This window comes from Balaenoptera ricei, chromosome 20 (assembly GCF_028023285.1).
Source record: "Balaenoptera ricei isolate mBalRic1 chromosome 20, mBalRic1.hap2, whole genome shotgun sequence".
In the NCBI taxonomy this organism is placed as follows: domain Eukaryota; kingdom Metazoa; phylum Chordata; class Mammalia; order Artiodactyla; family Balaenopteridae; genus Balaenoptera; species Balaenoptera ricei.
Window position 1 is genome coordinate 51,393,393 of NC_082658.1, and position 143,689 is coordinate 51,537,081.

Here is a 143,689-nt window from a genome sequence, read left to right on the forward strand (position 1 = left end):
ATTGCTACAGAAAATCAATGAAGAAATACTATACTCTGTCATGATAAAAACTCACAAAAATAGAAATAGAGGAGAACTTCTTCAACCTGAAAAAGTATCTGTGAAAACTCTACAGCTAACATTGAAAGTCTAAATGGGGAATTGCCTGGCGGTCCATGGTTAGGATACAGTGCTTTCACTGCCAGGTCCCAGGTTCAATCTCTGGTCAGGGAACTAAGATCCTGCAAGCCACATGGTGCAGCCAAGACAGACAGAAAGCAAGCAAGCAAGCAAGCAAGCAAGTCTGAATGCTTTCCTCCAAATACTGGGAACAAATTAAGAATGTCTGCTCTTATCACTCTTATTCAACATAGGGTTGGAAGGGCAACAGGCAAGAAAAAGAAATAAAAGGCACATAGATTGTAAATGAAGAAATAAAAATGTCCTGATTTCAGATGACATGATTGCACAGAAAATACCAAGGATTCTCTAAAGAAAACCTCCTGGAACTGATCAGTGACTTTAGCAAAATTTCAGGATAAATGATAAACATACAAAAATCAATTCTATTTCCATATACTAACAATGAACATGTGGTAACCAAAATAAAAAGTACAGTGCATGTATAATCACTCAAAAAACATGAAATACTTAGATGTAAATCTAACAAAATGTGTACAGAACTTATGTACTGAAAACTACAAACTGTTGATGGAAGAAAGACCTAAAGAGGAGAGACATATGGTATTCATTATTTGGAAGATTCAATGTAGTAAAGATGTCTGTTCTCTTCAACTGATATACAGGCTTGATGCAACTATTGATACTATTAAATTCCATCAAGTTTTTGTGTAGGTATAAACAAGATTTTTCCACAAGTTATATGGAAAGGCAGAGGAACTAGAAGAGCTAAAACAATCTTGAAAAAGTAGAATCAAGTAGGAGGAATAACTCTTCTCAATGCTATGTTTTATCATATAACTGCAGTAATCAAGACTGTATACTGTTGGTGGATTGGTGAAGAGATAGACACATAGGTCAGTGGGATAGAATAAAGAACCCAGAAAGAGACTCACACAAATATGCCCAACTGGTTACTGAGAAAGGTGTGAAAAACAATTCAGTGGAGGAAAGATAGCCTTTTCAATAAATGGTACTGGAGAAATTGGACATCCATAGTCAAAAAAAAAAAAAAAGATTCTCAACCTAAGTCTCACACAAAAATTAACTTGAAATGGATCGCAGATTTAAATGTAAAACTAGTAATTTCAGAAAAGAAAAAACCATGGGAAAATCTTTGAGATCTAGGGGTAAGCAGAGGTCTTGGATTTGACACCAAATGCTCAGTTTATAAAAGGGAACATTGATAAATTGAACTTCATCAGAATTAAAAACTTTTTTTTCTGTGAAAGATCCTGTTAAGAGCATGAAAATATAAGCTATGGACTGTGAGAAAATATTTGCAAACCACATGTCCAACAAAGGACTAGTATCTAGAATATAGGAAGAAATCTTAACACTCAACAATAAAAAACAAACAAACCAATTAGAAAGTAGGCAAAAGACACAAAGAACCATTTTACTAAAAAGGATATACAGATGGCAAATAAGCACATGAAAAGATGTTCAACATCATTACCCATTAGGTAATTGCAAATTATAACCACAATGAGATATCACAAAAACTTATAAAAATGGCTAAAATAAAAACTAGTGACAACACCAAATGCTGGCAAGGATTTGGAAAAATGGATCGCTCATACATTGCTAGTAGGAATATAAAATAGTAGAGCCACTCTGGAAAACAGTCTGGCATTTTTTTATGAAACTAAACATGCAACTACCATGTGATACAGCAATTGCACTCCTGGGCAATTATCCCAGCAAAATGAAAACAATGAAAATTAAGAGAAATGAAAACATGTTCACAGGAATACATCGACACAAATGTTCATAGCAGCTTAATTAGTAATCACACCAAACTGGAAACAACCAGATGCCCTTTAACAGGTGAATAGTTCAACTATGTTACCTCCATACCATGGAGTAGTACTCAGAAATAAAAAGGAATGAATTATTGAATACATACAACAATTTAGATCAATCTCCAGAGAATTATTCTAAGTGAGAAAAAACCCCAATCGCTAAAGGATTGGATTATATACTACTTGATTCCATTTATATAACACTCTTAAATTGACAGTTAAGGGAAGTAGCTGTGGCTAAAAAAGAGCAACGTGGAGGATCCTCCCATTGATGGAAATGTATCAATGTCAATATCCTAGCTGTGATATTGTACTATAGTTTTGCAAGATGTTACCACTGGGGTAGGGGGTAATGGTGTAATGGATCTCTCTATTATTTCTTACAACTATATGTCAATCTACAGTTATCTCAAGATAAAAAGTTTAATAAAAATTTTAAAAAAAAGGATTGTTCCATCCAAAATGCCGAGTGTGGCCTTGGGAGAAACACTAAAACAATAGGCTATTTAGCAACCATTAAAAATTGTGTTTCTGAAGACTACTTAATGACATGGGAAATTGTTGATTTTTAACCTTCAACTAAAAACTATTAAGATTCAAAACTTCACTTAAACTAAGATCCTGATTTTGTGAAAAATATTGACTTAATATCTGCAAAAAAAATGAAAGGTACATGTGATTTTTTTCACTGTGGTTATATCTGAATTATGGGATTACTTGAGACTTTTCATTTTCTTTTCATGGTTTCTGAATTTTCCAAAATTTTTGCTATGGCATGAGTCATAAATAAATGAAATAAGGAAATAAACATATATCTAGTGAGACGGAAAAGGTATTCTCTAAAATAAGCAGGTGGTAGTTTGTGGGCCAAACGGGCCTTCTGTCCTATATTAATTTCCTATCTCACCTGTCAGAGTGCTCCCACTAAACTGTTTGCAGTCCTAGAAGATGCATAAGTGTTTAAAACGAACCCCAATTTTATAAGGAAGAAGTTTGGAACAAAATTTTACATACTTTTATATATACATGTATCAAAAGTGATTGTAGGGAAAAGAATATAATTTTGTTTATCTAAGTACTGTGCACTGTAGTCCAGGAAGAAATAGAAAATTTTAGATATGCAGCCATAATCTATTCACCTTTAAGGAAGAAAAGAGTTAGTGTACTAAATTTTTTTAAAATGAAGAAATGAATCTGTTGTGAGTTCTGAATGCTGTCAAAGATGCACAGTGAGATGCTGGTATAGTATGGCAGAGGGGGTGTCAGTTTGTGCCCCAAAACTCCTATTTCAAACTGGGAAGTTCTGTGTTTGTTTGTTTATATGCATATGGGCATTCTGTACAGTATATTGTCTAAAAAAAAAAGGCTTTGGAAAAAAAGAAAGTACAAAAGCCATGATTTAGGTTATGTCTTGATGTAACCTAGCATTAGTGGTTTTTTCTGGACCATCATTTGGGGACCTGGAATTCAGTCCTTCCTTTCTCTGAACAGTCAATAGGGGAAGAAGGGACAGTAGAAACAGCAACTGGGAGGGGGAAAGAGGACACTATTGAAGAGAGTCAGAAAAGTTCTCTTTGGAAGATGAAGGTTACTGGTGTATGGTCTTGCACAAAGACAAATATAAGCAACCCTTTAGCAAACAGGACTGACTAGTGATCAAGATACTCAAAACCTTCCAGTCCAGATTATCTTTCCAGTCTTAGACCCCATACATTTCTCCCTTCTTCCCTCTCCAACCCTTCACTCTCCCCACATCCCTCTCTCACATACATATACACTCCTTTTCATCTACCCTGGAATCACTTCTTGTTTCCAGAACTTGCCTTCCACACTTACAATGTTATGCCTTTGCTTAAACCACTCTTTCCACTTGGATCACCTTTCTTCCAGACCTGTACTGACCAGTTGGATAGCCACTAGCCACATGGGCTACTAGAAATAAGGTTAGTGTGGATTGAGATACGCTGTAAGTGTAAAATACACACTGGATTTCAAAGAGTACAAAGAAAAGATAGAAATTAATTTCATCTTTTTTAACTTTTTAAAATGTGGCCACCACAAAATTTAAAAATATATATATATTGATATATGTATAAGGATGTTACCTCAGCATTTGTGAATCCTAGTGTTTTAATCATAATTATACCAACTTCAGTGAATTTTTAGAGCAAATGTGTTTATTAGAACAGACTCTAGTCAAATTATTTGATCAATTCTCTATTTTGCAGAGTAAAACCACTTCCAATTTTTCTATTTTCATTTGTATTTTAATGAAATCATTTTCACTGGGGAAACGTTCTTTCCTCTAATAATTTTACAAAGGAAGTTTGATTTACTTATCAGGGTTTTTCTTTCAGTCTCTCTTTTATTTGTTCTATTGCTGTGAGAACCCTTTCATGGCCATGATTTTCACCACATGCAATTTTCCTCTGTCAAATTTCACTGTGTGCAGTTTTAGCCATTGTTGCTTATATGCTATGCAAATCATTTCTACCAGTAGTGTTCATTTTAATTGGATAAAAAACCAATTGTTTATATTAATTTTTAAACTTATTCATGAGAAAATGGTGGGGAGATCTCAAATAACCCAGGATAGTTCTATTGTCCAAGATTGCTTAACTGCATTGCTTATCCAATTTCTCCAGAACTTCTGATCACTCCATGTCTTTGGTGAGGCAAAAATCAAAGGGCAGGGTCAAAATATCCTAAGGAATTATTGTTATTCTTTTAGGTGTAGTAATGGTATTGTGATTATGTTTTTTAGAAAAGGCTTTTTTTTTCTTTTAGAGATACATACTAAACTGTAAATGAATGAAATAGTGTGATATTTAGAACGTGCTTCAAAATACGAAGGGGGAAATGAGTGAGAATATAAACGAAACAAGATTAGCCATAAGTTTATAATTGTCAAACCTGGTGATGGGCATATAAGCGTTCATTATATCACTCTGTCTTTTACATATTTGAAATTTTACACATTAAAAAGGTAAGATAATAGCATAATTATCTGTTTAAAGTCCTTAAGATCAAAAGACATAGTCAAAATGTGCTCTTTTTTTGGTCCTTACCTTTATCCACAGCTACTAAAATGAAATCCAAACTCCCTACTATGGTCTCAAGGTCCTGTACTATCTGATTCCTACCTGTCTCTCTGATCTTCTCGCCTGCTTTCTTCTCTGGGCTATTCAGGGAATAAAATGTGAAGGGCGTCCCCTGGACCAGTGCAGTCAAGAGGCCTCCTTCCTCACCATCATTTCATTACACCTGCCTGGACTTTCTTTAATTTCCTGGGACACAGCAATCATTTTCCTGCCTCAGGGTCTTTGCACTTGTTCCTTAATCTAGAATCTCTTGGCTACTCAAGTCTCAGCTTAAATGTCACTCATTCCTCAGAAATGTCTTCTCTTACCGCACTCACTCATGTGGTCCTTCCTATTTTTCTCCATCTCAAAACCGTTTATTGCCTTCATAGCTTTGTCACCTTTTTTCTGTCTTTCACCAGAACATAAACTCTATGAGCTCAGGGATTCTGTTTGTTTTATTCATTGTGTATACTGAGCAATCAGCACAGGGTCTGGTACATAGAAGATACTCAATTAAAATATTTGTTGAATGAATGAAAACTAGCCATTTTTAAAAGTCTGCTTTAAATCACCTCCTTCATAAAGCTTTGAGTCCTCTAGGTGAGAATTAATCTTTTACTTTACTGGGCGTACAAACAGGCATAAAGGGGAAGAAAGCTTGTTTTACCCTTTGCCTGGTCTACTGTGGTGACATCTAGAATGAATCTGATACATCCTTTTGTATTGTTTCTTTATGTTAGCACTTTAAAAATTATTTTCTATGTGTGTGTGTGTGTGTATATATATATATATATATATATGTATTTTTTTTAAAGGTTTCAGATTACAAGGTGCTGCTTCTAAATATTTCTTCTATGTCCAGGCTGTGAGTTTCACCTCCTTTAATAGTCTGTAATTTGTTTCTATGGCCTCACAATGTTCATGACACATGAGGGTGTCATGATGCTGAGATGAAGAATGACTGGTTTAGTTGGACTTGCCCTCACTGACATGTCCATGCTTTGGGGAAATGCAGGTACACAAATTATTTAGCCAAAATCTCCTAGAGTGAGTCTTGCCAGTCGGTTCATGGTTTTCTTTCAAATGGGACATCGATACACATAACTTGTATGCCTGAAAGCTACCTTCTCACCATTTGCTAATTGCTTTCTATCAGGTACACACATACAAAGATGTATGTTTAAACAGAGGACAGTTTCATTCTCAAAATAATGTGTTAACATTTTTGCTCATTGTTAACAGATTTTTGCTCTGGAGCTACTTTTAGAAGATATTTTGTCCTCTCCCCAGTAGCAATATTTTTAGAGTGTTTCTTCCAGTCAGCTGATTTGCAGAATTGTTTAAACTAACACTAATTTTACTGCAGCAACTGAAACAAATGTTTCCATTTTGAAAATGTCTGCTGGAAAAATAAAGATTTGCAAGTCAATTGAATGGGGAGATTGTTAGATTGTGTTAAGTAAAATCGATGTTTATACTTACTTTTTTTCAAGAAACATCACCCAAAATATTCATTATTAAATGTTTCCTGGATGGATATAGTAGGTTCTGTATAAGTCCTTATGAATTATGATTAATAGCATAGATGTCCTAATTCTCCATTCTCAATAGACTAAAAAGTGTTTATTAAGATGGATCTATCATTTTAGCAATTGAAAAGAAAGTGCACAGAACCAGAACACATCGCGCCATATCAAGTTAAGCACACAACACAGTTTTATTTCTTTTCAGAAAAATTATAATCCAGGGAGAAAGCTTTTATGCATTCCTCCCAAGGGAGTCTGTTGTTTTTTGAAGGATTGCTATAGAAATAAAACCTGATCTCAGTTTAATTCATAATTACCTAATACATATTTTAAAGTATTCTGAATACCTGAGTCTATGAGCTCAAGGTTTAGGGGGGTTAGTGCTGTTTGTATTAAATCAGTGTTTATCAATGTGATTCTGATTTCTGGGCAATTTTGTTGGCTTTTAGAACATTGATTTAAGAAATAAGAACTGATATACTCAGCTGATTAAATCTTAATAGTGTGATGTCAGGCAATAATAAATATTTTAAAAGGTAAAAAGGAACCAACTCTTAGAACAGGGGATGTTAATTTATTTCATGTTTATTGACTGTTATGGACGTGGCACAGACCAAACTTCTGTGCCTCTCTTGCTGTCCTTACCCAGCTAGAGAATCCCAGAACTGTAAACCTGGAAAAAACATTCCAGAGACCTTCTGATTTCCTTCCCTGCCTTCATAAAGGAGAGAACCCAAACCCTCCAGACAATTCACTCATATTCTTCTTGAACACCTGCAGGGTTAGAGACTTAACAATCTTTCTTGATAAAAGGAAACTTGTTTTTGTATCAAGTAACAGTAATTGCTACATGAGTTACCAGTATATGGTAACCATGAATTACCATATACTGTACACATGCAGCATCTCCTAATTCTCACAAAAGCCTTACAAGTTAGTTACTAATTAGGGCTATTTTATAGAGAAACCGGGGCCAGAGAGAGTAATTTACTCAAGGTCACACTTATACATACCCAAGTTCTCTCATTAACACAGCTGCTTCTCAAAGGCAGTGTATTTGCCTACATAAAGGAAAGCAATAAAATCAATAAACACAAGCCTAAACCTATGTTTTAGGAAAAGAGTTTCCTTGGACAATACAAATTAGTGATGAGATAATCATACTAAACAACTCTTACTAAAAGGATATTCCACATTGGATAATTCAGAACCTCAAATCTGGCCGCTTTTAAATCAAATGTCTGTGTGCAAAACATTGACTACAAATCCCCAAGACCTGTCCTCAGTATTTCAACCCATAAATTAGCAAACACACACACACGCGCGCGCGCGTTCAAGCCTTGTACGGATAAAGTTCCAGGTCTTTCTTTGGGCATCAGTTTCGAGACTTCCATAGTCGCAGATGTGTGTGTGCGTGCGTGTGTGTGACTAAGGAAAAGAATAGCTGAATCACATCTAAAAGCGAATCCTCCCAATTAGAAATCTATAATAAAAATGAAGATAATTAGGCATTCCATCAGCCTTTCAACCTCAACAGCTCTTCTCCCCAAGCCAACCCAACCTACTCCCCTCTCCTCCCCCCCGCCCCCGGCCCCTGGGAAATAAACCCAAAGGCCGGAGGTAGAAGGGGCGACATCCTGGCCCGGGCTCCGCTTTCTGAAGCCTATCGGGGCACGGAATCCACCGGGGCCAGCTGGTCTCTTCTGTTGGCCGGGGGAAGAGGGGAGAGCGCCGTTCGTGGCCAAGAGCAGGGCGGGGACGTGAAGAGAGCCGGAGTTCGTGAGGGGCCGCAGCAGTCAGACGAGGGTCTAGGAAAAGGGAGCCGAGAGCCTTTTTCCAGGTTACAGAGGCGTGCGGAGGGCGAGAAGAAGCGCCTCGCGCGCAAACTCGTCCGCCTATCCCTCGGTACCGCCCAGCCGCACCAGCAACCCGCCGCCTAAGCGGAAGGCAGCGCGGCTCAGGGCCCGGCCCAGGCCGGCGCATGCGCCGCAGCCCCTCCTCCGCTCCGGGCCCCCTCCCCTCCCCTCCCCTCCCCTCCCTCTTCCCCGCGGGTGTGGGGCGGCGGCGGCGGCGGCGCGGTGACGTCAGGGCGTTGGGGCAGCTCCTGTGACAGACGGAGCTGGAGCGGCGGGGCGGCGGCGGAGTCCGGCGGCCGAGATAGCGAGTGAGCGAGCGAACAAGCAGCGACTCCGGGGTCCAGGGAGCGAGAAGGAGAAGGAGGGGAACGCTCGGGCGCGAGCGAGAGAAACCGCGAGCGCCCCGCTTGGGCTCGAGCCCCGGAACGGCTGAGGAGCCCGCCCGCTCCCCTCCCCTCCCCCTCCCCGGGACAGGGCCCAGCGCGCCATCCTCCCCCTCCCTCCTTCCCTCCCTCCTTCCTTCCTCCCTTCCCTCTCCCTCTCCCCCTCCCCCGCCAGTGGATGGGAGTGAAGGACGGAAGAGGCCCTGCGGAGGCGGCGGTGCAGCGCTCCGGTAAGGCGGCAAGGGTCTGCGCCCTCCCCTCTGTCTTCTCCACCGCGCTCCGGCGGCTGCGGGCCGGGCCCGGCGGCCTGACGATGTGGCTGCGCCGGTCCCCTCCCTCCCATACTCCCCTCCCCCTGCCGCCGCCTCCTCCTTCTTCTTCTCTTCTCGCTCTCAAAATGGCGGCCGCGACGGCCGTTGAGTGAGAGACACGGGAGGAGGGGGGACAGGCCGGGGAGGGCGCTGCCCTCGCTACCCTCCTCCCTGGCTCGGGTTCGGGGGGTGCCAGGGCCGCCGCGGCTCCACCCGCGGCCCTCCCCGGGAAGGGATCGCCCTCCTCCCTTGGTGACTTAGCAAGAAAAGTATTCTTGGGTAGGAAGGGCGTGGAGAGCAGGTCTCTCTCTGATCTTGGGGAAGGGGTTCGGCCCTCCTCTCCCCCGCCGCGGAAGGCGAGCTCCGCAGTCCCCACCCCACCCGCGGCTGGCGCTCAGGGACCGGGCTCAGCCCCAAGCCGCCTCGGCACCCACAGGCCTTCAGGCGTTCCTTCCCCCACCTGTCCTTAGGATGGGGTTGACCTGAGAACGATGGTCCAGCCCTTCCCTGGTCCCCCTGTGCAGTGGTCCAGCCTCTGCACCCACTGAGGAGGAGCGGCCCGACCCACCGAACCATCCGCAGCACCCACCCACCAAATCAGGCAGGATTTTCTTTTCTGCCACCGGCTCCTTCAACGGGAGTTGCCTTTTGACGTTACAGCACTGAGCTTCGAGGCCCTCAGCCATTCTCCTTCTAATCTAATCTCCCCACTCATTTAGGAAACGCAGTGCCTTCCGTAGCCTCCCAGGTGAGAAAATGCCTTTGAGGTGGTGGGCAAATTTTAACTCTACCTCTCTAGACAGAAGAGTGGAGAGGAGGAGGAGGTTTTCAATATCTGAGATAAGACAGAAAGGTGCCTTGGCTTTATTTGTGATTCTGCTTTTCTTCGGTGACTTAGCAAGAAACTCCTTGGGAGCAGGGCAGGAGATTTTCTTTTGGGGCTGGGGTTTGGGTCCAATTTATATCAATCCTTTGGTTAAGAAATTGTGCTTTGGAAGCGAAGAACCAGATTTGTGGTTTCGTTCTCAATGGGCGATGTCATGCCAAGGTCCCCCCCCCCCCTTTTACTTAAGAGGCAGTCGGGAGAGAATAAAGATATTACTGATATTCCGACCTTTACTTTAACACACAATCCTTGAGATTGATAACGTTTTAAAGGCTAAACAAAAAATGTGTGCCATTTTTGGTAATTCTGTTTTTGTTGCGAGGTGGGATCGTTTTGTGTGAATTTCATTTTGAGGCTAGGGTGGAGGAGACAGTGCTTGGGCCTTTCATACCAGTAATGTCATCCCTGCCCTTTTGCTACAGTAGTATTTGCTTGAAAAAAATTTTTTTTTCGTTTTTGCTGCAGCAGAGCTTGATTGCTGCAGGGTCCAGTCTTTTAATAGGGAAGATTTCCCGGTTGGGTATGTCGGTAGTGATATAGTGTTGAATATATTAAAAGCTGTTACTTAAAAAATTATGATTTGGGTCTAAGGCATTAGCTAGCTTTTAATCTCTCATGGGTATCTTTCAGGATACAGTTTTGCAAAATAATTGGCAGTTGCAAATTGCAGTTTTTATTAAAGCAGAAGAGTAATCTGTGTTTAGGGTGATTTATTCTTTCATGTTCTATTATAAATGATCATTGTTTGGATTGTTCACAAGGGGAGGGTCTCCTAAATGAAACAAAGCTGTTATTTTTATAAACCAGAATGGAACTTAATTTTTCACAAAATATTTCTGTATATCTTGATTTTGATGGAGTTAGCCCAATTCCGGTGCCTCTCCCACACCTTTTTTAAAAATGGGCTAATATTTGTGGTTGCTGTGAACAGCCATTGAGCCGAGGAGACTGGGTGGAGTAAGAGAGCAGAAGCTGTGAAATGCTAGATTGCCCTTTCATAGCATTTTTCTCTTGCTTATGTTTTGTAAGGTTATTTGATGCTAATTGGTACTACAACAAAGGCGTTTCTCTGTAGTAAATCTTAAAATCTCGTGTTTTTAGTTTCCACCTTTTTTGCAAGGTGAGTATTGAATGATTGGGGTAAAAAGCAATGTCCCTGCTCGAAAGCGAATACTTATTGTCTCTATGTATCTGTACATATACATACACACACACATATATATACACACTTCTTAATGTTTTTTATTGTTTTAGTTAAGTAAGTGTAGATTAACGAATGCCAGAAATATTTGGCAAAAAATAGTAGTAGGAATATTGCAAAAATCTAATGAGAACATTGCAGATGTTTTCTTTAACTTTAGTTTGCATTAAAACAGTAAATCTGTGATTTTTAAATAATGAACATCAAAGTGAGTAAGAAAGGATAAGATAATTTGTGTTAAATGCTCTTTATATGACCCTTTCTCTTGTGTTGTCCTTTGGAAGAGACCTTTCAGTAAGGTACTACTGTAAGAGAGGGTAAGTCATTTTAATGTCTTGTATCAAGCATTCATGTGAATAGATGTTCTCAGAAGAATGTCAAATTCATGTTGTAAATGTGATTTTGATGGGCCTTATGACTTTGTCAGTGTATGATATATTTTTACATTTTTGTTATTTTTAATGTGATTAGAAAGTAGAAGGGTTCATGTGGTGAGGAATGAGGTTATTATGATAATTCACTGTGTTATGTGTCTAACATATCCCCACCCCTAGTATTTGTAGCTATAAAAGCATACTAAGAGCTGAGATTTTTCAGTAGATTATTAGTTGATTAGGAGTTTAAAATAATTTGACTTAAGAGAGCTTTTACTTCTAAATGTGTATCTATGTGTGTTTCTGGTACATGTGGCAGAATCTTTTGCTTAATTTGGAGAGCAGTTTTTAAAATTCTTCATAATTCTATACCTATAAAACTTCTAATGAGATTGGGATGGATTAATTTTTTAGTAGACTTACTTGGTATCTTTTTTTCCAGATACAATTACTCTGGTATATAAAAGATTTAGAGATGTTTCTGGAAGGGAAAAATCAGTATCTGATAATTTTTGGTTTTCCAGCTAGAATATCCGTGTTTCATTGTCTATATTTTTTCAGTGTAAATGTTGCTCCCTCTTATGCAATAAATAATACTGTATATATGACTTTACCTTATGCCTCATATTTTCAGTGTCCAAGAAAAAATAGTACCTTACTTTTTGTTTACCTGTGGTTCATATTATTCAGAATTTGTCATCTTAATCTCAATAGGTAAGCCATAGAAACTGTGGCAGTTGTCAGCATTAGGATGGAGATATCTTAAAAAACAAATCCAAAGCAAAATCTTCCGGCATTCAGAGTGAATTTTCCAATTCTTCCCATTGAGTTCTAAAGCAGTGAGTCATGCACTCTTTTGCCAAAGGGACTTGAGGCTCAGTTGGTTTTAAACCACGCCTGTCATGTCCGCTGTGGTCCTAAAAGAGATTTTTTTACTTGGTTGTAAGTTTCTGTTGTGAAAATATTTCATTATGATGGGTAATCTGTTTTTATGCACTTTAGAGAGAGAGAAATAGTTAAAGTGGGAATTCTTTGCCACTTTTACTATACAACTTTTTTTTACTTTAAAAGTTGCTCTATTTAAAATAAAACTAAACAAAAACAAACAAAAAAACTGCTGATATAGGGACTTCTGAAAAGAAAAAGCAAACCTATTCTCCTGAAGATGCTTAGCTGTAGAGTGAATCTTAGTTGCTGAAGGCCACATGTTTTGAGAAATCTGTATTTCATGAAGATGCCATATTACATAAGCCTAACAGGTAACTGCAGTGAAGGCTTTTTGACTTGTTTTAGCTTTGTTGCTGGTTGATATGGCATGTTGGCTGGTCATTTAAGTGGAACCTTAGTTTAACTTCTGCTGTGTGTATAATTTTTAACCTTGCCACGGCAGTTACGAATTTTAATTGATATTGGTGAAATGCTTTATAGTCATTGGATGCAGGTATCATAAGGGCTTATTATTTTGATTTATTGTTTTCTCTTTAAAAGTTGGTGGCTTTTAGTTGAAACTTACCTAGTTAGGATTGATTTGTGGATTTGTCAAGGATACTTCTGGAAAAGTATCCTCTAAAGTTATTGTCATCTAACATTGTTGTAAACATTTTCCTAGAACTTTGTAAATATATTGAACATGGCATTTCATTTGTTCTGTCAGCTACTTTTTGAGATAGAATAGTATTTTTTATGGATGAGAGAACTAAAATTCAGAGAATTTCTTTTCCCAAGGTCACATGTTGGGTTAGTAGCTAGAATGAGGTAAATATTGTAGTCAGTGAATCACTTGGGTATTGCCTTGCATGATCAAACAAACATTCCTTTTTCTTTTGACAAAATGGACTCTTTTCATAACTATTTTTATGTTAATTTCTTTTCTAAAATGGTGAAAACTGGTGGCATTTATTGCCTGCATCATTTAAATTGGTATTTATTAACATGGTCTTGTATTGTAACTATTTTGCTTGCATAAGGCATTTGAATAGGGACTCCCAGAAAATGCCTAATACTGCTTTATAGTAATATTAATAAGTAAATAAATACTTGCTGCATACATACAAGTAGTAGTAATAATATCAGTAAATCAATATTAAATCTTTTAAATACATACAAGTGGTATTAATAAGTAAATAAATACTTTTTGCATTTGATTGAATATGGGGTTATGTGAAAGGAAATGAGATATCCTATAGTTCTTTATAGTGGCTAACTTCCAGTGATCTCTCTGGAATTAAGGTGAAGGAGGGAAAAGTGTTCATACTTCCTTTACAGAGATTTTATGTTGTCCCAGGAACAGGGTCATACTTACGACATAGTTGTTTCAGGGCCACAAAACTCTCACCTATAAGAAATGAATTAACCCAACTGGATAAATTTCATTTGCATTTCTATTCTTTGCATTTTGATTAGCTGGTCCTTGAGCGCTTATGTGCTGACAAGAATTACTGACAGTTAACTGAGGCTGTTAAGAAATTTTCTGAGAGACTGTCTTTTGATAACAGTGAAATTAAGAATCTGGGAAATTTTTAAGGAATTTAATTGAAAGCTTATGTTATTAAGGATTTGCATGTTGTGGATTAATTCACTTTTAATCTGCGGCAAGATAAAAGGATATGTGTTATGATTTTAGTATTTTGTATGCATAAGGCATATATTTTATATTTTCATCTTCCCTTCCATAGTTGTTTTTATTTTATCAAAAATATGCTGACTGCAGAAGAAGGGAAAGTGAAGATAAAAGAGTCAATTGTATTGGGAATTCCTTGGCGGTCCAGTGGTTAGGACTCTGCGCTTTCACTACCGAGGACCTGGGTTCGATCCCTGGTCGTGGAACTAAGACCCAACAAGCCACGTGATGTGGCCTAAAAAAAAAAAAAAAAGAGTCAATTGTATTGATTATTATTATAATTTTTTTTTTTTTGGTTAACTTATTTTTTAAGGGTGGGAAAAAGCTATACATTTAGCATTATCAGAGAAAATTAAATAAAGCTGTTGACTAAAACCAAAAATGAATATTTTAGATTCTAATCCTAACTCCACAATTTATCAACTATGAGCCTTGAGCAATAAGCCTCAGTTTCCTAATCTATATATGGATAACGTTGACAGTATGTAACTCATAGGGCGGTTGCTATTATTGGATAAAAGGCCTGTAAACCCTTCAGTAGATATTTTTTTATTGTTAGAGACTTTTTTTAAGGAAGAGAACATACAATTTAATCATAAATAAGCAGTTATTAATACATTAATATAGCTCTTATAGTTTTAAATGTATTTCTTAAGAATTAGTATTAGGGATTCTTTCCCCTTTATCCATTATGTGTATCTGAAACCAGAGATGGCTTCAGAGTTTCTTAGTAGGCAAGAAGTGCTATGTAAATCAATGCCAAATGGACTAATTCCTTTTTTTTAATATAAAATTATATTGCTCATAAGCATGTTATTTAAACTGCAAAGTACATTTATATCTTTATTTTAACAAAACTTTGTACTTTTAAATATTAATTTAAATAATCCCACGTTTTTCCTGTTTTTCTTTCTAAAAAAACCTTTTTATTTTGGAAAAATTTTAGATTTGTAGTCAAGTTGTAAAGATAGTGCAGAGAGTTCTTGTGTATACCCTGCACCCAATTTCCTCCATTGTTAACATCTTACGTTTCTGTGCTACGTTTGTGAATCTTGGTATTTACTATTAGCTAAACTCCAGACTTTATTTGGATTTCACTGTTTTTCCATTAATGGCCTCTTTCTGTTCAGATTTAATCCAGGGTACCACGTAACATTTGGTTGTCTTTTACCTCACTCTCCTCCGGTCTGTGATAGTTTCTCAGTCTTTCCTTGTTTTTCATGACTTTTACAGTCTTGAGGAGTCCTGGTCAGGTATTCTGTAAAATGTCCTCCACACTGGGTTTGTCTGGTGTTTTTTCATGATTAGATGGGTTATGGGTTTTTGGAAAAAATACCACAGAGGTGAAGTGCACTTCTCATCACATCATGTCAGAGGCTACATGATATTTCATCACTTGGTTAACGTAGTGTTTGCCAGTTTTCTCATAAAGTTATTATTTTTCCATTCTCTTACTTTATCCTTTGGAAGTGACTCCAGTTCCATGTCGGCGGTGGGGGTGTGTGTGGGGGAGTGTCTGTTTACATATGTTATTTGGAATTCTTCTGTAAGGTGGATTCACCTCTTCTTCCCTATTTATTAAAACAATTTACATCTTTATTTTAACTATCAGGAAAATTTTGTTTAGAATTTTAAATATTATTAATTTAAATAACCCCCAATTTTTTCTAGCTTTTTAAAAAAATAAAATATTTTAACAGTGGTTTGGAGAATAAAGATCCGAGAAAGCCTTTGAAGGAGCTATGTTTAAGTGAATTATATATCCGTCTAGAAATTACTCTGAGAGTAAAGTTCAGTGTTGGGATTTTAGAGAAGAGCTCCACATTTGGGGGCTTGTTTGGAGGGAGACTGCTGTAATCTGAGAAGCAAAGCAAATAGGGTATCTTATTCATTGGTGCTGTGCTAGTATTTGAATCCTCCTTGTTCTTCCCTTTCCCTCAAAAAGCTTGTAAATACTGCAGCAGAAAAGAAAGTATTTTTGACCGATTGGACTCTTATTTTAAAAACAGAACTGGTAGATCTGTGTCCTGAAAGATATTTATTTTACACTAAGGAGAATTTATAACTTGAGTGCAAGGTTATTCTTGAGAATTGCAGTTATTACAGTTCTTTCAGTTGTTTTTATATCTTGCCCTTACATTGTATCACTTGTACAGAAAATATCATTGGGCTTCTACTTTTAAAAAAACTTATTCAGTACCATTACATATTTTTGTTTCTCTTTTAAATTTTCATCAATTTTTCTGTCCAGCAAACATTTATTTAGATATATTATATTCTAAGCACTGGGGATACAAACGTGATTGTCAGCCCTTGACCTCAAAGATCTTAAAATTTATGAACATGCAAAGGTAGCATAATAGTGCTATAATCAAAATATGTACTTGGTGAGATGAGGGCCCAAAGTTTTCTCTTTTTTTAAAATATTTATTTACTTATTTTGGTTGCACCAGGTCTCAGTTGCAGCACGCAGGATCTTTAATTGCGTTGTGCGGACTTCTTAGTTGCGGCATGCGTGCGAGATCTAGTTCCCCAACCAGGGATCGAGCCCCGGCCCTCTGCATTGGGAGTGAGGAGTCTTACCCATTGGACCACCAGGGAAGTCCTGAGGGCCCAAAGTTTTCAAGGAGGTCTTCACAAAGATGTTGGTTAAACATTTTTGAAGAAATCTCGTCATGTTGTTTGGGGAGTAATTTGTACCTAGTCTCATAAGTACACCTTGGTTAGTGAGGGAAGTTACATGTAGCTGTAGTTCAGTATGGCTGGAGTGATTGGTGAGTACAGAGGAGTGAGAACATTACCCTGATCTGGCCTGTAAAGTGGGTTGGCACATGGACCATCTTCGTTTGCAGACTCCATCTTAGACTCATGCAATAAAAAGCAATAAAAATTCCATGGTGGGGGGCACCAGGGATATCTGTATTGTCAGTAAGCTTCCTAGTTGAGAAGCTTACTGAAACCAGTTTTTACCCTTGAGGTGCCAGAGGATGATTTTAAGTTATGATAAGTAACATCATTAGATTTCCTTTTTAAAAAGGCAACTGTCAGCATTGTGGAAGATGCAGCTGTGGAGTGGATGGAGGTAGATAGACCTGTGGAGACTATTTAAGAGGCAGTGCAGGTTGAATGGATTCGAAAGGGATTGAGTATGTATAAATTAATAACCAGTTTGATATGGGAAGTAAGAGAAACAAGGAATGAGGAAGGTGAAGAATTGAGGTGTTTTTTGTTTTGGGCTGTTGAGCAGATATGGGTGTTCGGAAGGAGCAAGAAAGAGTTGAGGAGAACCAAGGTTGGGGGAAGTTTTTTTGGTTGTTGTTTGTGTGTGTTTTAACAGGATAACCGTTAGGTGTATTGGAGACTTGAGTTCTAAGATATTTGGTGTTTTCATGTTTTATATGTCTACCAGTGTAATTAATAGTAGAACATTTTTGTTTATTATTTCTTATGACGCATTAAAAATTCATTCTTTCATCAGAGTGTGTTCAGTGCATTCTGTTATAAGAACTGTGCTGAGGTGCTAGAAAGTACTCCAGACCGGGGACAGCAGTAGTAAAATCATAAAGATCACAAAATGAGGAGAGGGAAGGCATGCATTACAAGGTGCTCAGTGTTAACTGGAGTTTGAGCAAAGTGGGGCTTGGTTAGAAATAAGATTTGAAATGTGGGAAGGGACCAGATCCTAATCAAAGACCTTATAAACTGTGTTAAAGCATGTGGACTTCAGGAAATAGGGAGGCAGCATAGTGCAGTGAATAAGGGCCCCAATTGTGGAGCCCAGATGCCTGTGTTCAACTCTGTTGCTTACATAGCTGTGTTACATTACACGCACACACACACACAATATAAAAGCTCGTTATTTAAATTCTCATAGGTAGTTGTGAGGAGTAAATGAACACTTCTAAAACATTTAAAGCAGTGACTAGCATATAGTAAGTGCTATTTAAATATTTGTTAAATAAAAAATAGGGAGCCAATGAAGGGTTGTTTTTAAATAAGGAAGAGATATGGTCGGATTGTATTTTAAATAGATAATTCTGGGGCTGAGTAGAAGATAGATGTTAATAGGCCAAGACTAGGTTTAAGAAGACCTGTTGAAATTGGTCCAGTCCAGGTGAGAGACGATGGTGTGAACTGTGGTAGTACTGTTAAGGGTATACAGAGAATAATTCAACAAATATTGAGGCAGTAAACTTGGCAGATCCAGGTAATTGATTGAATATAGAAGAAGAAAGAAAAGAGTCAAGGTTGATTCCAACATAAGATATTATTTCTGAAATTTTTAAAGCAGTATTCATTTAAAGTACTTTGGATCTTAGATGTCCTCTATGCTAGTTATATGTGAGGCTTTGGTGTATATTATGTTGCTTCCATAAAAATGAGAACTAATGGCCTGAGATAGTTTTTAATTTCTCTAAATGTATAGGCCTTTGCTGTTTTTCTCAGTAGGTGGAGAGAAATTTCTCTTTAAAGATCCACTGTTAACGTGGAAAACTCTCATTTAGCCCACGTCCAAAGAGCTAGAAAGCTTAAATATTGATTTTTTATGTTGTTTTTATATTATAACTTCATATTAAGATTTGTGATTATAAAAGTATAGCACCATAGTAATGCTGTAAAAATTTGAAGTGACTGCTGAATCATTAAAGAGGTTAAAATTTGTTAATTCTCTTATATCTAATTTTTTCATTGTTTATTCATAGATGATAAATAACTTTGATAGGCAGAATATTCATCACCTGTTCATTCCTTTGATAAATCTTAACTCCCCAAATCTAGATTTGTCAAATTTTAAGAATATTTTTTCTTGCCATTCAGTTTTATAAAAAGGGGAAAACTTGGTTGAAATTAGAACTTTCTTGAATTTGAGTTTTCTCTAGATTCTTAATGAAATAATTAAATGGATAGGAAATTCAGTGTCCTTATATAGTATTTTAAATCTGAGTACTGGGTTGTAGTGGTGTACATAGTGTATGATATCTGTCAATTACGCTATTGCAGGGCTCATCAAATCTCCCCACTGAAGACAGTTGAGCGGGATGATATTTAAACTGAATCTTGAATGAATAATTGGAGTGGACATGGGAGAAGGTCGTTTGAGGTAGAGGGAAGAGCAACATATACAGATACAAAAGCATGAAAAACTATTATGTGTATGCTGGACAGTAGTTTGCAGAGGGCATTGTAGGGTACATGTGAATATGAGGCTGGAAAGGTACACATGAGCCAGATTGATAGAATTTACAAATTCTGTGTGGTTTATAGGCAATTTGGAAGACACAATTTTAAGCAAAGGTGAGCATTATGATCAGATGTGTATTTAGGTAGTTTATGTAGGTGGCAGTGAGGAATACAGATTGGAGTTTGAAGGTCACTTAGGAGGCTTTTTCAGGAAAGAATGATAAGTGCTTGAAATAAGACAGTGACAATGAAGGTTGTTGATTGGAGAAAGGTTTAGGAGGTAGAATTGTGAATGAGTAGTGTGTGATGAGGAGAGGGAAGTATTAGAAGACATCTCAGATTTGTGGCTTGGGTGTCTGGGTGGAATTGAGAAACTGGGTGTCATTAGCCATCCATAGTAGAGAATAAGAGGAGGAATTATGTGGGATATTATGTAAAGTGCCAGATTAATTTTCCTGAACCATGGTTCTCAAGTCACTTTCTTGCCAAAAACCCATTGCCAGGTTTTTACTATATTTAGTCAGCTTTGTATATGAATAAATGCAAAGGGTAGGGCTTCCCTGGTGGCGCAGTGGTTGAGAATCTGCCTGCTAATGCAGGGGACACGGGTTCGAGCCCTGGTCTGGGAAGATCCCACATGCCGCGGAGCAGCTGGGCCCGTGAGCCACAACTACTGAGCCTGCGCATCTGGAGCCTGTGCCCCGCAACGGGAGGGGCCGCGATAGTGAAAGGCCCGCGCACCGCGATGAAGAGCGGTCCCCGCACCGCGATGAAGAGTGGCCCCCACTTGCCGCAACTAGAGAAAGCCCTCGCACGAACCGAAGACCCAGCACAGCCAAAAATAAATAAATAAATAAATAAATAAATAAATAAATAAATAAATAAATAAAAAAATGCAAAGGGTACCTTACTAGAAACATGGTATTTAATAGATGTTTGTTTAATCCTAAATGGACACTCAAGGTCTTTTCTTTGGTGTCCTAGCTCACTTGCTTATTCTTTATCTTCTTGCCTGCCATGTATCCGGTGATTCAACCTTATGAAGATACTTTCTGTTCCTTGTGGCATTTTCACTCTTTACCACTCCCTCCCATCTCTTTTTCTCTGTGTATCTTCTGACCTATATATCCTTCAAATCTGCATACCAGGTTCTCCTTTTCCAGGCAGCCTTCCCTAATTTTTTTTTTCTAACTGAAAGAAATTTTCTTTGAATTCATAATCTTAAGGTATCTACTATTTTTGTCTCTTGTTATAGCTTATATAAAACTTTATCTGATATGTCAAGTGAGTTAATGTATTTAAAGAGCCTAGAACAGTACCTTGCACATAGTACTCAGTAAATGGTGGTTGTTATTATGGTGATGTTAAGATGATTAAAACAAATTGATGTAATAGTAATAGGGCAGTCTGCCTTTACCTTCTGCCTTCTTGTGATGGCAAAACTGATTTGTTCTCTGTCCTTGGACACTAGGAAAGCAGTGTCTCTTTTTTTAATTTATTTATTTATTTATTTATTTTTGGCTGTGTTGGGTCTTCGTTTCTGTGCGAGGGCTTTCTCTAGTTGCGGCAAGCAGGGGCCACTCTTCATCGCGGTGCGCGGGCCTCTCACTATCGCGGCCTCTCCCGTTGCGGAGCACAGGCTCCAGACGCGCAGGCTCAGTAGTTGTGGCTCACGGGCCCAGTTGCTCCGCGGCATGTGGGATCTTCCCAGACCAGGGCTCGAACCCGTTTACCCCTGCATTGGCAGGCAGATTCGCAACCACTGCGCCACCAGGGAAGCCCCCAGCAGTGTCTCTTTTACATTCATAATGTATGTAGAAGTGCAAAAGGTACTGTGCCGTATCATCTTCAAAGTGAAGTTATTCTCTTTGTACATCTTCACTATTCTAGAACTCTATTGAGGGAAGTAAAATGGTAGACAAGCCCTTAACACTGATTATCTAAGCTTCACCACAGTTGTTTGAGTAGGTGGTGATGTTAGCTCCAGTTATATGTGGGCAAACAGGCTTAGGAAATTTGAAGATTTGCCCAAGGTCAGTTTGTAGGTGGCCAAGTTGATATTTGAACTTCCACTATTTGACTCCAAAATTCTACACAGTAGGACCTCAAAAGTGTAGGATTTATTACTTCATTGCTTTCATATCATTTACATATTCAGCTTGTTTTAAGAGGGCCTATCATGGGACCTATACATAGGAAAGTACTTTTTGTTTTTTCTTCTAAATTTTATTTTACATATTTATAGTTTGTTTATTTTTGTTATGGAACATGTCAACCATGCAGGAGAAGTACCTGCAGTAATATAACAAAATATCCACATAACTACTACCTGAATTAACAGATGTTAACATTTTATCATATTTGCTTTAGAGTTTTTGTGGGGTTTTTGTTTGTTTGTTTTTTAAAGAAATATGGCATTACAGTTAGAGTTGATATCCTCTTTCTAATCCTACTCCCCTCCCTCCCTGTTCCCAGTGGTAAAGTTCTCCTAAAGTTTGTATATATTCTTTTGTTCTGTTTTTATACTTTTACTATACATATATGTATCCATAAACAATGTACAATAATGCTTAGAGTTTACATGAATGTTATACTGTATACTATTCTACAACTTGTTTTTTTCACCTAAAAAATGTTTTCTAGATGTATTGGTATATGTAGATCTAGTTTATTATGTTAAAGAATTTCTTATATATGATCATACTATAGTTTCTTTATACCTACAGTACAGAAATAGGCCTTTAGATTGTTTTCAGATTTTCACTATTACAGACAGTGCTGCAGTGAACATGGGAAAGGTATCTGCAGATAAGATGATAAAATTTGTTTTTTCATTGCAGAGTTTATCTTAAGATTAATTAAATATTTGTTCTTTAGTAATTTTTATGCTTTGAATTGAATAAATAGAATGAATAATATTGTTGACATTGATTTTAGACCATAAATTCCTAAATTTTGTTCCACTTTCCTCAGTCTGTTCAACTGTTCAAAAACCTGTGTTCAATTCAGTATTGAGCCAGGAGTTGCACACTGGCGGCCTGTAGGACAAACTAAGTGTAAATGCTTGGCCTTGTATCGTTAAAATTTTTTTGAGTCAATATTTTAGAGTTAGGTATTTTGTGTAAAGTCTCTATTTTTGGATTATCCTGAAAAATTAGAAGCTTTGGCAACAGTGGGGCCCACATTTTCCCATGGCAACAGTTGGCCTAAGCTGAGTCACAGCTGCCCTCCTTGATTTTTTTAATTTATTTAAAAAAAATTATTTATTTATTTATTTGGTTGTGCTGGGTCTTAGTTGCAGCAGGAGGGCTCCTTAGTTGTGGCATGTGAACACTCAGTTGCGGCATGCATGTGGCATCTAGTTCCCTGACCAGGGATCGAACCTGGGCCACACCTGCATTGGGAGTGTGGAGTCTTAACTACGGCTCCACCAGGGAAGTCCCACAGCTGCCCTCCTTTAGATGGGCATAAGCTCTCCAGGAAAACAAGTTCCTACCACTTCCTGTTACTGTTTATTATTGCCCTTGCACTGTTGTTTATAGTGAAGAAATACTTTTCTATTGATGTTTTTATAAAAAATGGGGGGAAAGTGTAGCTAGACAACTGCAATATTCAAGAAAAGTAGAACAGCATATTTCTCTGGAAGTGAAGAATATTGTAATATGATTAATATGCAAACAAAATGAGTCTTGTATGGAAAGATCACAGCCTTGCCTGCTTCACTGGTTTATATTACCTGCATTGTTTTGAGTTTGTGATCTCTGCATTTTGTGCACATAGCTGTGAGGGCTGCCACATAGTGAAGTTGAAAATCAAAAGGATATGAAGATGGTTTGTAAATCGTGAAGTTTTGTGTGAATGCAAGATATTTACCTGTTCTTTTAGCTGTTATATACACCCTTGTTCCAGAAAGATTTTAAGCAGAGGGGTTGAAACTGGTTTAATCTTCTCAACCATCCTACCTTTCAGCACTGTATTTATTAAGTACCTTATTCAGAGGCTACAAATGGACGGTCGAAGATTTGGATCAAAAATGTGTTTTGTCTGCTCAGTGTTTTTGTTTTTAATTCGACTTACTTTAAAAACCCAGTTCTACCACTGTTGCCTTATTTCTAGCTGATTCACACTTTTACCTGCCTAGTCTCTCTAAGTATTTGATTTGTAACCTATTTAAGGCAATTTATAAAGATGTATGAACTAGAAAATACCACAAATTAAAAACAAAAAGAAAGAAGAAATGAAAACAAAGGGTAAGGATAAAATGGAATGAGAATCTAGGCCAAAAAGGTCTATCACAATGGTCTTGTTGCAGGCAGAGAGCACAAATTTGACTCTGAGCTTTTCTATGAGGTGGCATTTTTCATAAAGTCCTTAAGATAAAAATAAACAGTTCAGAAAGGTAACTAACTTGATACTATCAGACTATAATTTCTCATAGGGGTCCTCATAAAGAGGATTATGTAATTATCATTTCCCTCATCAACATCTCTAAGGTAGATGGATGTCTAGTACTTAACAGCACTCAATATGGGAAGACCAACCACATCACATGAGAGTCAGTCTGAATGAGTGGGTAGATTGTCCTTTGGTGTCTGACCAATGGATATAGTTTCCCTCAATCCAGTTGTTGATATTTATTAAGAATAAGCTCCTTGACAAGTACCTAAAGTGCAGGTGTTCCATATATCAAACACAGACCATTCATACGTAGGATTTAAATATTTTTGTGAAAACTTAGTTTTACCCAAATAAAACTTGTGGGAGTGCTTGTAGGTTAAGATTCTTCTTAGAATCTGCTACATTCCTGTCTTGTTTGAAGGTGGACAAAGTAGTATTCTTCCAGAGTATACAAAACTGGTAAAGTCATTAAGAAATAGATTTAAAGAAAAAGGGGGTCAGTACACAACTCTGTTTTATGCTGCTGGCAATTAATTGCTTCAGCAGACCATTCCTGTGAAAATGGACTCCTGGTGGTTTTCAGCATAGATTAAATGTAAGGAGGTATTGTTTTTATTTATGTTTATAACAGATATGGTCTCTTCCCTCAAGAAACATATTAATATGTGGCTCGGCCCCTTCTCTCTTTACATGTGCTCGATTCCCCAAGTAAGATTTTTTTGTTCAACCCTACTGGAACTCAGTTTTTTATGTTGTTACCTTCACTACTGAATCTCTTGAATTCAGTGTTTAAACCACTCTGTTTTCTTACTGATGACTGCCCTTTGTATTTCTCAGTTTGCCATATGTAGCCTCAACTTTTTAGCAATACTGTATTTTTCAGCTGCTTAAAATAATTTTGCATTTGGTTATTTTGTATTCATGTTATAGTCAACATATTATTTTCCCTTTCTCTAAAACCTGCCTCAAAAAACTGCCAGTCATTTCCATCTTTAGCCTTTCAGTTTATAAAGCTGACTCAGTCAGTCCTGGGCTCATGTTATATACTTTATCACCTCCTTTCCTTTCTCCACTCTCCCATTTTACTCTAACTAGATTGTACATTCTCTTAGGGGGGTGGATTGCATTTTATTCACCTTTATTTATAGTAAAACCTCATATCACAGAGCCTAGCAGAATAGTCAATGAATGAATTAAAGGGTATGTATATATAGCTCAGCATCTTCAACTATATTGTAAGTTTCTTATGGACAGGGACTGTCTCTCAACAGTGCTTTTAAGTCACGTGTAGTTATCCATAGATGAGACACTTAAGTTACATGGGACACAGATATGTGTTGTTTGATTTGAATACTTGGCACTTGGTAGATCCTCAGTAAATAAATTGAATAACTGACACTGAGAATGTAGTTATTTCTCATTATTTGTTTCAGTGGAGGCAAGCATTGGTGTGGATAGTAGTAAACTAGGAATCAGTTCATTTGAGAGACAGTGGAAGTTTTCCAGTTGGATTGTCACAACACCTGGGCAGTGTCTTTGGTTGTAAACAGGGGATCCACCATTAGGACCAAGGTCATATCCTTGAGAACGCCATCTTTAAGACCAAGAGCAAGTAGTAGACCAGGTCAAAAAAAATTGCACTCTTGCATAATTGCCGTTTGACTCTAAAGCTCTTTTTTTCCCAAATCATTCTCACTGCTTCCATCCTAGTCCAGGCCTCTTTCATCTTCTAATTGTAGCCTTCCCTTGCTCTAATATCGCCTATACATCTCCAAAAAAATCACCACGAAACATCAATTTTAGAACATTGCTCCCTTGCTTAAGAATTGCAGTGATTTCTGCATTGTCATAATTCCTTTGGACTATCTGCATTAATATTCACCATAACTTGTACTTAAAAAAAAAAAAAGGTACACAGAACAGTATTTTTCTGTTATTGTTTGTATGCTTAGGAGTATTAGTAAGCTTTTTTCCTCTGATTTTTAAGGCAGTGGATTTGTGTGTGTGTGACTTAGTTTTGATTAAAAAAAAAAGATATACAGGCTGTAGCTATGTTTGTCTAATTGTCACTTGAAAATGTAGCCTTTGTAAGCAAAAACCAAAAGAGTAATATGCATGGTAGAAGGTTAAAAGGTCTTTAAGTTTTAAAGTTTTAGTATTAAGTTTGAGACAGTCAGTTGAGTTTTCTACAGGATTTTTAAAGTGGTATACTTTCTCTGACATACATTAATTAGTGTTAAATCTTTTAAAAGAAAAAAATTACATCGAAACCAGCTCCAAGCAGCTGGACTTTGAATGTATTTTATTGCCCATATTTCAGAATTTGATTTTTGGGAATTTTAAAAAAGAAAGCTGAGAATATCGTGCATCTTTAGTTCTGAGAACATAGTAAATCTTTATCTCAGTTTTACTGTGATTCCTGTAGCAGACATTTAGAAACACTACGTACCTACTGTGTGTTAATTACCATGGTATTTGGTAGAGATATAATGAGGAATATGTCAAGGTTGCAGCTTTGGAGTAGTATTGTTGAGGAGACATCAAGGAAGATAATTACTGTGTGCCCTGAGAAGTGTTAAATATATGTATGTACAAAGAACTATAAAATCACAGAGGAGCGAGTTACTCTGCTTAATTTTTTTGTCAAAACTATGTAAATAGGGCTTCCCTGGTGGCGCAGTGGTTGAGAATCTGCCTGCTAATGCAGGGGACACGGGTTCGAGCCCTGGTCTGGGAAGATCCCACATGCCGCGGAGCAACTAGGCCCGTGAGCCACAACTACTAAGCCTGCGCGTCTAGAGCCTGTGCTCCGCAACAAGAGAGGCCGTGACAGTGAGAGGCCCGCACACCACGATGAAGAGTGGCCCCCACTCGCCGCAGCTAGAGGAAGCCCTCGCACAGAAACGAAGACCCAGCACAGCCAAATAAATAAATAAATAATAATTAAAGGTGCTAATAAAAAAAAAACTATGTAAATAAATCCCTCAAGTTCTATTTTTGCTAGCTGCTGAGAGCTTGCTAATGGTGTTTAAACACCATTGATAAGCATTAGGTTGAACCTGTGTAATTGCCATTATTGGCAATTTTATATGGTTTAACCCTAATAGTATTTCAGTATGGCAGTTAAAACAAGAAAATGAAACATGCTTAATGTCTTTTGCCAATACTGTTTGACAGTTGTTAGATAATTGATATTTTATTAAAATAAAGCTTTGAATATTGAATAAATGTGCCGTTTTTGGAAAACATCTTTTAAAGCTCATTTGGTTTCTCTTTTTTAAAAGATAATATATGAAAGAATTTTAGTAACTATAAATTGCTGTGTAGTTATTTTATAATTGCTTGTAACCATGGAGATATAGTTACTTGATTTGGAAAGTTTTGCTTTCATAGCTTGACTCCATACAAACATCTGTTGGGTGCTAGATACTGTACCCGGCACTAGAGAGGCAAAGAAATTCAGTTCAGTGTTTGCCCCAAGGAGATCAGTCTGGTACTAGAGACAGCATGTATATAGTTACAAAGATTGTGGGAGGCAGCACAGGGTAGAATCAGTGATTTTTCAAATTTATTTTAACAGTGGAAACTTTTCCAAAGAGCTTTTATGCAGAAACCCAATATATAAACAGATAAAAAACAGAATCCTGCCTATTTGGCCTCCTCTCTGTCCTCATTCCTACTGTTTGAAACCATTGGTGTGGAAGTCAGAGACAAATCAGGTTTGCATCCTGACCCTGCCACTTGTTTAGCTGTTTGACCTTGAATACATGCTCTAACCTTAGTGAACTTGTTTCCTCAACTGTTAAGTAAGTATATTAGTTTTTTTGCTGGGTGTTGTAAGAATTAAACATTGCAGGAAAAGAGCCTAGCATATAAAGTCATTCAGTAAATGGTAGCTATTAGGATTATATGTACATGACACAGTGAGATTAAAGAAGAGTAGGGAGTAGGCTAGCCAAGGAGGGCTTCACAGAGGTGGTGATGCGCTGCCTTCAGGCTGAATCTTTTTTAAAGTATTTATTTATTTATTTTGGCTGCACCGGGCCTTAGTTGAGGCATGTGGATTTCTTAGTTGCGGTATGTGGGATCTAGTTCCCCTACCAGCGATTGAACCCGGGCCCCCTGCATTGGGAGCGTGGAGTCTCATGCACTGGACCACCAGGGAAGTCCCCTCCAGGCTGAATCTTGAAGGGAAATGGAAAATTGCAAAACATATGGGTGAGAGGCATGCACCCAAAATAAAATATTTCCATAATGAAGACTTGGGTATGTGGAATGCTGCCTCATTATCCCTTTCTGGAGATAAATGGCCTCACCTGAGTTCTACATAGCACATAGCTTTTCCTTACATTCTTTGACTCACACTTTAGTATTAGGCTGGGTTAAGCCAGGGTGAGAGTTGCTGACTTTCCTTGGTTAATTAAGTTGACTACTTAACTAAAGGAAAAAGTACTCTAAACCTGAATTTGTAAGCCGTGTCTTGGTTATAATGTAATGATGCATTTATAGACAAAGTCCTTCCTAACTGCAGTTGCGTTAGTGTACTGAAAATTAGGATCCCTGTGTCCTCCTTTGAGGTCTTAGTATAGATCTTTGTAAATGTTTACTTCAGTAGGTAGGTAAGGGTTTTTTTTTGCCTGAGATTCAGATACAGGAGACTACTGCTCTGGATAAATTGCAGGTGGATGCATTTACTTTGGATTTTTGAGAAAGAGAACTAGCAAATTAGTTTCTAGAAAAAGCTGATGAAACATCATTGGATGCGTTTTCTACCTCAACGATGATTTTTCTTTTTTAATTTTAAAATTTTATTATTTTAAAAAATGTTTATTTTATTTCTTTATTTTTTGGCTGCATATTTTTTGGTCTTAGTTGTGGCACACAGGATCTTCGTTGTGGCACGCAGGCTTCTGTCTAGTTGTGGTGCGCAGGCTCTCTAGTTGAGGCACATGGGCTCAGTAGTTGCGGCGCACGGGCTTAGTTGCCCCGTGGCACATGGGATCTTAGTTTCCTGACCAGGGATTGGTCCCCTTCATTGGAAGGTGGATTCTTAACCACTGGACCACCAGGGAAGTCCCCTGATTTTTCTTTTTTATAACAATCAGATTTTAGGCAAAACATTTCAGTGTGATAGGCTAACAAATGGAGGTATATTAAACAAAATAGAGAAGATATGGAAATATTTATCTTAGTGTCTTTCTGTATCTCCTTTGTGTGTATGTGGGTGTGTGTGTGTGTGTGTGTGTGTAAAATCATACAGCACTTACTGTGTACCAGGCACTGTTCTAAATGTATCAACTCATTTAATCTGCCTGACAACCCTATGAAAGAGATATTACTGTTATTAAAAAAAGCCTGTATCAGATCACTTCATTTGTCTAGATAAGGGGGCTTGCCGTACTATGGCTGGCAAGCCAAATCCTGCCTCCTACTTTTTTTTTTTAATGATGAGAGATTACATCTATTTATTTATTTATTTTTGGCTGCATTGGGTCTTCGTTTCTGCGCGTGGGCTTTCTCTAGTTGTGGCAAGCGGGAGCTACTCTTTGTTGCGGTGCGCGGGCTTCTCATTGCAGTGGCTTCTCTTGTTGCGGAGCATGGGCTCTAGGCACACGGGCTTCAGTAGTTGTGGCATGCGGCCTCAGTAGTAGCATGTGGGCTCTAGAGCACAGGCTCAGTAGTTGTGGCACACGGGCTTAGTTGCTCTGCGGCATGTGGGATCTTCCCGGACCAGGCAGGGCTTGAACCCGCGTCCCCTGCATTGGCAAGTGGATTCTTAACCACTGCGCCTTTGTGCTAAGAATGATTTTTACAGTTTTTAGTGGTTGGAAAGAAGCAAAATAATATTCTGTAAAAATTTTTATACAATTTATTTTCTAAAATAATTTCAAATTTTAATTTTATAAATCGATAATAATTTATTTAAAAGTTACATGAAATTGAAATTTCATTGTCCATGAAGTTTTATTGAAACAGAGACCCACATATTCCACATACATTATTTATTGTTGTTAATTTCTTGCTACAGAAACCATAAGGTCTGCAAAACTTAAAATATTTACTATCTGGCCCTTTATAGAAAGTTTGCTGACCCCTGGTCTAGATACAAAGGAAAGGAGATAGCATCCAGACAAAATATGACAAAATAATAGAGTTACAAAAGAATGTGTCTTTATTAGAACATACCAGGAATATGAGGACTACACAGAGTTGTATAATGAACAAGCCAGCAGTATTTTCTTGAAGAATTTAAAAAAAATCTTTAATAACAGCTTAACTATAATGAAAAATGCTTAGTTATTTCAAAGTGTTGTATTGACCTCTTTTTCCTGTTAATATAAAATTTCTCCTCCAGATATATCTGAAGGGCTTTGTAAATATTTCTTTGAATTTGGGTGACAGTTGTTGCAGTTACCATTGAAATCTGAGTACCTTGGCCTCCTGATTTGATTTTTGCCCTTGGAACACAGATGAGTTCTGACACTGATTTCTTGATTTCCCCTTCTTTATAATTTTGCTTTTGGCCCTTTAGGACTGGCTGTAGTCTGTAATGTTGAGTATATGGTTCTTTGCTGAGGATGTGCATCAAAATCATCTGGAGAAAATTTTAAAATTTAGATGGCTTCTCAGAATCTCTGAGGATAAGGTCTAGCCATGATTATTTTCAGGATGTTTCTCAGGGGGTTCTAACATACACTCCTGGTTAAAATCCATAGTTATTTCCTTCAACTATTTTAGTAAATCCTATTTGAAAAAAATACATATGTGGCATTTATTGTTTTGTATCCCAGAGGTGTTTTTCAACCTAAAGAATCATTGCCTAAATTTATGTATACTCACAGAGGTCATCAGCATCAGGTTGGTAAATTCATTTTCTCTTTTGATGTCACTCAGTAGAATAGTAGAATACAAGTTGGAATTCACATTAGAGAGCAAGTAGTATAATTTAGTATTCTTTATTTTTATGAGATATTTATTTGGCATCATAGAATCCCAGTGAATCTGGAAATAATGGATTTAATGAGGTAGAACACAATTTATATGAGACTCAGTATTTTGAGGAGGAATAGTTTACATTCCAGAATCATTTTGTTTTGTCAGTGGTTCTATCAGGCTATATGTCTGTAAAACAACTGTTTAAATAGTAGATCTTTTCCTCTTGTTTTCATTTAAGTGTATTTTGACACCAGAGTGAATTTAAAAGAAAAAAGTGACCTGCAACCTCTAAAAGCATACTAAAACAACAAATGTTTGTCTTTTTTCACATTCTGTTTCACTGTTTATAGGCATACACAGTTGCATCACACAGAAAACTGATTTGAGATAAAAAGCACTAGAAAGCGATATACAATAAAATCTAAGCAGGTCAGTCAGAATTCCATTTCTTAGGAACCATCAGGTGTTCCAAATGGCTTCATGCCTTAAGTCAAAGAAGAGAGGGATTTTAATCAACAGAGAAACGATCTTTGGGACTTCCCTGGTGGTGCAGTGGTTGAGAGTCCACTTGCCAGTGCAGAGGGACACGGGTTCGATCCCTGGTCCAGGTGGATCCCACATGCCATGGAGCAGCTGAGTCTGTGCGCCACAACTACTGAGCCTGTGCTCTAGAGCCCGCGAGCCACAACTACTGAAGCCTGTGTGCCTGGAGCCCGTGCTCCGCAACAGGAGAAGCCACCTCAATGAGAAGCCCACGCACCACAATGAAGAGTAGCCCCCGCTTGCCGCAACTAGAGAAAGCCCACATGCAGCAACGAAGACCCAATGCAGCCAAAAAATAAATAAGAAAAAAAAAAGCGATCTTTGAGCACCCATCAACAGGTGAACACTGCTGGAGTGAAGATTATATCTAGCATGAGTTTGACGGGTGTGCTGTGAGAATGAGGAGGCATCCTGATTAATGTCCATAAAGGGAAAGCCAAGAATGATGAGGTAGACCAGCCAAGAAAAAAGAAACAAGGAGAGGAAAGAGAAGAGCTGAAAGGTCAACAGTAATGAGATGGTGCTTGTAAGTTGCAATGGCAGTGAATATCAAAAACTTAGTGGAGGGCTTCCCTGGTGGCGCAGTGGTTGAGAATCTGCCTGCCAATGCGGGGGACACGGGTTCGAGCCCTGGTCTGGGAAGATCCCACATGCCGCGGAGCAACTGGGCCCGTGAGCCACAATTACTGAGCCTGCACGTCTGGAGCCTGTGCTCCGCAACGAGAGAGGCCGCGATAGTGAGAGGCCCGCGCATCGCGATGAAGAGTGGCCCCTGCTTGCCACAGCTGGAGAAAGCCCTGGCACAGAAACGAAGACCCAACACAGCCATAAATAAAAATAAATAAATAAAATTAAAAAAAAAAAAAAAAAAAACTTAGTGGAGAGAGTGATGAAGAAACAGAGGATGGGAGAGTTCTCAGTTATCTGTTTTGTACCTCAGTAGTAGCCCTTTGTTCGGGACATCTCTCTTGTCAGTTTTAAGTGGGACTCAGTATTTTACATTTGATAACCCTTGAAGGCATTGATTTACCTGGAGAGTATCCAGGGAGTAGGATTTAAGCAGTATGAGGGGTGAAGAGTATTCATTCCAATAGAGTTTAGTGATAGGCTAAGGCTATAATAAAGGCTGCTATATTATTATAACAGAACTGAGGGTTTGGAGGCGTATTATTAGGGTTCTCCAGCAAAACAGAACCAGTAGGATTTATGTATAAATTTAAAAGGAAAAAGTGACCACAGTCAATCGCAGGGAGAGGGAGAGAAAGGGGAGGGAGAGATTTTAAGAAATTGGCTCATGTGGTTGTGAAGGTTGGTAAGTCCAAAATTTGCAGGGTAGGCCGGCTGGCTGGTGAGCCAGGGAAGAGTTGATGTTGCAGCTCCACGTCCAAAGGCATCTCGGGGGATGTGTAAGTCTTTCTCTTAAGGCCTTCAACAGATTCGATGAGGCCCACCCACATTATGGAGGGTCATCTGCTTTACTCAGAGTCTACTGATGGAAATGTTAATCTCATCTTAAAAATACTTTATCTCCTTTCTTCAGATTTATAATCTAAAGCTGTAGAGCATCTATTTGCAACACTTGCCTTTAATATTAAGAGTTACTAGACTTGGGGGCTTCCCTGGTGGCGCAGTGGTTGAGAATCTGCCTGCCAATGCAGGGGACACGGGTTCGAGCCCTGGTCTGGGAAGATCCCACATGCCGCAGAGCAACTAGGCCCGTGAGCCACAACTACTGAGCCTGCGCGTCTGGAGCCTGTGCTCCGCAACGGGAGAGGCCGTGATAGTGAGAGGCCCGCGCACCGCGATGAAGAGTGGCCCCCGCTCGCCGCAACTGGAGAAAGCCCTCGCACAGAAACGAAGACCCAGCACAGCCAAAAATAAATAAATTAATTAATTAATTTAAAAAAAAAAGAGAGTTACTAGACTTGAGATTGGTAGGAGTAATTCTCAGTAGAAAAGGTGATATCTTAATCATTGGTCCAAGGCTAATTGAAAAATGCAAAGTATTTTGGATGAGTGACTTAAATCTTGGAAAATGAGATATGGTAGTCAGTTGTAACTAATAGGAAGGTGAGGAAATGGTGCAGCTGTTGGAAGAATTTTACTTTTTCAAAAAGTGAACTATGCCTGAGCTTAGTCTGTCCCTCAATTATGAACCAACCTGGTGTTTTTTTGCTTTAGTTTTTGTTACTGCCTGCCAATAGCAGGTCCTAGTGAATCATGGACCTCCAAGCTGAAGGAGAATAAGAACAAGTAGACATTAAAGCCTAGGTATTTGAGGGACTTCCCTGGTGGTCCAATGGTTAAGACTCCGTGCTCCCAGTGCAGGTGGCCTGGGTTCGATCCCTGGTCAGCAAACTAGATCCCGCATGCTGCAACTAAGACCCAGTGTGGCCAAATAAATAAATAAAAAACAAACAAAAAAAACCCCTAGGTATTTGATTAAAAACTTTCAGTGATCTAACATTTTCAAATTGTGAGGAGGGGGGAAATCTAACTTCTTCATATTAATTGTTCACACAGACCACAAGATACTGCAAGGACAATTAATGTTTTAGTTACTTTTGCCATCTTATTTTTTATTAGAAAACAATTTGAGAACTCTAGAAGCTTATCTCTGTAGGTGCGAGAGTGAGGAAATGACAAAAATTGATTTAAGGAAATGAAGTTACTCTCGGGGATACTTTGTTGTCTGATGTAATCTTACAGAATTAAACTGTAACTTTAAAAATTTAAATTTGGGGTATTTTTCAGAATATGCAATGCATTGATGTCATAGGTAAGTGTACCTTTTTTTTTTTTTTCATTATTTGAATGCATTGCAGTGTGGCACTAATGATGTACTTTTAAACATTGTTTTTACCTAGAGTAATAGTCAAAGTCAAATATTGAGAACTTAGAGAAACCTGTAACCTCATGTCTGATGCCATGATAAGGAGCATCATCTGATGAAGTGATGAAGAATTTGCTGGCACAGCCAAAATACCCACCACTATTTACATGGATGAGTCCATACAGTGAGGACTGTGCAAATCAAAACATGTATGTGTATGTTCTGTTGGGTTAGTTGTACGGAAATCAGAATGATTTGGATGGTGCAGACAATTTGGGGATGGTGAGAGGAAGAGAAGACAGCACAAGTGAAAAAACATTTCTCATCCAGGGGCCAGGACCGTGTTTGGGGAGATGACTGCTTCAGTTTTCATTTCTCATGAAGCGCACAGTTTATGAAGAAACAGGAGATTCTATTTAACTCTAGAAAACTAGTATGAAAAGGTACTCAATAATTCTCCTGCCTTGCCTCATTGCTGTATCTGGAATATATTATTTGGATTAGGGTTATGAGCTATAATATAATATGTGCTATTCAAGGAAGGTAGATAATTTGCTGACCCTCTTTATTTTATTTTTTAAAAAATATACCTCTTTCTCTCTTAGCTGTCATCATTCATTCATTCATTCATTCATTTATTTATTTACGGCTGCGTTGAATCTTCGTTGCTGCGCAAGGGCTTTCTCTAGTTGCAGCGAGCGGGGGCTGCTCTTGGTTGCGGTGCGCGGGCTTCTCATTGCGGTGGCTTTTCTTGTTGCAGAGCATGGGCTCTAGATGTGCGGGCTTCATTAGTGGCACATGGGCTTAGCTGCTCCACTGCATGTGAGATCTTTCTGGACCAGGGTTCGAACCTGTGTCCCCTGCATTGGCAGGCAGATTCTTAACCACTGCACCACAAGGGAAGCCATGCTGATCCTCTTTAAATAAGGCATTGTTGAGTGACAGTTTCATGAGAGCAGGAACCATTGGTAATCACTTAATGTACATCTAATAATAAGTAAATCTGACAGTTTCCATTTTTTATGTCAGTACACCTCTACCGTTACCATATAATTGGCTGTTTATGTTTTCCCTCAGACACATCCTTTATTTTCTGTATTGTTTTCCCCTATTTCATAAACTCCTGGTTAGCAAAGAACAGTGTAGATTATTAGTGAAATAATATTTTACAGTGTTGTGTGTCTGTGTGTGTGTGTGTTGAAATAGGATTTATTTAAAATAGTTCTTCGTTTGGACTTCCCTGGTGGTGCAATGGTTAAGAATCCGCCTGCCAATGCAGGGGACACAGGTTTGACCCCTGGTCCGGGAAGATCCCACATGCCGCGGAGCAACTAACCCCGCAAGCCACAACTGCTGAGCCCATATGCCACAACTGCTGAAGCCTGTGCGCCTAGAGCCTATGCTCCACAACAAGAGAAGCCACTGCAATGAGAAGCCCGCACACCACAACGAAGAGTAACCCCCGCTCGCCGCAAGTAAAGAAAGCCCTCGCGCAGCAACGAAGACCCAACAAAGCCAAAAAAAAAAAAAAGTTCTTTGTTTAAAAAGCCAAAAAATTTAAAAGTTTGGCTTTCAGCACATATCCAAGTCACTGTAATGGCCTTCAGAAATATTAAAATCATAAACATCAGTAAATACCCTAAGTCTTCCTTAAACATAATATGACAAGTTCCAGTCTAGTACTCTTTAAGGCAAAGTTGTGTCAGTCCTCATAATTTTGACATTTTGTAGTGTTTATAATTTGAGATCAATGTAACATTCCCCCAAAATGCTGCTGTGTAAGCATCATTACTTCAAAACTGTATGTAATACTGTGTACCAGGAAGAGAGAAAAGAATACAGAAGAATTCTGGAGAAGAATTCTGCATTGCATAGAAATAAAACTCTGCTAAAATAAAACTGTAAAAAACTCTACTAAAAGCCTTTCATAAAAAAATGTAACAACCTTCTGCTTTAGTTTCCTTGAAGCTGGAAACTGATCTCAAAATTTGAAGCCTTACATCACAATGCCTCAAATTCTAGGGTATTCTTTTGATTTACATCAATTTTACATGAGGCTGATTGTCCCATTTTAAGAATGGTCTAAGTATTGTGATTTTCTTTTTTTTTAATATTCAACTGGAAAATCCCTGGGTAAGACCTTACCAATCAATATTTTAATATTGAAGGCTTTAGCATTTAAAACAATGTTGTTTGAGCAGAAAATTCCCATTAGCCTTGAAGCTTTAAGTCCCAACTTTCGGACTAAAAGCTCTCATTGCAATGGGGTGAAATTGAGAGCTGTGTGGTGGACTTTATTTCCCACCTTGGTAAAACTAGACTTCTGCAGATCTTGTAGCTCTGTCCTGTCCATGTAGTCTCTTTCAGTGTGTTACCACTTTCTATTGTAGTTTTCCAGGTAATTTTTAATGTAACTAACTATTGATACACAGCCTAATACAAAAGAAGTTGGCAGGAGAAAAATTTCAAATCGTTTGCTCAGAGATTATAGGATGGTATTATTGTTGTTGAAATGTCTGTCTCAAGTGTGAATCCGTTAGCAGTGAGCCTTGGTGTCCTTGGGAAGTCCATGGGAGATAAAAGAACTTGCAAACTTGGCTAAGTGTGAAACCTTAGCCAGTGTTTTTAACATATTGAAACAAAATGAGAGGAACTTTAATAATTCACTCACCATCCTGATTTGTAAGATTATTTTTTAATATTCTCTTACTTCTCTTTTCTTTTTTACTTTTCTCCTTTCTCTTTCTGTGGTGAGGTACTTATCCAAGTCATAAACATTGTTGTCTAGGAGAGCTGCATTGGTGTAGCAGAAAAGTGGATATAGTATTAGAATACAGAATACTTAAGAATTCTGCATTCCAGAAAGCATACTGAAGAAGCCTCTGTTTCTAGTGCTCAGGCAACACAGATCTGATCTCTTAAGAACGTCTGGATATTGACATGCAAATGAACAAACCAAACTCTTCTTTGAAATATGTTTGTGATATATACAAGTAGCTTAGAGGGGATTATTGAAGTACTGCCAAAATACATTTCAAAAATGATAAGTCTTTTCATTCATTATGTTGACTTTGGAAGGATTTGTGAACCCCCTTAAAATGCATGTATGTAACATTTTGTTTATCTTCATATGTCCTTTTTTGAGGGAAGAGGTCTTGGCTTTCATCACATTCTCAAAGGAGTCCAGTGACCCCCAAAAAGATTTAGAACTCCTCCACTAGGTGGTATGAAAATACTGCCTGGTTTATTTGTGCTGTTGGTTATAAATATAGATTGTTCATTGCAAAGTACTCTAAACTCTGTCTTTTGCTCCATTGGAGAACCATTTATTTTTGTTGTTATGGGATATTTTGCAATTATATGTTAAAATATTAAGCTAAAAGGTAACTGGAAAGGTAAATCTGAGAAATACTGTACATTGTCTATATTAAATTCTTAAGTATGATACTTGGGCTTTCTGGTAACCAATGTGTATGTTAAATAAAGGCAAGAAAGTTTAAAGCTGGGAAATTAATAGAGGATAAAATAATCTGAGTTAAAAGGAACCTTAGATATTATCTTCTTTCCAGAAAAGTTAGATGAATTACTCAGATTTATAGAGTTGATGACTGGCTGGAACCCACGTCTTCTTTCTTAATCTGCGTTTAGGGCTCTTCATACCTATTGTCTCTCTCTACCATTTGTCATCAATACTTAGCTAGTTGTAATAAAAACATTATTAACCTATAGTAGTAAATAATAACATATTAATTATAATTAGCAAATTGAGACGTTTTAATCATCCCACTCTCTTACTACAACCTTTCAAGTGTTCTTCTCCCAGGAGATAGAGACCTCTGCTTTCTTAATCCCTCTACTCTTTATTTGCCTTTCCTGTTATCACTTTCTGCACAACATAGTTTAGGCTCTTTGATCCATTGTTTCAACTCCCTTCATTATGCATTCATCTCACATATCCTGTAAACCCTCAACCCAATCCTAGATCTCTAAATGTATGACTTTTCTGTTTCTGTAGCCAGACGACTGTACATACTTGCTACAGAAAAATCACATCTTTGTAGATTGGTACCAGCAAAAATTCATGGTCTCCGATCTTAAAAATGTCCTTCCTGTACTTCCTGTTGTGTTTCTTTGCCCTCATTCTTCATAGCAGCTATTTCAAGCCTCTTATTGCCTTCTTCCTTTCTCCCCCAGCCAGCAAATGACCTTACTTCCTGTTTTCCCGGAATATAAAAATTTTTGCATCTTTTTCTCCTTTCTAATACAGTAGAAGAGGTAAGCCATCTTTATATCTGGATCTCTCATTCCTTTTTCTTCCTCCTCCTTCCATTGAGTATTTCCCTATTCTGATTTTTAAAAAAGACTTTTTATTATGGAAAACATCAGACTCATAAACAAAAGTGGAGAATAATAACCATTCATGTACCCATTATCCATCTTCAACAGTTATCAACTCAAAGCTAATATTGTTTCAAATATGTCCCTCCATCCACACTTCCAAATTTTTTTGAAGCAAATCCCAGACATGTTATTCCACTGATAAAATTTTCATTGTATATTTCTAAACGACTTTAAAAAATAATCACAATACCATTATCCCTTGAAAAACTCAGTTATTCTTTAATATCATCAGACATCCAGTCAATGTTCACATTTCCCCAAATGTTTGTTAATTGGTTTGTTTTACAAAAATTATTTATTTTACACTTTCTAAAAATTCAGAGCTAAGTAAGGTCAGTGAAGTCCAATGGTTATATCACTTATCTCTTTTAATCTATAGGTTTCCCTTTCCAACTCTTTTTTTAATTTCCTTGGAATTTATTTGAAGAAACTGGGTCATTTATTTTATAGGGCTTTTCACAATCTGGATTTTGCTGGTTATATCCCCATGGTGTCTTTAACATATTCTTCTGCCCTCTGTACTTCTTGCAAATTGATAGTTGGAGCCAGAGACTTGAACAGATTCAGATTTGATTTTGTGGCGAGAATACTTTATAGGTGGCGTGTTGTTATTCTGTCAGGGGATACATCATGTCTGGTTGTTTCATTGTTTGCCTTTGGTTAATTAGGGGGTGAAAATGGTCATATTAAAATTATTCATTCCTTTATTTCTCTTGAGTCTTTTTTTCCTCCACCATTAGCATTTAAGCATCTCGCTTGGTTGAGAAAAACAACAACCCAGAAAAACTGCTTTTTAACATTTCCATCTGTTTCTAAGATTTTTTATTCATGGTACCATCTTTACTTCATCTTCTTGCACTCATCATCCCATTTGGATGTGGGGTTTGCGGTGTTGAACCATGCCCTTACCATTTTATTGAAACCATTCTCATCAAGGTTATCAGTGGGAGCTCTATACTGAATGGAACAGACCCATTTCAGACCTTATCTTACTTGACAGTTGGGTAACTTTGGATATTGTTGGTTGCCTCTCCTTGAAATACTTCCTTGACTTGTGACTTATTCTCTCTTCTTTTTACTGTTACCTCTTTAATTGCTTCCTCTCAGCCTCTGTTGTAGACTCTTAAGTGTTGGTGTTGCTCTGCCTGGCTCTAGCCTAGGGCTTCTGCTCATCGTACTCTACACATTCTCCATAGGTCATCTCATCCTTTGTCATGGCTTCAGTTATACCATCTCTTAGCTGGTAAGTACCAGACCTTTTTTTTTCCCCCCATAGGTTGTTTCTTTTCAGAACTGACTTGGTTGTACAGCTTCTGACTAGAAATCTCACAGGCACCTTGGATTCAGTGTATCTAAGGATGGAATGAGTCACACTTACTTCTTCATCCCCTCACACATAGTTCTACTTAGTTCAACTTATTTCTAATCTAGAAATCTAGAAGTTTTTTGAGTTGACTCCTTGACTGACCTTTTACTCTCACCTGTCTAGTTCTCTTTATTTACTGCTGCTATTCTAGTGTAGATCTCCATCATCTATCACCTTCATTACTGCAAACCTTCTATCTGGTTTCTTCCTTTCCCATCCTTATGGTCCATTCTTCAGTATAAAAATGAGAGTGATTTTTCTAAAAAACTTATCTAATGGTTTACCATTGTCCCTAGGATAAATTGTAAAGACCAGAGCTTGTTTTGTGACCTAGCCTGTGCTTACCTGTTCAGCTTTATCTTTTTAAAAATTTATTTATTCATTCATTCATTCATTCATTCATTTATTTAGTCTGTGTTGGGTCTTCGTTGCTGTGCGCAGGCTTTCTGTAGCTGCTGCGAGCGGGGGCTACTTTTCGTTGTGGTGCATGGGCTTCTCGTTGCGGTAGCTTCTCTTGTTGAGGAGCGCGGGCTCTAGGCGTGCGGGCTTCAATAGTTGTAGCACGCGGGCTCAGTAGCTGTGGCTCGCGGGCTCAGTAGCTGTGGCTCACGGGCTCTAGAGCGCAGGCTCAGTAGTTGTAGCGCACGGGCTTAGTTGCTCTGCGGCATGTGGGATCTTCCCGGGCCAGGGCTCGAACCTGTGTCCCCTGCATTGGCAGGCGGACCCTCAACCACTGTGCCACCAGGGAGGTCCCCTTCACCTTTATCTTGAATCATCACCCGCTATGTGGAAGTACTTGTCACACTTTTCGCGCAGTTTTAATTGCCTGTTTCTTGGCTGACTCTTCCAGTAGACTATAACTTCTTCAGTGTAAAGACCAATTCTTTTCTTTTCCCTCATTAAACCTGATGCCTGGCTCATAGTAACTGTTTTGTGTATGTTTGTTGAATGAATAAATTTGTGCAGTACACTATTATACATTCAGTGATTTATGCATGCCTTGGTTTTATCGTTATTAGATCATGCTAGTATTCCAGTACTATTGTAATTCTTGTACATTAATTTGCTTTTTTGTCTAGAGGCAGTCTCTCCATAATTAAATTGGACCCTGTAATGTACCTAATACAGTAGAATTTTTTCCTGATTAAAACAGGAATTTTTGCTATGTTTCTTTTTTACTCTGATTTATATGATTAATTCTCTGTCAGTGGATTACCATTGTCCCAGATAATGGAAATCTGTAGACAGTTCACATAGTTACCAACATCAGATAATCCTTACCCTACTGTAACCTTCGTTAGAGTGTATGAGTTCCAAGATAGTTTGGCTTGGCATGACTAGTGAGATTTAGAAAAGTGAGGCTTAAATAATTAAGAGAGGTTAAATACCAAAGATGGTTGGTTTTCTGAGTTGTCCATTGTGCTTGGTTCTCAATCCACTATTTATTACTGACATTAGTCATATTTCTCTGGATTTAGACATAGTGGTAGTGGTGGCTTTCAGCTATTATTTTGAGGTAACTGGGCTACAGGTCAGAAGAATCATTCAAGATTATAAAATAAATCCCTGATTATATTTACTAGTATTGCTCAGTGAAGAAGGATCTCCATTGAAATCAGCAGCTGCCATTGGGAACATATGAGTACTCACTTTTTGACTCAGGGCTCCTATTTAAAAGCAGGGTCTGCTCTCTCATTTTTCCTCCTTGACTGGCTTATTCACCACTCTCTATCCCCAGTGCCTGGAATAGTGCCTGGCATGGCATGAAAAGGGTACTCAAGAAATGGTAATGGTCTTTGACAGCGTAGTGGTTACCAGAGGGGAAGGGGTGGGTAAAGGGAATCAACTGTATGGTGACAGATGGAACCTAAACTTTTGGTGGTAAGCACGCTGTGGGGTACATAGAAGTAGAAATACAATGCTGTATACATGAAACTAAAATAATGTTATAAACCAGTGTTACCGCAATAAAAAATTAAAATTGAAAAAAAGGTACAAACTTGCAATGAGTAGTAAAGAAGTCCTAGAAATCTAAGGCACATTATAGTGAGTGTAGACAACAGTAATGTATTATAATCATCAAACTTGCTCAACAAAAGACTAGAACTTAATTATTCCAGCCACTTTTTAAAAAATTATGTGATATGATAGAGGTACTAATTAACACTACAAAGGCAATGATAATATATCATTATAATATATATATATAATAATAATATATATATATAAATGTATCAAATTAACATATACCTTAAATTTACACAATGTTATATGTCAAATGTATTTCAATTTTTAAAAAGATATCATATATTTATTTTTTTTAAAGGTTTTTTTTTTAAGTCTTTATTGAATTTGTTGTGATGGCTTCTGTTTTTTAAATTTTGGTTTTTTGGCTGCGAGGCAGGTGGAATCTTAGCTCCCTGACCAGGGATCGAACCCGCACCCCCTGCATTGGAAGGCAAAGTCTTAACCATGGGCTGACAGGGAAGTCCAAGATGTGATGTATTTAAAACAGAAAGAAATAGTCTTTGTTTCCTCTGTCCGTGATGTGTCTCTTAGTAGGTGGTTTTACATGCCCTTCATTAGACGTTAATTTCATTTGGAAGATGATTTCCTATTTCTTTGAAATGTCCCTTCCAATTGAATTTTGTAGGTACCAGTAGTCTGCATTTTAAGTAAGACTTACTCAGATATATAGTTTACCCTTGAACAGTGTGGGGCTAGGAGCGTCAAACCTCCTCCGCACAGTCAAAAATCTGCGTATAATTTTACAGTTGGATGACTCTTCATATCCACAGTTTCGGATTGTGTAGTCCCATAGTACATATTTATTGAAAAAAATCCACTTATAAGTGGACTCATGCAGTTCAAACCCGTGTTGTTCAAGGGTCAACTGTATTTCCTAATTACAGTGGACGTTCTATCTAGCTATTTTTATACAGTGTGATAAGACATACTAATATTAAACTTTTGTAAGTTTATACAGGAGATTTGAAGAATAATTTTTAAAAAAAAATATTTATTTGGCTGTGCTCGGTCTTAGTTGCGGCACGTGGGATCTTCGCTGCGGCATGTGGGATCTAGTTCCCCAACAAGGGATCGAACCCAGGCCCCCTGCATTGGGAGCTCGGAGTCTTAACCACTGGACCACCAGGGAAGTCCCTGAAGAATAATTCTTTAAGAAACAATTCTTGATTTTTCTTTTACCTACATTTACTCGCATTGAGCTGATCACAGTACTTTTTAGGTATTGTATAGAAATTGGCTTTATAGTGTTGCAAGTATAAAGAAAGGGCTCTGAAATATTAGGTAATGGGGTTACAGAATTGGATTACTGTGTGAGCACAAAGACGTATGTACTTCATTCAGTTTTTAATTTTTTTTAAAACACATACTTCTTAAGCACACAAAATAAATTGAAACAATGCTAAATTACCTCTTTTTTAAAAAAAATTTATTTTTGGCTGCGTCGGGTCTTCGTTGCTGCACGCGGGCTTTCTCTAATTGCAGCGAGCGGGGGCTACTCTTTGTTGCGGTGCGCAGGCTTCTCATTGCAGTGGCTTCTCGTTGTGGAGCATGGGCTCTGGGCACGCGGGCTCAGTAGTTGTGGCTCCCAGGCTCTAGAGCGCAGGCTCAGTAGTTGTGGCACACAGGCTTAGTTGCTCTGCGGCATGTGGGATCTTTCCAGACCAGGTCTCGAACCCATGTCCCCTGCATTGGCAGGCGGATTCTTAACCACTGTGCCGCTAGGGAAGTCCCTAAATTATTTCTTGATTAAATGCATTGGTTAAGAGGGCATGAGATTGCTAAACGGCTTGTTTACATTATAAGTAATATCAGCTATTCTAAGATCACTAGTAACTAATATTCAATCTTGAAGGTTACTTCAGTTATGGTTGGAACCTTTGGCTTGTGGACAGTTTCTGAAGTACTTATCTTTGTTACTTTTTTCAGGTAATGCTTCTTTTTGTAAATTAGAAAATTTGTTTTCTTATCATTAAGGGAAAATTATTGTCTTCTCTAGAAGTTGTATGTTAATATTCAAAATTTAATAAAATTGATATCAATATATCTAGCAGGTGACATGGTTGTGATTGGGTAAATTTTAAAATAGTGTTCTTTTGGCTCAGTAATCTATTAAAGATAATTTAAAATATGTAAAATGACTATTTTAGCATTGATTTTCACAGTAGGTTACAAAACATCATCTGATATTCATATTACTATCATAGTAAACCTCACCTTTGAAAGTGTATACTGCAAATAATAATTTAGAAATAATTTAAATTCTAAGTGAAAGAAATAATCTTTCTCTTTTTCTTCTTAGGTGGAATGAACCTTACTTGTTGACTATCTCCTGGTTACTCGTTGGATTCACTTGTGGAAGAATCATTTTCCCCTGCGTGGAAGCCACTTAGTGGCATATTTAATTATAAATCCAGGGATTGCAAAGTTTTTTGATTTCCCAAAGGAGGGACATACCACTATATCAAATAAGCTTGACATTACAGCCAAAATGGTGCTGTCCCAGAGACAACGAGATGAACTGTAAGTTTCTCTGTTTTGTGATTTTTAAAAAATCCTCTCATAAAGCACAAAGTAGTAAATTAAAATACAGCTTTGGGAGACATATGCTAAATTAAAACTATTGTTATGAGAGTTCAAATATTGGTTTGGGCTCTTGGGTCTGATTTTAAAACTGGATCTTATTTTGACATAGTATTATTTACCCGTTTGACATAAACGTGTGTATGTTTAAAGCAGAGCAAACAAGTAAGTTAGTTGGGATAAGTTCTATCCTAAGCTTGTCTTAACTCATGTTCAATAGGAAGGTAGGTGCTTCAAAGCTCTTCAAAATTTTTTTGTCTGGAATCCATGTATTAGAAAAGTGAAAGCTTTTTTGTTGTTTTTACTGCTAATGCCTTTCCTTTTTGTCTTACTGTGTGGTTTTTTTTTTTAATATAAATTTATTTATTTATTTTTAGCTGTGTTGGGTCTTCGTTTCTGTGCGAGGGCTTTCTCTAGTTGCGGTGAGCGGGGGCCACTCTTCATTGTGGTGCGCGGGCCTCTCACTGTCGTGGCCTCTCTTGTTGCGGACCACAGGCTCCAGATGCGCAGGCTCAGTAGTTGTGGCTCACGGGCCCAGTTGCTCCGCGGCATGTGGGATCTTCCCAGACCAGGGCTCGAACCCACGTCCCCTGCATTGGCAGGCAAATTCTCAACCATTGCGCCACCAGGGAAGCCCTGTCTTACTGTGTTTTTTATCTTTTATCATCCAATGGCTATTGTATTTGAACTTTATGAGGTGGCTAGTATAGTTAATGCAAGTGCATTAATGAAAGAAGCATGAAATGATTTGACTACTGCTATTTTACAGTATCTTATAGGATCCCATATTTTATAGCATTCTGTTTTTGTAGGTGAGGAATATAGGGGGAACATTTAACTTCATGTTCTAGGTATTTAAAAGATTTTTCTGTGGGTCTTAAAAAACTTCATTTGGAAATAATTTCAAATTTATAGAGAAGTTGTAAGATTAGTACAAAGAATACTCATACATTTTATCCAAATTCACCTATTGTTGTTTTTTACCATTTGCTCTATCATTTGCAGTCTAGCTGTGTGTGTACAGTATTTTTTTTTTAATTGGAGTATAATTGCTTTAAAATGTTGTGTTAGTTTCTGCTGTACAATGACGTGAATAAGCTATATGTATACCTATATCCCCTCCCTCTTGGACCTCCCTCCCACCCCCTGCCCATTCCACCCATCTAGGTCATCACAGAGCACCGAGCTGAGCTCCCTGTGCTATATACAGCAGGTTCCCGCTAGCTATCTATTTTATACATGGTAGTGTATATATGTCAATCCTAATCTCCCAGTTCGTCCCACCCTCCCCTTCCCCTCACCTGTGTCCACATGTCCGTTCTCTGCGTCTGCGTCTCTATTCCTTCCCTGGATATAAGTTCATCTGTACCATTTTTCTAGCTTCCACATATATGAGTTAATATACGATATTTGTTTTTCTCTTTCTGACTTACTTCACAGTATTTTTTTAAAACCATTTGAGAGTAAGTTGCATGCATGAACGACCTTTCCCCCAGATACTTCATTGTGCGGTTCCTAAGAATAACTATATTCTTTTATAAAACCACAGTACAGTTAGCAATTTCAGTAAAATTTTACATTGTCACAATACTTTTTATTTAATCTACATCAGTTTTGTTAATTGGGCCAATAATGTCCTTTATAGCATTTTTTTCCCCTCTCTGGTACACCATCCAGTCTAGGTTTAGGTATATTTAGTTGTCATGTCACTTTAGTCTCATTTAACCTGGAACATTTCCTCAACATTTCTTTGTCTTTTATGACATTAATTTTTTTTTTTTTTTTTTTTTTTAATATTTTGCTACAGCATCACAGGGGTCACTAACGTCCCAACTAACGATCTCTATTTCGTGACTGTTCAAATCCTGGCTTTCTCCACTAAGCCAATGCCGCTCTTGGATTTTAACTAATTAATTAATTTATTTATTTTTGGCTGTGTTGGGTCTTCGTTTCTGTGTGAGGGCTTTCTCTAGTTGCGGCAAGCGGGGGCCACTCTTCATCACAGTGCGCGGGCCTCTCACTATCGTGGCCTCTCTTGTTGCGGAGCACAGGCTCCAGATGCGCAGGCTCAGTAGTTGTGGCTCACGGGCCCAGTTGCTCTGCGGCATGTGGGATCTTCCCAGACCAGGGCTCGAACCCGTGTCCCCTGCATTAGCAGGCAGATTCTCAACCACTGTGCCACCAGGGAAGCCCGACATTAATATTTTTGAATCATCTTTAAAAAAATTTTTTTTATTGAATGAAAGATTCTTTAAATTCTGTAGTGCTTTACAATTTTCAGAAGCTTCACACATGATTTCATATAATCCCATAGTAACCCTTTTTTCCTCCCTACCCCTATGTTGCCCCTTCCCCACTTCCGTCACCCCACTGGTAACTAACCACTGGCAACTAACCACTGGCTTGTTCTCTGTATCTGTGAGTCTGCTTCTTTTTTGTTTTATCCACTAGTTTGTTGTATTTTTTTTAGATTCCACGTATCAGTGATATCATACAGTATTTGTCTTTCTCTATCTGACTTAGGTCACTTAGCATAATGTCCTCCAAGTCCATCCATGTTGCTGCAAATGGCAAGATTTTCTTTCTTTTTATTGGCTGAGTAGTATTCCATTGTATGTATGTCACATCTTCTTTACCCATTCATCTGTTGGCGGACACTTAGGTTGCTTCCATACTTTGGCAATTGTAAGTAACGCTGCTATGAACATTGGGGTGCATGTATCTTTTCAAATTAGTGTTTTTGTTTCTTTCGATATGTACACAGGAGTAGAATTGCTGGGTCATAAGGTAGCTCTATTTTTAGTTTTTTGAGAAACCTCCATACCTTTTTCCACAGTGGCTGTACCAATTTACATTCGCACCAACAGTGTATGAGGGTTCCCTTTTCTTGCCAGTGTTTGTTATTTGTGAGTCTTTTTTTTTTTTTTTAATAGAGTGTTTCTCATTTTATGTTTGTCTGTTTCCACATGACTAGATCCAGTTTATGCATTCTTGGACAGAATACTACATAAATAATTTTGTATTCTTTTCAGGATATCATATCTAGGGACACAATGTCCATTTGTCCCTCAATGATGATGTTAATTTTTTTTTTTTTTTTTTTTTTTTTTTTTTTTTTTTTTAATGTCTGAAACATTTATATTAACATATTTCCATACATATTTCCATACAAATACAAATATAAGATTTTTAGAAATTTCATGTAATGTCTGAAACATTTATATTAACATGTTTCCATACAAATAACCCAATGAAAGTTTAGTATTAGTTGTTTTGTTTGTTTTTTTATACTGCAGGTTCTTATTAGGCATCAGTTTTATACACATCAGTGTATACATGTCAATCCCAATCGCCCAATTCAGCACCCCACCATCCCCACCCCACCGCAGTTTTCCCCCCTTGGTGTCCATATGACCATTCTCTACATCTGTGTCTCAACTTCTGCCCTGCAAACTGGCTCAGATGATGTTAATTTTGATTGCTCAGTCTAAATGTCTGATGTCTCCACTATATAGTTTCTGTTATTTCCTTTTCAGCAGATAGGTGGGGAGATACTTTAAGATCATGCAAGCTTTTTTTTTCCTGTCAATAATTTCTCCCCTAGATTTAACATCCATTGATGATTTTTGCTTGAATGATTCTATACTACAGTGGTGGAAAAGTGATGATTTTCTAACCCCACTACTCATTTTGTATTTATTAGCACTCAGCTTTTTACTGTAATCAGTGGGCCTCCTTCTCCTTTTTATATACTTGTCTTTTCATTATTGGTATTAACTCATGGGTTCTTATATTTTCGGTTATCATTCATTACTATTGTACTGTTTTGGTGCTTGAATTGTCCCAGATTGTCCCATAGGAGCCTCTTCAGTTGACTCTTATCTATGCCCCTGTCATTTTTTGTGAGCACCTCCTTACTTTCTACGATAACAGGATATTCCAAGCTTATTGTTTACCTATCTTGCCTTAACCTTTGAGTCAGCCGTTGCTCTAGAAAGCCCTGGTTCCTCTTAGTGGGGAATGGTATTTGAGACCAAGATATGGGCACTAAGTGTACTCATTACTACTGGGATGTCTTTGCTTCTGGGCCCTTTAAGCAGACAGAACTAGGATATACATGTATGTATTAACACATATACAGACCCCCTAGCTCACATGTGTACTAAGGTTTCTCAGTCTTTGCACAGTTGACGTTTTGCGCCGAATAATTCTTTGCTGTGGGGGCTATCCTGTACACTCTTGGTTGTTTAGCAACATCCCTAGCTTCTACCCACTAGGTGCCACAACCAAAAATATCTCCAGATGTTGCCACTGTCCTCTAGGAGGGCTTTCATACTTCCAAAATAGTTTTAGAATTATTACGCTCATACCACTACAAAAAACAAATCTCCTGGAAAGGGTCCAGAGTTTGTATGCAGTTCTCCCCCCATCCATCCTGCCCAAGACTGAGAGTATATAATCAAATACTGTGTAAGTTATGTGGATTTGTTTTGTTCTGTTTTTTCTCTCACTCTTCATGTACTTATATCATTCATTTGAAATACAGATGGGTTCATGTGTTCTAGTGTTTCAGTTTCTGTGTTTTGCATCACATCCCCTTCCCATCTTCTCTAGTTGCGGCGAGCCGGGGCTACTCTTCGTTGCGGTACACGGACTTATTGCGATGGCCTCTCTTGTTGTAGAGCACGGGCTCTAGGTGCGCAGGCTTAGTAGTTGTGGCATGCGGGCTTTAGTAGTTGTGGCTCGCGGGCTCTAGAGCACAGGCTCAGTAGTTGTGGCGCACGGGCTTAGTTGCTCCGCAGCATGTGAGATCTTCCTAGACCAGGGCTTGGACCCGTGTCCCCTGCGTTGGCAGGCGGATTCTTAACCACTGCGCCACCAGGGAAGCCTGCAAATGTACTTTTATAAGCCTGCAAATGTACTTTTATATTATTGAAGGCATGTCTGGTTTTTAAATCATTCTTGTTTCTAAGTCACTTCAGATCCTTTTCTTCTAGATACCTTGTGTGAGCTGACTGCAAGTCATGCTTATTACCCTCATAATCAGGATGAATATTTAAACATTATGGCCAAGAATAGAGCTTTTATATATGTGTGTGTGTGTGTGTGTGTGTGTGTGTGTGTGTGTGTGTGTATATAAATTTGTTTATTTTTGGCTGTGTTGGGTCTTCGTTTCTGTATGCGGGCTTTCTCTAGTTGCCGTGAGCGGGGGCTACTCTTTGTTGCAGTGTGCGGGCTTCTCATTGTGGTGGCTTCTCTTGTTGTGGTAGGCACACGGGCTTCCGTAGTTGTGGCTCACAGGCTCTAGAGCGCAGGCTCAGTAGTTGTGGCGCATGGGCTTAGTTGCTCCGCGGCATGTGGGATCTTCCCGGACCAGGGCTCGAACCCATGTCCCCTGCATTGGCAGGTGAATTCTTAACCACTGAGCCACCAGGGAAGGCCCAAGAATAGAGCTTTTAATATGGCTAAAACTCAGTTGAGAAGGGGAGAACCTAATTTCAGGTGGCCAAGTTTTTATAGAATTTGAGATAAGAATTGACTTAAATGTGCTCATCAAGCAAAAAAAAATTGTCTTACAGATCTAAATGTAAATTTGGGAAGTAGATTTAGTGTCCTCCAATTTTTAGTAAGGAGATAAAATGAAGGGATTTGCTTTTTCTCCTGTTTTTGAAAATGATGTGAACATATATTTACTATGATAGCAAGAAACAAATGTTTATGTACCTCTTACAAGTAAGATATTTTTTGGCACCTCTGTTAGCCTTTGTAACATTTTAGCATTTCTGAAGGTTGGATAGCAGTTAGGCTATAAAATTCTTTGAGGTATTTTTGGAAAAGAAATGAAATTAATTTTAACAAACTTGAAACAGGTAATTTGTGATTCAGCTCAGCAAATGTGTATTGCCTGCCTTCTGTGTTCTTACTACTCTAGGGCATATAAACATGAATAATAACATGAAAACATTTTTGTGGATATGACAAACATCTTTATTTTATAGATAAATCGAGGATGGGAGAAATTAAAATTATCCAATTTTATGACACTAATAGAGGCAGTTTTCTGACTTTAAGTTCACTATTCATTAAACAAAATTCCATTACCAAAATTAATATATGTCAAAAGTAAACATAGCCCCCTAGTTTCTCAGTCCCACTTTCCAGAAGTGACCACCGTCACCTCTGTATATTATAATTTTTTCACATATTTTCATGTTTTTACAAAAATTACATGAACATCTTTTTTTCCTTAAGATTTATAAGATAGAATTATACTTTACAACCTGTTTTTAATATTTTTTGTCACCCTTTGAGTTTGGAAATGGTACTATCTGTTGTTAGTTCATCTAATAGCTACTTATAGCAAAATAAACTCATATCTCTATTTTTTTTTAATCAAATTTTACACATTGATTTCCCCCCATGAAAGATGAAGGAAGTCTGTTACTTTTATGTTGTCCTGGTTGATAATATTTGTACTGTTTGATTTGATGTTCACCCCTAGTTCCTTTGTGCCACAACTTTCCCATTCTTGTATTTTTTAACAGCTGTAATGAAGTATAGTTGATATACAAATAACTGTACATATTTAATGTGTACAATTTGATGAGTTTGGACCATTCTTGTATTCTTATTTTTCCCAATCAGAGTTATAAATATTAAGGGAAAAAATGGCCATGCATTAGACTGCAAAGAAAATCTCAAATTCCAAAAAAGCAGAAATCACGTAGGCCTCATTTGCTGACCATAATGCAATAAAAATACAAATTAATAGCAAAAGGAGAGAAAAGAGAAATCTATTCATGTGAACATTTAAAAATATACTTCTAAATAACTGTGGAATAAAGAGAGCAAAATAAAACTTAGGAAGTGAAGAAATCAGTAATAGTGAGGGTACTCACCTCTGGGATATAGCCCACATAGCATACAGAAAATTAGATGGTCTTTACTCTTTTAAGAAAAAAAAACAAAGATGAGGAATGAACATTCAATTCAAGAAAAAAGGAAAATAAGCTTAAAGGAAGCAGAGGGAAGGAATAATAAAACCAGATATTAATGAAATAGAAAATATAACTTGGTAACTTGATTGGTAAAATTAAAAACTAGCTTTAAAAATAGACAAAACTGGGGCTTCCCTGGTGGCACAGTGGTTAAGAATCCACCTGCCAGTGCAGGGGACACGGGTTCGAGCCGTGGTCTGGGAAGATCCCACATGCCGCAGAGCAACTAAGCCCGTGTGCCACAACTACTGAGCCTGCACTCTAGAGCCTGTGAGCCACAACTACTGAAGCCCACATGCCTAGAGCCCGTGCTCCGCAACAAGAGAAGCCACTGCAATGAGAAGCCCGCGCGCCGCAACGAAGAGTAGCCCCCACTCACCACAACTAAAGAATGCCTGTGCGCAGCAACAAAGACCCAACGCAGCCAAAAATTAATTAAATTAATTAATAAAAAAATAGATAGTAGGGGAAATTGCAGTGGGGCTGGGAGAATATGGGAATGCTGCACTACCTACTCAATTTGTTTCTGTAAATCTAAAACTGTTCTAAAAAATAAAGTCTAAAAAAAGGATGTTACAGAGTATGTAAATATGAAAAGATTTTTTTTAAAATAGACAAAACTGAAAAAAGACACAGATGAACAATATAGTAATGAAAAAGGCAGCATAAAATGAACTCAGGTGATTTTCAAAATTATGAGAATGTTCTATCCTATTAGATTTGAAAATCTAAATGACCCAAGTGATTTTCTAGGAAAATATATATGATAAAATCTGTTCAGGAAGAGGTAGAAAACTTGAATAGATAATTGACTGTAGAGGAAATGGTAAAAATAGTTACAGATTTCAAGTCCGGACGATTTTCAAGCCTAGACTTTCTGTCAAGTCTTTAAGGACCAGTAACTTCCCAGATTATGTTGTCTCTTCCAGAACATAGAAAAAGGTGGAAAACTTAGGAGCTCATTTTATAAGGGTAGAATAACCCTGATAGTGACACTAGGCAAAAGGAAAATAACAACAAATATTATACACTAATTTTTTACGTGAACTCAGATATAAAGATATTAAATAATATAACAACTGAATCCAGTAGCATATGAGAAAAGTTAGTCATGGCCAAGTATGATTTATCCCAGGAATGCAAAGGTTTTTCAATATTTAGAAACCTGTTAGTGTAATTACTATATTAATAAATAGGAGAGAAAAACGTGATCAATCCAGGAAATACAGAAATAGTGTTTTTTTTTTTTTTTAAAGTTATACAATTTTTATTTATTTATTTATTTATTTATGGCTGTGTTGGGTCTTCGTTTCTGTGCGAGGGCTTTCCCCAGTTGCGGCAAGTGGGGGCCACTCTTCATCGCGGTGCGCGGGCCTTTCTTTATTGCGGCCTCTCTTGTTGCGGAGCACAGGCTCCAGACGCGCAGGCTCAGTAATTGTGGCTCACAGGCCTAGTTGCTCCGCGGCATGTGGGATCTTCCCAGACCAGGGCTCGAACCCGTGTGCCCTGCATTGGCAGGCAGATTCTCAACCACTGCGCCACCAGGGAAGCCCCAGAAATAGTGTTTTTAATACTCAATCCTGATTGTTAGAAGTTCTGAGAAAATAAGGAATAGGATATTTTCTTAAGTTGATTAAGGCTCGTTGCCAGAAATTTACAGCAAACATTAGAAATATCAAGTGCATTTCCATTAAAGTCTAGAAGAAGTTCAGAATTCCTATGTTCCTGCTACCATTTAAACATATTTGAGATTCTAGCCAATGCAGTGAGACAACAAAAAGAATTAGATAAAACTGTAGGAAAGGAAGAGACCAAATATATTTGTAGGTGATAGCGTCTACGTAGGAAATCCAACAGAATCAACTATAGAGTGATTGGGTTTAGTATGGTGGCCATAAACAAGATGGCATTCAAAAATAAATTGTTTTTGTTATCAGGTAATATAGTAGAAAAGATTACTTTGCCTTGTTTCTAGTGAAAAATGTGAATAATGGGAAGGTGTCAGAACTTTCATATTATTAATAAAATTAAATAGAATCCCAATCAAAATCCAAACAGAAGTTTTCATGAATTTGACCAACTTGATTTGAAAAGTCATCTGGAAGAGAAAAATGGTTATGAAAAAATTATGAAGGATTAATGAGAAAGAACTAATTGTACCAGATATCCAAACATTACTACAAAGGTAGTAAGTAAAATATTTGTGGACTAGGCAAATAGGTTAAGGGTACAGATGAAGTTCAGAGACAGGCCCATTTATCCATAGAAATTCAGCGTATGGTAAAACTGGCTTTTCACATCAATAGAGAAAAGATGTACTGTTCAGCAAATAGTATTAGTACAGCACATTGTTAAGATAAACTTGAGTTCAGATGAAGTAAAAGCCCAAATTTGTTAAACACATAAAAATTACAGTGTAGAGGACTTGCCTGGTGGCACAGTGGTTGAGAATCCGCCTGCCAATACAGGGGACACGGGTTCAGACCCTGGTCTGGGAAGATCCCACGTGCCACGGAGCAACTATGGCCATGTGCCACAACTACTAAGCCTGCACTCTAGAGCCTGCGAGCCACAACTACTGAGCCTGCGTGCCACAACAACTGAAGCCCGCGCGCCTAGAGCCCGTGCTCCACAACAAGAGAAGCCACCGCAATGAGAAGTGCGTGCACCGCAACAAAGAGTAGTCCCAGCTTGCCCCAACTAGAGAAAGTCTGCGCGCAGCAATGAAGACCCAACGCAGCCATAAATAAATAAATAAATAATTATGGTATAGAAATGGTAGAAGAAAATACAGCCTTTTGGTAGGAAAAGACTTCCTAAAGATACCAAATGTGGAAAACAAAAGAAGTGGTAAATCTGACTATATCGAATTATAAAATTTTTGTAAGAAGAAAGACCTAAAACAAAATTAAAACACAAGCGACCTGCTGTGGAAAATATTTGCAACACATATAACAACGGAATGGCATCTAGAGTATATAAAGAAGTCCTAAAAATTGATAAAAAATTATCACAAACAACCAGTAGAAAAAAGAAAAAATATTACTAAGGCCATTCACAAACAAAACAAATTTTAAAATTGGCCAGTAAACATGTGACATAGTATTTAACATCCGTAAACAAAACAAGATACAGTTTGTTCTTTAAACAATTGTCCAAAATGAAAATGATGATAACCTTGGCTAGCAAGGGTGTAGGGAAATGGGTTCTCTCAGGTACCGGATGGATGTATACATTGTTATAATTTCTTTAAAGGTCAGTTTGACAGTATCTTTTAAAATATGTTCTTTGATCTAACAGTTTTCTTTATAAAGAGCTCTTTTTAGCACATATGCAAATATTTCTGTATGGATAGCTATGTAAAACTATGTATGTTTATTGCATTGTTTTCATTGGTAAGAAACTGGTAACAACCCAGAACGGTCTATCATTAGGGGTATGTTAAATATGGTACATCCATTCTATGGGATACTGTATATCAGCTTAAAAATGTGGTATATTTATGTGTATCTACACGTAAAGAGGTGTAAAATCTATTGTTCAGTCAAATAATCTGGTTGTCAAATAAGATGGTATGATACGTTTCTGTTAAACACCCACACACACAACTATGCATTTCTTTTGTGCCTATATCTGTGTAGATGCACAGATAAAGGCCTGAAAGGATATACACTAAATTGTTAACAGTGGTTACCTCTGAAGAGAAGAATGAAATTGGATAAAGGTAGAACGAAGATTTCTGATAGTATTGTTTCAGTATTTTAGAAGGCAAATATTTATTTTTTGTGTAAATAAAATAAAAATTTAATGGATTTTCTTTTAAACAAAGAAACTATAGATAATTAATATTCTCTGGCATTATAGGTTGCAATGGAGAAGCTTTAGGTCAGCCTGTTTCTCCTTGCTTTTCTGCCTAGGTATCCGTAGTATTTGTTTACTTATCTTCATGTTCACCCAAGGTAGGTTTTGGATATTCTTTAAGAACATTTGCTCTTATTATATCAGTATTTGGTTATATCGTATTATGTCTTTTTGGATTCCTTTTGTTTTGATTTATTTTTAGTTTTATGTTACCTTAGATTTTTTTTGAAGGTATAGAGTGTTCATCTATAATTTTCTCCTGCTTCCAGGGGTTATTCTTCCTCTAAAGCATGCTTTTCTCTCTCTTTTACTTGCTTTGCTACTTTTCCTCTTCTCCTCTTAAAAAAGTTTGCACGGGTCCTTTGTGGCATTTTTGAGGGCAGTTCTGTTCATGGGAAAAAGTGAGACAAAGCTGGCATAGCTTGAAATTGAGTGTGCTGTCTTAGTACACCTTTCTACCATGTTAGTACAGTCCTTTGCCCTTGGGGCATTTTACCTCAGCTTTCCACGTCCTTCCCAGGTGAGCTAATCTTCCTCAAGTGATCTCAAGGCTTTTTTGGATAATTTATTGTTTGTCTCTGTTAGCTAATTCTGGCTGGCTCACGTAAAGCTAATTCTCTTTACCCTTCTCTTAAATCCTGCGTTACCTGTAGACAGCTTCACTGCCCTAAAAATCCCCTGTGCTTGCCTATTTGTCCATCATCCCTCCTTCCTCTCTCCAAAACCCCTGGCAACCACTGATCTTTTTACTCTCTCTGTAGTTTTGCTAAGTTGAAATCATGCGGTATGAGGCTTTTCAGAATGACTTCTTTCACTTAGCAATGTGCATTTAAGGTTCCTTCATGTCTTTTTGTTACTATAATATATTTTTAAGCTGTGTTTTGCTTTAAAAAACTAACCTCTTCAATTAGTTGAGGTGTTCAAGTTTCTCTTCTGCATACATTTGAACATTGTATATATTTAGTATCTATTAAAGAGTGGTTCTGTCCTGGCCTTTAAAAAAAAGTAAAGATCTGTACTTCCCTATACACTTAAAATTGTACATGGGAGTACACTACTACCCCTGTGAATGAGAATCTTCTTAATACTGGGCAAGAAAAGTAAAATACATGAATTGGGTGCTGGGACTGAAATGAGACTGTAACTAATTCATATCCTCTCAGGTTCAAATTTTTATTTTAAAAAGCTATGTATTTTCTTTGACTATAAAAATAAGTATATCTTTAAACATAAGCTTCTTAATATATTGCTCTCATCTGGCTTATGTTTTGAGGTTTTGCTGCTTTTTAAACTTTAAAAGGTTGATAATAATGAAACCTGTAACCATATTTCCTTGGGGTGAAAGAGTATGAGGCCTTCTGAGTCTTCAAAGGAAGATTAAAGTATTCTCAGTTTGTGTTATATTTAATCTTTTTATTCTTTGAAAGTTTTTAATTGAAATATTTCATTCAGTAGAATGCATCATATTCTGATCATTCCAGATAACAAGTAATGACTTACTATAATGGAGTACTGGTATTTTCTCCTGTTGTTAATGTTAGACTTGTCAAAACAATAACCTAGTAAACAAAAACACATACTTCATTTGTGAAATTAAACCAAAATTATAAAATTGCTGAATGTTTCAAAAACTGTATTTAGACATTTGTAGAGAAGAGTGAAATGTAGGCATCTCTAAAGATAATAAAGATGTGGTCATCAATGTCAAAATTGTTGATTTTTCTGTAGAACTCATACAAAGCTTTTATTGTGTCATAAGACATTTCATTTCTCTGAAATTTTTTATTGTATTCTAGAGGATCGTATTAGAAGAGAAGTCATACCGTAAAAGAGAGGAAGGCAGTGCCACAAATACTATTAAGGAAGTTGAGAAAGTTATATGCTGAGTGGCTCCTATTGTCTATGTGAGGTTGAAAGTCAACTGAAAGGTGGGATGCAATTAGGTATTTGAGCGTGCGAAAAGGAGACCAGGGACAAGTGAATGATTCATCAGGCAGCACTGGAATGACAACCACTTGACCCATACCAGTTCTAAAAATATAAATCCATTATTAGCTGTATTGTAGATCATTGACTATCTTGCTCTTCAGTGCAGAATTAAAATTATGCTCCGTCAGCAAATGGAACTTGTATTTAGCCAGGTAATTCTGAGGATGCTTGTTTGTGACTATGACTTGATTTTAAGGGATCTTTACTTTTTACTTTTATGCTTTAGGGCTTGGCTTACTTATGATGCTCTTCCTTTATTTAGTTGGTATCCCATCTAATCTTCCTATATGCTTCTGATAAGTAAGTCTTAAAAATATCACTTAAGTTAAACTGCCTTTTCTTGCCTTGCATGTCCTTCATAATCTGTTTCTGTCCTGTCTTTCAGCCATTTCTCTCATATCTTAATCTCATTTCCAATATTTATATCTATTATTTAGATAGACCACTTTTGAGCAATTTTAAGTAAAAGTGATTATAGGCATTCTTTTCTTCTCAACTTTAATGCAAATATTTCTAGTGCTTTATCATTAACTATAACATTTGTTGGTTGAAGGTTTGAGGGGTTTCTTTTTAAAATATATTTTTTAAAATATTTATTTATTTGGCTGGGCCAGGTCTTTAGTTGAGGCATGTGGACTCTTAGTTGCGGCAGGCGAGCGGGATCTAGTTCCCTGACCAGGGATCAAACCCGGGCCCCCTGCATTGGGAGCGTGGAGTCTTAACTGCTTGACCACCAGGGAAATCCCTAAAATATTAATAAGAGATGTCTTTTTTTTTTTTTTTTTTTTTGAGTTTGAGCTTTTTTTTTTTTTTTTAACATCTTTATTGGAGTATAGTTGCTTCACAATGGTTTGTTAGTTTCTGCTTTATAACAAAGTGAATCAGCTATGCATATACATATATCCCCATAACTCCTCCCTCTTGCGTCTCCCTCCCTCCCACCCTCCCTATCCCACCCCTCTAGGTGGTCACAAAGCACCGAGCTGATCTCCCTGTGCTATGCAGCTACTTCCCAGTAGCTAGCTATTTTACATTTGGTAGTATATACAAGTCCATGCCACTCTCTCACTTCATCCCAGCTTACCCTTCCCCCTCCCTATGTCCTCAAGTCCATTCTCTACATCTGCGTCTTTATTCCTGTCCTGCCCCTAGGTTCTTCATAACCTTTTTTTTTTTTTAGATTCCATATATATGTGTTAGCATACGGTACTTGTTTTTCTCTTTCTGACTTACTTCACTCTGTATGACAAACTCTAGGTCCATCCACCTCACTACAAATAACTCAATTTTGTTTCTTTTTATGGCTGAGTAATATTCCATTGTATATATGTGCCACATCTTCTTTATCCATTCATCTGTCGATGGTTGCTTAGGTTGCTTCCATGTCCTGGCTATTGTAAATAGAGCTGCAGTGAACATTGTGGTACATGACTCTTTTTGAATTATGGTTTTCTCAGGGTATATGCCCAGTAGTGGGACTGCTGGGTCATATGGTACTTCTATTTTTAGTTTTTTAAGGAACCTCCATACTGTTCTCCATAGTGGCTGTATCAATTTACATTCCCACCAACAGTGCAAGAGGGTTCCCTTTTCTCCACACCCTCTCCAGCATTTATTGTTTGTAGATTTTTTCATGATGGCCATTCTGACTGGTGTGAGGTTTTTGTAGTTTTGATTTGCATTTCTCTAACGATTAGTGATGTTGAGCATTCTTTCATGTGTTTGTTGGCAGTCTGTATATCTTCTTTGGAGAAATGTCTATTTAGGTCTTCTGCCCATTTTTGGATTGGGTTGTTTGTTTTTTTTGATATGGAGCTGCATGAGCTGCTTGTAAATTTTGGAGATTAATTAATCCTTTGTCAGTTGCTTCATTTGCAAATATTTTCTCCCATTCTGAGCGTTGTCTTTTCATCTTGTTTATGGTTTCCTTTGCTGTGCAAAAGCTTTTAAGTTTCATTAGGTCCCATTTGTTTATTTTTATTTTTATTTCCATTTCTCTAAGAGGTGGGTCAAAAAGGATCTTGCTGTGATTTACGTCGTAGAGTGTTCTGCCTATGTTTTCCTCTAAGAGTTTTATAGTGTCTGGCCTTACGTTGAGGTCTTTAATCCATTTTTTTTTTAAACATCTTTATTGAAGTATAATTGCTTTACAATGGTGTGTTAGTTTCTGCTTTATAACAAAGTGAATCAGTTATACATATACATATGTTCCCATATCTCTTCCCTCTTGCGTCTCCCTCCCTCTCACCCTCCCCATCTCACCCCTCTAGGTGGTCACAAAGCACCGAGCTGATCTCCCTGTGCTATGCGGCTGCTTCCCACCAGCTATCTATTTTACATTTGGTAGTGTATATATGTCCATGACACTCTCTCACCCTGTCGTATCTCACCCCTCCCCCTCCCCATATCCTGAAGTCCATTCTCTAGTAGGTCTGTGTCTTTATTCCTGTCTTGCCACTAGGTTCTTCATGGCCTTTTTTTATTTTTCCTTAGATTCCATATATATGTGTTAGCATACTGTATTTGTTTTTCTCTTTCTGACTTACTTCACTCTGTATGACAGACTCTAACTCCATCCACCTCATTACAAATACCTCCATTTCATTTCTTTTTATGGCTGAGTAATATTCCATTGTATATATGTGCCACATCTTCTTTATCCATTCATCTGATGATGGACACTTAGGTTGCTTCCATGTCCTGGCTATTGTAAATAGAGCTGCAATGAACATTTTGGTACATGACTCTTTTTGAACTATGGTTTTCTCAGGGTATATGCCCAGTAGTGGGATTGCTGGGTTGTATGGTAGTTCTATTTGTAGTTTTTTAAGGAACCTCCATACTGTTCTCCATAGTGGCTGTATCAATTTACATTCCCACCAACAGTGCAAGAGGGTTCCCTTTCCTCCACACCCTCTCCAGCATTTACTGTTTCTAGATTTTTTGATGATGGCCATTCTGACCGGTGTGAGATGATATCTCATTGTAGTTTTGATTTGCATTTCTCTAATGATTAATGATGTTGAGCATTCTTTCATGTGTCTGTTGGCAATCTGTATATCTTCTTTGGAGAAATGTCTGTTTAGGTCTTCTGCCCATTTTTGGATTGGGTTGTTTGTTTTTTTGTTATTGAGCTGCATGAGCTGCTTGTAAATCTTGGAGATTAATCCTTTGTCAGTTGCTTCACTTGCAAATATTTTCTCCCATTCTGATGGTTGTCTTTTGGTCTTGTTTATGGTTTCCTTTGCTGTGCAAAAGCTTTTAAGTTTCATTAGGTCCCATTTGTTTATTTGTGTTCTTATTTCTGTTTCTCTAGGAGCTGGGTCAAAAAGAATCTTGCTGTGATTTAATCCATTTTGAGTTTATTTTTGTGTATGGTGTTAGGCAGTGTTCTAATTTCATTTTTTCACATGTAGCTGTCCAGTTTTCCCAGCACCATTTGTAGAAGAGGCTGTATTTTCTCCATTATATATTCTTGCTTCCTTTATCAAAGAAAAGGTGACCATATGTGCATGGGTTTATCTCTGGGCTTTCTATCCTGTTCCATTGATCTATATTTCCGTTTTTGTGCCAGTACCATACTGTTTTGATTACTGTAGCTTTGTAGTAGTGTCTGAAGTCCGGGAGCCTGATTCCTCCAGCTCCGTTTTTCTTTCTCAAGATTGCTTTGGCTATTCGGGGTCTTTTGTGTTTTCATACAAATTGTGAAATTTTTTGTTCTAGTTCTGTGAAAAATGCCATTGGTAGTTTGATAGGGATTGCATTGAATCTGTAGATTGCTTTGGGTAGTATAGTCACTTTTACAATGTTGATTCTTCCAATCTAAGAACATGGTATATCTCTCCATCTGTTTGTATCATCTTTAATTTGTTTCATCAGTGTCTTACAGTTTTCTGCATACAGGTCTTTTGTCTCCTTAGGTAGGTTTATTCCTAGGTATTTTATTCTTTTTGTTGCAGTGGTAAATGGGAGTGTTTCCTTAATTTCTCTTTCAGATTTTTCATCTTTAGTGTATAGGAATGCAAGAGATTTCAGTGCATTAATTTTGTATCCTGCTACTTTACCAAATTCATTGATTAGCTCTACTAGTTTTCTGGTAGCATCTTTAGGATTCTCTGTGTATAGTATCATGTCATCTGTAAACAGTGACAGCTTTACTTCTTCTTTTCTGATTTGGATTCCTTTTATTTCTTTTTCTTCTCTAATTGCTGTGGCTAAAACTTTTAAAACTATGTTGAGTAATAGTGGTAAGAGTGGGCAACCTTGTCTTGTTCCTGATCTTAGTGGAAATGGTTTCAGTTTTTCACCATTGAGAACGATGTTGGCTGTGGGTTTGTCATATATGGCCTTTATTATGTTGAGGTAAGTTCTCTCTATGCCTACTTTCTGGAGGGTTTTTAACATAAATGGGTGTTGAATTTTGTCGAAAGAATAAGAGATCTTTTTTAATGTTAATGAAGACCTTTCCATTTTTAAGGACTGTTTTAAAATCAAGAATGTTGAAGGGGCTTCCCTGGTGGCACAGTGGTTGAGAATCTGCCTGCCAGTGCAGGAGACACGGGTTCAAGCCCTGGTCTGGGAAGATCCCACATGCCGCGGAGCAACTAGGCCCGTGAGCCAAAATTACTGAGCCTGCGCATCTGGAGCCTGTGCTCCGGAACAAGAGAGGCCACAATAGTGAGAGGCCCGCGCACCGCGATGAAGAGTGGCCCCCGCTCGCCCCAACTAGAGAAAGCCCTCGCACAGAAACGAAGACCCAACACAGCCAGAAATATAAAAAAATAAATAAAAATTAAAAAAAAAAAAAAAGAATGTTGAAGAATTTGGTCAGATATACATTGAGATCTTCATCATGTACCATTCTCATTCCCTTTCTCCTCCTCAGTCCCCTGCCTATAATGCTTACTGTTTCTTTTTCCTTTAAGGCCCAACTCATATCTTGCCTTTACAAAAAGATTCTTCTATTCAGTCTCATTTGTCTCTTTTTTGAATTAGTTTTCACACCCTTTGGTAACTTTGGTTTTGCTCCTCCAATAAATTTATAAGTCCCTGGAAGGCAAGGAACCACAACCTAATCCTCTTTTATATTGCCTAGTATGAAGCTGGGAATATAACAGACACTTATCTCTTCCCGCATTCCCTTTTTTTCTTTCCTCCCTTGTTTTATAGTGAAATTTTGCTTTACATTTAAAAATGTAAACGTTTCAAACTTTTCAACACATGACAGTTATATTGGCTATTCTTATCGTACAGCCCGACTTTTCCATACGGGTTTCTTAAGTATGCAAAATAATTTTTTACAGGAATGGATCTAAATGGATCTCACAGTTAAATAAAATAAATATCTACAATTACTATAGACTTTAAAGTTAGAGGAAAAGGCAGAAAATGTTTTTAAAGTTGCGAGTTATATCGAACTGAGGCAAAATATCCCCCCCGTGGAGACGTTGCTGACCTCTTACTTTTATACTAGGCCATGCAACTTCTTCTTTTTTTTTTTTTTAAATAAATTTATTTATTTTATTTATTTTTGGCTGTGTTGGGTGTTCGTTGCTGCGCGTGGGCTTTCTCTAGTTGCGGCGAGCGGGGGCTTCTCATTGCGGTGGCTTCTCTTGTTGCGGAGCGTGGGCTCTAGGCACGCAGGCTTCAGTAGTTGCAGCACGTGGGCTCAGTAGTTGTGGCTCACGGGCTCTAGAGCACAGGCTCAGTAGTTGTGGCGCACGGGCTTAGTTGCTTCGCGGCATGTGGGATCTTCCCGGACCAGGGATCGAACCCGTGTCCCCTGCATGGGTAGGCGGATTCTCAACCACTGCGCCACCAGGGAAGCCCGCAACTTCTTTTTAATGTCAGTCAGTAATACACATGTGTATCACTAATTTGAAACAACATAATTGGGAGGCTGGCCCAGTTAGTGTGAAGTGATGTCATAATCACACCTTCATTTACGTTATTGTAAGGTTACTTTTCTTAACAGATTAAAAGAGTAAAGAAGAAGGCATAAACAAGGGGGAGGATCAAAACTGAACTGTTCAGTGGTGCCTTCTGCTTTGTCGTTCCATTACTCAAAAAATTTCGTCTAAATATGAGAATGAAAAGTAATAATGCTTTTTTGTGTGTTCATGTTTTTGGTTTTGCCTTTTTAAAAGAAATCCAACATGGTATACTTATATACCATTTTATTGCTGCTGTGGTATGGAGAGTGAGGGGTGGCTGTTACCTCAGACCCAGATCCCTGCTGAAGAGAAATGGTAACTGACAGGCTAGTATACCAGGCGCATATTCTTTTGCTTAATGATGAAGATAAAGGTCCACTAACCCTGGCTCACCCAAATTTTATTTTCCTTTACTTCATCACTGCCAGAATAAGGTCTCATTTTAACCTCTTGCTGTGCTTATACTTGTCCCAAGACTGGTAGTAGTTGAATCCTGGACTACCCTTTTGGAGTAAGTATCAAGTGTGATGATGAAGGATGATCATTGTAACCCTTTGTCAGGGCCCATAAGGTTGGAGAGGTGTAAGACCTATGGCCAGGAACTCATCATATCAGTGCTCCCCTTTCCCCAGAGATTCAGTGGGTGGCTGTAGCATATTTAAGAAGTCATGTTACCTACCTGTCTAAGACTTGGTTAATGTCCTATGGCAGCAGCTTATGGAATGACCTGCAGTAGTGTCTCTGCACTTGAAATGAACTTTATTCACATCTTCCCCAGGACTATGTAGTTCATCTTGGTGTTTGTCTAAAATGGCATAGCCTGGGGTGTTGTGACGGTTGTCTTCTGGAACAGGGCTGATGATGATGATGTACCTCTGGGGGTGTGAACTTGTATGCTTGATCCTGCTGGGTCTTCTCATTATCTTAGTGGTGTGCCCTCCTAACCCTGCAGACATCCCACAGTCATTGGGCCACTGCAGACTTTCAGAACAGTGCACATTAACTCCATTGCTTTCCTCATTCTTGAATATGTGAGATCAGTGTATCTTTTCTGATGGGCCTGGTAAGAAAACATCTGTTTGTCAGCTACTGACGTAACCTTGTTTCTCCTCATATAAACAATAAAATTTAACTATTTATAGAATTCCTAGAACATTTTTATTCAACCTTAGAATGCTAGAGTACACAATTTGAAGAAATACTGTTATTGTCATTTTGGTTTCAAAAGGCTGAATTTTTGATTCTCAGCTTCACCATTTATTAGCCAAAAAAATCAGTTAAGCTGTGTGAGCCTCAGTTTCTTTACCTGTGAAAAACAGCTTCCATCTCAGTCTCCTGTAACGCATGCTCTGTAATTCCCTCTGCTTCAATTTATATTCGTAAGAGATGCAGGGGACCCTGAAGTATTCTGCTTTTATTGTTGGTGCTATCCAATCTTTTTAGAGTTGTTTTTGTTTAACTAGCAGTTCATAGCATTTAGAAAAACTTTTGAAACTCTTATCTCCCTTTATAAGAGTGTGAGGGTGTGTATGGATTGGTAGTGTTATGTTGTATGTACTACTATGGTAGTAGTCATATTATGTTATGACTGATACCACAGCTACAAAAATTATCCTAGGGATATAAGAACAATGAAGAGAGTGTAAGAAGTCAGCTAAAATGCTTAGAATATAATCCTTGCATTTTAATAAACTTGAAATAGTTTAGAAAAACAAACAAAATCTCATTTGTTATTGTAATCGTTTCGGAGGACAGCAGTAGAATATGTCCAATGTGGTACTAATCCATATGTAAGCCTAAACTCTGTCTAACCAATTCTGTTTGTTCATACATAAAAGTCCTTCATCTCAGTTCGTTCTTTTGATTTTAACCATTTTCTCTGATTCTGCATGGGGTTACTGGTTTTGGTTCTACTCAGAATGACCTGTTGCACTTCTGCATGAATTTTTCTTTGATTCTAGTGATAGTTGTTTTTCTTCATCTCCTAAGGCTTAGTAGATTTATTTAACTCATGTGTATGAAGTTTCTTTGAGAGATTATTATAAACTTGTGCTTTGATGTCCACTTGTTTCCAAGGGGATAAATCTTCCATCCTAATAAAACTGATGAAAATCAACTCTAGGTCAACAATTGAAATTAGTAGCAAACTCTAGAAGCACCTTTTAGGCTGTTAGAACCAAGAGATTCTTCAGTCTTATTTATTCTTACTTTAAGTGATGGTGGTACACCTTGCCTAAGTTAGAGGTTCCACATTCTCTGGATCAGATAGCTTAGATATTGAGTGATGAGGTAACAGGGGCAGTAGTGCCAAAGTTATCTGGCCATGGGAACCTGACTTAAGTTTTCTGACTCTGTGAACACCACTCACCTGACATTGTGGTTAGAAGTGTGACTAAGAGGTCTGACTAAATTGTATTTGATGCGGAAATAAAATTGACTAGACTATTCTGGGACTGGGTTGTAGACTTTGTACATCATCAGTATGTTGTACTACCCCTAATGGTATCATACTCGCTTAAACTTCAGTTTTAATTTATTTGCCATATTTTTGTATATATCCCTCGCTCTTTGGTAGGTCAGTATTATGATATTTTAATGCTATGTAATAGCTCTTTTTCTAAACTCTTAACAAGTAATACTGTTAACATTTAACCTTCATTAGATAGAAAGAGAATGCATCCCTGATACTCTCGAATCTCACTGCTCCTCCCCAACTCCAGTATTTTACAGTGCTCGTTTGAAGCCTTACTGTGGAGTGGAATACTGAGGCTACTTTTAAGTTCTGGAACTGCACTTGCTAAAGTCAGCAGGGACCTCTTGGTAGCCAGATTGTTTGGACACTTTTTAGACTTTACTTGACCTCTCTCAGATCTTTGTCATTGTTAGCCATTTCCATTTCTTTGAAACTCCCTTCTCCATTGGCTTGCTGGCATCTCTTAATTCTCATACTAGGCTTCTTCACTCCCTAATGGCTTCTTAATTATTGGTATCTGTCAAGGTTCCATCATTTACTTTCTAGTCTCCTTTTTTCTTCCCATTATATACCTTCATCCAAAGTGTCTTTCACCACTTACATGGTTTGAATCACTACTTCCTGTTTACTAATTTTCCTAAATCCTTTCCTTACGTCAGATCGATCTTTAAAGCTTCTGACCTGTATATTCAGTTACCTCCTATATCATATATCTTTACTTAAATATTTTATAGCTACTTCAAGTCAAAAGGTTTAAAACTGAACTGATTATATTCTTGCCCCCCCCCTTTTTTCCTTCCTCCTCTTCTCCTGTTTCCTGTCCAAGTACATGTTATTACCATCTACCAGAAACTTGTAAATCAACTATTTTCTCCCATCTCCCAGATCTAGTCAGTTACCAAAACAAAAGCTCAGTGGTTAAAAGTATGAGTCATTCTTGGTTTCAAGAATTTGTGTGTAGGCTGGTCAGAATGCCCATCATTAAAAGCTCTGCAGGGCTTCCCTGGTGGCGCAGCGGTTGAGAATCTGCCTGCCAATGCAGGGGACACGGGTTCCAGCCCTGGTCTAGGAAGATCCCACATGTCACGGAGCAACTGGGCCCGTGAGCCACAATTACTGAGCCTGCGCGTCTGGAGCCTGTGCTCCGCAACAAGAGAGGCCGCGATGGTGAGAGGCCCGCGCACCGCGATGAAGAGTGGTCCCCACTTGCCGCAACTAGAGAAAGCCCTCGCACAGAAACGAAGACTCAACACAGCCAAAAATAAATAAATAAATAAAAGAATGTGAATTTCTTAAAAAAAAGCTCTGCAAATAACAAATGCTGGAGAGGGTGTGGCGAAAAGGGGACCTTCCTACACTGTTGGTGGGAATGTAAGATGGTGCAGCCACTATGGAAAACAGTATGGAGGTTCCTTAAAAAACTAAAAATAGAATTACCATATGATCCAGCAATCCTACTCTTGGGCATATACCTGGACAAAACTATAATTCAAAAAGATACATGCACCCCTATGTTCATAGCAGCACTATTCACAAAAGCCAAAACATGGAAACAACCTAAATATCCATCAACAGATGAATGGATAAAGAAGATATACATATATACAGTGGAATACTACTCATCAGTAAAAAAGAACGAAATAATGCCATTTGCAGCAACATGGATGCAACTAGAGATTATCAAACTAAGTGAAATAAGTCAGAAAGAGAAATACAAATACCATATGATATCACTTACATGTGGAATCTAAAATATGGCACAAATGAACCTATCTACAAAACAGAAACAGACTCACAGACATAGAGATCAAGCTTGTAGTTGCCACAGTGGGGAGGGAGAGGGATGGATTGGGAGTCTGGGGTTGGTAGATGCAAACTATTATGTTTAGAACGGATAAACAGGACTTCCCTGGTGGCTCAGTGGTTAAGAATCTGTCTGCCAGTGCAGGGGACATGGGTTCGAGCCCTGGTCTGGGAAGATCCCACATGCTGCGGAGCAACTAAGCCCGTGCGCCACAGCTACTAAGCCTGCGCTCTAGAGCCTGTGAGCCACAACTACTGAGCCTGTGTGCCACAACTACTGAAGCCCGCATGCCTAGAGCCCATGCTCCGCAACAAGAGAAGCCACCGCAGTGAGAAGCCCTTGCACCACAACGAAGAGTAGCCCCCACTCACTGCAGCAACGAAAACCCAACACAGCCAGAAAATAAAGAAAGAAAGAAATTTTTTAAAAATAGAAAGGATAAACAACAAGGTTCTACTATATAGCACAGGGAACTATATCCAATCTCCTGGGATAAACCATAATGGAAAAGAATATTTAAGAAAAGAATGTATATATATATGTGTATATGTGTATAACTGAGTCACTTTGTTGTACGGCAGAGATTGGCACAGCATTGTAAACCAGCTCTACTTCAATAAAAAAATTTTGAGTGTCAGGCTTTTTTAATTGCAGTATAGATCCACTTTTAAAACACTTATGAAGAAATACAATATATGGAAGTATATGAAAATGGAACAACTCTAGTTAAAGGAAGAAGGTTTTGCATTCCACCTACTTAGCCAGTTTCTTCCCCACCTACCTAATGAATGTTGATTGGAATTATTATCCTAAATTATTTCATTTCATCTTAGTTTTGTGACCTTGGATAAATCAGTCTGTCAGTTTTATAGTATAGGGGTAATAAACTTTTCTACAGGATGGTTTTAGGATCAAAAGAGACAGTGAATATTGTTTTTTAAATTAGATTTAACATTTTATAAAAAGTATAAATGTAACATACAACTCTTTTGAGGTCCTGTTTTATGCACATTTGGAATTACCTATATCTTTCTAATTGCTTTTACCACACAGCATCTTTTTAAAAATATAGATGTTGGGTTAGGCTACATAGAATTTGGAAATCTTGCAGAATCTTAAAAATTTAACATCTACACTTTCATAAAAGCTATATAAGCAGAATCAAAGGGCATCAACTGTTTGTTTTAAGTCAGTAAATGCTAACCCAAATGTCTGAAAAGTAAAGGTGGTAAAGGGATGACATTCGCAACTGCTGGTAGGAGTATAAACTGGTTACAACTCTGGGGAGCAGTTTGACAACAGCTATCAAAATGTCCTAAAAAATGTATTTTTTTTTTTTGTCTTAGTCTCTTCTTAGACTGCTCTAACAAAATATCATAAACTGGGTGGCTTATAAACAACAAAGATTTATTTCTCACAGTTTAGAGGCTAGGAAGTCCAAGACCAAGGAACTGGCAGATTCGGTGTCTGGTGAGGGCTCACTTCCTGGTTCCTATTCTCTCCATAAGGACATTAACCCCATTTGTGACCTCCTCACATAGGCCCCACTTCCAAATACCATCACTTGGGGGATTAGGCCCCTCCACTAGTTATTGTACTTTTTTTAAAAAATAAATTTATTTATCTTTATTTATTTGGTTTTGGCTCCATTGGGTCTTTGTTGCTGTGCACTGGCTTTCTCTAGTTGCGGTGAGCAGGGACTACTCTTTGTTGCAGTGCGCAGGCTTCTCATTGCAGTGGCTTCTCTTGTTGCGGAGCATGGGCTCTAGGCACACGGGCTTCAGTAGTTGTGGCACGCGGCCTCTGTAGTAGCACGCGGGCTCTAGAGCGCAGGCTCAGTAGTTGTGGCACACAGGCTTAGTTGCTCCGCGGCATGTGGGATCTTCCTGGACCAGTGCTTGAACCCGTCTCCCCTGCATTGGCAGGCGGATTGTTAACCACTGCGCCACTAGGGAAGTCCCTAGTTATTGTACTTTAATCTTTGGTAAGCTAATAATTACCTGGAACATGAAGTGTTTGCTCGAATTCCATATTATCTTTCTCCATTTTTTGTTTTTAACATGCCATTGAATTAAAACTTAGTCCCACCAATTCTACAGTACTGCTTAGAGTGTTTTATTTCCTAAAGCATTAGGTGGGCAGTAGCATTGACATTTATACAAGGATAGTCCTAGCAGCATTGTTTGTAGTAGTAAAAGCATATGTATCTCTGTAATGGAATACAATATTTTTTTTAAAGAGGCAGATTTACATCTGATAAAGAATGATTGCTGAAATTAAATGAGTTTATGTGACATTGTGTGTAAGACATTATCTGTAGTGTACTGCAGTTTGTTTTAAAAACACATATTAATTATCTCTAGAAGACCATGCAAGGATATGTAGTTATAGGTAGATTATCACTGAAAGAATACACAAAACACTGGTAAAGTGGTTGCCTCTGGGATGGAATATTGCGGGTCAGTGGTGGAAACCACACTTTATTGTGCACTTATATATTTAAAGTTTGTTTAGCCTTGTGTATGTATAAACTTTTAAATTATTTAAATTAATTTGAAATGTTTTAAAGGCAATACCAAGGAAACAACTATTTCTATCACAGTGGGACTTAGGCTCAAAAAAATTGAGAGACATTGGAATAGGTTGCCTTAGGAGACAGGTAGCTGATTTTTGCCTTCAAAGAATATAAGGAGAGCATGAAATTCATTTGCTAATTCATCTTCTCTAACCTTTGAGTTCTTTCTAATTCTAAATTAATTTCTCATTCTATGATAATATACTAAGCTTGTAGCTTATGCCTTTTTTTCACCCACTCTCATGGTTTAAAGTTGTCTCTAGGGACTTCCCTGGTGGCACAGTGATTGGGAATCCGCCTGCCAGTGCAGGAGACATGGGTTCGGGCCCTGGTCCGGGAAGATCCCACATGCCGTGGAGCAACTGAGCCCATGTGCCACAGCTACTGAGCCTGTGCTCTAGAGCCCACGAGCCACAACTACTGAGCCCATGTGCCACAGCTATGGAAGCCTGTGCGCCTAGAGCCCGTGCTCTGCAACGAGAAGCCACTGCAATGAGAAGCCTGTGCACCACAGCCAAGAGTGGCTCCCACTCGCCGCAACTAGAGAAAAGCCCGTGCGCAACAACGAAGACCCAATGCAGCCAAAAATAAATAAATTTATAAAGTTGTCTCTAATACTAAAATACTTACTAATTGTAATTTTATCAGAACAATTCTCCCTACAAAACTAAATTTCATTACTGTCACAAAGTGATAACTAATTATATAAGCCACATCTTGATCTTACAGCTTGTGAGGCAAGCAACACGTTAGAAACATAACTAAAAGCTCAAGAACAGTGTTATAATCTTAAGGATGTACTATGACAGGGTTAACTGTTTTAGAGGCTTTTGGGGAGGGGTTCCTTTTCTTGTGAAATACTTGTATGATTTGGAAGGTAATACTTTTAAAAGAGTGTCTTAAGATTTATGAGATTTTAAATAAAATATTCTTTCTTCAAAATAGAAATGAGAGTTTATTAGGAGTCATTTGAATTTGTTTTTTTTTTTCAGAAATCGAGCTATAGCAGATTATCTTCGTTCAAATGGCTATGAAGAAGCATATTCAGTTTTTAAAAAGGAAGCTGAATTAGATATGGTATGTTTGACTTTTTACAGTTATTCATAGTATATATGAGTGGATTTTACTTAGGTATCAGTAGTTAACAGTCACCTCAGTTATTCACAAATCTTATCATTTGTTATTGTGGTTTACTTGGCACTAAACCTAGTATTCCCCCTCCCCCCCCCTTTTTGGTATAATCAGATGTTTTTATTTATTTATTTATATAATCAGGATATTTTTCGTAACGTTTGGGCCTAGAGATTGAATGGTTTGTATGGCTTGAACTATTGTATTTTTGCCTTTTTTTTTTTTTTTTAATGTTCTCATTTTTTTTTTTCTCTAGAATGAAGAATTAGATAAGAAATATGCTGGTCTTTTGGAAAAAAAATGGACATCTGTTATTAGATTACAAAAGAAGGTAACTAAGTCTTTTTTTCTTTTAAGTTGTATTCAAAGTATTATATAAACTGAAAATATCAACATAACATAAATTATTCTTTTACATTAATTAATAATTATATTTAACCTTGAAAAGGCAAATAAAAATACATTTCTATGCATTATTATTTCTATGCATTATGACCTATACAGATCATTGCTGGTAAATGGTAATTTATGCAACCAGGGCTACTGGCTGAGTTGAATCTAACACAACCCTGACTTCAAGGAATTGGTACTGAAGAACCCATTTATGCACTTAGATGGGAAGAACACATGGAGCCAATATGATGCTGGGGAAAGAGCACTAAAGTGTGCTCTTAGACAAGTCATTTTCATCTCTGACCTTTTATTTTTATCTGTAAAGTGAAGGCAATAGGTAATATTCTGGTCCTAAAATTTATACTTTTAGTAGGCAAAATTAGAATAAATAATATTGTTATAACATGAGTTAATCCATAAAAAGCCCTTAGAAAAGTGCCTAGCACATAGATGCTCAGTAATGTTAGCTTTTAATATGAATATTCTGATTAGCATGTACAATGTAAACTATGGTTTGGAAAGAATTTACTAAGAGTGGCAGAATTAGAAAGGATCAAGATAGGTTCCCTACTCTTCCTCTCATTTGTATCCTGGCACCTTCCAAATTTTTCTTTGAGTTAAGGAGTTAAGACACAATTGTATTGAATTTTTCTCAGTTTTTAGTTTTGTCACACTAAGATTTTAGTGATATATTTAATGTAGATCATTTTCAATTAAATCTGACAAATGCTTTGTAAATTACTGAAATTTTATTCTGCATATATGGATGCAAAATAAAGGCAGGTTTTTAAAAATATACAATTTTTATCAGAATCTATGTGTACATAACTATGTGTTCCTTCTTAAGGTTATGGAATTAGAATCAAAGCTAAATGAAGCAAAAGAAGAGTTTACGTCGGGTGGACCTCTTGGTCAAAAAAGAGACCCAAAAGAATGGATTCCCCGTCCACCAGAAAAATATGCATTGAGTGGTCATAGGAGTCCAGTCACTCGAGTCATTTTCCATCCTGTGTTCAGTGTTATGGTCTCTGCTTCAGAGGATGCTACAATTAAGGTAGTGTTTTCAAAATTGAAAGACATACAATAGGGTACTTGTTAGAAGCAACTTTAATGTTAATTGAGTGAAAGAAATGAAAAGATCTTGAAATGAGGAACTACGCAGAGTAACAGGAGGGCCTCTTTGAAACTGTGTGATTGATTCTAAACCTTAAAAGACCGAATAAAATTTCACTGTAGCTCCTGAGAGACAAGCTGCCAAGTAAGTTCACTGATGAATTTGAGAAAATTGGGTGTCACTAATGTAACATTGGACAAATATAGGTCACCCAGTGCTCGAATAACTTTTGTTCTTGAAGAATTAAAGTATAAGTATGTGCCTTACTTATTAGCAGAGGTGATAGATGAAAATACAGGATTACAAAACTAGTAATTCTGGGGGTGAATATATTCCACAAAAAAATTCAATAGAGGATTTATTTAAATTGCACTCTCCTTGATGGTTTTGATTCCAAACTAAACAGTAATTCTCTCTAGGGGTGTGGAAATGTAGCAGCTTTCCATTTTAGAAGTTATGTATTTCTCTCATTTTTAAAAATTTTCATGATAAGCATATACATTTTAATATTTTTTAATCAGGAAAGAAGTTGTTTTTATAATTTCCTTTGATTCAGACACAATACAGTGATAGTTGTATAAACCACGTACAGAAAGATAAGTAAAATGTAGTTTTAAAAATTTAAGTAGGTTTCTCTATCTAAAGCTTATTTCAGATTAAGTTCTAGATTTTAAGTTTCATTTGTAGAGGTATAAATAAGAAAATGTGAGTAGATTGCTAAGATTGTATTTATCACATAGCAGCAGTCAGCATAAAACGCAGGCATGACTTAAATGTATATACTTAACCTGTTCTTTAAACATGATTGTATGTTTTCCTTCTGTGGTTTCTTTAATTTCTAAATCAGTGGCTTACTTTCATCCTGTGGGCTGGTGATCCATGGGTCGGGCTGCAAAGTAATTGGAAGAGAGTCTTAAATTCTATTTGCATTACATATTTCTGTAGGCTGAGATGATTGCCTAATACACTAATATATTGCTGTCTTTCAAATTATGTAGACATGTATTTAGTTTATTAATTTCATGATGGTCTTGTCTACTGAAAACTGCACTGCTGTCATGAAGCATGGGGGTAAAGATAGACTTATCAAATAGATGGAAAACTCAGTCTTAACTATTGATTTTGCAGCAGTGGTCTAAAAGCGTAAATAAAACTGCTAATATGCCATCTTAAAATTAGGTATTGGTTCAACTTTAAAATATTACAAATGGAAGTTTTAAAAGTTTTATCTATAACCATACCACATGTGTCAACAACTAGTAAAAGTTCTCCCTTCTGTTTAGTCTTTAATGTGCACACATACGAAAAGCATTTGTATTTAGTTTTGCTTCCTTCTTTGATTAAACTTATTTTAGAAATACTTTTCTTTGTTTCTAATGAATCATCATTTTTAATGATTTTAAACTGATCTTTTTACTTATACGTGGAGACTTTATAGAGTAGTTAATGGTCAAGAGCACAAGCTCTGGGTTCAAGTCCTGACCCCCCCACTTAATGATTTATGTGATATGAGCAAATTAACTTTTTGTGCTTCTCTTTTCTCATCTGTAAAATGAAGATAATTAGTACCTGTGTCACAGGACTTTGGGGAGGATTAAATAATACATGGAAACTGCTTAAAATACTGAAGGAGTACTCACTGTCAGCAGTGTCTCAACACCATTAACAAATCTTCCATTGGATTTTTATTTCCAGTCATCTACTATCTTGAGTAATACTGTTCTATTCATTTTTATACATAAGTCTTTCTCATTTCGTTGGGTATTTTGTGGAATGAAAAGAAACCTGTTTCTACCAGTGGTTTTCATTCTTCAATTATGGTAAAGCTAGGGGATTCCTAAATGATGATTGTGACAGAACTACCTTCCAAAAAACTCAAAGGAGCACACAGAGACAGAATCTTCTGTAATTCTGTGACTATCTTGGGCAAAGTGCTTGATATGTTTAAGGCTCAAATTTCTCATTTGTTGGAAGGGGGATTAAAAATATCTATAAGATTCTTTTGCTTAAAATGAAGTAATGTATACATAATGTATATAACAGTACAGTGTTTGGTGGATAGATGGTAAGTCCCCAATAAACTGTAGATAATGTTATAACAAAATTAAAATTTTATTATATAATTTCTCTTGTGCATCTAGTAAATATAACACCTTCCTTTTAGAGTCATTCATTTACATTATCAACATTTGAACTACAGTAATTTAAGAAAAATGATAGAGGATGGATATTTGGAATAGCTCATGACTTTTTAATTGCGTCATTGAAATTTTTGAAACATTATTTCTGGTTGTCATTTAGAATTAGTTCTTAAATGTTAAGAAAAATGAACAGCAAACAAAACTGAAAAATACATTCAACTAATAAAGCAGATTAAGGATTGCCAACTTTAATATATAGAGTTCAAACAAATGTGGAAAACAGTAACATCTCAACAGAAGAATGGACTACAGGACGAGAACAGACAATTCAGAGGAAGAAAAAGTGGCTAACCAACGACAGTAGAGCTTTGGCCTCACTACTAATAGAAGAAGAAATGCAGGTTAAAATATATATCAAATCTGCCAAGATATTTTCCTTTTTAAATGAGAATTCCCAGAGGTGATAAGAATTTGATGAAGCAAGCATTCTCATTACATTTGATACAGTCTTATCGGAGAACAATTTAGCAGAATATATGAAGGGCTAAAAAGCTTACACTTTCTGACTCAAAATTCTTTTTCACCATCACTGTCTGACCTAACTGTTGCAGAATGAGGACAGATATTTTTCACTATTCAAAGGTTTTCACTATAATGTTTTCTATAATAATGAAAAAGTTTTTCCTTTTGTTTAGAAAATATTAGGAATTACTTTTAAAAGAATGTTTGCTAATAAGTTTTTAATGGCATGGAGAAATCCTTATGATAAGATGCAAAGGGAAAACAGGATAATGAAGTATACACGGTCACCATACTTTTTTAAAAGGAGCATAGAAAAAATGGAAAAACCATGCCATTGCTAGGATAATGGATATTTTTTATTGCCTTTATATCAGTACATTATATTTTTTATCATGAGCATTTATTTTATAATCATACAAAAGGTAAATATCAAGTAAAGAAAAAATTCTCATTAATTCCTGACATTTATAAACACTAAAATGCTCTGTTTGCTTACCATTTATGAAGAGACACAGTTCACATTCTGGGTATATTTATTTTAGAGGAAAATGCTTCAGTGTTCTTTAATGAATGCATGGAAAGAAAATTAACTTAAATGGAAGTGAACTTCAAGGTCACACCTTATTTATTTTCAGTATGTAAAGTATTCATCTGAACTCTTGGTGTTGAAATGAAACAACTAGATATCAAAATGAGTAAAGATACTACAAAAAAAAGAAAACTATAGACCGATATAATACCATTTATGAACATAAATGCAAAATCCTTAACAAATTATAAGCAAATTGAATCCAGCAGTTCATGAAAGGACAGTTAATATGTCATAAGCAAATAGGGTTTATTCCAGAATGCAAGATTGGTTCCACATTTGAAAATCAATCAGTGTGATATACCATATCAACAAAAAAAACATAATAGGTTCAGGAAAAGCATTTGACAAAATTCCAACATCCATTCATGATAAAAACTCTCAACAAGCTGGGAAGGGAGCTTCCTCAGCCTGATAAAAGGTAAAGGTATCTGGAAAACCTAGAGTGGACATAATACTTAATGGTGGAAAGCAGTGCTTCCCCCCTGAGTTCAGGAATCAGGGCCAGGATGACCAGTCTCAACCACTTAAATTCACCTTTGTATTAGAGTGCCTAGCCAGTGCAGTAAAGAAGAAGAAATAAAAGGCATATAGGGCTTCCCTGGTGGCGCAGTGGTTGGGAGTGTGCCTGCCAATGCAGGGGACACGGGTTCGAGCCCTGGTCTGGGAGGATCCCACATGCCGCGGAGCTACTAGGCCCGTGAGCCACAACTACTGAGCCTGCGCATCTGGAGCCTGTGCTCCGCAACAAGAGATGCCGCGACGGTGAGAGGCCCGTGCACCGCGATGAAGAGTGGCCCCCGCTCGCCGCAACTAGAGAAAGCCCTCGCACAGAAACGAAGACCCAACACAGCCAATAAATAAATAAATAAATAAAATAAATTTTTAAAAAAAAGGCATATAGATTGGAAAGGAAAGAATGGAACTTGCCTTTATTTGCAGACAACATGATCTTCTATATAGAAAATCCCAAAGAATCTACAAAAACCTGCTGGAATTATGACAGTGTAACAGAATGACAGGATACAAGGTCAATATATAAAAAGTAATTGTATTTCTATAAACTAGAATAATTGAAAATCAAAATTTAAAAATGCCACAGTAGCATCAAAAAACTCCAGAATACTTTAAGATACATCTAACAAAATATGAACAAAACTAAACATACAGTAATCACTTCCATGTAGAAATACTTGAACATTTAGATGGTAACATTTTAATATGTTTATTTTGGGAAGCTGCTACGTAAGTTTACTGTAAAAGAAATGTTTTTAGAGGATAGTTTATTTTTCTTATGTGCATTTTTTAACGTAGTTGTAATCGTGTGTAATTTTTTTTTTTTATATAACGTTATTGCATACATGCCATAAATTCCTTACAGTAGCAAATTTTATATCTGTGTAGCCATTTCCCTAATATTGGATGTTTAGATTGTTTCCATATTTTCAAAATACATGTTCTAAGTTTCTCTAAATTGGTTGAAATACACCCTACCACAGATACATTTGAACTTACTATGGAAAGAATGAAATCAGTCACTTGATTTTAGAGCATGTAATTAGTGTTGGTTAAAGACTTAACTTCAGACTAGTATTTGGCCACCAGGATAGAAGTTTAGTATGTTCTTGAGATCTGTTTCTAATAGTAATTATTCTTGATAGCTTATTATTTTATTTTTTTAGAAAAATTATCTTTAAGAATGTGACTGTGGCTCAGTGTTTTTATATCATAATGACATATGCTTCTGTAAATCTGCTATTTAAGGATAGTTACATCTTGTGTAGTCTTTCCTTGGCCTCTTAGATGTCTGAGCTTTGCTTGTCTAGTAGAATTGAATACTCCTTTATCATTCCCCTAATAGTCTACATATAAATTCATGTCATAGGCCTCTGAAACCCTTTTTTGTTTTTTTTTCGGTACTTATATTTACTTTTTAACATGTCTGTTGCCTGCTGTCAGACTGGGATGGGACTCTGTCCTGTAGCATTATATACCTAATCACTAGCATGGTTAGATATATGGTAAGATGCTTAGTAAATGTGGTTTTAGAGGTCTATTTAATAATCGATTTTCTCTATAGAGAAAAGTCCAATTTATACTTGAAGGTGTGCTGTTTCTAAGAGAGTTACCCTTTGTTACTTGTTCAGTTAGTCAATATAGTGCCAGACTGGCCTGCCGAGTGCAGATGTGAACTGAGAAAGGAGTGGTGTGATGCTAACCAATTTTCTGTTCACTTGACAGGTGTGGGATTATGAGACTGGAGATTTTGAACGAACTCTTAAGGGGCATACAGACTCTGTACAGGATATTTCATTCGACCATAGTGGCAAGCTTCTGGCTTCATGTTCTGCGGATATGACCATTAAACTATGGGATTTTCAGGGCTTCGAATGCATCAGAACCATGCATGGTAAGGGGTAGAGGATAGCATTTTGATATTGGTTTCTAACATGGTATTCCAGAGAGAAGGATAATGTTTTCTAACAGTGTGCAAGTTTCCTACATTCTTTTTTTTTTTTTACTCTTTACTAGGTTTTTTTTTTTTTGTTTTTTTTTTTAAAGCAACATCACAGACACACAAGTATCTGTGTAGCTTTTTTTTTTTTTTTTTTTTTATTTATTTATTTATGGCTGTGTTGGGTCTTCGTTTCTGTGCCAGGGCTTTCTCTAGTTGCGGCAAGTGGGGGCCGCTCTTCATCGCGATGCGTGGGCCTCTCACTATCGCGGCCTCTCTTGTTGCGGAGCACAGGCTCCAGACGCACAGGCTCAGTAATTGTGGCTCACGGGCCTAGTTGCTCCGTGGCATGTGGGATCCTCCCAGACCAGGGCTCGAACCCATGCCCCCTGCATTGGCAGGCAGACTCTCAACCACTGCGCCACCTGAGAAGCCCTGTTTACTAGGTTTTAATTTTACAGTTTAACAGTAGTCAAACACAGAAATCTTAATGGTTCTGGAACAGACTGTGTTCTTTTTTGTTGTTGTTGTTACTCACATCACTCTGTTATTGGTCAAATCAGTCATGCAATCAACTGGGTCCCTACATTCAATTCTTATTGTCTATAGTGGAGGAGCATATGATGTAGATAGTCCATGGATAATCATGGTAATTGAGAGTTGTTTTCTGTTATGAGGTTTTAAGTATCTCTTAGTGGTTATAAAATATTTGTTTTCACAAATATTTTTGAATGAGAAAAACTGCTAGGGCATCTATCTGTTCTTGAGAAGAAGAGAAAATGAATTTATTGGGGTTGTTTTCTTGTTGTTTCTCATTTTTTGCAGTTGGGAAACTGAAGTCAGAGAGAGTAGATGTAGTAAAAGCTGGAACCCATATTCCTTTGCTTACTTTTTAATATTCCACATATCCTATAGTCTCATTGTTAAGTTGTTTTCCCAGGCCTTGTCATGGAGACTGTTTTCGGAAGCAGTCTGGCTTTATGCAAAGAGCATGGGCTTTGGAATCAGATATCTGGGTTCCGATTCCTACTTGTTTACTTAACGGCATTAGGGAATTTTAAGCTCTAATCTATAAGATGAATAATACTTAAGTATTGAATTAAGAATTGAAGTCATAGGGTTGTTGTGAGGATAAAATGAGATTGTATACTCAAATCATCTGGTTTAGTACCTGGTACATAGGAGGTGCTCACTAAATAAGGATTTTTGTTGTTTTTTTAAACATGATGAAATATGAATGTTTGGGTTTTATATAAGGAGCACATACTATGTTAATAAAAAAATTTTTTAAATGATTATCCAGTGATGTTAGCACTTGAGTAAGCTGTGTGACTACACAGATGGTGTAATTTGAATGGTATGCTCCCCCGCCCCACTCCCCAAAATTAAGTGCATTAGGGAAGCTTACCGATTAAGGGAGTTCTATTGAATCCTTTTGTAAAATCTGTATTTGTTTCTTTAAGTAGCCTGTATCTTATTGCTCTAACTTAAAAGAGTTCTTTCCAACCATTATATGTTCCTTAAAATAATGTGATACTTACGAGGATTCTCTGAGGCTTTTTTTGCAAAGGATAGCTAACTAGCATTGTGAATAATGCATTTTATTTTTTTTACCCCTACGAATATCAACAACAAAAAGATCATTTTTAACAACTATTTTAAATATGGAACCAAATCCCCATTTTTCTTATCCATTCTGTTCATCTCTGTAAATCTTATTTCTATCTTATATCTTAGAATAACAACCATGGAAAATTTTGTGTTTTTTTAGTGTTCATAAACATTCAGTGTATTAATATATTCAAATGCTGATGGTACTGATTCCCTGTGATTTTAAAACAGTTGTACATATTGAAATGTAATTATAAATTGAGCTGGCTGCTTGTTTCATTGTGGATTATTTTATTATTAATCCCTTAACTTTTTTGTGTAAATCCAGGTTTCTTATCAAATTTATATAAAACTCCATTGTATTTAAAGTTGCTGTGATATTTGAAATCCCATGATGAAATCTCATGGTGAACTGAGGTTTAATTGCTCTTGATGATATATCACTTAATATGTTACTGTGTTTTGTGTTTTAGGCCATGACCACAATGTTTCTTCAGTAGCCATCATGCCCAATGGAGATCATATAGTATCCGCCTCAAGGGATAAAACTATAAAAATGTGGGAAGTGCAAACTGGGTAAGTAGATTTAGTTGAAAAGGCGTCAGCTTAAAGAGCTAATATTCAACAAAAAACCCAAAATTATGTTCTGATTGTTCCAGTAAATTTGGCTGAAACCCAGAATGATCACCATGACAGTTATATTTTAAAACTTAAGTTTCAATCTCTAAATGTCTACCCAAAGGAACAGAAATTATGAAAGAAACTATATCCTTGAGAGCCATTTTCTGTGTAATGGCTTATTTTCTCTGTGGTCTTCTTTTAGGTTATCTCACTGTGGGTTGAATTAAAATGTAAATAACATTTGTGCAGGTATGCCCCTATTAGGCTTAATTTGGTTGTGCTTAGAATTACATGATTGTTACAATAAAACCTTAACCTACTGGTTTTGTCCAGATTAGTAAGAGCATGCCTTTTCCCCAACATGGCTAGAAATATTTTTGTTAGGTTTACTGTGTGTGCTTAGTTAAAAGATTTTATTTCTCTCTATTTTTTACCTTGTGGATTTTGATTTGGTTAGCTCCTTAATGATATGATACTTCCATCAGCTTATTTTAACTGATGTTTGACTTTCCAGCCTGTCCCCATCTTTTATTAACCAGGAATGTACGTGTATTCTGTTGACTTGCATATGATGTCATTCTCTTCATTCCAGTGCATAGCTAGTTTTGTATTGCTTCTGGGAAGGGTCCCAATGATTGCCATTCATGATGCAAACTATTACTTATTTTGATAGCTACTGTGTGAAGACATTCACAGGACACAGAGAATGGGTACGTATGGTGCGGCCAAATCAAGATGGCACTCTGATAGCCAGCTGTTCCAACGACCAGACTGTGCGCGTGTGGGTCGTAGCAACAAAGGAATGCAAGGCTGAGCTTCGAGAACATGAGCATGTGGTAGAATGCATTTCCTGGGCTCCAGAAAGCTCCTATTCTTGCATCTCTGAAGCAACAGGATCTGAGGTACTATATGATTTATATGTTATTTCATGATTTTGTTGCTATTATCTCAGAACTTTAAATAACCTTCCTGATTCTCTATTTCATGCCATTAATGCATTTAAAAATCTACATCCCAGAATTCTGAATCTTGAAACTCTTTACTCTTCCAACTTGCAGATAGATGTGTTTATATTTTTTAACCAGTGGTTACTGTTGCTGTCAGCTGACCCTTGATGTGTGCTGGGATAGGGGTTCTCCTGAAGAGTAAAAGTGGTCATTTAAATTAGTCAGAAATGTCATTGTTATAAGAGTATACCAATGCAAAAAATAAAACTTATGGGAGAGGTTAAAGTTATCTTTTAGAAGAATAGTGTTCCTTAATGAACATTTTGGATTATGAATTATTTTATGTATAAATTTATGGTGAAATGCAGTTCAGCATTTAAATATTTGTTTTAAATGAAGAATATTTCATATGGAGGCCTCTGATACTCTTGATCATTAGAAACACTAGCTGAATCTGGAGTTTTATTATTTTTTTATGATTCTTAATTTGTGCTCTTCATGATTTCATTCTTTGTAATACCTTAAAATTACAGAATAATTAATTCTGTGAATAAGTTGTATGAGCCAAAATTGACCACATTTCTTTTTTATAGAGACATTCCTATCGTGGGTTTTTTAAAATTACATTTTAATAAATGAAGGATTCCCCATCCCCTCAGCCCCCAGTTATTTTTCAAAATGAAGCTTCTACTGTAATCTCTTTCTAGTTGGCTGGTTGATGGCATTTTCAGATTTTTTTTTTTTTACTGCCACCTGGTGGTGGTTATCTACCATATGTCAAATTCATTGTGGCTGGACTTTATATAAAGGATAAATTAAATAGTTTTTAAGTTTTTCGTGATTACAGAAGTCTTGAGCAGTAAATTTACCATCCATTGGTGTTGTAGAAACTGAATCTTAATCTAAGTGGAAATTTTCTATTTTTATATTATCTAGGTCCTTCCTGTGTAACCTAGGTATGTCAAAAGACTTCTGTATTTCAGTAGAGAAAAACAAGATGAATAAGTCCTGGATATCTGTTGTACAGCATGGTGACTATAGTTAACAGTACCGTATTGTATACTTGGAATTTGCTAAGAGGGTAGACCTTCAGTGTTCTCATCACACACACAAAAACGTAGTTATGTGAGGTGATGGTTACGTTAATTAGCTTGATTGTAGTAACCATTCTTCAGTGTATACACGTCTCAGAACATGAAGTTGTATACCTTGAATAGATACAATTTTTATTTGTCAGAAAGTGCGTTTTTACAAAATTAGAAATATAGATCATTGCTAGGTAGTTTTCATTTAAAGTCCTTACCTAACTTCTTGCCTGGGAAACTTAATTTTTATATGTTTTCTATAGACTAAAAAAAGTGGCAAGCCTGGACCATTCTTACTGTCTGGATCCAGAGACAAGACTATCAAGATGTGGGACGTCAGTACTGGCATGTGCCTTATGACCCTTGTAAGTTTGCATAATCTTACTGCTGCTTTCGCATTTTTACCGTGTGCATATCTTTTTGGGTCAGATGCCTTGTGATATCTTATTAAATAATCTGAATTATTTGAGGTTTTAAAATAACTTCTTTATAAACAGACTTTTTGTTGTTGTTAAGTCCATGGTTGCAGTGATATGGAGGTCATTCCTGTAGAATATTATGTTATACAAAGGGTCTGCAAAGCCAGTCAGTGCTAGGAGGGAGAGTCTAGCCACTGTACCTCTAAAAATTATATGACATCTCCTGCGGAGGGGAAACAGTAATATTACAGACTCATTCATTTTTTTGAAGCTGTTTGCTTTTCGATTTCATTATATTTAATTTTAATATGAATCCTTTTAATTATTACCTATATATTTGCATGTTGGAGTTCATTTGGTTTATTTTATCATTCTGAAATTAATGGTGTTATCTTTATGACTTGGAAATGCTTATTTCATTTAGGAGCCTATTTCATCTAGATTTTATATGAGGATATATAAATGATAGTAGGGGATCTGTGGACATTAATCCAGTAGCAGTTTTTCTAATTTGGTATCCATGTTGGTTTAGAGATTCTTTAAGTGCTAATCATACCTTGAAGTGATTGTCTCTCTGTAGCATATGATAGACACATATGGAAGTATCATCAAGAATTGATTAGAAAATTAAACTCTCCTCTTAGTATTCTGAGCTGAGTTCAGGTATACTATGTTGCTGTTAGAAAACATGATCTACATTTAAAAATCAGAAAGCACGTGCTCTCTTCTGTAACAACACAGGTCACCATTAATTTCCCTGGAGGTTTCTGGCTCCTGTTTTTCAACTGAAGGAGGATTCTTTTTTCTGCTTTGTTCTGGTGTGGCCACAAGAAATGTGATTTGATTTTTGTTGAAGCTTCTACAACTCTAGTGATTGGTGGCTTTTACAGATAACAAAGTATTTTTTTTTAAAGTAAGGGCAAAGGCAAAAAAGTAAACCAAGGCAAAAGATATGTCACCTTGGTTGTCTCTTTTCTTTTTCTTTTTTAGCTCTTTGGGAGGGAGGTTCTTTTACAAAAGCAATATAGCTATTTACATTTTAGAAAATTTGAGAAATAAACAGAAAAGTTAAAAGAAGAAAATAAAAATCACCCTCAGATCACTTTACCATACCTAATAATACCTACCAAGTGTATTTTTGTAGACTAGAGCTCTCCAGTAGAGCTTTCTGTGATGATATTCTGTGTCTGCACTATCCAGCATGGTAGCGACTAGCCACGGGCAGCTGTTGAGCTCTTGAAATGTGGCTAGTGAGACTGAAGAACTGAATTGTTGATTGTATTTAATTTTAGTTTATATTTAAATAGCCACACATGACTAATGGCTATCCTGTTGGACTGTGCAGTTCTAAACCTTTTTCTTCAATTTCTATGTAGAGGAACATGGTGGGGGGTTTTCTATGTAAAAATGGTATACCGTACGTACTGCTTTGCAGCAGACTTTTAGTTTAGAAGGTATGTGGCACTTGCTCATGTCATTAGATACACTTATTACATACAGTGCTTTGCTGAACGTCTTGTTAACCAAGTCATCTAGACACATTCTTAATTATTTCTTAGGATAGATTGCAAGAAATGAAACTGCTGGACAGGGGATATAGATAGATGAATGGATGAATAAAGATATGCAGTAAATACCTATATATCCTTCACCTAGAGTCGCCAGTTGTCAACATTTTCTATTCTCTATGTGTGTATATGTAGATTTTGCTGAACAGTTTGAAAGTTACTTGTAGACATCATGACACTTGACCCCAAATATTTTAACATGTATCTCCTAAAAACAAGGGGTATTCTGTATAACCATAATAAAATTATCACACTGAAGAAATTTAACATTAATACACTACGTATTTAAATAAGTCAAATACCTTTTTGTTTTTAAGGTGGGTCATGATAACTGGGTACGTGGAGTTCTGTTCCATTCTGGGGGGAAGTTTATCTTGAGTTGCGCTGATGACAAGACCCTGCGTGTGTGGGATTACAAGAACAAGCGATGCATGAAGACCCTCAATGCGCATGAACACTTTGTTACCTCCTTGGGTATGTACAAGTTACGAGGTTTCTGAGCAGTTAGGTTTTGGGGTGCCAGACCTAACAGTTTTATGAAACCATGTGGATGTTTCCAGGTAAGAAATGAACATGTGCTTTCAGGGCAGAATAGAGAAGACAGGTTAAAAACTTTATGGATTCCTGCCATTTGTTTTAAATTCTCCTTTCCTTAACTCTCTCTTTCCATCATCAGCCTTATAATAAAAAAAAAATTATTTTCTCCATTGCACAACATTGGTTTGGAAACTAGAATTATGAAGAGGATGCTTACTGAGCACTATGATGGGTAATTTTTCTTCCCTGCTAGTTTGTAAGTTTCTCAAAGGAAATCTTACTCAACCTTTTTACTCTGGCAGATATATACTATTGTAAACTCAGGGAACTGTATTTACACTTAATAAACATCCTCAGTATCATCTGGACCTGAATCTAGAATTTAAGATAGTGAATAAAGTAAACTATAATACACTAGGGTATGATGGATCTAATAATGAAGGTAAAGCCTCAGTAGAATAGGGCTAATGCTTAACCTTACAGGGTCATTACAAGGATCAAATGTGAATATAAAGCATTAGTACTAAGCCTAGAACATAGTAAGTGTTCAATAAATGGATACATTGAGGCTGTCCTTGTTGTTAGAATTCAGTGTTTATTCAGCCTCAGTTGGGATGAGGATAGTGGGGGAAGTATTTTTTTTAGGGTGTTTGTTAGTAGTATAGGATTTAATCATTAAGTCTCAGCTTCCCTTACCTAGTTGATAAGTTTGATATACCTGCTAGGGGTAGATGTGTGGCTGTATAGAGAAAAAGAATGGGTATTCCTGGCACTTGGATGTGCTTATTTTATGGCTTATTAAAAATTGTATCTGGCTCAGTCTGATTTTAAAATAAGCCTTCTCTTTTTCTTTCAGATTTCCATAAGACGGCACCATATGTGGTTACTGGCAGTGTAGATCAAACAGTAAAGGTGTGGGAGTGCCGTTGATTGAGTTTCATTTGGCCCCTCCTCCCTTGTTTCCTCTGGATGCACTCTGATGATACCATGGTTACCCCATTGAGCTCTGTTTAAATAAATATTGTCCTTTCATGTAAATTATTCTGGATGTAGATTGAGCTTATTAAATGTTACACACAAAGTATTCATGCATGGTGAATCCAAATTGTATACTGTAAATTTACATACGTTGTCTAGAAGTACCATAGGGTTTAAAAACCTGGGCTGGCATTGGTCACACCAGGCCTAAGAAGGCAGAAGTTGAATAAATTGAACTAGGGCACTAAACTGAATAGTTGACAGTGTCATTTTATGTTGGATTATTAATTCCTGTTTTTCTTTCTGCTGTCTGTTGGTGCCTGACTTGATGGCCTCATTTGGGGGAAAGTGGTGGTTATTAGGGCTTTTTCTGAAATGTGTATCTATGTAACATCACTTAAGTGTGCTTAATAAATCTTCTTTAAGGATGTTAGATAATAAGGCTACAATTCAGAATCTTCTGAACCATCTATGTAATTAATGGGGATTACACATTGGAATTTTTGTCATGACACATTTGCCAAATCAGTAGGATACATTTGTTTTGGCAGCCTATCAAGCAAAGGCTAGTGGTATATTTATGTAAGAAAATGACTGTAAATCTGAAATAAGAAAAATCTCAGCAGCTAATAACAAATCATTTATTTCATTTGGGTCTTAATGCTTTGTAAACAGGTTTAAAAAACACTGTAATACTCTAAGCTTCTATTTTCCACACTAGACACACTTCTAGTTGTATTCTCCATACTGTTAGACTGTATAGTGATGTGACTTCCAAGTAGAGTTTAATCTTCCCATTGAGTGTGTCATGGTACAAATCACTATTTGTTTTTGATGTTTTTTAGGGATGTGCAATGTGCATAACATAATGACAAAGAAATATTGAAGAGGTTATGTTTGCCCATTTTAAGGGAGTGGGAGAAATAACAGCAGTTTGTTTTTCAACATGAATCTGATATCGATTTGAACTGTGTTTAACTTACAAGTTTATAAAAAGACAGGGTTTAATGGAGCGTGCATAAAAATGTACTGTGTTTTCACCTTTTGTTTATGTATAAATGTTTATGAGTATATGGGCCTATCTGTAAGTGGATAAGTCTATATATGTATGTATATCACACACATACAACCTCCATGTCCTTGGGTCCTGGGTTTTTGAAGAAGTGCTAAAACATATAAATAGAATAAATCTTGCTGTGGAATACCATGCTTTAGAACAAATCCTTTTTGATCCTAACGCTTCTGAAAACCAGGTCTGACTCTGTGGGAATTTTTCCCAGCTAAAGGAAAATCACTTCCGTTATCTGCCACCTCCACCCCCAGTTTGGCTGTTGAGCATTTTACACATCCCTGATATATTGTATATTGTGATCCAAAGTTACCACAAGTAGGTTTAAGAAAATTTTTATCTATCACTTTGGAAACAATATTCCATTGCAGATTATTAATAAATAATCCCATTGCTTAGCTAACCAACATTTTTTTAAAGAAGGTCATTTGAAAAGTTAACAGAACAATGAAATAACAAAGATAATTTAACGAATTTATCCTGGATTGCATCTATTCATTTGTGTAATATGTGATTTTAAAAAAAATATATCCCTTTTAGTATTAAGTGGAAATTTGGTTCCTGAAAAAGACAAAGGGTTAGAGTTAATGTCCTGTAGATACACACACAGAGAATAGGCCGTATATTTCCTAGAAGCAGCTTTATGTCTAGCTTTTGTCTTTTTGTTTGTTTGCTTGTTTGTTTTTAATAATTCCTGAGAGATGTCTCTGGAAGGAAAAGTGTTTTGAAAACTAATGGCTATTTTTGAGGACAAAAATTACAACTTAAGCTAATTTCTTAAATACAGTAGAATAACTTTCAGGACAATATTGCCTCACAACCCTGCTCACATGGAGAAGTCTTTTTTTGTTTCCCCTTAGCTGTTCGGACTGGATTTTTCTACAGAAGCTATGGAAGATATCTTTGTTCTTGTTTGCTGCTATTTCCTGTCCTATTTTACGGAATATAAATACATAGAAATGGTGCATCTTTAACATTTGTTTGTACATGTATAAATGTCTTGTATTTTAATTCATTTTTAGCATGTAGCAACATGAATTGTTTAAGGGTAAGCCACAACATCTAGAAATCACTCCTAGATACGAACAATAAAGGAAAAAAAAATGGTACCGATTTAGGAGGAAACAAAGCCGCTGTCGCTGGGTTTTCCCTGCAGCCTGCAGTGACTTCCACTGACAAACAAGGAGAAACTATCACTCTGTAAACAAAGTCATCCTTATTGGGAGATTGCCACAGCCTGCTGCTTAGCTGAGTTACCAGACATCCTCCATTTATGAAGCAGCGAACGTTGAATCTCAGGGATGGTCCTCAACTGGATCCAAGTGTAACGAGCCCTGTTTGAATAATGAAGGGGGTGGGGAGAGTGATCCATCCACAATCCGGAAGCAGATTTGCAGAGGTTTCCTGCACTGTTGTTTGACACTGCCCTGTTGATGCCCTTTCTTCCTGTTTCCTGCGTTTTCTCTGTCTGCTGTCTAACCCTGTGCCTTGCCTGGGATAAGTACAATGATGAGGTTACTGGTTTGGATTGTAAGTAGAGGAATTTATTGATTGGTTTAGAGGTTCACTGCTGCTTTGTCACTGTCTCAATCAAATTGGCCACTTATTTAAGAAATAAAAAGCTGGTAGAATTGCATCCTCAGATGATGATTGACCTTTTGTGTGTGTGAAAACAGACATTCCAGTGCCACCCTAATATAACGTGCCCAAGAAGTCCTAGCTGCACTCTTGAAAGTGCAAGCCACGGAAACTGGTTTAGACATGGCTTGGAGAATAGTTGCTTTTTGACATGGCCTCTTGCACTTTAGGAGACTGAGACTTTCCTGTTTTGTCCATTGTGGTGTGACCAATGGTGTGCCCAGAGCACTGCTCTAAAACTCACTAGTGTTAGCACGTCGTCAGGGCTGTGGGCGCTCGCTGTAGCCTTTGGAAGCTTTGGCTCTAGATCACCAAGCCCAGTCTCCTTACTGTCAGTGCCCTGCTCTCCTGTTTGCCTCTCTGTTTCTATGTGAACTTCCAGATAATATCACTCATTAAATAGTTTTTTTTTTAATTTATTTAAAGAAAAACTATTTAGAAGGATATTTTGTTTTGTTGACAGTGGTGGCTTGATAATCCTTAAGCAACTGAAGATAAAATTGTTGAAGGAAAAGGCACTTAAAATGGTTCCTCTCTGTCCAGCTGTATATAAGTCCAATGTGTTAACTAATCTAGATGATGCAAAGAAGAATCTCCTGGTAGAGAAGCAACATGTACGAAATCGGTGAAAGAGGTTTTGTTTTTTTTCAGTGGGGTAGGGGGAGGGCAAGCTGGATTTACAAGTCACGACTGGACCGAACTGGCCTTTTTATCTTTCCACTATATCATGTAAGTGGCTGCTTCCTTGTCCTGCCTATCCTTCAAGCATCCCTAAAGCTCACTCTGAAGATGGTAGAAACAAAACAATCTTCGAGTTAGAAGTTGATCCTGACACTGACATGAAGGCGAACGTTGATTTCATACGAACGAACAGTTACAGAGGTGGTGATTGGAGAAAACAGTTCCCCAGATTGTAAGAGTTAACTGAAGATATTGACACAATTTTAAAAAATCAGTAAAGGAATGTATATAATATTGCTCTTGTGTTTTACAGTAAGATTTGTTGCTCTCAGACTGTGTAAAACAAGATTTATTCATGTTTTCTGCATATTAAAAAAATCTTATTGTACCAATTGGTAAACTATTAAATGCCTATAAAACTAGATGTGTTTTTTTTTTTTTTTTTTTAGTCTTTTTGTGCACAGATTTAAAACCTTTTAAATCGAGTCCTAATAGGAAGCAGGGTTGTGTTCAGCACCAGACATATGGAGAATAAGATGCAAGTTGCTAGCAGGGCCTGGATGGAAGGCCTGCCTTCAGGGCAGTGCCAGCACTGCCTTTGCTGTCTTGCTTCCTTCACCCAGTTTGCAGGAGGGAACTAGGAGCACAGCTGCAGGGGTTCTTGCCTGAGGGGCTTGCACAGCCCACTGAGTCAGGCAGCTCCGGACTGTTTTCCAAGGCTCCACCCTGCCCTCCAGCAGCCCTTTCTGACAGTGACTAGAGCTGAGGCCAGGAAGGACCTGGTACAGCCTCAGGGCCCCGGGGAGAAGTGACCCTACTGCCTTTGTTCTGTTAATGAATGAGCCTTTTAATTCTGCCCAGTGGTCTTGGATTCTTGGAGATTATTAATACTGTTTTAAATTTTGGCTGAAATGTACCAAGAATCTTCACCCTTTTCCCAGAAGCCCCACGGCTTTCTATGTGCTTTACATATGTCGGCCACGTCCTGCCTTTCATCCCTGGACTACTGCCCAGCTAGCATGCGTTAAGTGTTTTTAGGGCACCCGTGAGGTCTCCCGCAAAGGACAAGTTGCATGATGTGGTGGCTCTTTTCTTAACAGCCCAACTGTCATCCTGCCATGCAAAAGGTAGCTCCTCTACCCACCCCCCTCTCCAAATGGGAAGCTGGGCCAAGAGCACCAAAGCAATTTGCTTGAAGTTACAGTTTCCTGCGTTTTGCAGCTTTTCCATTTCTTTGCAGGGCTCCTCTTTTCCCCTAGGCTGAGATCCAGATGATGAGCCTGACCACTTTCCCTAAGGGTGGAGTTCCAGCTTTAGTATCACTATCCGGAAGTGCACTTAGCTGTTCAAAACCTGTTGGTTTGTCGCACACATCAAGCTTCCTTCTAAGACTCATGGTTGCATCTGTCCCTGGTGTAGGACAAGGACTGGGACATGGAAGACTTGGAGAAATGGCGCCGCATCCAGGGTGAGGCAGCTCTGTCCCTGTTAGTCTTTGGTGGAACTTGTCTTGCCTGTAGACTGACGATTCTCCACTGCTGACGTACCAGAACCCTCTAGGAAAGTGATTCTCGGTGTGCTCCCCGTGCCAGCATCGGCATCACCTGGGAGCTCACTAGAAATGCAAGTCCTTGGGCTCTAGCTCAGACCTACTGTATCTGTCACAGGGTGGGACCCAGCAAATCCATTTTAACAAACCAGATGATTCTGATTCAGGCTCAAGTTTGAGAACCACTGATCTAAATGAACTAACTTCATTGAAGAAAAAAATGTAGACAAGTCACTGGTCCCTGGGCCCTCCAGCTGGGGTTTGAACTCAAACCTCTCTCTTTCGCCGACAGTTTGATACATGGAGTTTGTTCCTTTGTGAATATTTTTCTTCCACTCACATCTCCAGTTTATTATTTCTTATGTAAACATACAGGATAGTTACATCCAGGGAAGAAGGGCAAGGATCTTTCTCTTACACCAAAGTAACTGCCTTTCCAAGATCTTTTATACATAAATCCAGTAAATGAAAAGGCTGAACCGAAACAATGCATTTTTTTCCCCCATATCAGAAACACAAACAACTAAAAGTGAATGTTATAAGTGAATAAATTCAGCACTTTGCCATACCTGCATTTAAAAAAAGATTTCATTTTCCTGCAATTGTTTAGACACATCATGCAAACACTCTCCTAGGAGTGTTTTGAGATCACTGTTTGCTTCTGAACAAGAATAAATAATAAATAACAACCATCACTTTCACGAAACACCATTTTATCATCGTTCCCACTTGGTCACCAGCCCTCTTAAATAAAAGTGGCTGGTGCAGGGACTAAAGGAAGGAAAATACCCAACATTTGAATGCCTGTCAGGCCAACACCCTTATTCTCAACATACCGTCTTCCTCACATACATCCCCTGCTGGCGGATATTAGCACATTTTTACAGACAAGAAAACAGGTTCACTTAAGGTGAGGTCATAGCCAAGGGTATTAATTAAGCTAATTAAAGAGTGAGCTGGGACTTGAACCCAAATGCACTAGCTCTTTCCCTTATCTGGTTCTGCCTGTATTAAGCCTCTAATTAGCTATTTAAGTATAATGAGGGCCTTCTGACATCTCTGAAACAATCTTTTAACCTACTTTTGGTCATACAGGAAACACCCTCATCCCATCCCCAAGCCCCTCTCTGTCACCACACTGCCAACTCCACTGTGGGGTGACCATGAGAAATGGGGTAGAGGCTGGGAATGGATAAGAATTAACGTTGCCCACACTTGCAACATAGGAAGGCTCCTCACTCATTCTATATGAAATGACTATCCTCAGGGCAACTGTGTCCTGAATGGCTTGCATCTCAGTGTCTGAGTTCTTTTTTTTAATCAGTGGATTTCCCTGTTTAATGGGGCTATTTCTTTCCATTTGAGGAGGCCCTCCTGTCCTCTGTAAGGTGTCCTGATCATGCATGCCTTGTTTGATTGCTAATGTAGATACTGGGAGTCAGGGGGAGGAAATACTCGGGCCACATCAGGATACCTTATTCTCACCTTTAGGATATGTAGGAATTCCTCAACTAAGTCTAACAGTTCTCTCAATATTCATATTTAACAATGCAAATGATGCCACCGACAAGGGCTTAATTTCCAAAATATACAAACAGCTCATTCAACTCAATTACAAAAAAAAAACAACCCAATCAAAGAATGGGCAGAAGACCTAAATAGACATTTCTTCACATGCAGATGGCCAATAGGCACATGAAAAGATGCTCAACATTGCTAATTATTAGAGAAATGCGAATCAAAACTACAATGCAGTATCACCTCACACCGGTCAGAATGGCCATCATTAAAAAGACTACAAATAATAAATGCTGGAGAGGGTGTGGAGAAAAGAGAACCCTCCTACACTGTTGGTGGGAATGTAAATTGATACAGCCACTATGGAAAACAGTATGGAGGTTCCTTAAAAAACTAAAAATAGTGATCCAGCAATCCCACTCCCGGGCATATATCCGGAGAAAACTCTAATCCAGAAAGGCACATGCACAGCCCACTGTTCACAGCAGCACAATACAGTAGCCAAGACATGGAAGCAATCTAAATGTCCATCAAGAGATGAATGGATAAAGATGTGGTACATATATAAAATGGAATACTACTCAGCCATAAAAACAATGAAATAATGCCATTTGCAGTAACACAGATGGACCTAGAGATTACCATGCTAAGTGAAGTCAAAGACAAATACCATATGATACTGCTTATATGTGGAATGTAAAATATGACAGAAATGAATTTATTTACCAAACAGAAACAGACTCACAGACATAGAAAACAAACTTATGGTTACCAAAGGGGAAGGGGGTGGGGCAGGGATAAATTAGGAGTTCGGGATTAGCAGATACAAACTACTATATATAAAATAGATAAACAACAAGGTCCTACTGTGTAGCACAGGGAACTATATTCAATATCCTGTACTGAACCATAATGGAAAAGAATACATACATACACATACATAGGTATAGATAAGGTACAACTGAATCACTTTGCTGTACACCAGAAACACAACATTGTAAATCAACTATACTTCAATTAAAATAAAAAACAAAAAAACAATGACAGTTTGGAGGGCAGGAGCGAGTGGAGACAGATGATACAACTTAAAAGTAGTAACAGTTTTTTAAAATATTTTTTAAGTTGTAAAAGTAATATGCATGTTAAGAGAAATGCAAACAGGGAAGAAAAGTAGAGCAGAAAGTGAAAGACCAGAGTGGGGGACACAAAGAGGCTCACACAAGTTAGACCTGAATTCCATCTCGCGCAGCTGCCCCATGACCTGCATGCCAGTTCTCACACTAACCCTTCCTGGATACCACTTGTTCACCCTTTTCAAAAATTTGCAATCTGTCAACTAAGAGAAGAGGAGAAACGGTGGATTTCACACCTCTGTGTCCTTTATAAAACAACAGTCCCTCGTCATTTCGGTTGTCAAAAGGCACCTGACAGCGCCAATACGCTTAAGGGATCAACCATGAAAACTGGGCCTCTCAGGTGACTAGTAGGTACAATGGTAATTACACTTGATTCCTTCTCAGCTTTACAAGATCATGCCCACAATTCTAGAAGTGCTGAGAAACACGTGACTGGCGTTCACAGGATAAATGCTCTAGGAAGGCATGCACGTTCAGAACACAACCAGGAGACTGTAAAGCGGGGTGGGAGGGAGCATCCTTGGGCATCACTTAGAAGAAAACCTCGATGATGTCAGGGACATCTTTTTTTCAGTTGGCTCAAGAAAACTAACAGACATCAAGGTTGGAATTTTTTTTTTTTCCACAATGTCAGACACAAAGGACTCTCCAAGTATTCAAAGAGGCATTTAAGTACGAATGAGGCTGAGGGCCCGCCTGCTGTAGACACTTTTCTTGAGACAGGCCTCCTGCCCACAACCCTCCCATCTCACAGGCCTGGCCCCTCAAGCCCACCTAGGTGGGCTCCACTTCCCCCCGTTGGTTAGATCTCCATGAGGGCCCACCTAGGATGGCAAACTTTAGACACCCTCCACTCTAGCACTCCTAGTTTTCTGGGGGGCACCGCCCAGTCCTCCTGACAAGCAAAGGGACAAGGGCGGATGCCCAGTTAGGTCTTCAACAGCCTACCAGGGCCAGCACGCCCAGGCCTGGGCCCTCACCTTGCAGCACCCCTCACCCCAGCCGGAACCACAGGGCCCTGTATAGGAGCAATTCTCAGCCTTTTCCTCTGTGGCCAACAACAGGTGACGTTCATCTATATGCCACTTCCATGGGTCTACTGACGGGCAGACTGGTAAACCCTAGGTGGGTGCCTGCGGCTCTACCCCCTTTCCTCCCACTTAAATGACATTATAAGGATAACTTTGAGTGTGACCTAATTTTACACATCCATGTGCTTTAAACTCTTTTAGTAGTACCACTTCTGGCAACAGCTCTCACAACCAAACAAGACTGGTACAGAACACACAGGAGAGGCTGGGACAGCAGGTTTCAAAAACTCACTTTATTCCAATGTGAAATGAAGACTGATGGTTTAAAAACAAGAAAAAGTTCTTGATCAGCTGTGGGGATGCCTCGCTTGCTAGCTCACACCCACTCCCTTTGAAACCAGGTGTTGGGACAGACCATACCCGGCAGCGGCGCCCCGCAGAGCCAGCAGGCGGAGGCCCCAGCAGCAGGACCACTCCCGCCAGCTCGCAAGGGTGGCCGTCTCTGCCCACCTGCCAGGGCTCTGACAGCAGGCCCAGAGAAGCGGCCTGGGCAGCCGGGCCTGTGGGCCCACCACCTTCTGCAGCCCCCTCCCTTCCACTCCCAGAGCTCCTCTCTGTAGGTGCCTGTGTGTCCTAGGACCAGGTAGGGAGCTAAGCTCCACAAACAAGGGACAGTCACTCCTGTATCTGTGACGTCTCCCCCGGGATCCATGATTCAGTCCAGGTCCCCCAGCCCCCCCCACCCCACTGTGCGTTAGGCAGCTGAGGTTGTTCAACGGGGAGAAGGATACATTCAGACTATACCCCAAGGTTAACCCCAGCTGGGGTGCAGGGAGTGGGAAGGCAGCACCTCCTGCTGGGGCCCAAGGGCCGACAAGCCGGGGCTGGGCACAGGGGTGTCTGGGGAGCCACCGCTGCCCAACCCTTTCCCCACCCCGAGCACAGCCGGGCCAGGCCCGGCCCACCCGTGGTTAGTAAAGCTGCTGCGGCCCTCATCCCGCCATAAAGTGCTCCCCAACCGTCCAGCCCTGCCACAGGGCTCTGGCTCCCCATCCCAGGACACAGGAAAGCTCCCCTTTTCGGCTTCAAACCTGGACTTTCAGCCAGGTCGGGCCCGGGGGTAGTGGCAGCAAAAGCAGCAGCCATAATGTCAAACATACAAATGACCTGAGAAATCTCACCTGCACGTCACCCACCCACCCAGAACCGGCTCGGGGCTATGTACAAGTCAGGAAGGGCGGATCAGGACACTCGCAGGCACAGACACACTCGCGCACACCTGCTTGAGGATGGGGGGCCCGAGGGGGCACCTGTCCGCCAGCTGGGAACTGATGCCCACGCGCTCCATTCACGTGTCTTCGATTAGGCCTCTGAGTCGTATACTCTTTGAACCAGTGCAAGAACATCTTTCAGAGGGTCAGGCAGGGCAGGCCACGGTCCCAGGAGGATGCTGGGGGCGGGGTGGGGTTGGAAGCGTGGAGGAAGAGGGACTTGCTGCCTCTCCTGATGTGCAGGGCACGCCCCCTTCTCCTGGAGTCTGGATCGCTGGGTAACGGGGCAGCTGGCTGACTGTCCGTCTGTGTCTCCCTTCCTACCCCTGCAAGCTCAGGGAGGGAGGGTCCTTGGCAGCTGCGGGCTGGGAGGCCGCATCCTCTGAGGCCCCTGCTGGTTCTGGCTCAGTAGCCATGGGCTCCTCTGCCTTATCCCTGTTCCCGCTGGCCTCCTGGAGCTGGTGCCGCCGCGCCACCTCGGCTTTCAGATTCTCCAAGTCTTTTTGGCTGAGTAGAAGGACGGGGCGAAGGGCGGGTATCAGAGTGGGCCTGGGCCCTCCGTCACCTCACTGGCTCTGCTTAAACTTAGAGCAAGATCAGGCTCTGTGCTCTCTGCAGTGAGACACACGTGTGGAACAAGTGCTTCCCTCCCGCAAACAGAAAGGCCCCCGAGCGCTGAAAAAGTAAGAACTGCACACACTTGACAGCCTCCAGTTAAGGCCTGGCTCCCAGCAGTCTTCACGCCCAGTTCAAACCCACTGCACCCCGGCCGCTCCTATAGCTGATTACACCCAAAAAAATAGGTGTAGGTGCAACACAGAGCAGATACGCTGTAAATGTCGTAACACTGTGCTGACCAAACCCATGCCCCACACAGGTGGGAGGGAGACGGCGCGAGGGGCTTTCGAAGACAGCACTGTTTGTAAGAGCCGCACAGGGACCCTCAGGGCCCGGCTCTAAGGCACATCCCTACACCGACAGGAGTCCAGAGAAAGAACAACGCTGCTCTTTACATACTGACACAAAACGATCGCCAAGACAGATTAAGTGCAGGAAAAAAATACCTATGTGCATGGCTCGCTACAATTTTGCGCCTTGGGGAAAAAAGGGACAAAAGGTTACAAATCTGTGTTTGCCCAATTATGCAGAGTATTTCTGGAAGGATTCACAAGGAACTCCTTGCCACTGACTATACTTTTCAATTTTGAGCCATGTCAATGTATCATATATTTAAAAAACCAAAAAGAAAAATAAAGGCCCACTTCCAAGCGGGGGTGGGGCGCCTCACCTGAGAGGAATGAAGAGGATGCCGTTGATGACGTTCAGCTGTTCCAAGACGCTGGCCATGCTGGGGGCTGTGAACTGAGGGGCAGGGAGGCTGAGCCACTGACTGGGCGCCGGGAGGCCGGGGAGCGGCCCACCCAGCCCCGCTCGGGGACCCACCTTGAGGGGCGGGATGTTGGCGCTGGAGCCGTTGCGGTAGATCTCGTTCATAGTGCGCTGCAGGGCCACGGCCTGCTGGGTCAGGCACTTGAGGTACTCGGAGCTCTCCTTGGTCTTCTCGTGGTCCTCGCCCAGCTGCAGGGGGCGGGAAAATATCAGGGCTGCCCGCAGCCCCGCCCCTTCCGCCCCTCCCCGCCCCTCCCCGCCCAGCCGCAGGGGGCGGGAAAATATCAGGGCTGCCCACAGCCCCGCCCCTTCCGCCCCTCCCCGCCCCGCCGCAGGGGGCGGGAAAATACCAGGGCTGCCCGCAGCCCCGCCCCTTCCGCCCCTCCTCGCCCCTCCCCGCCCCGCTGTGGCCCACCTGCGTCTTGTAGATGGTGTAGCCTTCTTTCTCGTGCTGCAGGGCTGACCTGAACTCGGCTTTGCTCTCATAGACCCGGGCGACCAGGTGGTGGCTGCAGGGAGGCACAGCGCAGGGGGAGGCGAGGGAGGGACGTGAATGGGCCAGTGGGGACGGAAGGGCGGTGTGCAGGCTATCCCAGAACCCACTCTGGGAACTTTCCAAGGGGGAAGGCAAGTCCAGAACTCAGAGAAGAGATGCAAGTTGAGAGACATTTCCTCAGGAGTCAGATGGAGGACAGAGTGCTGGATCCCGTGCCCGCCCTCAATGCAAGCACTTCCCGGGACCCTGTGGCCCGGGGCCTCCCTGTCCCCTAACCCAGCACAGCCTCACCTGAGGGCCACCTTGAGGGACTTGGGCCCGTGGTACTTGGTGCTGACGGCCAGCGCATTCTCCAGGAAGCGCAGCGATAGGTCACACTCCATCACTCCGTGCAGCACCAGCCCGATGTTGTTCTGGGGGCAGTCGGGAGGGCCCCGGTCAGCTCCCGCTCCCCTGGGCTCGAGGCTAGTCCCGCTGCCCCTCCCCAGTACTCACGTCCAGCAGGGCCATCTCAGGGTGGTCCTCCCCGAACACGAGCAGTGTGAGGTAGCGGGCGCGGTACAGCAGGCTCAGGGCCGTGGACAGCTGGCTGCTGGCGAAGCAGTACAGGGCCAGGTGCATCTGCGGGGGCAGCGGCGTCAGGCCGGGGCGGCCAGGGGTCCCACCCACCTTGCAGGCCGTGCCCCAGGTGGCTACTCACATATTCCTGGATGGTGTTGGGGTGCTCGATGCCCATCACGCGCTCGCTCATCAGCACAGCCTTCTGTTGGTTGCTGAGGGCCTAGGGAGGTGGGGGGCTGTCACCCCCAGGTGGTACCACCCCACACCCAGTCTGCCTGGCCCTCAAGCCTCCACAGCAGCTCGGCCTCTTCACCTCTGGCTGCAATTTCTATTTTTACTTTGCACAAAGGCAGCGGAAGAGTGGTCAAAATCCAGCTGCTGTGACCATGGAAGTCGACACCCCGCTCTGAGGCTGCTTCACATTTTAAAACACTTGTCTTAATCTATGCCAACACATGCATACAAATCTAAAATTGTGCTAAAAATAAAGTATTCGTAATAAGAAAAGGCAGACACAGGCGAAAGAAAACAAAAGTCCTATGGCTGGAGTGGGGAGTGGGGCACCTACAGTGCACCTGCCCTAGGAAACAGCCTCTCAAGCCCCGGGGCCAACAAGGCAGGTGAATGCCACCAGGCCCCAGGATGGTACAGGCAACGGCACAGACCCCAAGCAGCTTCCCTGGTGCTTACAGGGCTCTAGGTACTGAGTCAGAATTAACCCTTCCCTCATCCCTGTGAAGGGAGGCCCTGCCATCACTCTCACTTTGTCCACGGGCACGGCAGCTCTCCCCAGGATACAGCTCTTAAGTGGGGGAGCTGGGGGGGCAGGGGAGGCGGGCAGCCGTACAGGCAGAACAAGCACCTCCCTGGGTCTCCACCTGCTCCTCCTGGGGGGGCCCGGAGGTAAGCAGCATCCCGGGCCCCTGGGGCGACAGGGGCTCCAGTCCCACCTGCCTGGACTCCTGCTTCCTACTGCCGCAGTGGTGAGAACGCAGCCCCAGTTCCCCCATTCCCCCCTCCGCCCCCATGGTGCCAGACGAGGCCCCGGGCCCCTGCTGAAGGCCCAGAGGGTGCGTGTGGCCTACCTCGGCGTAGTCGCCCATGATGTAGTGGAGGCGGGCGAGGAGGCGCAGGCAGGCGCAGATCTCCACGTGCATGGCTCCGTACACGTTGTTAAACAGGTTCAGGGCCTCGTTGATGAGCTCGCAGCCCTCCTTCAGGAAGCCTGCAGGGCACCCCGAGGGCGGAAGGTCAGAGCCGGCCGGGGGGAAGTGGGGGCCCCACCCCCCACGGCTGCATCTGGCACGCACCCTGCTGTACTTTGGCCTGCCCGCTCTGGAAGAAGTGAAAGGCGTCTGAAGCCTTCGGGTTGACGTGTTTGACCACGGGGAAGATGTTGAGCACGTCCTCCTCCGTGAACGCGGGCTTGTGGCGGCTGTCGAAGCTGTACTCCTTCAGCAGGATCTGGGGACCCAGCCCAACACCCACAGGCGGCCTCAGCCCAGGCTCAAACGGCCGGCACCGCCCCACCCAGTTCCCCCCGTGGCCCCGGGAGCCCTGCAGGACGCTCTGAGCCGGCCCACCTGAATTCCGGTTTTCAGGGAGATCTCCCGCAGCAGCGTGATCTTCTGCAGCCCGTAGGTCTCCACGGCCTGGTCCATGGTCTCACTGGGGAGGAGCGGCGGGTGGGCCCAGGCAGCCCAGCACCCCTCTGCCCCCTTCTCCACAGCTGCCTCTCCACCCGAGCCCCCTCCCAGATCCCCTCCCCACTTCCCCAAGCAAGCGGTCCTCCACAGCTCCCTGCTTTCCCCTCCCCGTTCCACTGCCAGCGACCACGGAGGACCCGGACACTGCCCGGGAGCCCAGCGCCCCTGCACCTGCTCACGTACCACTCGAGGCTGAAGTCAAAGTAGTTCTTGGCCTCCTGGCAGATGTTCTTCCAAAGCTCCTGGGGGGTCATGACAGCCCAGGCTGTGTTATCCGCTGCCCCTGGCGGCCGGTTTCTCCTCCTCCTGTTCCTCTTCTTGGAGACGAGCTCGTCGGCGGGCAGGTGGGCCACGGGGTTGGGGTAGGAGCTCAGGAAGCAGTTCAGGAAGTGGCTGATGGCAGCCGAGAGCCCCGAGAGCTCGACCCCCTGCAAGGGAGGTTGGACCAGTGTCACCACCCGGGCTCCCCCGACATGCCCATGACCCGGGCCGGGGAGGGAGTGCAGTACCTGTAAGTACGTCTTGAAGATGTGCTTGGCAGAGCGGGTGATGAGCTCTCCGATGCCGATCTTCTGCAAGGGTGCAGAGAGGGGAGTCTCGGTCAGGCCCCAGGCCTCCATCCCAGCCCCGCCATCTCACAGCCGCCCTGGGCACCACTCACGTAGATGTGGTCCAGCTGGTCCCGGGCCGGGCTCCGGAGTACCAGGTCCAGCACCTTGCCCAGGTAGCGCATGTTGATGCCGCGCTGACGCATCACCTCGGCCAGCGTGGCCCCGTCCATGGGCAGCACCGCATGGTCTGCGAAGTCCTTCACCTGTGGGCTGCAGCAGGTCAGGCCCCCGAAGCCCAGGGCCTCTGCCTCCTCCCGCCCTGGGTCTTCCTAAGGGAGCTCACGCTATCCTGAGGCCCTGAGGGAAGGAGGGGACTGAGACCCCAGCTCCCAATCGGGAAGAGGGAAGGAGACAAAGCAGCAGCAAGGATGTGAGATCTTGTCCCCAGCCTTCTGCACAGGCCACCATCACCCCTGTGACTGCTGGGCCCACACGGCAGGGAAGCAGGGATATGGGAGCCGCACAGGCTCTCCTGTGACTGCAGAGGAAGAAGCAGGGCCACAGCTTCACCCTGCAGCTGTGCTGCACCTCACAGGGGCCTGGGGCAGCCAGCACGGCAGGCTCAGCTCAAAGATCGGGGGACACAGCAATCCCACCACTGGGCATATACCCTGAGAAAAGCATAATTCAAAAAAAGTCATGTACCACAATGTTCACTGCAGCTCTATTTACAATTGCCAGGACATGGAAGCAACCTAAGTGTCCATCGACCGATGAATGGATAAAGAAGATGTGGCACATATATACAACGGAATATTACTCAGCCATAAAAAGAAACAAAATTGAGTTATTTGTAGTGAGGTGAATGGACCTAGAGTCTGTCACACAGAGTGAAGTAAGTCAGAAAGAGAAAAACAAATACCGTATGCTAACACATATATATGGAATCTTAAAAAAAAAAAAAAAAAGGTTCTGAAGAACCTAGGGGCAGGACAGGAATAAAGACGCAGATGTAGAGAATGGCCTTGAGGACACGGGGAGGGGGAAGGGTAAGCTGGGACGAAGTGAGAGAGTGGCGTGGACATATATACACTACCAAATATAAAATACATAGCTAGTGGGAAGCAGCCACATAGCACAGGGAGATCAGCTCAGGGCTTTGTGACCACCTAGAGGGGTGGGATAGGGAGGGTGGGAGGGAGGAGATATGGGGATATATGTATACATATAGCTGACTCACTTTGTTATAAAGCAAAAACTAACACACCATTGTAAAGCAATTATACGCCAATAAAGATGTTAAAAAAAATAAAAAAAAAGATCGGGGGACAGCACGGCACCTAAGCTCAGGGTTGCCTTAGTGGGAAGCAAGCACCATGTACATACACAGGGCCTATGTACAAAGCTTGTGGGGGTGAAGATGCCCCCAGCCCCTCTATCAGCCATCCCATCACACGGGGGCTCAGAGGACCAGACCCCAGCTGCCAGCCTACAAGGGAGGGCACGCAGAGCAGAACCTGATGCCTCCCTTGGCCCCTGTGTGTCAGCGGCCCCATTCTGGGGAGGAGAACTCCACCCTGCCTGCCTTGCAGGTCAGCAGGCCTAAGTCACTCCCGCAAAGGTTCCACAAGCTTCCAGAGTCGGAGATGGATGAGGCCCCAGGGCCTGTAACAGCACCCTCTGGGCAGCCCCTCGTCCCACCCCTGCCCTCACCAAGCCGGGGATCTGGCAGGAGAGCAGGAAGGCAGCGGCATCTTTTAGCAGCTGCTTCTGGTTCCAAACTTCCTCCTGGCAAGACTCCGGGAAGCGAACCCCTGGGGGAGGGAGGGCAGAGGCGTGAGCCAGGCAGAAGAGAGGCGGGTGGCCAGACAGACGGCAGCCCTCCGGTGGGCGAGCAGGCCCACCAGCACTGGGGCCCTAGAGGACCATTCACCTGGCGAGAAGATGTCGGGGTTGAAGCGGACGTCGAAGGCCGTGCTGCTGATGGAGCCCACAGCCTTGCACGCGTTGCGGATCACCTCCCGGCTGCGAGGGTCTGCTGTGGAGACACGGCCCATCAGGAGGTAGCCCCACTCCCGCTCCGGTGGGGCAGCAGCCGAGCCTCCCCTGGCCTGGGCTCCCCTGGCAGCCCCGGCAGCCCCACCTGTCCCGTCGTCCGAGGCGATGGTCTCTGCCAGCTCCTTCACCTTGGCCAGGCCACTAGCACTGCTGCCCTCCTCCTCGCTTCCCACCTCGGGTGCTGGAGGGTCTTTAGGCTTGGACTCCGAGGATGGGGGGTCGCCGTTTTCCAGTGACGGGGGGATCTCCATCTTGCTGGCCTTCTGCTGCATCAGCTGTAGGGCTGCCAACTTCATGAAGAGGAGGTACCTAGAGCACAGAGGATGGGGCAGAGCAGGGAATGGAGGAGGGGTATGTAGAAGCGTGACTGCTCTGGTAGCTTCCTGCTGGCTTCGGGGGACCTGAGCCAGGCCCCAGCTCCTGCCCTGCTGGGGTTGACGGATGTTGGGGCTGGCCACCCTGCCGGCCTGGGGACACATCCCATCCAGTGTGCAAGCGTCCACACACGTGTGCGTGTGCCAGCCCAGCAATACTACCAGGTGGCGGCAGCAGGTCACAGCAAAAATGGGGATCTTCCCAGACAGGAAGAGGACAGCTGGTGTGGGGGGGCTCACACGCAGGCCAGGGCTCTCGAGAGCGCCAGGAACACCCCTGGCATTCTGACAGGGAGATTATTCTGGGGCATTTGACGGGCTGACCCCTAAGCACAAAACGCCAGCAGCAGGGACCCCAACCCCGCCCCTCCTCCAGGGCCCTGGCACTGGGAGGTTCAAAAACACCCAAGCAGGGCTTCGCATGCAGTGGTTGAGAATCTGCCTGCTAATGCAGGGGACACGGGTTCGAGCCCCGGTCTGGGAAGATCCCACATGCCGCGGAGCAACTGGGCCCGTGAGCCACAAGTACTGAGCCTGCACGTCTGGAGCCTGTGCTCTGCAACAAGAGAGCCCACGACAGTGAGAGGCCCGCGCACCGCGATGAAGAGTGGCCCACGCTTGCCGCAACTAGAGAAAGCCCTCGCACAGAAACGAAGACCCAACACGGTCAAAAATAAATAAATAAATAAAATTTAAAAACAAACAAACAAAAAAAACACCCAAGCAGATTTCCATGTGCTCCTTGAGGGAACAGCCCCGCTTCAGTCAGTTGAAAGCCACTGGTCTAGCCACTTGCTAGTTTCTGATCCACATAAAGCTCTTGGATGTCCGTGTTGGGGAGCATGACGCCACAGTGGGTGGCACTGGGGATGGGGCTGGGATGACCAGGGCCAGAGCTAGCTCCTCTTCACTTTCCAAAGCCTCCCCCATCAAGGATCAGGCCCCAGGACCACCCACCGGAGGATGCAGGCGCTTGCCCTGGCTCCCCACCTGTGCTCCACGAAGGCGTCCACCAGCTCCTGGCGCAGGCAGCAGAGCTTGTGGCGGTGGGCGCGAGGGAAACCGGCGCGGGTGCACTCCTCGGGCAGCACCTCGCCAGGCACAGGCAGGAAGTTGAGGTCGGGGGGGAAGGTGCGCAGCAGGTCAAGGATGTAGTGGCGACCGTCGTTGCCGATGATGCCCTTGCACTCCACGGAGGAGCAGAGCTCCACCTCTTCATCCCGGTCGTTGAGCACCCGGTGCCTCAGGATCTTGAGGGGCCGGCTCGTGCGTTCCAGCAGCTCCAGGTAACGTGGGTGCGACACCACCGTCTTGCCAAAGTCAATGGAGCCGTAGACGACGCTCTGCTCCTGGTCCCGCTCCAGGATGCCGGGGATGATGGACTGGGCCGTGACACGGTAGCCGCGGTAATCCACCACCACCGTGCCCAGCGTGTACAGCCCCTCCACATCCACAGCATTGTATGTGCGCACGCCGTTCAGGTCGTTGGTGGGCGCCACGTAGGCCGCCACGTCCCCACCGAAGTCCTTGTAGTGGTCACGGACATCAAAGCCCAAGCTGAAGAAGATGTTGTTCCAGATGAACATCTGCATCTTGGTATCCTCGCTGGGGTTGATGGCCATCACGTTGCCATCGATGACTGCCATGGCGCCCCGCGTGGCTGCCGCCGTGAAGTCGCTGTGTACCTGGGGGCCCGAGGTTGGAGGGTGAGAGAGCCGCGGGGTTCATCCCGCCTGGCCAAGCTCGCCCAGGGCTGGTGGAGGTAAGCAGGACAAAGTTTCCTCACATTTGGAAAAGGGCAAGAAACCCCAGTTTTGGGCTTCCCTGGTGGCGCAGTGGTTAAGAATTTGTCTGCCAATGCAGGGGACACGGGTTCGAGCCCTGGTCTGGGAAGATCCCACATGCTGCGGAGCAACTAAGCCCGCGAGCCACAACTACTGAGCCTGCACTCTAGAGCCTGCGAGCCACAACTACTGAGCCCGTGCGCCACAACTACTGAAGCCCGCGTGTCTAGAGCCCATGCTCTGCAACAAGAGAAGCCACCGCAATGAGAAGCCTGTGCACCGCAACGAAGAGTAGCCCCCGCTCACCACAACCAGAGAAAAGCCCATGCACAGCAACGAAGACCCAACGCAGCCACAAATAAAATAAATAAAATAAAATTAATAAATTTATTTTAAAAAAAAAGAAACCCCAGTTTTGAAAAAATGTAACACTTATACTGCGAGAGAGAGCAGAGCTTAGTGATTAAAAGGGAGAGTGAGGATTGGGGTGGGTCTGGGAATCACCAAATACGTGCCAGGTGATCTTGGCTGGATCACCTCTCAGACCTGTTTTCTCATCTATAAAACTGTGACATAAAAGTATCGGCCTTTACAAGGTGTCTGGAAGATTACAGGAGGTAATGCCTACACAGCACCTGGCACAGCCCCTGGCAAAGTGAGCACCCTGGACTTTAAATCTTATTTTTACCATTATCATCTCTAGTAAGATTATGGGAGATTTCAAATAAACTTCTTTCAAAAGCACTGCTTTTGGGCTTCCCTGGTGGCGTAGCGGTTGAGAATCTGCCTGCTAATGCAGGGGACACGGGTTCGAGCCCTGGTCTGGGAAGATCCCACATGCCGCGGAGCAACTGGGCCCGTGAGCCACAACTGCTGAGCCTGCACGTCTGAAGCCTGTGTCCCGCAACGGGAGGGGCCGCGATAGTGAGAGGCCCGCGCACCGCGATGAAGAGTGGCCCCCGCTTGCCGCAACTAGAGAAAGCCCTCGCACGAAACGAAGACCCAACACAGCTAAATAAATAAATAAATAAATAAAGTAGCTATTAAAAAAAAAAAATTAGAGGGCAGTATAGTATTAAAAAAAAAAAAAGCACTGCTTTTTCCTCATCTGTCTCAGGAAAAACACTAAGGATATCACAGTAGGGCACGTGTGTCCAGCTGAGGGCTCCACGTGGGTGTGCTGGGAGGGAAGCTGTCATGGACCTTGCCACTCAGCCCGTTCTGGAGGCGTGTCCCCACCGGTTCCGGCCCACAGACGCTAAATCTCAGAGAGGCCGGAAGAAGGAGTTGGGGTCGTCTACCAGGAGGCGGAAGGCTGGCCGGACACCCTGGAAGGTCCCTGAAGGCCCACCCCGGCTTCCCTCTTGTTCACAGAAAACGAGCAGGTAGGTGGCAGGCGGGCCTGCGGCCACTGGTCAGGCCTGCGGGGCTACGGGCACCTTGAATATGGCTCTTTCTCGCAGCAGCCGCTCAGGCAGGTTCTTCCGAGGCAGCTCCCGCGTTGTCTGCAGCTCCTCATTCCAGTCCCGGGTCTACAGCAGGACAGGGAGGGAGACACCAGCTCAACCTGAGCCCCCAGCACCTGCTCGGGGCAGTCCCGTCCCCTGCCTCCCCGCAGACAGCCCCTCAAGCACCCAGAACCCGGCCTGGCGCCCACCAGGGGAAGGGAGGGGAGAGCCCAGGGTGGGCTGCCAGGCTGCAGGCACCTGTCCTGGAATATGCTCCTCGTAGCCCAGCCGGGAGGTGTAGGCGTCCTCCGCGCGCACGCAGTCCATGGCGTGCTCCGCCTGGGGCGCTGTCCAGCTGTACACCTGGAATGGGGTGGCGATCCTCTCGAACGGGTGGCGCTGGACCCTGTGGCGGGCAGAGGGGAGATGGGGCAGCCCGCTGAGCCCAGAGCCCTGCCCTGGGCCCCTTCTCCAAGGTCCCACTGGCTCTGCCATCTCCCCACCAAGGCTCTGTCCCTGGAGAGTCCGACGGAAGCAAACGGCCGCCTGTCCTAGAGCTGCTAGGCTGACTGCTGCCTAGAAGGAAGCTCTGGGGTGCTGGGGGCACAGCTTAGGGCAGAAGTGCTAGAGTTCAGGCTGTATGGTTCACCCACCCCGTGGGACGTGAGATGAGGGACAGATGGGCCCAGGTGCTACCTTTTCTTCTGCAGGGCGGCAAAGTTTTTTTTGAAGGTTGGGCTGATCTGGTTGAGCAGCTCCACCAGGGAATGGCTGAGGAAGCGGGGGCTGGCAGGCTTGGGGTTGAAGTGGTACGCTGTGGACCTGCAGGGAGAGGGTGGTCACTGTGCAGGGCGACCCAAGCGGCTGCCCATGGACTCCGAACGGGCTCGCACAGGGACTTACTGGTTCAGGTAAAATCCCCGAGTGGATGCCGTGATGCTGACTTGTCGGTCCTCGGCTGTGATCACAAACAGGTACATGAGGTCCCCGTGCATCTTGCGATTCCCAGGGGGGGGGTTCCAGCCACTCATGGTGAGCACTTTCAGGCACTGCAGGGGCTGCAGGAATGGCCAAGCTTGAGTGGGCCAGGCTTCCTGGTGTGGCGATCCCCTGCCCCAAAAGAGACCTGCTCCCACCTTCCAATCACGGTTCTGGGGCTGCAGAGGACACAACGGCCGCTCCCGGCTCCCTGGAAGGATGTACTCAGGCGGTGTACAGTCGATGGGGTCCATCTCCAAGCCCTTCTTCCGCTTCCCGCTGTCTGAGGGACCCGAGGCTGGTGGTCAGCCCAGGACCACCCAGGGGCCAACTCCCTCCCCAGCTCAAGTGGCCCTGGTCTGGGTGCCTCCAGCCCCGCTTCCCTCCAGGTGGGAAGGCCGGGCCCTTGGCCCCTTCACCAGCCCCTGGCCAACTTGCTCCCGGCCCCTCTGCCCAACCGTCAGCCCCAATGCCTCCCGCACCTCCCAGGTCGCCATCAGTAAAGACACTCAGGAAGGACAAGGAGTTGCAGTCAACCCCGTTGAAGGCATCGGATGGGTCCAGGCTCTTGAGCAGGTCTCGAACGTGGCGCACGTGGATGCGGGCCTCTCGCACCGTGTATGGCTCTGTCGGGAGGGGGATGGGCAGGGCGTTACCAGGGCAACAACCCACCCAGCAGAGAAAAGTTGGCCATGGCACTACCAGGGGTGGTCTTGATTTTCAATTTTAGGCTTTCACTTACAAATTCCCTTATGAACACATAAGCTGGAATTCTGCTTTCAACACATACACCTGCCTGCTGGTGGGCAGGGATCCTTGTTTGCAACGAACCTTATGCGAAAGGGCACAAGAAATGCCTCTGGAAGTGCACACAGAAGCCCCCTGCTCTCTGCCCACGAGTGTCTCGGGTGGGCAGCCCGGCACAGCTGCTAGGTCCCCATGGGCTCAGTCCAGTTCTCCCAGGGCAGCCCTGGCCGGCGGTGGCCTGAGGACTTACAGGACCTCAAACTGCAACACTGCTCCCCAACTCATGTTTCATGAAATTTCAATGAGGGCTCTTCTGGGGAAGGACAGAGGTTTCGTCATTAGGTAAGTCTGGGCACAGCTGGGTTACATTTTTCCCACATTTGCTCCTTGGCTGACATACCTAGAACCGCGGTGCCACCTTTCCCCAGGTAACCTAAGTTCACGGGATGTTTTTTTTTTTTTTTTTTTTGCAAACAAACCAGACTCACCATGCCAGCTGACTGCTCCACACTGGGCCTGACTTCCCTGCTCAAGAGCCGTGAAACCTTAGTTTCCTTAAGAGACTGAACTTTTATCTCTATAAAATTTGAACGGGCTGATTTCAAGCACCTGCCTGGTACTGTTTGTTTTTTTTTAAAATCACGACTCTGATATTCAACCCATGAAGTTGGAGGGTGTGCTTGTGATGGCCTGAGAAGCAGACCTGTGCTCCTGTCCTGTCTTCTCCTGCCTCCACAAGTTCAATACCGCCCTGAGCCTCCCCACACTCATCTGTGACACAGTGATACCCAGATACCAGAGGGAGGGGAGGGGTGGGGGTGAGTGCCGCCTGGCCCCGCCTCCTCATGCCCCCCCTTGGCGAGCCGCACAACTTCCGGACAAACCTTCCACCACGCGTAGCACCGAGCCCTCCTGCAGCCCCTCCACACTGCGCAGCTCTGAGAAGTGGTCCAGCATGTTGCCGTCCAGGTGCAGTGAGAAGCAGGTGCGGTGACATGTGTCTTCACGGTCCATGAGCACCTGGTGGATCTCCTGTACCATCTCCTGGGGGGACACCTGCCAGGGAGAAGGCCCCGACCAACCTGGTGAAAACATACAGCTTCCCCAGCCCAAAGTACCTGGGTCCCTAAAGTCAATGCTCCAAATACTGTTTCCCCCTTTTTGGCTTTTATTTTAAATTCCAGGCCCTGCCCATACATACCATGCCCACTTGCACGTGTGTGTGTGTGTGTGTGTGTGTGTGTGTGTGTGTGTGTGTGTGTGTGTGCAGGGTATATGCACATGTGCAGGACAGAGCCTTGCCCTGTTACACGCAGGCTTAAACTATTCCTGCAGACCAAGAGCAGGCCCTGAGTAGAGCAGCAGGAGGTGTAAAAACAAGGAAAAGAAAATAGCAATCTTGCCTCCTCCCTTGCCCAGTGCCAAGGTCCCCAGGGCAAATGGCTTCCCCCTTCAGGAAGGTGTGCTCTGGGGCTGAAGCCTGCGGCTCCAGAAGACACAAGAAGGCCTCACCTGGTTCCCCAGTGAGTAACAGTTTACAAGACCTCTGGGTTGGCTCTGCTCTTGAAGACCACCCACTACCACTCTCCTCTCAGACAGATGGTAAAACTCCAGCCAGAGAATTGACCTACCTAAGGGTGGGGAGCCCTGGGAACCCAACACTACCCAGCCACTACCATACCGATCCCCAAACAGGGCTGGCAGTCCCAGCTGGGATCTGTCCCCTTGCAATGAGGCAACGGCCTGAACCTGGACTCCCATGTCCACCACGTTAGCTGAGTGACCTTGGAAGGCACAGGACCCTCGGTTTCCTGCCTCAACATGGGGCCAGACCGGGCAAAGGCAAAGCTTGGCTTTGCATCCTCATCCTCCCCAACAGGCTCAGGCCCTGGCCCCCAGTACCCCTCTATCGTCTCACCTGGAGGGAGAAGGGCTCGATCCCAGGAGCCAGGATCTTCACAGAAAAGCCTGTGTCCTGAATGACAATGACTTCCTGTCCAGTGGTCTCCTCCCCCGGCTCAGCCTCATCCAGCCCATTTTCCCGGGGCGGTTCGGCAGCCCCCTCTTCCTTTTTCAGGCTCTCCGGGCAGTCCCCATTCAACAGCATGACTGATGGCAGCTCTGCGGGGGACAAGAAAGGAGCTGAGTCAGATGGGCCTCGCTGGTGAGGTCTGCCTCACCCACCAGGGTGGACACAGCCCTACAGAATGGCATCTGCCTGTCCTCCCAAGACTCGGCCCTGCACCAGACTCCGGTCCCACCGCACCCCAGGGCACACCTGCAGGCTACTGCCTGCTCGCTCGCCTCCACACCCCGGGCCCTCGCTTCCTATCTGCTCCTCAGGCCCCCAGTCTGGCAGCCGTGTGAATAGGCCGCCCAGACCACTCTCCCCAGAGTCACCAATGCCACCCTAAGGGCCAAACCTGAGGGTCTGCTCTGGCCTTACGCAACTAGCTGCTTGGCTCCCCTTCCCGCCACTGCTCACTTCCTCCTCTTCCCTGATGGACACTAATGCTCTTATTCTTCCCTCTCCAGCTTGACCTTCTCCTGGCAGTCCAGCTGTGGGTGTCCTGGGCCCCAGCCTCTCCTCATTCCCATCTCACCCTTGCCCGTGACTGCAAATGCCCTCCCGTCTCCCAGCTCACGTGACCAATCCAGGCCTCGCTCCAGTTTTTCAACATGTGGCCATCCCTTAGGCCTCACCAGACTCATCTTGTCAGCATGGAATTTATCTTCCTTCACAAACCAGCCCCTGCTCTTCGAATGCCCGCCCCCCCCCCCTCCCTATCTAGTCACCCAACCTAATCTCCAAACTGGTCACAGGACTGCTGCAGGCCATTTCCCCTATTTCAAGAATACCACTTGCTGTACACCTGAAATTAACATAACACTGTAAATCAACTGTACTTCAATTAAAAAAAAATTAGAACATGCACTACAGTCCTAATTATGTGTGTATATGTACATTTATATCTATTCCAGTAGAAAGACTAAAAGACTCAGAATTCAGTGGCTTTCCTTAAATAACAGGATTAAGAGTGATATAATCCTTTCCTTATAAAGTCTGTACTTTCCAGGTGTTTACAATAAGCTTGTATTATTGTATGACACAATTGTTAAACTAGTGTTTATTTTAGGGTATGATTTAGAAAAAAATGTATCAGGAGCTTTTTGAGAAAACTAGGGCATTGAAGCTGTAGGGAGCAAATTCTTTTATCAACTTTTGTGAACTGTTCACGTTTTATATCCAAAGTCTACAAGTAATTTTCATTTTCATGGTGTGACCATATCCTTAGCTGAGTAGCTAAATGTGATCCAAAGACAACACTTATGCTTCTACAAATGAAATTCTGGTAAATATAGATAACTCCTTTTTTAAATAAAGTGCTTTTTAAGTTGTTATTAAAGGTGACCATAGTAAAAAAGATAAAATGTTTCAATTAATGGTAAATCTGCATAATTAATGGTTAATAGGAATAAGTGAAAATCCATAGAATCAAATAAATATAGCCCTTTTTCCTCTTCCAAAAAAAAAAAAAAACAAAAAGGTACCCCTTAGAACCTTCTAGTACTCTCCACTGCTCTACTGCTCACAGGAACCGAACATCTTAGGCCGAAAGTCCATCTCAGCTCCTGCCAGTTCTCCCCATCGAGGCGCAGCTACACCAAACTACTCAGAAGCCTGAGAACAAGCCACACACTTTCCCTCCTACCTGTGCTTTTGTTTATGCTGCCCCCCATATACCATTCCATCGGGCAGACTCCTACTCATCCGTCAAGGCCTAGGTGAAATAAACTGTCTTCTCTGAAGCCTGACCAATGACCCCTGGCAGCAGTGTCGTGCTGCACTCAGGGGGCTGTTCACACCAGTAGCTCTATCTTCCTCCTCCTGTCTTGCCCGCACTCAACAGAAAGGCACTGAATTAATTACTGTAAAAGCCCCGCACTTGTGACCAGCAACCGACTCACATGTTGTGGGGAGAAGGAGCAGGTGACAAAACCTTCCATTTCTCCCCAGGCACTAAGGGAAACAGAGGAGAGCCCTTCCCGCCCTGCCCCCGGTGGGGGAGAAGAGGGTGTCCTCGCAGAAACCCTCCAGCACAACACAGGCCCACCTGGAGCCCAGCTGGCCCACGGGGCCCTCCGGCCCAGGGTCTGCCTGGCAGCCAGAATGGCTCCTTGCTTATCTGGGAGCTCCAGACAGGTCAGCTCACCCAGCTCTGCTCTGGACCCCAACCCCTCTAGACTCCACCTCCTCTTCCCTACCCAGCTTGAGGAGTGGGGATGGGGTGCACCTCCCCAGAGCCGTGTGGGCTCTACCCAGACCTACTAGAAACATGGAGCAGGGGCCTCGGGAAATGTATAGAAGTCCAGATAAGCCTGACACGTAAGGGCACACGGGGGGGACCGGGAACGGGACGTGGAGAGAAGCCACTCCCTCTTCCCGCGTCCCCTCAACTTAGTGATAAACAGAACTGCCAGGAGCTCAGATACAGTCCCCACCTCCTTCCCCCAAATAAGGACGTCTGAGGCCCAGAAGTTCAGTGCCTTGCCCAAGGTCAAGAGTCAAGAGCTGACCCTGGATTCCACCCTGGAGCGCCCCCCTACCATATGGCTGCGCTGCCCTCAGTCCTGGCCCACGGCGGGCCTTCAGTAACTGTCGCCACCCCCGTCCCCAGCACACTGCTCCAAACCTGAAGGTAAACTCCCAACAACCGCAAGGACGCACGAGGACCTCTCCTTCAAGTGAGCCCACAGCCCTAGGCGGGGCGACCCCAAGCCCCTGGAAACTGAGCAGCCGGCCCCAAAGCGAGAAGCTGGCTGACTCTGCAACACAGCAGACAGGGACAGGAGGGACAGCAGGGACAGGAGGGACAGCAGGGCGGGAGAAGGGTGGTGGTTGGTCAGTTTTCAAAATGCAGCAAGAGGGATGACAGCTATGAGGCGGCCCTCCCCCAGCCGAGGCCTTGAGAAAGGCTCTGCGGGCTGACCAGCCCTCAGGATGAGGGGGCCCCTGCCCAATACAGAACAGCAGCTTTGAGGTCTCTGAGACCCCAAAAGTGGGAAACCAGAGACCTGGACCCAGACAGGTGGCCTGTGCTCCCTGAGTCTGGGCCAGGAGGACAGAGAGGAGGGCAAGGGTGGCCACAGCTCCCACTCCCCGTCCCTGGCTCAGGGAGCCCGCCCAGAAGGCACCTCTGCTCCAGGTTCCCGCCCCAGGGGGCACCCAATCTCCTATCAGATTTCAAAGGAATGTGGCTGGTTCCCAGGGGCCTCCACTCCCCTGAGGACAGCCCGCCCTGCCCCTCCTCTTTCCTGCCAAGCACCCTGAAGGTCTCCCTACAGCGGGATCAAGGCCCAGTGACCTCCCCGCCAGAGGCCAGCCACTTGGCTCCCTGTCCCCACAGCCCACCTGGTGTGCTCGGCGGCTGCCCTCTCCCGCGTCCTGGAGTCACAGGACCTCCATGGCAGCGAGGCAGCCAGCTCTCCAGCTCAGGCCCGGCACTGCCTGTGTGCCTCCTTCCGGCCTCTGCCTCGACCCTTGCCGCCATGCAGCTGGCCGGCCCAGGGCTGGAGATGCGGCTGGCTTCGGGTTTCAGTGGGGCCAGGCCTGCTGGGGCGGCCCTGGGAAGGGCACACTCCCCCTGCCTCGCATCCTGCTCAAGGTCGGCCAGAAGGACGGCCGTGGGCCAGGAGGCCCTGGTGGCTCCAGGACCCCAGGTGGAGCTGCCATCAGTGCTCAGGCCCACCCCCCTGTATCCCCCCAAAAGGGGGTCACTGCTGGTGAAGCAGTCAGCGGGGCAGGAGAACCCAGCGTCTGGGGTACCTGGGCCCCTCAGGATCGAGGGTCCTGGGGACTGGCTGGCAGGGGTAGAGCCCAGCAAGGGGGTCCTCTCCTTGGCCTCAACCCCAGTGGGGGTGGGCAGGACCGCTTCAGCCGGCTGCCGGCAACAGTTGGCACAGACTCGGGCCCAGGCCATGAGGTGGCCGCCCCCCTGTCCACCGGCTGCACTGGGCACCCTGCCCACCTCCTGCGGCAAGTGGCTGGCTGGGGCCTCTGGCTCGTGCTGCCCCCTGCAGGTGACCTGGCAGTTCTCCCCTTCCTGAGAGTCACTAGCTCTGGTGGGAACCCTAACCCCAGACGCCCAGAGGACAACTGCACCCGTGCCCCAGGCCTCCAGCTCCACCAAGAAGCTGGCAGGCTCCGACTTCCCTCCCTAGCAGCCCCTGCGCTGCCAGGAGAAAACCAAGTCTCTCCCCTGGGGAAAACAGAGCTGGCAGCAAGAGACCAAAGGCCGAGCGGCTGTGGACAAGGAACATGCCCAGCCTTGCCAAGGCGCCTTCCCGGGGCCTCTGACTTGTTGCCAGGGCCCAGGCGGGGACTGCTCCGGCATCCATACTAACCAGGGTGGGGGCGGGTAGCCAGGCTCCCTTCAGGCCCCCTCCCCGCCCATCTAGTCCCTTCCGGGCAGCCCTGAAGGGCTGGCACCCAGCAGGCCCTCGGCTCCCCGCACCCTCCACCAAGGGTTCTGGCTTGCGCACACTCAGCGGATGGCACAAAGGGCCAGGCCCCGGCAGAGCCCCTCTTCTTCCGCCGCCCTCCCCAGACACACCCCAGCCCTGTGGAGAAGCGGTGGGGGTGGGGGTGGGGGCAGAGCAGCCTGGCAGTGACCCCTGCGTAGCTGCTACAACCACCTCCACCCTGGTCACCACAGAGCCCAAGTTCACTTTAGGCCCAGCCCGTAGCAGGTCCCTCCATCAGCTCGACCGGCCCATCTCACTTGAGGAAACTGAGGCTCCAGAAGCTTAGTAACCAAGCTGCCCAAGCTCGCAGAGGCAACAGGCAGCCAAGCCAGGTCAAGAAAAAAACCAGGTTTGTCAGACACCCAAGCCCAGGCCTGAGCGCCAGCCCCCAGGCTGCAGCGCCCACCAGGTGAACAGTACCCCCTTCCTCTACACCCCCGCTTCCTTACCCCAGGGGGCACCCCTGAGGATCTGGGCTTTAGGGAAGGAGAAAGGTGATCCTCTGCAGAATGGGAAGGGGTTGCCCAAACAGCATGGCATACACCTCCCGCCCCCAAGTCTTCACTGGCCAGACCAGAATGAAGAGATAAAGCACAGCCCTGGCCTGGCCTGGGAGAACGCGGACCCAATGGGCAGCTGAAAGGAGTTAGAAAAGAAACGTAAGCCATCCCAGGTGGCCCCTGTGTGCGTTTCCCAGCCTGGCATGGCCTCACTCAGTAGACTGTGCCAGGGCCAGGCCCCGCCCTAGCCAAAACCTCGGCAGGGTGAGTCTCCTGCAGCAAGTTAGGCCTCAGAAGGCATATCACCCTATCCCAGGAATCTGGGGCTTCAAGGGAAAGGGGTGGGGACAGGCAGCCTAAGGAAGATCCCAAGGAGGTAGGCATCTGTCGGCCTCCTTCCCATCTCCACCCAGGCCAGAAGCAGGTCTGCAGGGTCTGGGTAGAGTCCAGTGTTCCCGGAGCTGCTCTGCTCAGACCTACCCAAAAGAAGAGCTCTAGGGTCCTGTCCAGGAGCTCCCCTAAGCCCCCAAGCTCCTCTCCTGTCTGCCAGCCCCCTTCCCCTCCGCTCTGGGCCTCAACTCCAAGGAGCCCTCCCCTAGGCAGAAAGAACTCGACACACCACCGTGAACTTGAAAAACCTGCTGTTCTCTTAACCGCTAAAAGTAGCTTTATTCCCTACAAGGCAACTGACCCTTGGTCCCCCCACAAAAGGCCTTGATCACCTCCTCAAGGGGACTAGAGACTCTTCCAGAGCTGGGTTCTGAGGTCAGAAGCCTGGGTGAGGGCCTGTTGGGGGTCTCCATTAAGGCCTCCTCCTTTGAATAGATTCAGACTGGCTATAATTCAAGTCCTAGCTCTATACAAGCTTCCCAGAGGCTTAGGGAGCCAACGTTCCACCTGCTAGTATGCTTCCAGGTTCCCCAAAATGAACAGCTGTACCCTCCCCTGACCCAGGTTGCCCCAGAGACCCTCTCAGAGAAATTCTCCAACACTCTCCCCTCTCCTCAGTCCCTACGTTCTCAGCATATGATCCCAGCCAACACGCCTCTCCCAGCTTCCTGCGGGACAGGCCAGGGCAGCCTTGGCAATCTGGCTGTGAGCTGGAAATCCAAATGCTGAATTGCTGTGTGACCTTGGGCAAGTCGCTTCATCTCTTCAGGTCTCTTTGCTGAAGGGGAAATCAGCCTCCTCTTATCTAGCCTGCTCCACTGATTCAGAGCCTCATCAGGGTGAAGCCTGGCAGGTTGGAGTCATCAGCATTTGTCATTCTGCCCAAACCTTGGCCTTCTCTAGGCAATCAGCAAAGCTGCCACAGTACCTATCCCCCACCATCAGCTAACCTGGCTGTGATCAGTTACAGGGTCAGAGAGCCCACCTAACACTGTTCCCGTCCTGACTCACCGAAGCTGGGAAGGGAGATGAAGATGACAAGTCCCTTTTGAGGAGAGTTACGGGGAGTGGGAGGCATGGGTAGTTCTGCACTCCCACTGTCACCCAGGGCAGAGAGGGACACAGCCCAGCCCTGGGGCTCTGAGAAAGATTTGGAGATGACAACCCAAGGGCTGGGAAGGGGCTTCCAACCTCAAGGCTGTAGTCAAAGATGCGATGGAAGGAACGGAGCAAACAGAGGAGGCCCAGGGGAGAGGCAGGCCCCACCTGAGAAAAACTGCAGCCACTCCCAAAGCCAATGCCACACAGCCCCACGGGGGAGAGCTGGGAGCTTGACTCCATGCTGATGACCTTTGCCTTAAAAACAGCAACTCTGGGCTGACCCACTTTTCGCAATAAGGCGGGTTAATGATCAAGTTCTGGCACAAACACCATCTCCTGCCAAGGAGTTTGGCTTTGCCCCCATACACAGGCAGACCCCCAGGTCTGCCAGCCAGGCCGACATCTAACAGGACGGAGATCAGACCCTGCAGACCTGGGGTTAAAGTCTTGCCTCTGGGAACGAACCACAGAAACCCCCTCACGAAACACATACCCCAACTTGCGCTCTTCCCACAGACCAAGCCTGAGAAGTCCCAAGCTGAGTCTAACTCGCAAGGCTGCAGCCCTATGCACAGGGAATGCTTGGGATTCTGACGCGAAGGGGGTGCTTGACGGAACAAGTGTCAAGTGACCCCAGTCCGGAGAGTTCCCCATGCCCGGGGGCGTAGGGGGTGGGGCCGCCGCGTCCGTCCGTCTGCTGAGCCGGCACACCCCGAAACTGCATGCGCGTGCACGTCTCCCCGCGATCTGGCACGCGTGTGTTAGCCACCGCTGCCCGCCCCGGGACCCCACGTGTGAAGCCCGGGCCGCAGGCGGGGGCGACAGTGAAGGTGACCTTCAGGGCGGGGGCACCCGGTGGAGGGCTCGGCGAGATGCAACCCAGCCAGGCGCGGAGGGAAGGCGGCGGTCCCCGCGCAACCCCGAACCCCCGCGCCCACTCGGCCCGATTCAGCCTCCCGCCCTGCTGCCCCCTGACCCCGGCCCCGCTCACCCGCCGCGCCCGGCCGCCCCTTGCCACCGGCCTGCGAGCTGGGCTCCCGGGCGCTGTCCGCCGGGGCGGCCGCCGGCAACTCGTCCGTTTTGATGACCATGGCGGCGGGAGCGGGCGTCCGCCTTGGCTGTCCGCGCCGCCCGCCGCGCCACTAACCCAAGTGCCCTGCGCGCCTCTGCAGCTGCGAGAAGGACGGAGTCACCGGCCCACGTGGTGCGCGCTATGGCCTTTGACCCCACCGCCGCTCCCTTGCCCCGCCCTCGCGCCCGGCCCGGCCCACGAAGGCCCGCGAGGGACAAAATACGCCACGCCTCGTTCGCTGTGTACCAACGCGGTGACTTTCTCGAACGCCTTAAAGGGAACGTACCCTGGCTCTGGCGAGAGAAAGGCTTCGGGCCCCCTCGAGGGGCGGGGCTACGGAGAGAAGTCCTTGCGGTTCGCTGCCCGTCGGGCGGGCACCTTGACCTTGGGTGGAGACTCGTCTGGAGTACTGTTGCTTACAGTCCCCTCCCCCAATGGCTTCCTATTGCAGACCTGCCAAACGACCACACGGTGTCTAATCTGCGATGTTAATATGACCCTCAGCGCCCTGCTCACCGAGTTTGCCGTCCCCGAAATGGTGGAGCGGGGGTGCGTCTGGCTTCTTGAGGAGGGGGTGGAGGGTAGCCTAGGGCATGGTCATAAGAGGCAGGGGTGGCGGGTGGCTAATAGGGATGAAGTGCCAGAGATGGGCCCACCAAACTTTGTCCTGAGCCACAACGGGCTCCCCTCTGCCAGCGGCCTCGACACCCGCCACCAGATGAGTCCTCACATCCGCGCTGGCACATTATCCCCATTTTTGAGTGGAGGAAGCTAAGATCAAGGTCACACAGAGAGCAAGACTTTAGCTAGACCAGGCTAAATCCACAGCCTGGACACTTTACAGTAGTTCATGTTTTCAGATGTTTGGGGCCTGGTGGGGACTGAGAAGTGAAGTCAGAGAATGCTGCCCAGCTGACATTTTACCAGGTCTTGCCAGTGAGCTGAAGTTCTCCAAGCCGAGAGGGTGAGACAGTCTTCCTTGCACAGGCCCAGGAAGCCATTGGGAAGCACTTAAGGCATATTCCAGGAACTAATAGAAATTGGGAAGCTGAAGCTGCAGAGGTTGGCTGGGGTGGGCCTAGTGCCTCATAAAAATTGCAGAGGAAAATGGACTTTGTCCTGGAATACCGGTGATGGGAAGGGGAGCCAGTGAAAGGCTTTAAGCATTTAAGCAGGAGGAAGGGAGGTGAGAAATGCTTTGGTTGCTGTGTGGAGGATAAGGGGACTGAGCTAGACCAGGGGGAGATGAGTTTGGACTATTGCACAAGAAGGCTGGAAATAAAAACAAGACCTGACTACAGCCCACCACATGGAAGGTGGGCAGTCAGGTGGTACATGAACCTAACACGGAGTTGGATTGGAAATCTGCATCCTGCAACCTCTACCTTGTCTCTTCTCGTAACCTTGAGCAAGTCACTTGACTATCACGCCTCTGAATCTCAGGAGCTTCCTCTGTCAAATAAAAACATCCATCTGTCTGGCCTCTTACCTAACTGTTGGGAGGAGATAGTGGTCATCAAAGCACTTTAGATAGTGTAAAATACTTCACTCTGTCTTTCAAGCAAAGCTTGCAGGAGCTCAGTACTGCAGGAAGATCAGAGATGAACCAGACCCAGTCCCTGCCAGGAGAAGTTTCAATCTGGTGGGTGAAGAGAGATGCACACAGCAATCTCATGTCTAAGGCTGCAGAATAAAAGCCTTTAAAGAAGGCTGTTCTGAGTGTGCAGGGGAGGCAGTCAGGAAGGGCTTCTGGGAAGACACTGCTTTGAAGCTTTGAAGGATAAGAAGGATTTTAATGAGCAAGACAAAGGAATCATATGGGAAGACAGAAAGAGGGACCCTGGGAATTTATTCACTCATTTATTTTTTTTGAGACCTTTTAATTTTATTTAGAACTTTGAATACATTCACATGGTTCAAATTTCAAAAAGCATAAAAGGGTATGTAGTGAAATCTCTCACCTGCCCCCAGCCATCTGGTTTTCCTTCCCAGACCACCAGGATTACCAGTTCTTTAATATTCTTCTAGAGATACTCTTTGCATATAAGAGTGTGTATGTGTGTGTGTGTGTGTGTGTATATTTCCCTTTAGTTACACAAATGGTAACATACTGTACCTGCTATTCTTTACCCTGATTTTTTTACTTACTATATTCTGGAGATATCAGTACACAAAGAGCTTTCTCATTCCATTTTATGGCTGTATAATATCCCAGTGTGTAGATGTACCATAATTCTTTTAATCAATCTCCCAAATGAAACTCAAGGAATTTGGAGAATTGTACCTAGTCCAGTGTAGCTGAAGTTGGAAGCCCCCTCCATGTTGGTAACACTGCTCATAACCAAAAGCATAGCTCTGTTTTAACACTGTGAGCAGCAAGCTTGGGGATAGGGAAACAGATACACACAAAAAGCATCATCCTCTGACCACTTTCTCTATCGTCTGGTGGTCCAATCATATATTAAGCAGACTATTTCTTACTTTCAAGCTGCTTCCACCAATGTCTTTTCACCATAGTCTTAACAACAACTACTCCCATCACTTTCCCCAACTATTTCCACCATTGCCTATACATTGTGCTATGGTTAAGGTGACCATGTGATGTATCATGCAAACCAGGACACTTTGGGAGTGAAAGTGGACACTATTAATAATGACATTGGGACAACAGGCATAAACCAACACTGTCGTGGCCAAACTAGGATGTCTGGTTCTCAGGTGAGGAGTCCAGCTGCTAGACCAGGGGACTTCTTGAACGCAATGACCATACCTTATTTATCTGGGTATCCCCAGCATCTCCCCAGAGCCTGATGCATAGTAGGTGCTTAATGCACAGTGGTTGGTTGAATGGAGGTCCCGCGTATAGGCAGAGCCAAGCAGTCCTTTAGAGGCCTCCACAGGGTTTCACCAGATATTTATAATATCTGGGCTTTCTCTGCAAATATTCCTTTTATGTAGTGTATTTCCATGATGCCTGGCTGAGACCCACCAGGCTGAGCCCTGGAGAGGTTATGATCAAGGTCTGTGAGTGTCTACTGATAAGTAAGGGCGCTAATGACCAGTCTGTCCAGGGGCCTAGTGACTAAGCAGTCCCAGCAGCCTTCGAACCTGCAACATGGCTTCTGTGGATCCTCTTCCCATTTCCTTAGCAGGCTCCTGTTACACAGTCCCCATCCTCAGGGCTGCCTGCCTGGGTGGTACTCCCCATCTTTATGGCCTCTGGGTAAAGATGCTAAGTAAATACAAAGGCAGGTTTACCGAGGCTGAGACCTAACCTACATAATTAGTCTGCTTAAAGCCTCCCATCTCCCTAATTATTGTTATGATGGATGCACCCATTCAGCTGGGCATTCCTATTTCCCCCCCTCATTTTCAGAGCTCCCAAGGGGTTGGAGAGGTGAGCTGGAACCCAAACCCCCCCGAATTGCAGGAAGGCGTCCCCTACCCTGATGGCCTGACGCTAGGAACCCATGAGAGAGGAAGTGCTCCACCTCCCTCAACCCAAACCTGTGTGGGCAGAACTGCCAGGAGGGGCGACAGTTAGCAAGACTCCCTCCCTGGGCCTCAGTCTCCTGATCTATAAAATGAAAGGATTGAAAAAAATGATCTCTCAGTTAGCTGGCGGTGACATTGCACACCTCTGCTCTGTACTGTGACTCTGGGCTGGGCTCAGCCTAGAACCCCCAGGGGTCTCTGGGAGGACCCTAAGGCCAATCCCTCTCCCCCTTCCTCTTCTTCTCTCCTTTTTCTCTACTTGAAATGGAACCCCAGAGTCCTGGGTAGATGTTTATTCAGGGCTGGGCCTTCCCTTTCTCAGCTACCTGGGGAGATAAAAGGCCGGGGACAAGCAGAGGGAGGCCTGGGCCGTACTTCCTGGGAGGTCTGGTCTTAGTTCACCCTGGGCTCAAACCTGATCCCCGGAGGCTGGAGCGAGGAACTAAGATGGGGCAGCCAGGGCTGCCCTGTGTCCTCCACCTGGGCACACTGGATAGGAATCAATATGCATGTTGGCCCTCCATATCTGTGGGTTCTGCATCCGCATGAATGGTTCAACCAACCGCGGATCAAAAAAAATAAATTAAAAAAAAAATTTTTTTTGGCGGCACCATGGGGCTTGTGGGAATTCCCCGACCAGGGATTGAACTTGGGCCACAGCTGTGAAAGCGCTGAACACTAACCACTAGACCCAGGGAACTCCCAAGAATGTTAAAAAAAAAAATTCCAGAAAGCTCCAGAAAGCAAAACTTGAATTTGCTGCACCGGTAACTACTTACATAGCATTTACATTGTATTTACAATTCACACAGTATTTACGACTATTTACATAGCATTCACATTGTACTAGGAATTATTAGTAATCTAGAGATGATTTAAAGTATAAGGGAGGGGACTTCCCTGGTGGCACAGTGGTTAAGACTCCACGCTCCCAATGCAGGGGGCCTGGGTTCCATCCCTGGTCAGGGAACTAGATACCACATGCATGCCGCAACTAAGACCCGGTGCAGCCAAATAAATAAATAATAAAAAAGAAAGAAAGAAAAAAATATATATATACCAAAATGTCAAAAAAAAAAAATTAAGTATAAGGGAGAATTGGGTATTCCTGGCAGTCCAACGGTTAGGACTCTACGCTCTCACTGCCAGGGGCCTGGGTTGGATCCCTGGTCAGGGAACTAAGATCCCACAAGCAGAGCAGCATGGCCAAAAAATAAATAAATAAATACAGAATAAGGGAGGATGTATGCAAATACTATGCCTTTTTTTTTTTTTTTTTAAGGCCTCACCACATGGCTTGAGGGATTAGTTTCCCAACCAGGGATCAAGTCTGGGCCCCTGGCAGTGGAAGCGCAGTGTCCTAACCACTGGACGGCCAGGGAATTCCCATTTTGTATCAGGGTCTTGAGCAGCCTCAGATTTGGTTTCTGTGGAGGAGGGGGGAGGGGGAGGGAGTTTGGGGGGAGTGTCCTGGAACCAGTCCCCTGTGCATGACTGTATGTGACATCATCTATCTCCATCCCTGACTCCTTCACCATGTGACCTTGAGCAAGTCGTTTCCCTTTTCTCAATGCCAACTTCTGTGGGAGAAGCATCATGGGAAAAGAGGCATGAAATCAAGGTCTATGAAATCAAGCTCAGATACCATTGTGTCTGTTAAACTGTTTCTGAGTCCTGGCAGCTGGAAGCAGTCACTCCCTCCTTAGAGTTCAGCAAATATTTTATTCAATGTACTTTATTAGTTGGGGTCCACTTGTTTCTCCCCCATTGATTATTTGCTCTTTGACATCATCAGGCCTCATGGGGTTAGCAAGGCACTAAAACCCAACTCAAAATGGCTTTTAAAAGTGTGTCACAGATTGGAGGAGACTAAGGAAAAAATAACTAAATGCAATAGGTTCCTGGAACAGAAAAAGGACCCTAGGGGAAAACCTGGTGAAATTCAAATAAAGTCTGTGGTTTAGTTAATAGCCATGTACCAATGTTAATTTCTTGGTTTGGATAATTGTACTATGATAAAATAAGATGTTAACAATAGGAGAAGCTGGGTGAGAGACATACAGGAACTCTGTATCATTATTGCAACTTTTCTCTAAGTCTAAATTTAGGTTAAAATAAAAAGCAGAAAACCCCCACAAATTAATGCTGATCATTTAAATACAAAAGTGGCGGGGGGTCTGCTTACTGGTCTATATAACTGAAAAAGGCACGGGTATATGGGCTGCAGGCATAGCAGGATCCAGGCAGCTTAATTATCAGGAATTATCAAACAACAATGTCCTACAGCACAGGGAACTATATTCAATATCCTATGATAAACCATAATGGAAAAGAATATGAAAGAGAATATATATGTATAACTCAATCACTTTGCTGTACAGCAGAAATTAACACAACATTGCAAATCAACTATATTTCACAAAAATTAAAAAAAAGAAAGAAACACTCATGACAGGAAAAAAAAAAAAAAGGAATTGCCTCCATCTCTCTTGGTTTTACTTCTTTTGTGGAGCTTCCTAATCAGGTAGCCCCATCCCTGGTGATGGCAAATGGCCTACCAGATTTCCAGGCTGATATTCTGCCATTTTAGCCACCCAAGAATTTGTCCTTCAGTAGTCCTGTTTGGTTCCCTGCTGTATCCCTAGCACCTAACTTGGTGTGTTAAATGAATGGTTACAGTAAAAGTTCTGAGATGGACTCTTATTGGCTTAGAGTTGCATGCCCATCTCCAGCCCAATCAGTGTGACCTACCTTACTTACCTGGATCACATCGGTGGGGTCAGACCCCTGCAACACATTGACTAAGCTGGGGGAAGGCTGTTGCCTGAAAGGAAGTAATAGGTACTGTTATCAGAAGAAAGGTTGCAGGCAAAACCAATATGTCCGCTGCATCCTTAGAATGCAGAGCTGCTGCTTTTTCTCCTAGAGTCACCCACAACACAGACCTACAGTGAAAACGTACAGGCCTGAAGGTGCTGAGTGTGCTGAGCTCCCAAACCGCAGTCCTTGGACAGCCCTCGTTAGTGGAGGATAAGATTAGGGCTCCTCTCTGGGATGCTGGGCTTCTTGCAGCTGGATCGGATGGAGATGGTTGTCAGGGAAGAAGAACTGGCATAGCCAAAGACGTCCAGAACCCCAGGATTCCTTCTAGGCCAGAACAATGGGCAATTCCAGGCACGGAACCCTTCCAATCTATCCCTGCCAACCCTAGCCAGGAGCCTCTAATCTAAGGTTTTGTTTGTTCATTTGGGTTGGGGTGGCATGGAGAGAGGGACAGGGCTCACCTGAGCAGCAGGACAGACGTCTCAGATGAACGCCTTATGCTTTATGTGAGGAATATCTACTGAGGGGACTTCAGAGTCTCAGCTCCCAGTCTCACCCAACCCACTGGCTAAGTCCCAAACCATTCTCTATCTCCTCCACGTCCTTTCCACAGACCCATGGTGGGCTGAGGGGATGGGGGCGCAGAGTGCCCATAGGAAAAAAGTCTGACTTGTGTGTTTTTCAGATATTTTATTAAGAATAAGGCATATGACAGTCACCCCTAAAGCACAGGGTTCTATTTCTGTGGGTGAGTGAATACACTCTGAAAAGCATTGGATTAAAAAGCGCAGCCAACAGAGAACTTGGAGCAGGATCCCCCTGCCGTGCCCATGGGGCTCCTGCCAGGTGGTTCTGCAGCCTCGCACGTCCCCCACTCAAGGCTGGCACCTCAGCGAGAGGGTGCTGAGAGATCCCTGGCTCTCCGTGGTGAGGAGATGCTGCTCTACACCCTCTCGGCCTCCTTCCTCTCCATCAGGGAGACCTCTATTCTGCTGCTTGTTTGGGGAAGGGCTACGCCATTTCAGCCCTCGCCTGGTCCCCCAAACTGCAGGCTACTGTGGGTGGGATATTGGGGGGCAGGGGTACACAGCCTCATGCTGTATTGCCCACGGGTCCCTGACTGGCTTCCGGAACGGGGAGGGGTCCCCCCCTGCAGCTCCTGGCTCCAGCTAGGGCCCCTGAGTGTCCATGTCAACACCTTCCTCCTGCAGTGGGGACTCATGCGGCAGAGAAGAAGGGAGAGGTGAGGGCAGGGGAGGGAAGGAAACAATCCCTTCCCTTCTAGCCACCCAAATTTTTTCGGGGCTCGAGGGAGGGGGTCTTTCCTTTGGCAGGGCGGGTCCCCCAGGCTAGGAGAAGGGGAGGGCCAGAAGCTGAGGGCAAGGCTTAGGAGTTTCTGACCACTGAGGCCAAGGGCAGGCCACTGACTCCCAGTCTTATTCTGCTGCCCTGAGGGTTCTGTTCCAAACCCAGGTGCAGGAGAGAGGAAGGAAGCCTCTGTCCATTATTTCCAGGAGAGGGAGAGGGAAGGGGAATTTCTGTTAAAATTGGAACCCTGTATTTGCCTTGGCCCCTGCCCCAGCTTGCTGAGTGGAGGTGGGAGGGGTGCTTGCCTTATTTCCTTTCCCAGGCACCCCGACACCTCAGCTGGGAGTCAGCGAGTCAGCCGCCCCAGCACGCTGGACCTTCATCTGGGGTATCTCCAAGTACCTCACAATTAAGTGTCATTACCTCTGATTGCTGGAAGAGCGACAGGAGGTGGGAGGTGCTGATGGGGTCACTTGGGGAGAGGCAGGCAGGCCACGGGAGGATCCGTGGGGTAGGGGTGTTTTGGGGCCCCCAGCCAGACAGCTTGGGTACACAGGAGGGAAGGAGGAAGAGGGCTATTGCTATAGAGCTGGGGGAGGCCAGGTGGGCGTAGCTATGGCTTTTAGTGGGTGGGTGGGTGGATAAAGTACTTCACCATCTCTGTAGAAGAATTGATGTAACAAAGTCACCCAGTTCACCCCAAAAGTTTGATTGTGGAAGATGAGGGTGCCTCCAGAAAGACCCCCTTTCCCTGCTGCCCAGGATCCTCTGGGCCCCGTCACATGAGAGCAGCCAAGAGCAGAGAGAGGCCTCCTCACTCAGAGCTGTTCTGAAAGGGAAGGCAACGGGTCGAGGGGTACGGTGAGTCACCCACACTTGAGGGGAGACAGAGGGTAGAGGCACAACCACAGAGACTGGGGAGGGGAGAGGTGGGAGCAGGCAGAGCAAGGACCCTAGGCCACTACTGTGGCCCATTAGACTGGACAGCACTGTCCGTTCCAAGGGTGTCCCAGTGGCGGACACCTAGACCAGGCCTGGTTATTGCTCAGTGGTCTCAGCAGTCCTGAGCTGGGAGGGGGCTGCATGTTTGTGAGCTCACTGGTGTCCTGCTCCCTCTAACATATACAGTAAAAGAGGGTATAAATGGGGTCTTTTCCCCCTCTTCTTCATGGGGCCATGACAGAAAAAGGGTTCATCACCCTAGAGACCCCCCAGACCCCTGGGTGACAAACAGAAGGCTCAGCCCCAGCCAGGGTCAGGACATGCCAGGATGGGGTGCTTGTGAGTGAGATAAAGGACTCTCCCTGCCCCATGTCCTCCCTTGGCAGCCCCTGGAAGACCTCACAGGCACTTAGGACTTGATGCAGGACCAACAGAGGAGGGATGGCATGAGAGGACAGGGTTCTAGGGATTTGTCTTTCTTTCTAGGCCGGACTGCGTGGGGGCAATGAACTGGACTGGAGCTTCACTTCCTGCCTTTGGTCGCGACGGGGAGATGGGGAGAAATGCGTTAGGAGGTGGGCAGTATTCTTTCCTTTTGCCACTCCCCAACCTAGAGAGAGAGCACTGAGCACCCCACCACTGTCAGGTCTGATAGGATTGGGGGCATTCCTGGAGAGGGCCAGGCTGGGGCCTAACCTGTCCATTCCCTCCCACCCCTACCCCCAGCAAACCCAAACCTCCATCAACAACTGCCACTTCCAAGAAGCCGGGCCCTTCTTCCTGCCTCTGGGTGCAGCCAGCTAATTAGGAAGCTGGGCAAAATTAGCACCAATAAACAGGACTAGGAAAACTCCCAGGGCAGCCTTCAGGTTCCCAGCTACCTCCTGAAAGCACTTTCTAACCCTTCCATAAGCCTGATGGGGCAGCCCGACTCTGGCGTGTCCCCAGAGTCTAAATACCTAGGTCGGCATCCTGGGGAAGAACTGAGCTGGAGACAGCTCTAGACCAGGATCTGCCACCAAACCCATTCTGTAATCTTCTCTAAGGGTCTATGGGTACTAATTTCCAGAAGTTCAAACTTCAATAAGTCCACACTTTCCCCACCAGAGGCTCTGGAGGAGGCGACTTCTAAAGTGTTCCGTGCTCACCTGTAAGGACCTATCAGCAGGGTAGGGGGTAGGAGAAGCGGCTTCCAAGGTAAAGGTCCAGCCTCCAGACCCCTGCCCGAACCTCCCCTTGGAGGAAGGCTCGGCGGGAAGGGCAGCCGTGGGGGGCTGGAGGAGGCCGCAGCGGGGAGCTGGAAGGCCTAAGGATGCTAAGGGCCACTCTGGTTCCTTTCCGTAGGCCGCCCAGGCTTCCCCCTCCCGCCAAATGATTGTCAGCTTTCCCGGGGCAGGGCGTGGCACCCGCCCCTTCCCCTCCCAGTGGCAGGGTGGGGACCAGATAAAGATCGGTACTGTGAGTCTTCTAGAAAAAGGATGCATTCGCTGGGCGCCGCGGAGGAGGTCCCCGGCGGGAGGGGAGAGCTCAAAGCTTCGGCGTTGTAGGGCAATACAAAAGGCGGGGGCGGCAGGGAGGGGCAGGGGAGCAGGGGCCGCCTCCGCCCGCTCCCTGGGCGAGGGACCGGCTGCCATAGCCCCTGGGACCCGCCCGCGCGGCCCGAGCAGCGTCCCTAGTCGGGCCCCGGGCCCGCCTTCCCCCGCTCCCCGCCCCGCCCCGCCCAGCCGGCCCCGCGCTTACTCCGGGTCCGCCGGCGCACTGGGCGGGCTGTGCGCGGCCGGCGGGGCGGCTTGGTCAGGGGGCTCCTGGGGAGGCGGCTGGCGCGGGCTGCGGCCACAGGGCCGCAGGGGCCTCCGGGCGTAGAGGAAGAGCGCGGGGTCTGGCATGGCATCGGCGTCGTCCGGGGCGCCTGCCGAGCGCTCCCGGGCGGCCCAGTCCCGGCCGGGGCCCTTGGCGGCGGCCTCGGCTGCGGGCGGGCGGCGGGCCCGCTGTGCGCGCCGGCGGATCCGGGGCTCGGCGGCGGCAGCGGCGGCGCCGGGGCCCGGGCGCGGAGTCTGCAGTTTCTGGCGCGCCGCGTGCAGCTGGCAGGAGAGGTAGGCGGCCGCCTCGGTGTGCTTCTGCAGCTCAGTGCCCAGCACGGTGGCTCGGTGGCTGCGGCGACGCAGCTCCTCCAGGAAGCGGCGCTCCTCGGCGCGCAGGCTGCAGCGCAGCGCCGACACCAGCGCCTCGCGCTGCGCCACCTCCCGCCGCAGCTCCGCGTTGGCCGCCGCCCGCGCCGCCAGCTGTGACTCCAGCTCGCGGCACTTGCTCTCCAGCTCCCGGGACGCCAACTCTGGGCAGGGGAGAGGGAGGGGAGAGTGAGGGTCCCCGCCTGGCTGGACCTGCACAGCTCACCGATCCTCGGAGCGAAGCCCGGCACCGCCCCCCCCCCCCGACTGCAAGTCCTGCGGCGCTCGCCCTCACTGCCCACGCGCCTGCGACGCTGGCCTGCCTTTTTCCTCCTCGGGGCCCTTGCACCTATCTTGCCTTCTGCTTGGCCACTCTGATTCTTCAGTGCGACCCTTAAGTTTAAGTGCATACCCTTCCCTGACCATTTATTCACTCCATGACTGTTTGTTGAGCCCTGACTCTGTGCCTTGTATTGTGGCATTGTGGGTATGGTGGATAGTAAAACATTCCTCACGAAGCTCACAGCAAGCATAGTGGGAGAGGTATGGTACATAACCACAAAAGAATGTGAGGTTGCATCTGTGACACGTGCCAATACCACGACTGTAACAGGAGACTGTGACCTAATCAGGGAAGGCTTCTCAGCCGAAGAGCAACTTGGGCTAGGATCTGACAGGTGAATAGGAATTAAGTAGTGAACAGGGGAGAGAAGGGTGCTTCGGACAGAGGGTAGGACTTGTGCAAAAGCCCCGTAGCAGGAGAGACATACAAGAACAAGGGACTGAAAGAACTGGGAGTGTGAGCAGAAAAGGGGAGTCAGTGTGCCGCGAAGCTTGTTTCCTTCATAAAGAGCATTTATTACATTTTGTGGGTTTTTTTTTTTAACTTGTTTATTGTTTGCCTTTGCCCACTGCATTGGGTTTCAAACCTGGATGTACACTGGAACCATCCAGAGAGCTTTAAAAAATAGTTTCCTGGGCCCTATCAAAGTATCAAGTACTGGGAAAGGGTACTTCTTGAATCTTCCCTGGTGATTCTGATGTACCCCCAGGGTTGAGGACCCCTACCTCCTGGATCATAAACTCCATTTCAGCAGGGTCTGTATCCCAGGACTGGCACATGTGAGTGAGAATGGTGACAAAGGGTAGGTAAAAGGTGACTCTGGAGGGGATATGAAAACCACCAAGTGATTTTCATATAAAAGGAGGACAAGGAAAGAGAGCTCTCAAGCCCACTGAGAGAGAAAATAAAAACCAGGACACTGGGGCAGTGCCTTGAGTCCAGATGACCCCAAAAGCCCTTTCAGAGGAAGGACAGTAGGTGGAGTAAAAGCTACTATTGTCACAGAACTGTTCTTGCCTGGTGTCTGGGATACGTGCCCCCTTCCTCCAAGCATGTAGGCACAAAGAGGCCACCCATGACTGCCACTTAAAGCAGTTGGCAGAATTAGTTCAGGGCCATAAGTGTTCAGATGTTTATGCATGATATGCAAAGCAGTTTGTAGGGCTCCTAGCATTTTACCTTAACCTTAAACTTCCAGCCTTCCCCGTGCCTAACTCTTGGTCCTGTAGCTGTTGATCTATAAGCAGCACATCAACATGGCAGGGAGCCCATTCTTAAAACCCTCCTGGCCAAGAAATACTACTTTTGTGATTCATTTTAAATCAAGCATTTACCGAGTCCCTCTCCATGTCAGGTAATGTGCTTGCACTGAGAGACAATGGGTAACACCCAGTCCTAGTTCTCAGAGATCATATAATCTGGAGATTAAGATCTCAACAATGCAACCCCTCCCATTTAAAAAAATTAATTGTGGCAAAAAAACAAGGAACGAATTTTGCCATCTTAACCATTTTTTAAGTGTACAGTAGTGTTAATATACCCCCATCGTTGTGCAACAGATCTCTAGAATTTTTTCATCTTGCAAAACTGAAACTCTATACTCATTGAACACCATCTCCCCACACCACTCCCCATTTTATGGGTGAAGTAATAATCTATAAATACTTTAGTGGAATTTCTACAACGGCAAGAAGTCATACTTTTGTAAAATGAAGAATTTGCTAACGTGCATGTGTCTCTTTTCTCCTCCTCTAGACTATGTTCCTTGAAGTCAAAGACCCCATATTGCCATCGTGCTGAATCTTGACACTCAGCATCTTGGAGGGTGTGGACACGGACTATGAGAATCACTTGTACAAGGATGAGAAGGATTAGGGAGGTGGGTCACAAAGGAATGAAATCAGCCATGTGGACTTCCTGGACACCATCTCCTTCCTGCTTTCATTTTCCCACTTTGGACAGAGACAGGGATACAGGGCACTATGTATGGTGGTGCAGGTTGTTCATTGCACAAGGTCACCAAGCTGAGTGGGCAAATGAGGCTGACGTCCTGCACTCACTCAATAAGCTGAGGAGTGGCTGTCCCCAAGTCTGGATCAGGGGCAGAGAAGGCTTGGGTCCTAAGTGGTGGGGGAAAGGTGACCACTTGTCCTCTTACCTTGCTGGTGAGATTGGGCCTCTTTCATTTCCAGGTCATGGGTCAGTTCTGGGGGCAGAGATAAGAAAAGGCAGTCGTGTGTATGTTAGAGATAGAGAGAAAGAGTATGTGTGTGAGATCAGGAATCACAGCCCAGTAAAAGTGTCAATAAATATTCTCAGAAACCATCTAAACTACCCCCCCTCCATACTTATTTTACTGCAGCCCAGAGAGGGAAAGAGATGAAAGAGAGGTGTCAGAGGCATAGCCTGAGCCCGATCTAGCTGATTCTAGGCCCAGAGATCTTTCCAGTGTAAGCTTTGTGGCCTGGATTTGGCGGTTAGTTCAACCCTCGTGGGAATGAGACTTGCTTTTGGGGCTGGGGGGGGGAGTATTTGCCCCTTCCCAGAGGTGATGTACAAATATTTAACATGCCAACCAATCAGAGCCAGCCTGGAGGACCCCTGCTGCCCAGGGCACATTCTCTTTACTGTTTAGTTGGTGGGTCTGGGAAAGCTGGAGTGTCCTGGGCTGCTTGGGGACACTAAAGGGGGATTCAGGGCGGTGGCTATTTACCAATAGGACACGTGCGTTTCAATGTTGTCACAGCCAGTACTGCTGTGCCTGTGCTCTTTTCTGAACATCAGCCCTGCCGGTTCTCAGCTCTGGTTCCGCCACTTTCCGCAGGGCGGGGAGAGCTTCAAGGAGGACAGCGCCACCTGGTGGAGCAAAGCCTGCACGGCGCTCGGCTTGGCGCTGAGCGGGTGGGGCGGGGCAACCAAGGGGCCCACCAAGGGCACTGGTGCAGGAGCAGTTTCCTCCTCTGCCTGCCTGTCTTCCCAGTCCCCAACCCTTAGATCCCAGAATGCCCCATCCCTCAGCCAGCTGGGTTTGATCATTTTTCCAGCCCACTCCCCACTCCCCCCCGACTCCATCAGGGCTTAAGGGCTGGGAAGGGGGCAGGAGGGAGCCCAGGAGCCGCAGCTGCCTATGATGGAGGGCACCTCCTCAGGAGCACCTGGGTGTACCTGCAGGGATGCAGCCTGGTGCCCAAAGGGAGACGGTGTGAACGTGGGGGTGGGGGAAGGTAGCAGATCTCTGGGTCCACTGCCCAGCAGCACCAACAGAGAGAGACTCACCCGGTGGGCCCTCTGTCTGCCCCTCCTTGCTGCCCTCACCAGGCTCTTCTAGGGACTAGAGGCTTTTCTGGAGGTGCCTTCTCTGGGGAGGCCAACAGTTGCCAGGAGACAGACAGCCTGGAGTGCCTGGGCCTTTTGCTGTGACCGGAGGCTGAACCTCCTCCCTGGGGTCCCTGGGAGAACTCTGATGCCTCCACCCCGCCAGGGCTTCCTGGGGCCAACTTGGCCCCTCCTCCAAGGCCCTGTGATGTAACCAAAGGGGCCCAGGACTAGGTTTGGGGATGTAGCCCAAGGGACTCTGGCTCTGTCACTAACTGCCTGTGGGCTTGTTTCTCCTTAGCCCTTAACCACTAGAGTAGGGGGTGGGGGGACAGAACCCCAGATGGGCTCCACTCCCCCATCCATCAATTCTCCCTGCCCATCTTCCAGCCAGGGTCCCCATGGTTTAGATGAGTGCGCTGTGAGGTCAGACACACTGTGTGACCTCAGGCCAGTGACAGCACCTCTCTGAGCCTCAGTCTCCCCATCTATGAAATGGGAACGAAGTTGCACCCACCTCACAAGGGGCTGTTGATAAGATTAAATGACAAAAGAAATAAAGGGCTCAATCTCGGGCCAAGTCGGCTCTTGTTATAATCCAAGCTACCTCCGCAACCACAGCACATTTACCCACCTCTCAAGCCCCTTCATTTTGAGTTGTCACGGCAGGTTCTTCCCAAAGCCCTGCCCTCCTGGTTCCTACACCAGCCCCTCCCAACTCTTATCCTTTTCCCACCCTCTGGGTCCCTCTTTAATCTCTTTTTTTTTTTAATTAATTAATTATTTTATTTTTTGGCTGTGTTGGGTCTTCGTTTCTGTGCGAGGGCTTTCTCCAGTTGCGGCAAGCGGGGGCCACTCTTCATTGCGGTGCGCGGGCCTCTCACTGTCGTGGCCTCTCCCGTTGCGGAGCACAGGCTCCAGACGTGCAGGCTCAGTAAATTGTGGCTCACGGGCCTAGTTGCTCCACGGCATGTGGGATCTTCCCAGACCAGGGCTCGAACCCGTGTCCCCTGCATTGGCAGGCAGATTCTTAACCACTGCGCCACCAGGGAAGCCCCTAATCTCTTTTTTTAAAAAAATGTATGTACTTATTTATGGCTGCACTGGGTCCTCGTTGCTGTGTGCAGGCTTTCTCTAGTTGCGGTGCACGGGCTTCTCATGGCGGTGGCTTCTCTTGTTGCAGAGCACGGGCTCTAGGTGCGCGGGCTTCAGTAGTTGTGGCTCGCAGGCCCTAGAACACAGGCTCAGTAGTTGTGGCGCATGGGCTTAGTTGCTCCGCGACATGTGGGGTCTTCCCGGACCAGGGCTCGAATCCGTGTCCCCTGCATTGGCAGGCGGATTTTTAACCACTGTGCCACCAGGGAAGTCCCCCAGATTGAGTTTCTTTTTTTTTTTTTTTTTAAATTAATTAATTAATTAATTAATTAATTTATTTTTATGGCTGTGTTGGGTCTTCGTTTCTGTGCGAGGGCTTTCTCCAGCTGCGGCGAGCGGGGACCACTCCTCATCGCGGTGCGCGGGCCTTTCACTATCGCCGCCTCTCTTGTTGCGGAGCACAGGTTCCAGACGCGCAGGCTCAGTAATTGTGGCTCACGGGCCTAGTTGCTCCGCGGCATGTGGGGTCTTCCCAGACCAGGGCTCGAACCCGTGTCCCCTGCATTAGCAGGCAGATTCTCAACCACGGCGCCACCAGGGAAGCCCTGAGTTTCCTAATGTAGCATGATGCTGCTCAAAAATCTTCAGTGGCTCCCTACTACCCAGAAGGACTTCTTAGCTGTCCTGATATTGGTCAAAGTCTTCCATGATCTGGCTGCAACCGTATTTCCCAGCAGCTTTAAGCACAGCATTATCCAGTCAAATAGAGCTTTTCATGAGCTTCTGGTTTCCTACCTTCTGCATGTTGCCATGCTGTTCCTTTCATTTGGAAAGCTTTCTCCACCCTCGTTGCCCCGTAATATCTCAGCATGTCTAAATCTAACTCAGCTCTCAGGGAGAGGAAGTGCTCCCTCCTCTGGGGAGCGTGGGATGCCTGGTCTCCTCCTCCATCACCCACGCCTCAAGCTGGACATGATCCTGCCCATGAGCTCCTGTCAGCCCTCTTCATTTTTTGTGTATCTTTAGATTACCTGTTGGTGTGTGTGTGTCTCACCAACTAGACTGAGGGCTTCTTAGGGCTGGGAGGTGCTTGATGAACATTTTGTATCTCACTTCCCTAAGACTCAGTTTCCTCACCAAGAAAAAGGGGTGATCGAACACCTGCCTGGCAGGATTGTTAAGAGAGGCTCTTGGTGGACACTCCATCAGGGACAGTGCTTATGATGATGACAGTCGCCCCCCGCCATCCCTCCAGGCCTCACCTGAGCAGCGTTTCTGCAGCCTCAGGATTTCCAGGTGCAGGTCTCGCAGCAGGGCCATCTGTTCTTTTTTCAGGAAGCTGATGTGGCGTTGCACGCTCTGGATCTGATGCTCCAGGGACACGGTATCCATGGCAACCCAGGCCTGGGCCCCACCTGGGGAGGATGACAAGGTGAACCCACATCTTCTAGGCCCATCCACCCTGCCAACCTTCAGGTCCTTTCAATGGTCTCCTTCAGTCTGGGGTCCTGTTGTACCAGGGAGGTGATTCTGCCACTGAAGTCATTTCCCCTGTATTTACTCACTGAAGCTTCATAAACAAGCAGTGTGTTGGCAGGAAGTATAATTATTCCCATTTAACAGATGAAGAACCAGAGGCTCAGAGGGAAATGGCTTTACTCCCTTGCCCCCATGTAACTTTAGCCTCTTCTATATCTCAGAGAGGAAAACAAATGGGGCAGCAAAGTCAGTAAAGAGAGACAGACATTTGGGTTCTAGTCTGCTTCTTCACAAGCTGTGTGACTTTGGGCAAGCCCTCTCCCTCTCTAGGCTCTCGGTTTTCTCCTGGGTAAAATTAGGGAATTGTGGAGAGGATGAATGCTGAAGCCTCTCCAGCTCTGCCATCCCTCAAGCATCCCAGCTCAAGGGTGACCATCAATTGGCAGGGCAGTGTGATGGTTAGATCACAACCCTCCGCCAATTCAATTCCATTTCTCTGACTTAACCTCAGCCCAGGGCTCTGGGCTCTTCCATGTCACAGAAGAGGAAGATCTGATGAATGTTTTATTAATACTGATCCTGTGGGCTGAAGGCAGGTGGTGGAGTCCCTTTTTCCAAGAGGAATAGGGGAGGGTCATATGGAGACCTAAGCAGTAGATCCACGGTAGAAGCTTATGACACTGTGATGGGAGAGGGAGTCTTGCATCCCTGAATCCTAATGATGGCCTGGCTTTTCAGCGCTCTCTCTTCTGACACTGCCCCTTTCCCAGTGAGTCTCTTCTGTGATGATCAGCATCTTGGAAAAGCATAGGCAGGGGGCAAAAACAGGTGGCAGAGGGCAGCGGAAGCCGAGACCTCTGGAGTCTAGGACTCAGAGCTCATGCCCTCTCTGCCAGGGACTCCCAAAGCTTGTGACGGCCCTTCCTCCACCTGCCCTAGGAATTCCCTGGCCAGAGGAGAGGAAAACCAGTTGATGGATTGTTCTGTTCAGCAATGGTCCCCTTGAAACAGGCTTTCTGGTAAGCCTCTGCAAAGCAAGATTTTCATTTGTAGGGTCACATCCAGCAGGTGCACCTGAGAACCTCACATTCATAGGTTCCTCTCTTGGGGCCCCCCTTCCCTTGTACCTGCATGGCCTCCCTAATCCAACCAAATGGGCTTTCACTTCAGCAGGGGGTGGCCCTTTGGCCTGTGGGAATCACTGGTTACATTTACTGACCATCTGCTATGTTTAGGGAACTTCATGCACATTATCTTACTTCTGCCAACCACTCTTCAGTAGGTATCACCACCTCCATTTCACAAACAAAGAAACAGACTCAGAGCTGAAGTGACTCGTGCCAGTTCACATGGTCAGTAAGTGGCAGCAGATCCAATTCTCCAACCAAGTCTTTTGAATCCAAAGAAGTTTCCCAGTATTTACACTGAAAACAGTCCTGTGTTTGAATCCTAGGTTTTTCGGTTCCCTGCCGTGTGACTTTGGGCAAGAAAGTTAACCTCTCTGAACCTTGCTTCCCCTCTCTGTAAAATGAGGCTACTAATAGTAACAGTCCTAGGATAGTTGTGAGGGTTAAATGAAATTAGAAATTGTAGAGCATTTAGCACAGAACCTGGCTCGATCAACGCCGCATCCCTTCTCCTCCCTGTTTAATGTGTGACTAGGTTAATCCCTGCCCTGATTTGCTCATTTGTTCATCATTCATTCATTTAATGATCTACTATTACCAACCACTGTGCTGGGTACAGGGACATAGCGATGAACAAAACAGTATTCCTGCTTTCTGCTCTCATGGAGCTCACAGGGCCAAGAGAAGAGAATCAAACAAATAAACAGGTACATCAAACAAACAAATAATACAAATAAGTTTACAGTTACAATCTATAAGTGCTGTGAAAGAAACCTACAGGGTAACATTGAAAGAATATATTTATTTATTTATTTTATTTCTGGCTGTGTTGGGTCTTCGTTTCTGTGTGAGGGCTTTCTCTAGTTGCGGCAAGCGGGGGCCACTCTTCATTGCGGTGCATGGGCCTCTCACTATCGCGGCCTCTCTTGTTGCGGAGCACAGGCTCCAGACGCGCAGGCTCAGTAGTTGTGGCTCACGGGCCTAGTTGCTCCGCGGCATGTGGGATCTTCCCAGACCAGGGCTCGAACCCGCGTCCCCTGCATTAGCAGGCAGACTCTCAACCACTGCGCCACCAGGGAAGGCTCACGTTGAAAGAATATAAAGTGGGACCTAATTTAGATTTGGGGTCAGGGAAGGTATCTTTGTGGAAATGATTTTAGGCTGAGGGACTTCCCTGGTGGTGCAGTGGATAAGAATCTGCGCTCCCAATGCAGGGGGCCTGGGTTCGATCCCTGGTTAGGGAACTAGATCCCACATTCATGCCACAACTAAGAGTTCACATGCCACAGCTAAGGAGCCCGTGTGCTGCAACTAAGGAGCCCACGTGCTGCAACGAAGACCTGGTGCAACCAAATAAATATTAAAAAAAAAAAAAAAAAAAGAAATGATTTTAGGCTGAGACCTTGTGGCAGGCAGAATTCCAAGGTGGTCCCCAAGATTCCCAGCCCCTGATATATACACAATATGATAGATTTCACTCCTGATTAGGTTATATGACAAAGGTGAAGGATTTTATAGATGTAATTAAGGTCTCCAATCAGTTGACTTTGAGTTAAAAAAAAAGGGAGATTATTCTGGGTGGGCCAGGTTCAAAGGGCCCTTGCTATAGGAAGAGATCTGAAGCCTGAGAGAAATTTGGCTTCTGGCCTGGAAGGGGTAAACTGCCATGCTGTGAGACAGCCTGTGCAGGAAGCCATAGGCAAGAACCTGAGCGAGGCCTCTAGTAGCTGAGAATGGTCCCTGATTGACAGCTAGCCAGAAAATGGGGACTCCAGTCCTACAGCTGCAAGGAAGTATATACTGCCAACAACCTAAGGTGTCTTGGAAACGGATCTTTCCCTAGTTGAGCCTTCAGAGGAGGATGCAGCCCTACCTTGATTTCAGCCTTAGGAGACCCTGAGTGGAGGACCCAAGTAAAAGGTGCCAGACTTCTGATCCTTGGAAACTGTGAGATAATAAATTTATGCAGCAATAGAAAATTAATACAGACTTGAAGGAGGGATAGGAGTTAGTCAGAAGACTAAAGGGAAGAGTATTCCACACAGGGAACAGCATCTGTGAAGGCCCAGAGGTAGAATAATGATAGCTTACATTTACTGAGTGCCTACTATGTGCCAGGCTTTGCGCTAAGTGCTTTATGTGGTCTTTTTGAGGAACGGAGACATTGCCACTGCTGGTGAAGTTGAAGTGTAAGATATTAGCGGAGAGTTGCAGGAAGTGAGGTTAGCAAGTGAAAGATCACACAGGGACTTAAAGCTGTGTTAAGAATTTTGGACTAATGCTAAATGAATTGGGAAGTTATTAAAGGATTTTAAGCAGGAGATGGATGTGATAGGATTTGCATTTTTAAAAGATCACTGGCTGTTGTGGGGAGGGCAGATTAGAGGGGGCAGAGTGGATGTGGGGAGGTCAGCTGGGAAAATGTAGCAGTTATCAAGGTGAGAGATGACAAAGGCCTGGACCGGATGATGGAGGCGGAGTTGGAGACAAGTTCCAGGTGTATTTTGGGGGTAGAATTGGCAGGATGAGGGGATGGGTTGGATTAGATCATGATGATGGGGAAGGGGATGTCCAGGATATCTCCCAGTTTTCCTGTTTGGGAAACTCAAGTATGAAGGCACTTTTGCTGGATCTTTCCCCGTTTCTTCATCTTTCATGCTGGACTTCTTTCACATTGAATCTCTTCTATAATCACTCCTTCCATGATCTCATCCAATCCAATGGCTGTAAATGCTATTTATATGCTGACTCCTAAACTAAGTCTCCTAATACCTCCACTTGGATGTCTAATAGGTCCCTCAAACTTACAAGGTTCAATACTGAACTCTTATGATCCCTCCTACAAGCCTGCTCTGGCCCAGTGTTCGGTATCTTGATACAGGGCACTTGGTTGCTCAGGCCAAAAACTTAGAAGTCATCTTTGATTCCTTTCTTTTTTCTTAAATTTATGTTTGGCTGTGTTGGGTCTTTGTTGCTGCTTGTGGGCTTTCTCTAGTTGCGGCAAGCAGTAGTTGTGGCACACGGGCTTAGTTGCTCCGCGGCATGTGGGATCTTCCCGGACCAGGGATCAAACCCATGTCCCCTGCATTGGCAGGCAGATTCTTAACCAGTGCGCCACCAGGGAAGCCCCCTCATTGCTTTTTATTCAACTTGCCAAGCATACTGTAGCCTCAGGGACTTTCCCTCTGCCAGGAATGTCCTTCTTCAGGATACCCTCAGGGTCCATTCCCTGCCTGCATTCAGGACTCTGACCCAGGGCCCTTCTCTGATTGCCTGATTTAAAATAGAACTCTTGGGAATTCCTTGGCAGTCCAGTGGTTAGGACATTGTGCTTCTACTGCTGGGGGCCCAGGTTTGTTCCCTGATGGGGGAACTACGATCCCTCAAGCCGCATGGCACGGCCAAAACAAACAAACAAACAAGATACCAAAAAATGGAACACTCTGTCACTCTCCATTCTCTTAATCTACATTGTTTTTTTCCCCATGAACTTATCACCACAAGAATATATTACATTTTTGCTTATTTGTTTCCCCTGCCAGATTGTTGGCAACTCAAGGTGAGGGACTCTTGTGTTTCCTCCTGTTCCCTAGTACCTAGCATAGAATCTGGCAAATAGGAGCTACTCAGTAAATATGTGTAGAATGCCTGAGTGAGTGAATCTGTCAAGCTGGGGCAGACTGATGGAGAAGCAGACTTACAGAGAAGTTAAGTCCCAGCCCGAGACATGTTAGATTTGACATGCTCAGGAGACCTCAAACAAGGAGAAATAGATTTCAAGCAGGCAGTCAGTATACTGGTGCATAACTCGGGAGAAACAGGTGAGCTATGTCTGTGCTCTTGTATATCTATGTTGGGATGTGCGTGCCTCTGCACCTGTGCATATACTTGAGCCTGTGTGCATGCCTCAAGGAGTGCATGTATATGTGCATGTGTGTATGTGTTTTGCGGGAGGGTTCTTGCTTCTCTTGTGTCTATGTGTCTGCTGTGCGTGCACCTGAGGGATGAAGGCGTGTGGGCCTATGCTTAGGATGAAGAGAGAAAATGTCTGTTCCTAGCTGCTGAAAAGCAAATGTTTCTGAAGAGTAAAAGCCCTTTCCACACAGCCCTGGAGACTGGACCCTGGCCACAGTTAGAGGCTGAACCAACCAGCTGTTTCTGTGCCTTCCCAGAAGGACTTGAGTATTTGCTCCCAACTAGGCAGGCTGTTCTTCTCAGGGCAGAAATTTGGGTCACAAACGATCTTGGCAAATATTCTTTCTTAGACGGTATTGTTTAGTTTGTTTGGGGGAGGGCGGGGAATGGAGTGGGGAAGGGGGAACCAGGGACAACACAGATCTCTCTGTGTAGCTGGGGAATCATAGGCACTTCAGAAGGCCTGAGCCAGGAAAATGTCAGGTTTTTGCATAGAAATGCAGTGCTGGAAGCTCCAGACTTCAGAAAATGCTCCTGCCTGAGGACTTGGTCCAGGCCAGTGGCAGCAGATGAAGGGTTAGAGCTATCAGTGCCATCTTCTGCCCACACCCAGCCCGAGATGCCCAAACTCACAGATTACAGTGCTTGGTGAGAAGGGTCCCTCACCTCTGTCCACTGTCCCGACAACTTCAGGGCCTGCATTGTTTATGCTGCCCACCTTCTCCTGTGCTCCTAGTTCTCTCTTTGAATTTTCTAGTTTGATAAAAAAAAGTTCATTTAAAAAAAGTGTCATTAAGAATAAAAAAGGACCTGTAACACAGGCTTCACAATTTATAGAGTTAATTCCAAGTACTTCTGATATGCCTCTCATCTGTTTGAAAGTTATAAATATTTTCCCCTGTTGGGGAAGCTGGTGGGAGAAACCTTCTGTGCTCAGGTCCCCAACCACTGACAAAGTGTCAGGCCCAGGAACTCTGTGACCCTGGTACAATTCTGACTTTCTAAGGCCTGGGCTCCTGATCTCTGAAAATGACCTCACCTCCTGCTTGTCTCTGGAGCTTATGGGTACCCACTTCCTTCCCCAGCTATCTATCTACCACAGACCGGGCAAGGAGGAAACTGTAGTTCTCTCTCCTCTCCAGTTCTTAGAGCTCCTTGGGTTGAAAGAACCACAGAAAGTACAGAATCATAGTACTCAGGGCTCAGAGGGGCCCTCAGAATCATCGCAATCAGTGTTTTTCAAACTTTGCTCCATAGAGTTCCAGAGTTCTGCAAAGGGGTCTCAGATGTGGCCAAAAGGTTTGAGGGCAAAAGACAGGACTGAAAGCTTTGCTGTGTTTATTCCTCTTTTATATGGTGGGCTTGTGCATACAAATTCATTGGAGAAAGGGCTTCGACTAACCAAAAGTTTGAAAACCACTTATGTCGTCCAAATTTTCCTTGAGTGGCTAACCATCCTCCCTTCCTTAGTCTGCTCAATGTCTCTTGGTCTCCGCTGCCCCCATCTCTCCCTCAGGCAGACACCGTGGCTGGGAGATGAAGCACCACTGAAGCCTCTTGCTGTCTGCTTACATGGAGTTTGCACTGTCTGCCACCCCGCAGCCCCTGACTGCTTCTCTTGTCCCAGTTTCAATTTCATTCTTGGTGTTTCTTTTCTCTTTGGGATTGAAAATATTTATTGAGTCAACAAATATCCTTGCGCTGTTCTGAACACTCAAATACCCACATTTTGTTAAAATTCTTTAAGTATGAATTCTTGTTTCAAGGAGAAAGTTAAACTTATGTTTATCATTCTTATAGCCAGGGCAGGTATATTAGATAAGACAGACTTGGAAATAAATGGATAAATAAATGAATTAATATATTCTTTACTTTTTTTAGTCATTATTCCTCTTCACTACCTGACTCTGAGGCCTGGGGTAGGAGGGAGAGCAGGAACTCAAGAAGTCTTTCTCAGACATGGATGCACAGGTAATAATATTTATAATAATCATCAGCGGAATTCCCTGGCAGTCCAGTGGTTAGCACTCTGCACTTGCACTGCAGGGGGCCCAGGTTCGATCCCTGGTCGGGGAACTGAGATCCTGAAAGCTGTGCAGCCAAGTTAAAAAAAAACAAAGAAAGAAAAACATCAGTGCACAGGTAATAATACCTATAAAATAACAATAAATGGCTGGCACTGCTCTTAGCATTTTATGTATATTAACTCATTTATTTATTTACTTATTATTATTTTTTTTGGCTGCGCGGTTTGCGGGATCTTAATTCCCTGACCAGGGATTGAATCCGGGCCCTCTGCAGTGACGGCACCCAGTCCTAACCACTGAACCACCAGGGAACTTCCTAACTCATTTATCTTTACAACAACCCTGCATTGAAGGTCCGATTAGTATATCCACTCCATAGATGAAGAAGCAGAGGCTCAGAGAGGTTAAGTAGTTTGCCCAACATATACAACTACAGTGCCTGGCAACTAGGATCTCTCCACTGGGTGCTCACCGTGGCATTCAAGGCCCTTCACAATCTAAACACAGTGCACATTTGCAGTCTGAACTCCTCTTTCAGATTCTACCACTTGCTGCTAGCCGTGGACATCCCCTCACTATCCCCCACCCTATCTCTGCCTCCTGAAACCTGACCCATCCTTCAAGGCCCTGCTCAGATGCTACCTTTCCCATGAAGCCTTCCCTGGCCCACCATGCTGGGAAGACTCTCTCCTGCCTTTGTGTTCCCCAGGCATTCTGCCTTGTATCATATTATGCTGTGTGTGTGTGCATGCCCCCCGTGTGTGCGTGTGCAAACCTGGCTCTAAACCATAAGCTTCCTGAGGGCAGGGCCTCACCAGGCCAAGTCAGTGCACGTATTAAAAAATAATTACTCCCCCCCTCCAACCTCCCCAAGTCCTTGGCTCTCCTGGGGACTTGCGTTGGGAACAAAAAGTCAGTCCTTGACAAATGTCTGGGACTTTCTGCCAGGTGGGGTCACTTGGCCAGTTGTGGAGCCACAGTTCTCTGGTGGTCTTGTGGTCTTCTCCACTCTGGGGCCCCTCATCCCCCAATACCTCTAGGCTATGGCTCCCCTCTCTACTGAAGACCCCAGGACCCCCGACCTCAGTGGAGCTGAAGATCCAGGGACACGGGGAGTGGGATGTATGGGGAAACTGGAGCCCCCGCCCCCTTCAGTCTTAATGTTCTGCCCTGATTATGCCTCGAATATGACTCCCAGAGAAGGCAGGGGGGGATGTGGAGACGAAGGAGGACGGCGAAGAGAGGTACCTAGGGAGGACAGGGGAAGGCAGGCAGAAGGAAAGATACGCGTGGTGGGAGATGGCAGGAGGTGGCGGTGGCTCGACCTCGGGCCGCTCTGGACTCTTCGCCAGGGCCAGGAAGGGCCCGAGTCTGGGCGGCGGAGGACAACTTCTGCCAGCAGCCCGCGGGTCCTGTCCGTCTCCCGCGCTGCGGTGCGCAGCCCCGCGCCAGCCCTCCCGGGGGAGCTGGAGCCCGGGTCGTGCGGTTCCCCACCCGGGGCCACCCGGGCGCCCACCCCCACGCCCACCGGCCTCCTCACCTTCGGGACCTGAGGGAGCGACGGGCCAGCGGAGCCCTGAGTCCGGGCCGGGCTGCGTGGGGGGGAGGCGCTGTTCTTCCCCGCGCTAGCTGCGCCCGGGGTTCCGCAGCGCCCGCCCGGGCTGTGGCGCCATCAGCTACTGCGAGGCTGCGGGGCGGTCGGGCCGGGGCTCCGGGGAGCTCCCGGGCGCCGAGGGGGGTCCGGGGCGGGCTCCAGGCGTAAACACCCAGCAACGTGACCGGAACTGGCGAACGAGCAGTAGGGGGGAAGGGGGGGGCGGGAGAGATAAGGGGGGAGGGGAGGGACCTGGGACTGGCGAGGAGGG

The 143,689-nt window shown here is 43.5% G+C and overlaps 3 protein-coding genes and 1 non-coding gene across 5 annotated transcripts; 2 read left to right on the top strand and 2 right to left on the bottom strand.

Annotated features, from left to right (window-relative positions):
* The first annotated feature begins 8,648 nt into the window (after positions 1-8,648).
* PAFAH1B1 (platelet activating factor acetylhydrolase 1b regulatory subunit 1) lies at positions 8,649-90,024 on the top strand. The gene is made up of 11 exons (XM_059907313.1): positions 8,649-9,042; positions 44,190-44,410; positions 71,096-71,180; positions 71,491-71,565; positions 72,475-72,681; positions 78,235-78,403; positions 80,533-80,635; positions 81,354-81,582; positions 82,976-83,077; positions 85,017-85,173; positions 86,093-90,024. Exons 2-11 carry the CDS (start codon positions 44,379-44,381, stop codon positions 86,164-86,166), a joined length of 1,233 nt encoding a protein of 410 aa, XP_059763296.1. The 5' UTR covers positions 8,649-9,042; positions 44,190-44,378; the 3' UTR covers positions 86,167-90,024.
* A 5,085-nt stretch (positions 90,025-95,109) lies between these two features.
* Positions 95,110-117,917, bottom strand: CLUH (clustered mitochondria homolog). Of its 2 annotated transcripts, none has more exons than XM_059906825.1 (26): positions 117,707-117,917; positions 110,118-110,320; positions 109,084-109,255; positions 107,935-108,078; positions 107,611-107,735; positions 107,378-107,532; positions 107,171-107,296; positions 106,733-106,880; positions 106,466-106,558; positions 104,233-104,927; positions 102,954-103,177; positions 102,744-102,845; positions 102,524-102,624; positions 100,921-101,073; positions 100,769-100,831; positions 100,443-100,687; positions 100,137-100,221; positions 99,864-100,017; positions 99,639-99,778; positions 98,693-98,773; positions 98,488-98,613; positions 98,284-98,405; positions 97,912-98,005; positions 97,551-97,685; positions 97,396-97,469; positions 95,110-96,614 (listed from the first exon to the last, which is right to left on the bottom strand). In XM_059906825.1, exons 1-26 carry the CDS (start codon positions 117,804-117,806, stop codon positions 96,428-96,430), a joined length of 4,047 nt encoding a protein of 1,348 aa, XP_059762808.1. In that variant the 5' UTR covers positions 117,807-117,917; the 3' UTR covers positions 95,110-96,427. The 2 variants fall into 2 exon arrangements, with proteins under 2 accessions (XP_059762808.1, XP_059762807.1); XM_059906824.1 differs by having other exon boundaries at positions 102,744-102,848.
* A 10,174-nt stretch (positions 117,918-128,091) lies between these two features.
* On the bottom strand, positions 128,092-134,683 carry CCDC92B (coiled-coil domain containing 92B). Its single transcript, XM_059907713.1, has 3 exons — positions 134,539-134,683; positions 131,025-131,072; positions 128,092-128,687 (listed from the first exon to the last, which is right to left on the bottom strand). Exons 1-3 carry the CDS (start codon positions 134,666-134,668, stop codon positions 128,092-128,094), a joined length of 774 nt encoding a protein of 257 aa, XP_059763696.1. The 5' UTR covers positions 134,669-134,683.
* Positions 134,684-141,800: 7,117 nt separating this feature from the next.
* TRNAA-UGC (transfer RNA alanine (anticodon UGC)) lies at positions 141,801-141,873 on the top strand. The gene has a single exon. It is a non-coding gene; the product is annotated as a tRNA-Ala (tRNA).
* The last annotated feature ends 1,816 nt before the right edge of the window (positions 141,874-143,689 follow it).

Bases quoted from the DNA above. Each gene is read 5' to 3' on its own strand.
- PAFAH1B1 (XM_059907313.1), top strand. From the start codon at position 44,379: ATGGTGCTGTCCCAGAGACAACGAGATGAACT. The intron at 80,636-81,353 runs GTAAGTAGATTT...TTATTTTGATAG, and splicing joins ATGTGGGAAGTGCAAACTGG to CTACTGTGTGAAGACATTCA. The intron at 81,583-82,975 runs GTACTATATGAT...TGTTTTCTATAG, and splicing joins CTGAAGCAACAGGATCTGAG to ACTAAAAAAAGTGGCAAGCC.
- CLUH (XM_059906824.1), bottom strand. From the start codon at position 117,806: ATGGTCATCAAAACGGACGAGTTGCCGGCGGCCGCCCCGGCGGACAGC. The intron at 103,178-104,232 runs GTGGGGAGCCAG...TCTGTGCTCTAG, and splicing joins GACGCCTTCGTGGAGCACAG to GTACCTCCTCTTCATGAAGT. The intron at 99,779-99,863 runs GTGCGTGCCAGA...GGTGCCCTGCAG, and splicing joins GCAGGCCAAAGTACAGCAGG to GCTTCCTGAAGGAGGGCTGC.
- CCDC92B (XM_059907713.1), bottom strand. From the start codon at position 134,668: ATGGATACCGTGTCCCTGGAGCATCAGATCCAGAGCGTGCAACGCCAC. The intron at 131,073-134,538 runs GTGAGGCCTGGA...CTCTGCCCCCAG, and splicing joins GCTGCAGAAACGCTGCTCAG to AACTGACCCATGACCTGGAA. The intron at 128,688-131,024 runs GTAAGAGGACAA...TCCCCTGCCCAG, and splicing joins GGCCCAATCTCACCAGCAAG to AGTTGGCGTCCCGGGAGCTG.